General features: G+C 37.2%; 1 protein-coding gene across 2 annotated transcripts; it reads left to right on the top strand.

The window, feature by feature from the left end:
• The first annotated feature begins 54243 nt into the window (after nucleotides 1-54243).
• LOC104896831 (mediator of RNA polymerase II transcription subunit 23) lies at nucleotides 54244-101956 on the top strand. 2 transcript variants are annotated; one of them, XM_010683624.4, is made up of 21 exons: nucleotides 54245-54419; nucleotides 54521-54555; nucleotides 60499-60598; nucleotides 60711-61691; nucleotides 70794-71028; nucleotides 73907-74124; nucleotides 74419-74626; nucleotides 75710-75987; nucleotides 79779-79862; nucleotides 80392-80486; nucleotides 81011-81173; nucleotides 81264-81509; nucleotides 81781-81951; nucleotides 82085-82195; nucleotides 82290-82415; nucleotides 84361-84509; nucleotides 88716-88956; nucleotides 89054-89828; nucleotides 91069-91250; nucleotides 101165-101268; nucleotides 101349-101956. In XM_010683624.4, the coding sequence occupies exons 1-21, from the start codon at nucleotides 54327-54329 to the stop codon at nucleotides 101551-101553; spliced, it is 4800 nt and encodes a 1599-aa protein (XP_010681926.2). In that variant the 5' UTR covers nucleotides 54245-54326; the 3' UTR covers nucleotides 101554-101956. The 2 variants fall into 2 exon arrangements, with proteins under 2 accessions (XP_048502319.1, XP_010681926.2); XM_048646362.1 differs by lacking the exons at nucleotides 101165-101268; nucleotides 101349-101956 and having other exon boundaries at nucleotides 54244-54419; nucleotides 91056-91244.
• The last annotated feature ends 42223 nt before the right edge of the window (nucleotides 101957-144179 follow it).

The raw sequence follows: 144179 nt of genomic DNA, 5'->3' as shown, positions 1-144179 counted from the left end.
GAGGGACCTCTCTGAGTCAGACAATGAGGAGCCTGAAAACAATGAAGAACTCGAGGATGAAGAGCCTTTGAATAATGAGGAGAACGACCAAGGCGAAGGAGAAGCGAATCTTATGGCAAAGCGCATGGTCCAGATCGAAAAGCAGAATAGGCGCTTAATGAAGCTCATGTCCCAGCTCCCCGGGGCCCCAACGCCAAGCATCGTGGAGCATCCAGATGGCTATGCAGAGTCACCGTTCGTAGAGAGGATCGTGTGGGCTGTGCTCCCCAAAAAGCTCAACCTCTCTACCCTTGCTGCTAATTATGACGGTTCGACTGATCCAGGCGAGCATGTTGCCCTGTACAAGCAGCGGATGTGGCAAGCGTCAATCCCTTGGCATATGGTAGAAGCTTGTATGTGCAAGTCTTTTGGAGCCGCTCTCAAATGGCTCGGATCCCTCAAGCCAGGAAGCATTGGCAATTTTTCCACCCTAGGCAACAAGTTCTATGAGAAGTTTGAAGGCAGTCGTAGCCTGGAAAAGCAGACGAGCGACCTATATGGCGTCGTCCAAGGGCCTAAAGAATCTGTTCGCGATTATTATAATCGCTTTAATAAGGAAATGATTAGCATTAAAGATCTTGATACTAAGACTGCTATTGAATGTTTCAGGAAAGGACTGATTCTGCGATCAAAACTATACAACCGTCTGATGAAGTACCCGTGTCAAAACGTTCGAGGAAGTCAAGTCACGAGCATTAGCCCAAATGAGACTGGAAGAAGACGATGCCATCCTCAACACCATATCAATGCGCCATGACCAGAAGCTACCAACGACTGAAAGGCTTTCGTCCCCAAAAAGAATAATTGGCAAAATCACCCGTATGGTCGCTCAAACCAGGTAAACAATATTGCTGACGTTGTCAAAAATGCAGGTAATGACACGAGGACGGAGTCGCCAACCTTCCCAGATCTAGACTCCTATGGATTCTCCGTCGATGTCGGAGGCGTCGTAAATGCCTTGACCAAAATCAGAGCACCCGTCCGTTGGCCAAAGAAGAGTGACCGACCGGAGGCGCAAAAAGATCAGACAAGGTGGTGTCAGTTCCATCATGATCATGGCCATAAGACGGAGGAGTGCATTGCGTTGCGATGCGAGGTCGCATTCATGCTTAATAAAGGGCATCTCAAGGATCTCTTAAGCGACAAAGATAAAGCGTCGTTCGAGAAGAATCCTGCACAGTCCACCCTTCCTGCGTCACCCACGCACGTAAAGGTAATTAATGTTATTTCTGGTGGGTCTGATGTATGTGGACTAACGTACTCCGCAGCCAAAAGGCTAGCAAGAGAGGGCACCCCCTCGTCCGCCGTTTTTAAATCTTGCAGGTCAGTGGAAAAACGCAAGCTGGAAGCGATGGCAATTACCTTTGACGACGACTACGTCTGCTACGTAGAACTTCATGATGGACTAGTCATATCCTTGACAGTCAGTAATTGCTTGTTGAAGCGAGTGTTAGTCGATGGGGGCAGCTCGGCCAATATCATATTCAAAAGCGCCCTCAAAGGTATGGGATTGTGTGATAAAGATATTACTAAAAAATCTACTTTTTTGGTTGGATTCAGTGGAGAGGCCCAACACACTGTCGGAGAGGTCACACTGCCAACATTAGCCAAAGGCGTCAACCTGCCGACCAGATTCAACGTTGTGGATTGCCCGTCTACGTATAACATCATTCTCGGCACCTCGTGGATACATAAGATGAAAGCCGTCCCATCAACCTATCATCAGACGCTGAAGTTTCTAACCAAGTGGGGCGTCCAAGAAATAAAGGGCGAGCAGAAATCTGCAAGAGAATGCTACAGCTCGTCGCTCAAGCCCCCAAAGGCAGCCATCTAGCAATTAAAGGATGGGTCAGTGCCCGACGCGCCCAGTGAGCAGGACGTGGATGAAGTGATGCTCGATCCATCCATCCCCGATCACGTCGTTCGAATCAGAGCGACGTTGTCACAAAAAATACGAGGTCAGTTAATCGATTTTTTAAAGGCTAATCAAGATTGTTTTGCTTGGTCCCATGAGGTTATGACAGGAATCAGTCCCGACGTCATAACACATAAACTCAACGTCGACCCCGAGCACAAGCCCGTAAAGCAAAAAAGACGCAAATTCGCGCCTAAAAGGAACCAAATCATCAATGACGAAGTTCAAAAGCTGATCAACACTGGAAAAATCCGCAAAGTAAAATATCCAGATTGGCTAGCCAATGTCTGGGTCGTGAGCAAGAAGAACGGGAAGTGGAGAGTCTGCATAGACTTCACGGATTTGAACAAGGCGTGTCCCAAAGATCTGTTCCCTCTACCCCATATCAATGCAATGGTCGACGCGACGGCATACCATGAGCTCCTGACGTTCATGGACGCATACTCTGGGTATAACCAAATACTGATGCACCCAGACGGTCAGGAAAAGACCGCGTTCGTCACTGACAAATGTATATATTGTTATAAGGTTATGCCTTTTGGTCTGAAAAATGTAGGTGCCACCTATCAACGATTGGTCAACCAAATGTTCAAAGACCAATTAGGCGACACCGTGGAAGTATATATAGATGATATGCTCGTCAAATCCAAGCAAGCAGGCGATCACGTCCAGCACTTGTGGGAGGCTTTCGACATCCTGCGAAGGTATGGCATGAAATTAAATTCCACTAAATGTACATTTGAAATGTCTGCAGGAAAGTTCCTAGGATATGTCGTTACGCAACAAGGGATTGAAGCTAGCCCGAATCAAATAAAAGCTCTTATCAACATCCAATCTCCAAGTAGCGTCAAAGAGGTGCAGAAATTGACCGGTCGTGTAGCCGCACTGAATCGTTTCATATCCAGGTCATCCGAAAGATGTCATCTATTCTATGACGTCCTGAGAAAGAATAAAGGCTTCGATTGGTCGCAACAACATGAAGATGCGCTGCAAGAACTCAAAAGGTACTTAGCGTCACCGCCATTGCTGTCAAAGCCAAGTGACGGAGAGACGCTGCAGCTTTATCTTGCGGTGAGTAACGTGTCCGTCAGTGCTGTCCTGACACGAGAAGCAGAAAGTCAGCAACTCCCAATCTACTATGTAAGTAAGTCTCTGCTAGACGCTGAGACCAGGTATTCCTCACTGGAAAAACTCATTTTAGCCATAGTTGTTGCTGTTAAAAAGCTTAGGCACTATTTTGAGACACATACTGTTATTGTTATGACTAACTATCCTGTCAAGTATGTCTTGCGACACCCCAAATTAACAAGACACATGAGTAAGTGGGCAATAGCACTCAGTGCGTATGACATCCAGTTCCGTCCGAGAACAACCATTAAGTTGCAAGCTTTGGCAGATTTTGTGGCGGACTTTAGCCCAGAATTAGAAAAGCTTGCAAATGATGAAGTCGCAAAGATTAACCAAGTAAATGACGAGTCTTGAGTATTGTTTGTTGATGGATCTTCCAATTTCCGTGGTGCAGGTCTAGGTGTTGTGCTAAAGTCACCACAAAGTTTGTTGTGAATTTAGAGCAACGAACAACGAAGCTGAGTATGAAGCGCTCATAGCAGGAATAACGTTAGCAGAAGACATGGGAGCAAAAGCGTTAAAAGTCTTTAGCGACTCATTGCTGATAGTTAGCCAAGTCAAGGGCGAATTCGCGGCAAAAGACTCTAGAATGGCTATGTACTTAGAAATAGCTCAGCGTAAGAGTAAAGTGTTTGACCCGTTTGACATTTTGCAGATACCAAGGGACCAGAATATGCAGGCGGATGCGTTGGCTAATCTCGGATCCTCTTTAAGGGACATTTCGTTTAATTCTGTCCCTATAGTTCATTTGGCAAATCGTATAGTTGCTAGGAGTGTTGATACATATTGATTAAGATAACAAGAGCATTTGAACAAGTAAATAAGAACAAAGAAAGAGAACATAAAAGTTTGTATCAAACCGGTTCAAACAAGTTGAACAACCACCACTTTTCACAACCAAATTACCACCAATCAAAGACTAAGCTATAACAATAAGCTTCTAGCTTGAGTCTACTTTGTGATTCAATCACTAAATCAACGTTTAAGTGAAAGAAATTAGCAAAGATTTGATAAAGGTCTAAACTGACCCGGTAGAACACTTAGCACACAGCTGAGTATTTTGAGCATAAAACTCTCAATTTTCATTCAAATGATCTAATTCCAAAAGGAGTACAAATCTAACTTATATGGCTACAACATGTCCAAAAATAAGCTCATTTGGAAGACTTTAGCTATGCCAACTAGGCTAATAAAACAGAAGAAATAAAATTACAACCATTACAGCACACTTCTAAAAATTAGCTTAGCTACCCTATTGGACGAGTGAAAACAGAAGAACTACCAATTGGACATTAAAATACATATCTTAAAGTAAATATCCTCAAAAGCTCAAGCCAATTGGAGAAGGAATGATCATTGCCCAAAAGTGAAGAACATGATGCTGCTGGACGTGAGATGCTGGGCAGCAGCATACCTTGCCATGAAGTCTCTTCTTCTCATTTGTAGTTGCTTCTTTAGCCCATGTGAACTTCACATGGCCTTATACACTTCCTTAAGTCTTCATTCAGCTGGAGGTGGCATCCAAAAGGCAGCAAAAACATCTCCTAAAGCTTGCTTAGAAACCGGATTACAAGGAGCTAAACTAGCTTAACTCTTAAACATGATTAGCTTAGCTTAAACATGTAATTAGGCTACTTAATCACTTACTAAACTTGATTACCAATACATAATGATGATTAAGGTGTCATTAGTATTAGTTAATCTTGCTTAAGTAGAGATTAACAAAAGATTAACCTAATTAAGATGCTTAAGTAGAGTTTTAGGACAAACCGAGCTAGTTAAGCTTGTTATCACCTTGATTAGGACAATTTAAGCCCTTAAAGACCTTAATAATCCTCAATATTAACCAAACCCAGAATTTAAACAAACTTGTGATTAATTTCAAGATCAGGTCAAATGCATATGCTTCAAGTGTTGGAAACACTGTCGCGGCAACGACAGAACGGCTCCAAGACGACCAAGAGGTCGTTGGTAACGTCGGCAACCTCGTGGCCACAAGCGACTTTGACACTGAGGAGGTAAGTGTCAGTTTGACAAAACCGCTTTATGATTATCTTGCTAACGATGTGCTTCCAGCAAACAAGGCAGAGGCGCGCAGAATTCGGTTTAAAGCATCACGATACGTGCTCATTCAAGGAGTACTATTCAAAAAATCTGCCGCAGGCCCCTACCTGCGTTGCTTAGAAAAGGATCAATGGGGGCAAGTCTTAGAAGACATGCATGAAGGAACTTGTGGAAATCATTCGGGAGGACATAGCTTGTCCAATAGAGTGTTACGCATGGGATACTATTGGCCCACAATGAAGAAAGATGCAATACGGTATGTTGCCAAGTGCGATAGTTACCAACGACACGCAGGTATGACGCATAAACCTTGTGAGATTTTGTATCCTACTTTAACACCTTGGCTTTTTATGAAATGGGGCATGGACATAGTTGGCAAATTACCTCCAGCCCCAGGTCAGAAGGTCTTTATGTTGGCACTAACTTATTACTTTTCTAAGTGGATAGAAGCAGGTTCTTTTCAACAGGTACGTGACAAAGAAGTGATTTCTTTTATATATACTAATAACATTATTTGCAGGTTTGGTGTTCCGTCTGAAATAATATGCGACAATGGGTCGCAATTTATCAGCAACAAGACAAGACGTTTCTGTGAAGAATGGAGCATAACGTTGTTAACGTCAATGCCAAGGTATCCGCAAGCCCACAGACAGGCTGAATCCAGTAATAAGACGATCATTGACACTTTGAAGAAGTGGCTTACAGCCAAAAAGGGTAAATGGGGGGAAGCGTTGCCTTCCATCTTATGGGCTAATCGCTTAACACCTCGTACTGCGACAGGACAAACACCATTCTCACTGGTATATGGCTGCGAAGCCGTCCTGCCTTCCGAAGTGAACGTCCCGACTGCGAGATGTAGTCTAGCGACGGAGCAGCAGAATCGTGACGAGCTCATAAGCGACCTGGATACCATTGAAGAGTTGCGTGACGTAGCATTGGTACGCATGGCGGCTCAGCAGCAAATAGTTGCAAGAAGTTTCAACAAAAACGTCCAAGCCAAGTCCTTTGTTGAAGGTGATTAGGGCCTAAGAAAAGTATTTCAAAACACACAAGAAGCTAACGCTGGTAAGCTAGGACCTAAATGGGAAGGATCATACCAAATTAGTAAGGTAGTAGGCAATGGAGCCTACCAATTGGTCCGACGCGACGGAAGTTCCGTGCCACGTAGCTGGAACGCTACACACCTCAAACGATACTTCTTGTAACATCCCGTCCAAAACCAAGAAGACATAGCCTTAAGATAAGGAAAAGGTTATAGATAATGGCAGCGGAAATTCAAAGAGACGGAGATGCCACTCTAAGGAGTAGAACAAAAACTAAAATAGAATAACCATCATAGGTAAAAGTCAACTCCAGTACATATCATCAAAAGGGAAAATGAGGTCTCATACCCTCATCTTCAATAAGTCTCAAGAGTCATACGACCACCAAAGTAAACCTCAAAATCATAGAGTAAACAAAACTAAGACAACTGAAATCCATAGTTCCAATACATAAGTCAAAACTAGAATTAGCTACTTAAAACCAACTAAGTAACTAATCCTAAGTCCAGATTTGGAATACTCATCCACTATGACAAGCTCCCTTTCTTTGCTCACATGGGGAACACACACGCCCCCGATCCAGACTAGAACAACTCTAAACAGCGTCACCATCTGCACAAAGATACAACAATTTCCACAATCAGTGGGGAGTAACTAGCAGTTCTCCCAGCTCAAATAGAAACAGATAAGAGCTTAAATAATTAGAAACAACATCAGAAATCATAATACCAAACACCAAACTCGCCATAAGATACAAATGACAACCATGCAACAAATGCGGTCAACGATGCAACAAATGCAACAAATGCGGTCAACGAGCTCACACATAACATACCATACCGCCTGTGAGTAGACTCATTGGACCATACCGCCCAAGGCCTACGTTGCATACTCGAGGAACCATACCGCCCTTTTCGAATAGCTATAATCTACGGATCATACCACCCGTAGTAACCAATGGACCATACCGCCCAAGGTTAAGTAACCAAATCCTAGGACCATACCGCCCTTAGGAAAACAAGCACAAGTTCCTAGAACCATACCGTTCTCAGGATTTCAACTTAAGCTCCTTGAACCATACCGTTCATAGGATTTCCTAATGAAGACCTCTAGAACCATACCGTTCCTAGAGTTACTCTATCCAACAACGTGCAATCATACAAGACAAGCACACATCAACCAAATGCAACCATCAATACGAACAAGTTATGAGCGTTACTCAACCAATCTTATCATCAAGGTTCCAACATGAGTCTGCATAGCCAACAACAACAACCGGTACGTTTCAAGACTCAAATCAAGGGTTACCCATCACATAAGGACACATACCCTTAACGTAATACTTAAACCACCCAAAAACTACTCAAACATCCTTAGCATACTTACCTAAGACCAACCAAGCAAAGACACACAAGCTGTAAACCAAAAAAAAGAAATAAAAACACCACATCACGACCCAGGGGCAGACCACCCGTCGCGAGTCGCGACGAGGCTCGCGAGTCGCGAGCAGCCCTCTGTCGTGGCCTGCGAGCTTCGTTCGCTTGCCCACGGAACCCCTCCGAGGCTTGCTCCAGCCATCCCCTTCTACTCCAGCCTCCCTTTACACCCATACTTACACCAAACTCCCTCGTAACATCCATGACTCACCAACAACAACAACAACTCCATCAACATCAACAACGACAATAACAACAACAACAACTCCATCAACATCAACAACGACAATAACAACAATAACAACAATTCCATTAACATCAACAACGACAATAACAACAACAAAAATCTCCAATCACCAAAACAACGACAATAATAACAACAACAACAAATCCATCAACAAAACAACAACAATAACAACATGAAACTTTAACCATACAATCTTCTAAGTTCTTCCTAACATGATACTACGTTCTCTAACGCATTACTAACAACCTAAGTTCAATATCTATACTCTACCGAACTAGAATAACGCTAGTTACCTTTTTCTTGGGAAGATTCACAATTGAAAGATTCCAAGTACTCTAGAAGTCTTGTGAGATATCACCACCTTTGCCTCCTATGAACACAATCGCAATGAACTCAACACGCGCTTGAAACCGATGTAAAAATGGCTTGACAACAAGTAACAAAATCTGATTTTTGTGTGAGAAATGTGGATGAAGAACAAAAGCTTTTCCCCTCCCTTTTTCCTTTGAAAATGGCGTGTGAAATGGAGTCACAAAGACCAAGGGTTGCTGATTTTATTTTCAGAAGAATGAAGGTGAAAGGGTGATGATTAAAAGGGCAATAAGAAGGGTGAATGAAGAGATTGACCTTTGGTTATCGCAACGTTGCAAGAGGAACTTAAAAATCTGTCCCAACTCTTCATATAACATGGCTAATATCAGAATTTTCGGACCTCCCTAACAAATAACATAATGTACGAAGCCTAGCACTAGTACAATGTACATTTTCCGGCACTAAGTAAAACGTTCAAAAATAATATGTATAAGTATATGTTTTCCAAACTAAAAATTATTATTACCAACGTAATAAAAATATACACGTAATATACTATCACATTATACACTTGGCACACGCAAAAGTACTACATTGTCCATTTTCATAAGAACAATGCAGATAATTATATAATACGACTAACACAATGCCACATAAATAAGACGCACGTTATCACCTTGGCACAAAGTCAATTAAAATAATGTAGGTGTAAAAATATATATATACATAAATATATATGCTTTCCGAAAATAATTTAGTAGAAATATAATTTATCACATCTGATAATACCAATTAACACGCGAAAATTTCAGAGAAATTTCGGGGTGTTACACTTCTTCTAAGGAAGTCACTCCCGTCTGTTCTAATAACGCTGCGACGATCTTTATGATGCGACAAGTAAACTCACATCCTACTATATAATAAAACAAGAGGGGCACTGCCATTTCAAAGCCACAACTGATTGCGACATTCCACCTAATTTTCTGACAATCGCACGTAAGTATTTATATATTTCCTATGAGTATTCTAAGTTGCTAAGTCAAAACGTTACGTATGAACGACCAATGAAGGCTTACTAAGCGCCTGGCTATTCTTGTGAAACGCCAGAATAACGACTGAGACACATGCATCTCGCACAAAGTAAAAACATAAGATTAAATTCGCTAATAACGAACAAAAGCACAATTGTCAAAGTTATGGCCACCCCCATGGGCAACCCAAAAAGTGTAATCGACAGAAGTTATGGTCACCCCCGTAGGTGACCAAAAAGTACAAGACAAAGAGTCACTCCCTTGAGTGACCGAAGACAAAGTTTGATTAAAGTTTAATGAAAAAGGACATAATATAGAATGATTAAAAACTAAGTGTCAGAGGCCTTGCTAGCTTCTTTCTCTAGCGATGCAACAGCTGGCGAAGCAATGGCTGGAACCTCCTTTTCGGTCTCTGGGTCAGGCGGCACGTCCGACGCAATAAATCCGGCGCAAGACGGAGCATTCTCATCGACCTAGCTTTGATGAAGAATCCGCCGTCGCAGCCAAGTCTTCTTCATCCATCAAACCTTCATCGACCCCATGTACTGAAGGTACAGGTCGATATCCTTCTGTGGCGTCCACGACGCCGTCTTCTTCATCAGGAACTGGTACATTAGCTTAACCATGACCCTGGTTGTCACTTCAACCTCAAGAAGGTCCAGTTCATTCTTCTGTGCGTTAACCCTCGCTTGGAGAGTCTCGATCTCCCGACGCGAGGATTCTTCCAACTTAGTCGCCTTCTTCCTAATTTCCTCCAGCTCCTCTCCATTTTTCTTTAGAGTTACCTCCATGTCCTCCATAGACTTCTTGTAAGACTTCACTTTAGTGTCTTTGGACTTCGCGTCCGACTCAGCCTTCTCCATCCTTTACTTCATGGTCAACTGACCCTTCAGCAGGGATGAGATCTCCCTCTTCGCCATAAGGAGATGTTGAGAGGACTGCATAAAGAGAAGAGAATGTATGTCATTTGGTAGTTATAAGTTATTGTCGTAATAGCATAGCGTCTTAAAGTAAGTTAAGTGTCTATACCTGGAATAGGAGCTCTAATCCATCCGACATCATGCGAGGAAGAGTGTGTTCCTTAATCCTTTTCATAGCACTAGGAAAAAGGAACCTGTCAGCCTCAGGCCATATGGACCTCGCCAACGACATAAAGTCTGGGAACAGTCACAGTGTACGAAGGCCCACTCTTGTCTGGAGGGGCCAGAAAGTCGGTTTTGCGCGTCTTAGAAACGATCGTTGCGTCCTTCTTTGTCGTCGACGTCGACAGGGACACAGTGTCAGCAGAGGATTCCCTCTTGCGTTTGCGCAGCATTTCAGCCAGTGCTTGGCTGTCCAGACTCCCCCTACGGCGCGATTGTGATGAACCTGTCCAATAACGTTTAGTCAGTAAAGTGAATTTTTCGGGTAAAAGTTGTACCCTAAGACAGAAAGAATAAGTAAACTTACCAGATGCCATAGATGAACAACTGTCTTAAGAAGCGAATAGAATTCTTCTGAACTTCCTATCTTCTTCTGGTACTTTTAAAAACTTGTCGCAAAGACTCTGAGACTCGTCGCGATGCGACAGTAATTTAGGGTTAAGACCTGTAGTAAAAACGATGTAAGAGTAGTGTTAACGACGCGACACGAATGTAAAAAGACTGAAAATAAACACACCTTCAGTATTCCAGCCGCTAATCAGGGACTTGCCATCTTCCCCTAGAGACAATCTCTTCACAAACACAAACCTGTTCTTCCAACCTCGGTCGTTCGATTGAACTCCCCCAACCAGAGGTTCTAACCTCGCTTTTGCATGTAGGGCTATTCTATTTTTTGCTTTGACCCTAATTTCATATTATAACAGTAAGTCGTGAAGGGTGAAGGCTTCCTCCCACGACGCCGTCACCCTGTCGATGACGCTCAAAATCCGCCAGACTTGGGGCATAATCGGCCCAGGGCTGATCTGGTAAATTTGCATCAGGTCTCTTGCTAGGGGGGTGAAGGGGAGTCTCAGGCCTATTTTAAAGGGGTACTCATAGAGCACCACCTAGTTGGTGGGACATGTTTCTGGTGGTTCATCAGATTCAGCATTCCTAATAACAGTATTGTCAGGAAAATTCCCTAAGTCTAAAAACCTTAACATGTCTTCCTCTGACATCGTTGACAGTTCATCCTCATTTTCGTTCCTCTGTTCCACGACTTTTTCTTTACCTCTCGATTTTTCCTGGTTTTTTACGAACGTCCGAATACTACGCCTACTAGGTGCCATAAGTACAATTGAGGAAGAGAAGAAAACAGTGCGAATTAAAGGAACTGACGAACGAAAAGTATAAAATTACCTGGTATGAGTGACTGTTTTCCCGACGGAGAAAATGATGAGAGTTATGGAAGCTATCTTGCTTAAGGAGTGAGAAAGATTTGGTGAAATAAAATCCTTAACCGCCCACGATATTTAAGCCTTCAAAAACAATCATGACTTTGGGCCAACGGTTAGAATTAAAACGGCTATTTAAATAAAAAAAACTACCTTTTCGTTTTTGAGACCTTTGGGTTGCCTGATTTAAACCGCTCCAAGGGGATTTTCCTTCCTTCCTTATGTTTTTCCATAAGATATTTTCTATATTTGTCATATGAGATTTTCTCTATGCTTTTTTACTAAAAGGTTTTTGATTACATTGTTGATATTCCGCTTGGTTTATTGATTTCTTAAACAATTGTCTCATGGTTTACTGTATTACCCCAATTCAACAATTGGGGGCAAACTGTTATGGCTGAGTTTTCGCAGGATGACGTTGACATAATGACATGATGACATTGACATGGCGACATGATGACATTGACATGGCGACATGATGACATAACAGCCATGGCATGAAGACACGATGGAGAGACAAGAAGCTAGCTGAGATACAGTAACGGATTTGCTGAAAAGGAAGGAGCTCAATAATGCATGAAATCAGCCGTGAAAGTCGTTGGAGAGAATGAATTGCACAAAGGAGTAAAAAGGATTGTGACGTTGAAGTATAATGAGAAAGATCTCCTATGATCAAGGAAACGTTATTAATGTAATAATCATAGAATTTATGAATGTATTCGTTGGAAAAGAGTGAGGGGAAGAAAAAGGCATACAAAAGAAAAAGAAGGATCATTAGGAGAGGACTACGAAACATTTTTTGCACTAAGCGAAAAGAAAGACATACTTTGTAACGATTGTCACTAGCCTATAGCGACAGTCAACCATAGTAGATTCGTGGATCTTCATCCACCCGGGGTTTTTACCCATCTTCATTGGGGTTTTCCGCGTCACCATCTTCGTGTGTTCATCCCCTTTGATCCCCATTGCATTTATTCTTTGCATTCTTAGCATTGTCGTATACAAAATCTGGTTAAACTCGTCCCGAACTTTAATTCTGTCATAGTAGACAAATTTTAGCATAAACAATCATTATCTTGAAAGAATAGGGATGTGCTACTTGAAGATATGATATTATGAAGTAAGTGTCAATGTCAAAACAAACTTAATTTGAAGAAGTAAGTGCTTAATTTCGGGGCTATGATGCTGATGAACTTGGTTTGATGCAATGACTGAAATTGAGGATGTATAAATCATGAATTTAGCAGTCTTGGTGAATACCTTATTAGATGATACTATTATTATAAAGATAAGAACCAAAAGGTGATGTTTATAAATGCCTATGAAGCTTATATTGTGGAATTGATAAGAGAATGTATATTATATACCAAGCAGGATGATAATCGTCAAATGATAATGAGTAAGAAAAGAATGGATTGATATATTAAGGGGGATGATTAGCATATTGAATTCGAGTGTAAGCTTTCTTGTAAAACTGGCGGACTAAGTATGAAATTGCGTCATGGATATTTGAATTCATGAGGATTCAACAGATATTATGGAAAGTAATGTTGTATCGAGAATAGGTGGATGATGTGATTTAAAGAAGAAGAAATTAATGATAGATTTAGTACGATAATCTAAGGATGAAAACTTTGTGAGAAGTAGTTACCTTGCCATCCCCTAAGCAAATCAATAAAAGGAGAGTCATGAATAAAAGTATGAGATAGCACTATTTTGATAGAAAACATGATTCGAGAACTTAGGCTTGTACTTGGACAATGGATGAATGTACATCGTAGTTAAAAGAAATCCTTAAAATATGTGTGGATGTCGGAAGAAAGTATAACTGATCAACTCATGGGAAGTACTTTTGCCAACAAAGTGAGACTTTTTCATTGATTTTTCAGACATTAAGATCTTGATATGAAAAATCATTTGTTTATAGGTGTGCTCTAGACATTAATGTATAAGTTTATCCAAACATGTGTTGTTTTGACTGAATGAAGGTTTAGTTGACCAAGAAAATATCCTATGTATATGTAAATATGTGATTTCGAAAATTTTTATGGAACAAAATGCATGATGTTCTGCACTTGACAATGTTATGTAAGTTTCGAGGATGAAACTTTTTCTAAAAGGGTGAGTATGTAATATCCTAAAAACTTAACCATGTTTAATCAATTAATTAATCTTAATAAGTAGTTAAAATATATTTTATTTTATCGTTTCACTTATTAAGCAAAAATATAATAAAACGATTATAGGATTTCAACATAAAAATTACCAACTTAAAAATGTTATTACCTAGATTTCAATAATTTATATTTTACGATTTCATAAATTAAACAAGAAGGTTAGTTTTGTTGTTAATTCAATAAAGCACAAAAATACCCACTTTTCACTAAAGTTACAAGGCCACGTGAAGATTGATGAAGAGTATAACATTTTTCTGATTTTCTTGTTACAAAAATAGAAAGGAAAAAGGGTAAAAATCTTCCATAGTCAACCACCCCATAACTCTTAAATTCTTCCTTAATCTTCCATGGCACTTAGCAAACATGCCAATACCCTTCATTCTTTTTCTCTACCATAATTTACCATCCAATCCATCTCCTTCGTTCGTCAACAATGGAGAATATATACTTCAGTTTTCTTCCTCCCAACTACTGATTTAGTGTTCTAACTTCCCCAATAAATGGCCATGAAAATCTCTCACCAAGAACACCATCAACAACAAGCTTCATCCTCTCATCTCTCACTTCACCACCACCACCTACGAACCACCTTTCAAACACCATATTTTCAGCCACAAATTCTCCGGAAAATGTGACCCAAACAAACCCCCAAAAGAAAACCCCATTATTTTTATCTCTCTCCTCTGTTTCGAGCCTCCCATAACACCATCCCAGCGTCGCGTTCAGTCGTACCCGCCGCACCAGCACCACTCGCATTCTCTCTCTCTCTCTTCATTGCACTCTCCTTGCTCGCTCCTCTTCGTCGAGCCTATTGTACCGTGCACACCACCGATGACCTCCGCCACCGTGTCGCCGCCATAGCTTCTCGTCGTTGTTCACCGTCCATCGGAGCTCCTCGTCCTGCTGTCTCATGCCTCATCGCCCCTACTCTTAGTAGCAGAGGTAACGGTCCTTTCTCTTTTTATTAGAAGAAATTCTGATATTCCTAGTTTCTATTCCAAGCCCAAGTTTAGCTCCTTTTGTTACTTAGGCTAGTTTTGGACCTAGGAGAATCCAAGTTGAACTAAACTGAAGAGTTTATAAATCTGAATTGTTATGTTGTTGGGCAAAAATATAGTTTGAACTCGTTTTATGGACTGATTTAGTTAGTTTATTAAACCACTTAACTTTATTCCTAAAAACTAATATTGGTTATATTTCATGATTACTAAACTAGTGGAGTTGTTCAAAACTAATCCAATAAGCTTGTTATTTGTAATATGAGTTTAGGTTATTATTACTCCACTAATCCTTAAGTTTACTTGTACTAACAAGATAGCTTGACTTACTAGTTTTATGAGATTAAATAACATTATAATAATGTTAATGGTTATGAGATGATTACGTCAAGATTATGTAATGTTAAAAGAAATGAAACATGATAAAGTTCAAGTGAAAGAAGGTTCTTAGCAGTCACTCGTGGACACCGCAAATGTCACCTTTGTCGTGACCGCCCTTCTGGTTAATGATTGGGCCCCGGAAGTGTCACCTTTGTTGTGACCGCCTTTCTGTGGGTACCGCAAGTGTCACCCATGTTGTGACCGCCCTTCTATCAATGATGTGGGCATCGAAAGTGTCACCTATGTTGTTGTCGCCTTTCTGTATGTTATGGGGAGACGTCCCTTCTGTTGTACTAGCCAAGTTAGCAAAGTAAAAGATGTATGATGATGAACAAGATGAAGAATGATGATAATGTTTTATGATTATGATTTAATGGTTAAGGTTTACGAAATGCTTTTATTGTTTCTCTTCTCCCTGTTTACTAACAAAATGAATTGAAATGCTTTTACGATGTTAGGGTAGTATGTTACTAAGCCTCGGCTCATGACGTTTTGTTTTATGTATTAGGTATGGAAGAATAGTTATGGATCACCATTATACTGCATTATGGAGATTATGTATGATTCCATGAGGTTTTAGTATATTTGTATGATGGATAAACAAGTCTTATTTTACGATGAGTAATTGTATAGTTGATTTTCAATTTTAAGCTATTATTTTATTTGCGGGCCATAACTCACAGGCTTAAGTTATGCTTCCGCTGACGATTAAGGTTATGTATTTGTCGCGGCGTTACACCAAGGCACTCTTTAATCAAACCAAAAGCTAAATATCTTGAGGTACCTGCACATTAAACATTGTAGTATCGGCCAAATTAAGGCTCAGCAAGATTTCATACTATAATACAACAAAACTATTCAATTTGCAGGCAAGACATATAGGAATATCTTGCAAATTCATTTAAAAGTTGTACATACTATATATATTATATTAACTTTCCAACAACCTCAAATCCAATCTTTCTTTCTTTCTGAAGCATTCCATAATATAACTCCTTTAAAATATGTGAGTAGGAAGTAATAAAAATCCAATGAGCTAGCTAGGCTCACTAGATAAGATAAACACCAAAGTCCCTAGTATGCATACCGCTAACTTGATAACGTATCAAGAAGTAAGATGAATGGCAAGAGTATTGATCAATATACTCCCAACTACTAAAATAAATTGTTCAGACATTGTTAACTCAATATTCTTCCATACTTAAGGAATACCGCTTACTAGCAACCCCACATTTTCATTAAACTTGGTAACCTTGAGGAACTTCCTCCTTTTAATATAAATCTCATATATAATCTCATAAACTCTTTCAATATAAATATCGAGAACAATATAAATATCAAAGTTTAGACTTCATGAAACAATCTCATTGTTAAAATAAATTTCCCAACAATATAAAATAATTTCTGAACTCATCTGTACAAGCAAAGTAAGAAATCTTATCTTATCAGCAATCACAATCAGTGAATCTCAATCTCAAGTCAAAAAGGTTCCTCTACGAACCCGCAATCTATAATATAATAATATAGTATAAGTCACTTGACTATAATTCACACAATTCACCAATAAATGGTATTACCTAGTTAATGTGGTTTAATTGATTTTTCTTAAATGACTCTACCAAATCAAAAGAACACAACCACGTATAGTAATATGACACTACCTTGATTGATAATTTAGCACAACAATAGCACACAACAACACTACTGTCAAAACACTTATAACATTCGTCAAAATATGATAAAAAGGAAGAATAAAATACAAAAGTTGCACATGTCATTATAGTCTAAACTTCTAAATAAGCAAACTATTTAACCCACTATTGCTGCAACATCTCGTCAAGGCCAGTAACTCCAACTTGGTATTGCTTATAAATTTAAAAAAATCCCCTCAAAAAAAATTAACAAAAGAACACACATTTAGCTTTGTATCACAAAAGGAGGAAACATGAGTAGACCTGGCAATCGGACCAATCGGATCGGATTCGGACTGGACCAATTCAGATCGGACCATTTTCGGATCAAGTTACATTCGGACTGGGATCGGACCATTTTGGATTGGGTCATCTTTCGGACTATTATTTCGGATCGGAATCGGACCGGACCAATTCAGATCGGACCGTCTTCGGATCAAGTTACATTCGGACCGGGATCGGACCAGATCGGATTGTTTCGGATTGGGTCATCGTTCGGACTATTATTTCGGATCGGAATCGGACTATGGTGGAATGAATGGAATACTTATGCCAATGATATTTTTTTATATAAAAATACGGGTAAGTTTCGGGTATTTCGGATCAAAGCCTAATCGAAACCAATAATTTCGGATCGGTTTACCTTCAGGTCGGATCGATTTTAGATCGGGTCGGATCGGTTTCGGATCGTGTAAGATTATATCGGATCATTCGGATTTCGGATGAGTTTCGGGTCAAGATTATTTCGGATCGGGATTCGGACCGGATCGGGACCGTTTCGGATTCGGATCAAGGTTCGGACCGTCTCGTTTGGACCCAGATCGGACCACAGATCGGATATTTCGGACCAAATTTTTGGATCAGGACCAACTTTGCCAGGTCTAAACATGAGACACTTACACATCGTTTTCGCCTTGCAACTCATTCAAAATGAACCATATAAATTAACATATACAACACAATAATAATAAATTCTAATCTTTGACGTGACATAGTTGTTGAACTTGTAAGCTGGCAATCTCATTGTAATACTGTAATGTACAAGTATATTAAATAATTTAACATAATTTTGTGAGATTATGAATGGGATTATGATAATGATTGTGTCAAACGTGTTGGACTGAAGTGAGTGGAGTAACTAAACTAACCTCATGGATTTATCCACAAAACCAATGTCGTTTTAGGTGGAATAATGATAGTGACTAGGGAGTTGTGATGATAATTCAAACTAGCACACAACCATACAATCCAACATAACAAGAATTAAATATCAATTTTGAAACTCGTAATATTACAAATTAATTAAATTTGAAAAATATGCTACCTTAATCAAACTAATCCTCAAACATGAACCAATTATATGGAATTTCACATAATAGCAGTAACCCCCAATTTGATTTTTCGTTTAGAACTCTAATTTACAAAAGGCCCAAATTCAGAAAAATGAACAAAATACGAAATTAAACCTTAGGATTATAACTTACTTGCTTAGGGAAGGTAATAGAGTAATAGTACTCAATAGAAGACCCCAAAAACCGCTCCTTGATTCGATTCCCGACCCGAACTTGCATCCCAAGAACATTATTTTCCTCTTCGAAAAATCCACAAAATTGAGAGGTGTTGAAGGTGGTTGAGTGAAGATTGGTGTGTGATTATGGTTGGTGATTTCCTATTTGTGGCTCGAATGGGGTGTTGGAGAAAAGAAAAGGTAACAAAAGAAATGAATGAAAAGAAAGAAGAAAGAATGAATGAAAGGGAAGGGTGATTAGTTAGGGGTAGAGGTGCCAAACTAGGTCACCGAGTGGGTTTGGGTTGACCCAACCTAGGTCGAAATGGTTTGGATCGGAATAATCTGGGTGAGAGTGTGCCATGGGTCGAAACTGGGTGGATCGGGGTGGACTTGGATCGGGTCCAAATGGGTTTTGGAGCTCTCAAAACTGGGTAAGAACTGGGTAACAACTGGGTTGCGGCTAACTAGGTCGACTGGTGGCTGGGTTCGGTGAATTTGGGTCGGAATGGAATAGGGTGAAGTTCTCCCAACTCATCTATCGGTTGGACTTGGGTCGAAATAAATCGGCTCTCGGAATGACTTGGGTCGGAACAGATCGACTCTTGGAATGACTTAGGTCGGAACAAATCGGTGTCCAAATGATTTGGATCGGAATAAATCGGCTCTTAGAAGGACTTGGGTCAGCTCAAGTCAGCGCTGTATTGACTTGAGTCAGAACAAATCGACTATCGGAATGACTTGGATCGAAACAAATCGGCTCTCAGAATGACTTGGGTCAAAACAAATTGGCTCTCATAATAAGTCAGCATCGGGTGCGGTTGGGCCGGCTTAAGCTGGCTTTCAAAATAACTTGGGTCGGAACAAATCGGCATCAGGTGGAGTTTGTTAGGCTGGAGTCGTCTTTCGGGTGGACTTGGACTCTTGGAAAGTCTACTTTTTTACAATTGTCGTTTTGGCTTTTTTATATATATTAATTTACAAATTCGGAAGTTATAAGAATTAACATGTGATTGGTCATTGACTCATTGTAATAATACATTGATACTTATATTACTAATTTAAAAATGAACTAAACTAAGACTTATATTATTAGCAATTTCCTATTGCGTTATTGCATATTTGCATTATTATATTGTACATACACATTAAAGATTTAATATTAAATTTAATCATTAAAGTATAATGATCAATCACCAAATCATCACATGAATACATGATTAAGACTTGGAGTTGGTACTACTACTTTGGAGTTTGGACATTCGATAATCGACACTTAGTACTTAGGTTCTTCACTTCTTTGTGACAACTAACATGTAGCAACCATAAGTCCATACAGATTATTGATTAGAGTCAATAAACTTAGACATTTAGTTAGTTAATGACTTACTGACTCTCACTGAGTCACTCTATAACAACAAAAAGAGTTAAACTGAACTAAAGAATTAGAAATTAAGAAATGAATATATGAGACTAGAATATTAGATATAAATTAATAATATGTAGAGTTTAAGACTAGATTATGATTGTACGAAGATGGAGATATAAAATGATGAAGTATGATTTATGAACTTATGAAATTATAAATAGGAAAGCGTGAAAAAATATGAAGTTTGTTTAAATTTATGAAATTGTACATTTATAGTGATCAGTGAATATTGATTAATGATTGATACATTAACGATCAAAACACGCATAGGTCGAATGACTCAAATCAACTTATTCAGTTTCAGTTCTTAGCTTGTTATAATTCTAATTGTTACTTTGTTCATCATTATTCACGAACTTCACAAACTTGTTACTTTTTTACTTGTTAATTGGTAGTTTGTACTAATTAATAACTAGTAAGTACAAAAAAACTGAAATACAAATACTTATTATCGAATAATTGATAACGTGATAACATATTAGTCATAATACAAAGATAATAACACAATAAGTTTATTTTTATTGATAACTGATAAAGTGATAACATATTAGTCATACTTATTAACGAATAACTTGTTGAATATTATGCTATTACAGATTTGCCTTAACAGTTTCACATCATTCATAATCATCTTTACATGAATCTTCCAACTTGTTTAAAATTAATAATACTAATTGAACTTCTAAGGTATATAATTTTTATTAATTTTTAACAATAATACTAGTTTAGGAAGTTAATTAAGTAGATTACTAAACAAATCAATACTAGAAATACAAATTTAGAATACTTAAGGCCAATAATTTGAGAAAGATCAAAATTGAATCATTCATATTTTTCAATTCATGTGCTTAGTCACTCTCAATGCTTATTGGTCCAAAAAAAATGTAATGAATCATGAATTGAGATCATTTTATTAGCGAAGAGCAAATATGAACCCTTTATTTCTCTACTCTCTTACTAACCTTAAATCTTATATGAGCAAGCACTTCAATCTTATTATCCAATGACCCTAAACCCCCTAAAAACCCTAACCTAAACCCCCCTCCCCCTCATTTTCCCGCGTGAGATACCGAGATTGTGAGAAACCTTATCTCAGCCCCTCTCTCTCTCTCTCTCTCTCTCTCTCATCGGAAATCAAAGTATCTTACTCTCCCTCGCCAGAAATCAAAGTATCTCCCTGCCCCTCATCGTAAATACCTATTTCAATATGTATGTATGTTATCAATTTCTACCTCCATAGCCAGCAGAGCTCGCCCACTTCAAGATAATTTTAATGACAATAAGGCTTTATTTGGTAGGAAGGATTTGGATGGAAAAGAAAGGAAAGGTAAAAACAAACTTTCTCATGTTTGGTAAAAGAAAATAAGAGGGATTTGATTGGAAAGGAGAAGAACTAGAAGGAAAATAATACTCTTAAATCCATGCTTTCCTTTCCTTCCAAATTCATCGAAGGAATTTGACTGGAAAAAAAAGTAAGAAGCTTTTACCTATGTTTTCTTTATTTCCTTCCTTTCCTTTCCTTTACTAATGACAACCAAACATGTGATTCCTCTCAAATCCACCAATTATACCAAACATTTGAAACTACAGCTACCTTCTTTTTTTCTTCTTTTCCTTTCTCTTCCTTTCTTTTTCCTTAATACCAAACAAAGTGTAAATTGGTGTTTACTTCAACATTTAATAATATATTTGATACTCTTAAGTATGGCAAAGTTCAACTCTTTAATGGCTTGGCTATCACTCCTCAAATGGGGTAATTGTTTATGTTAAAAATTACCCAAGGCACAATCTTGGTTGGGACATCGATAACTAGACTAAAACAAGAAAAATAAAAGGATGAAAATTAAAAGAGAGGGGACGCAAAAGATAGTGACGCGGAAAACCCCCATGAAGGTGGGAAAAAATCTCGGGTGAACATGAAACCACCAATCCACTATGTTTCGGGCTTTAAAACCATTGCAATTACAAGTACATCTAGTAATCATGAATACATAGTTATTGCGAGTATAAAAGCATCGACGTAAGAAAATATAAATACAACTTATACAGAGGACAATTTTAGTTTGGGTATATAGTGTGAAATGGGATGACTGAAACTCTCTCTGTGGGAGTGCCTCTGTATGACCCTGGCTGTGCATTACTAACAGTAGTATGTAAGGGCTTTGAGCTTGGTACAAGGAGATAGGTGTAATGTAAAAGGATAGTTATTATTGTGTAGAGGTGATATAAAATATAGTAGTTTCTAAGTAATAGTGGAATGTATTTGTGGAATGGTGTTGATAGGAGTTTGGCAATGACATGGTGACATCCATATAAGTGTATGTACTGATAGTGGATAATAGCTTTTTGGTGGAACCATTACATGGAGACAATGAATCATAGACCACCTCTCTCTTTTCCTTTTCTTTGTTGTACAACATTCATTTCATAGAGCTTCAAGTAACTCCTGCACTAGAGTCTCCCCTAAAAATGGAAAGTGTTTGCACCTCCCATGACTTGGTCTTCCAATGAATGTGGACCGGTGTGATATTTATATACATTTGAACTACTTCTCTATGTTGTTAGATACGCTATGGTCAATTTTAGCAAGCACTAGTAATATCTTGCTTGATTATAGGGGTTGTTACAACAACCTTAGCTTAACCTGCTATCCTTGGCGTTATCAAACCATTAGTGGTGTCGGGTATCGCTTGTCAACGTCGAACGTCGGATGTCGGGGTCATATAAAATATGGTCATAACAATAGCCCTCATTTTCCTAGTTGAAGTGTGCTAGAGATTAGGAAAATAATCTTCATGTTTAACCCATGTTTATTGTTTTTCTTGAATCTTTTGCTATCGACATATAGTTGTCGGTTGACGACTTTTGTTTGTTGTCCTGTCTGTTGACGTATTTGACCTCCATTAATTGTTATCACAGAGTCATTGTCTTACAAGTGAAACTATCTAAACGTCACTTTGAAACTTTGTCGTACTTGGCTCTTTCCTCGTCGTATATTGCTGGTGACATGACCAATAGAGAATCTCCGAATGAATACGTAGAACAAAAAATCGTATGTCATTTGACATATCGTAGGGGAAATCTGGCGACACGGCTACTTAAGACGTCGTAGAAAGAATTCCAGTGACATGGTCACTTAAGACGATGTCGTAGAAAGAATTTTGGCGACTTGGCCCTTGAGACGATGTCGTAGAAAGAATTCCGGCGACATGGCCACTTAAGACAATGTCGTAGAAATAATTCCGGCGACATGGCCACTTAAGACGATGTCCAAGAAAGAATTCCGACGACATGGCCACTTAAGACGATGTCGAAGAAAGAATTCTGGTGACATGGCCATCTAAATTGTTGTGGGACGACGTTTGGCGATGAAGCTGCTCAAGATGTCAAAGCGTGAGATTCTGGCGTCAAATCCTTCACAATATCTTAGTATAACGTTAGTCATTCTTTTATAATCATTTAGTTGCTTTTCAGGTCTCCTTATATGTGTAAACTTGTTGTGTCATGATGCAGATGTTATGTCATAGGTTATACGTCATTAAAAAGCATGTATGCATGTTGTCGTACGTATCGACGCTTAGTGTGTTTGAACATATGCATGCATCAGCTCAAGATGAATAGCTTAAGTCAATAAATGAAATAATTATAGGCGCGTTTGTGGATACACAATGTTAAACTCAAAGGTGTTACTAGATGCTTTAGTGAATTTGGGTGTAAATACCTTTGCATGTCGGTATGTCATCATAGCAAATTATGTCATCTAATGTCACTTAGCTAATGCATTATCAATTTTTATAAAACTCCATCTATATTGAAACACAGATGTCATAACATATAATATTTCATATGAAATATATATTGTGTGTCTAAATGCGCCCATGTATGTCTATGTGTGGTGTGAACATACATATACTTTTACCTCATGATGTAATGTTTGAACATAATAAATGAAGCGAACGTTAACGTGCCTGCCGATATCTGGCTTTAGACTATACATACTTTGTAAATGCACGTAAGAAATAAAAATGAGTACCTTTTTTATGTCGTCATAGCTAGTAGATCATGTGAACTAATGTTATGTGATGCTATTGACTTGATGCATGTTCAATGCTTTGGAAACTCGTGTAATCCATGACATCATGGTTGGTCCCTATATCATTCTGGTGCTTAGCGATTATCATCGCGTCCTCTGGTTGTAGGTGTTTTATCGCGTATAGATACGCATCGCGTCGACTAGAGGCAAGCATCGCATCACATTTTGACGGGCATCGTGTCGTTGATCTGGTGACAGGCGTCATATCGTTTGGAGACAAGTGTCATGTCGTCTGGAGACAAGCGTCGCGTCGTTATCGTGTCGTGGGTCATTAATTCTGCGAAAGGAATGATACAAAAACGAATGTTCTTGTGGTTAACCAAGTTAGTAGTACTTGTAAGGACCAATATAAACATATGTTAGAGATAAGAAACACAATAAAGCGTTCAATTGTTAGCAATAAGTAATTCATGGGGGTCAATGATAAGAGTAAAAATTGCAGATTTAAATTAGAAATTGTTTAACTGTCGTCATGAGTTTTAGCAACGTCAATAATTGGTCATGGTACACCAATGATTTGTTTTCGTCGTAGCGCCTCAGTTGCTGACTCTACGTTGTCCTCCCCTAGGACTTGTAATATTTGAGATTCTATGTCATTTACCATAATCTAATTTATGGTCTCGCTTACCTTTAACATACTCGTTGTCTACTGCTCTTGATGCTGACGTCGAACGCTGGTTTTGGTGATAAATGCCTTATATAGTGTCAAACAACTGATGTTTGGCGTTTGAAGTCAATGGACAAGGATACTTCCCAAGATTCAAAATTTTGTCAATGTCATTGCTAAAAGATTGATCTGCAAAACTAGTTGTAAATGCATTGTCTCCTTGGAGGTGTAAGTAAAAAGTACTTTCAAAAGTATGACAGAAATATATGTATTATAAAGAAGGGATAGTCAAAACCGTCGAAACATATGTAAGCGATGATGAGAATCATAAAGGTATAAGTAATAGAGACAAACAATTGCAAAGAATAGAAACAAATAAAATCAACAATCAGGGAGGAACGAAAGCACTAGAAGATTGAGTGACTTTAGGATCGGGTACTCATTAATGATGTTTTGATATCCGCATGGATCGTTATTGTGCTAAGTGTGGGTGTTAGGTCCATTCGTCAATTCATTCTTGTCATCGCTGTCATGACCGCAGCGTCGTTGTCATTGAACTTGTCGTCATAGTGTCAAACGATTTTCAATCTACATTTTGATATTAATGTTATCAACTACAGTATTGGTTTAAGTTCATTGTTACTTATAAGCAATGAGTATTGTAGTCAATAAGTTAAGTTATACAAGTATATGTTAAATAGTTAAGAACTGTTTACCTAACCTTTAAGTATGGATTGATTATGTCAATTTAGTTGACTAAAGAAAGGAAAAGGATGAATTAGTTTTTGATGATACCAAGATTGTTAGAAGTAAACTTTATTGCGAGATCCATCTGCTAATATACCTGAGTAAATATGATATGGATACGCTATAAACGGACTAATATAGTAAAGTTGGAACACCTATCTGGAGTTACTGAAAGGGAGTAAAATGTTCATTTTCTTTCATATTACTTATCAAGTAATAAATCTAGTACTTTAGTAACTACTTTGATTTTAATGAAATGTTCGAAAGTATAGTATTAGCTACTTCTTTGTCAAATGACCAAGAGTGGAGTTAATTAAAGTCAGCTTGTAGATCTAATTTAATTGACTTTTAAATAAAGAATGTGAGTTGGTTGGAACTGGGAATAGTTCTAAAATAATTGACCAATGTTAATGAAATGGAGAGTATTGAAGTTAGCTTACCTAGTAATGTATCAAGGATGCGTTTTATAAAGAATTTTCATTTAATGACTATAGATGGAGTAAAGTAATGAAGTCGGATTATCAGATGAGTATCAACTAGTTTATATTAGTGCTTAAGTTCGACTACGTAATACAAGTGTAAAATACCGTAAAGAGGCCTCGAATATATGATTGAGTAGTACTCTAAGGACATGAGTTGGACTTGGCCTATGTGATTATGAGTACACTATTGTGAGTGGATTCATCGTTGATTTTGTAATTAGTGTTTAGCTAATAGTAACTACTTTATATCAATATTGTCTTAAGAACCTCAAGTTGGATGTGTAAGTTAACTCTCCTAAGTTAATTCTAAGAGAGTGACTTATTGTACTTGTTGGTGTGTTTGATGACAATTGTTATCGCTAGTGAGATAAATGTCGATTGATAACCATGAAGTATAAAAGAGTATAAACTATCTATAAGCAGGAATATAAGTTGTATGTTTGTGATTTAGTAACTCTCATTTATAAATTGTTCTGATTTATAAGTTCTATGAGTGAAATTGAGTTGAACTTAGTTGCATAACTATGTTGAACCTGGAATTCGTAAGAAAGTACGATGACATGTAATTATAGCTTTTTAGAGTGAAGTCTTCTAGTGTGGTTGGTTATGCAACAATTGCTCATAATTACTAAAGCTAGCGGATGAGTTCCAAGAATGATTGGTTGTTTTATGAATGATAATGGAAAGAATTTAAGAGGGGAAAGTATCCTTGTCTGAGTCGACGGATGAGGTGACATGAACAGCGCCCCATGGACTGTGAACCTTGGGGGCCCCACACGGAAACCTGCCCATTGCTCTGTGGGGCGATATATCAGGTAAGTGAAACATGTGGATCGGATGGCTGGTGAAATCAGCGGAAAAATGTACTCCATATTAGTCGCGCTTATTGGTCAAAAGTAAAGCGAATGGTTGGGTGACGACCCCCACTGTCGGAGAGGAAGCTTTGTCTCCTCCGCCGCGTTCTCTTTCCCCCCTAATTAAAAGAAAGTTATCTCGAACTGTGAAAGGTATTTCGATATTAGATTCCCGATAAGGAATCATATGGTGGTAAGTTATTTCGATATTGGATTCCCGATAAGGAATCATATCAGGTAAGTTATGAATGTTTATTCAGTATTTGAAATTGATATTGGTTTCCTGATAAGGAAAGATATCATGGTAAGTTAAATTGATGTTAGATTCCAACTAAGGAATCGTATCTCGTTATTAGATTCCCCATAAGGAATCATTATGATGAAAGTTTTTATGTTATTTATTGCCTGATAAGGTTTGTGTAGGACAGTATAAGGGAATGATTGATAGTATGAAAGCATAAGTTTGGATTCTGATAAGAAATCAATTAAAGGAAGTAAAGTATATAGCTTATATCAAAGTTGGTGACCTCAAATTCCTATTATGGAATCGTGGTAAGTTGAAAGGTCAACTAAATGAGAATATAGAAACATGTCAGTGTTGAGAGTCACCTTGTTGTGTTTGTTAACATGTGATTCATAATGTATTATGAAATGTGGAATTGGAAATGTAATATGTGTGTTCAACAAGAATATTGCTGCTAAGCATGCTATGATTGGTATGATTGTTGAACTTATGCTGATTGTGTGAGAGTCGTTTTCAAGTAAAAACGATCGAAGCATGTGTTACTCTTGTTTACGTGTTAGTACTCAGCTTTACTGATGTGTGTATGTTGTTTTGTCATTTATGTAATACCCCGAATTTTCAAATGATTATTTTATTATTTATTAAAGTTTCATATTATTTCCACTTGAAATTGTTTTATGATAATGCGATTTTATTTAATAACTATGTTTATTAAAATAATGATTTCATTTAGTTTTGATTTATTTAACAAGTTTCAATTAAATCATTTTATTATTTCTAATTTATCAAATTTCTTAAATTGATTTATGGATACTTCTGTCCATGTTGTCCATCCATTAGTAATCCAAGCCCAAACATTAGTCCAAGTCCATGTGTCTTTTACCAAAAAGAAAAAACTAAAATAAAAGCAGAAAAAAAAAAGGAAAAAGAAAAAGAAAGAAAGATGAACGTGCATCATCTTCTTCCCTCCTCCCTTTCTTCTTCTTTCGCCTGATTTGCAACAGCTCAAAAGGAGCAGATTTTTGTCAACATTCAACCCTTGTCAGTAGGAAAAATTAATTCAGTCCACAAAATCAGATATTGAGTAAATATTTGCAAAGACCCAACTCTCTCTCTTCACTTTCTCCATTAATGGAGAAATTGACCAAGCTTCTCAAACCAGAAAATCTTGCCTATAAATAGAGAGCCAAACCCATCAAAATTCTCAAGCAAACAACTTCAAAGGTTTGCTTCAGCTCAAATTCTTTCTCTTAATTTCTGAATTTTGTTATTTTGCAAATTTAAAATAAAAACTCAAACCACCATTACAACAACCTCTGCTTCCCTTCGAACCACCACACCACCGGAAACAACCACCTGAACCACCAAGCTCTGCTGTCGCGCTTAACCAGCGACTTTCCTTCCGGCTTCCGTCGCTTCCAACCACCAGCCTTCATCGCGCAACCCTGCTCGACAACCCTGTCCAGCCACTCGCCCAACCACCACGAAATACGAACCACCAGCCTTCCTCACCACCTAAACCCGCACTGCAACCCTCGCCTGAGTTGGCCGTGCACCGGCCAAGACCGAAACACCAGCACCACAGAATTCCCTTCGCCTCCCTGTTCCCCTTCTTGCGCCCCTCTCTGCTTCGTTCCTCTGTTTGAGGAACTGAGATTATAAATCTCCTTTCACTCTTTTGTTTTCTCTTTTACTTAAGTTTAATTGGTTTTAATTAGTTTGTTCACTTTTATTTTTAAAACCTATAAATTTCCTAAACTAGCTTATCTTATTTAGTATATTTAAGTTAAGTTAATCTTTTATAACTTGATAATGTCTTTTAGTTTTCTAATTTAGAATAGGAAGTAAAATAAAGTTAGTTTCTATGTTTAAAATTTATAAAAATAAGTTGGAGTAACATTTCATTACTTAAAAGGATTTCGTAAATGATTTACTTTGATTTATAAACTCTTTTAAACTAATTATGAGATTCCTTTAAGTTATTGGAATTATTAAATCGTTTATTTTATGTACGTATATAGAAAGGGGTTACTTAGGAACTAACTTAGATCTCGTTAACATTTATTGTAGACTCCGATTTCGTAGACGAGGATTATCAAGAGCGCTAACCTGTTCGTGAACTTAACTTTTGGGCACGCGTCACGAGGTAATCTTCAATGTCCATCTAAACATAGATCCGTTAGCGTAAAACGAATTGATTACGTGATTATTATGTGCTTATAAAATTTATAAGTATGGACTATAATTATGGATTATCGATTTAATGCGGATTATGAATACGAATGACAAAATGGACAACGCTTATGGATTTCGATTATGAATCATGAGAATGGACGATGTACGATATGACATAGACGTTACTATAACGCTACTAAAATCGGTTAATGTTATTTAATAATGTTATTATTATTATTATTATTATTATTATTATTATTATTATTATTATTATTATTATTATTATTATTATTATTATTATTATTATTATTATTATTATTACGATTATTATTATTACTATATATCATTATGATTATCATGAGTATTATTATCGTTATTAATATTGAGACTTTATGAAAGTTGAAATTGATAAGAACTTGTGTTGATGAATGATTTTGAATCTGAAGTTATAATTGAACTCAAGTGATGATTGTGAATATGAAATGAGTTATTGAAATCTCTATGAATGGCTTGAGATTATGATGGATTGAATATGTTCACACTGGTTTGAACAAGATGACGTAAATTGAATAAGATGACGTAAATGTATATGTGATTTATGTGATGACGTGAATTAAAAGATGTTAATCACGTAAAGTGAAAATCGGAGGGAAATGATGAACAGGTTGCCCTGTATGAGTGGTTCAGCGGCCCCTACAGGTTCTCTGGTTACTATGCTGATTATTCTGTTACTGTCTTCCTTCTATCTTGTTGTGATCCAAGTAGAAGGGGTGTGCACACTAGGGACTCTGTTATGGCCAATGTGATTTTTCGTAGGTGGTTACAGGGGTTTCCCCGGCCTACAAGTAGGTGGTTACAGGGGGTTTCCCCGGCCTACTATGTTGAAGTAAGTGGTTACAGGGGGTTTCCCCGGCTTACTGGCGTTCTCTTTCCTCTCCCTGAATAACTGGATTAATGGAAGTAATGCTATGATTATTCAGTGTATATATGTTATGACTTTCAAAGCTATTAATCTATTATTTTACAAAGTATTTTCAACTTAAGTATTTTACGGGATGGAGTTGGAATTACTCAGTTTATCTGATTTTTGGGAGCTTGTCTCTCTTGTCTCTTTTCATATATTTGTGCAGGTGGGTGATCAATCGGGGGAACAAAAGGGAGATCATTAGAGTTGTCATCCACTTAGCCTTTGATTAGCTTCCGCTGGAACTCGAACTTTTTAATTAATTAGTAAGTTAATGAACAATTTGTTTAGTTGTAACGATTAATGAACTGATTGGTGTGTTGTAACTTAGCCTTGCATTTATTTCCAAGAGATATTGCGGCGGTAGCACCACCCCGTCGAGTCGGACCCTCGTGGGTTCGTTTTTCCCCCAAAACCCGAGTTTTACCGAAATGAAAAAGGGTTCGGGTCGGCGGGGGTGTTACAATTTATGTGGCTTGTCACTTGGTGGGTGGCAGTATCTTAAATATTTCAGGTTGATGCCGTGAGTTAATCTTCTGCAAGTTGAAGCTGATACGAGATGGTGTAGTATTGTATCTGTTATTGAAGTGAGGACGCTCCACTTGTAATGATTAATCGTTTATTTTCTAGAATATTTTTCCCCATTTAAGAATCGCTAGCTAGTGCTCCTGATTCTCTGTTGGTTGTTGTTGCTCCGCGAAAGCATTGAGGTTGTTGAGCTTGGAGTATTTTGTTTATTGATATTGCAAACAGATTTAAATTATTTCTCGCTTTAACATTGTCCTATTTTCAAAGGAAACTCTGCCGGATTTTCTGTAGAAATCTATGAGAATAAAGTCTGAGAATCAGAGCGTTGTTGTAATAGTTAATTAATTTGAATAGAGTTGGAATTGAGTTCCACACTCTCCAATGTACTTCGGTGAGTGTGATGGTAATAGTTCGGGTTATCTCAACTAGAGTCTCTTTCGCTGTGCCTAATCCTATGTAAGCTGGTCGGGAGAATTCGGGCTGTTACATCTTGTGTGAAATCAGATGGGAGGAAGACTTTCTTCATCCTTGTCTTCAACTTCTCATATTGATTACTGAAATCATTAGGGTTAGCATGTTTGATTCCTACTGGGATTAGCATGCATAAACTAGTATAAATACAAGTTATGTATTCGATTATTTTCATAGTAAAATTAATAAAGTTTTCGTTAGTTTTTCTTAAAACTTGAGTGTCCAAACATAATTCTCTTGATTGCTAGTGGCGTTGCCTTTATGCTTTCTTAAAACTATCTTGTTCTTTATTTTGGTTGTTCATTCGAACATTGATTGATTAGTTTACATACTTCCACACTTTATTGTTTAATCTTGATAGATTAAATACATCATTGACATATGATAATTAGCTTCATATATAGAAATAACAATGAATGTTATGCGAATAGGTGATAGTTAAATGTAATAATTAACTCAGCTACTAAATACACTCCCCCACATCATGTAAGCTACAATGACAGCTAGAAGAATGAGGTTTCAAGAGAATATTAAAGTGTACCTATGAGTGATGTTGTTTATAATGATAAATTAAAGGTTACTTGTCACCATTTGTGGTTGAAGACAACTTATTGAGCAAACATGATAAGTCGGTGTCAGCTTCCAGTGTTGTCTCCGTTTTGTTGTTCCTTTACCTTCTTTGCATCTTCCACTTGTCTCCATGTCCTGTTAGCTTTGTGGCTTAGGAAGTTGTTCAAGGTTTGTATGACTCTCTAGCCTCGTGCTTGGCATGAAGAAACTTTCCAGCTTCATCTTGATGAGATAAGAAGTTCCAACAACGCTTTATCTATTTGAGGTCTCTAGCTTCTTTTAGTGACAACATATATATTTATTAATGCTGACACTAAACCCCCATGACTTCTTAATCTTAACTAGCATTGTACCTGTAATTACATTCTACACACAATTATTAAATACTTTTGAAGATACAACAAAATACTTGCGTAATAACATCATGAATTGCAATTTTAAAGTCATGATAAATGAGCTATGCTATCTTGCCCCCTTGTAGCTACTTCAGGAAAAAACGATTTAGAGGTGTTCACTTATCTAACTAGGTGCTCCACTTCCATATGACTCTTAGGCTTCTTTGCTGGCAACAGCTAGGTCATGCACCAACTCTTAAACCTCCAATCTTTGTAGGAAAGGAAGACCCCTTACTCTTAGAGAACTGGCTAAGATACTTTGATAAGTTGTTCACTGCTACTAGGACACCTGAAACTCAAAAAATAGACCAAGCTACCTTTTATTTGAGGGAGGATGCAAACACTTGGTGGGAGAGTCAGAGACCTATTGTTAGAGCTCAGGAAAACTTTAATTGAAATACTTTTAAGGTTGCTATGAAGGATAGATTTTTTTCCTGAACATATTAGGAGGCAGAAATACAATGAGTTCACTAGATTTAACCAGGGAGGTACTATGTCTGTGCAAGAGTATGCCCAAAAGTTCAATGAGTTGGCTAGATTTTGTCCGACTGTTGTGCCAGATGAGAGAACCAAGGCTCAAAAGTTTGAGGATGGGTTAGCATTTAGAATTCAGACCAGACTTGGAGGAGCAACTTCTGCAACTTTTCATGGGGGCAATAATCACACTAATGGTGGTGGTAATTATCAAGGGAATCGTAGCAACTACCAAGGTTTGGGGATATCAAACTAGCAGGGATCCCATACCCAGAACCCTACTTGTAGGAAGTGTAACAAAAGCCACCCAGGATTTACGTGTCAAGGAGACCCAATAACTTCTTATGCTTGTGGAGAGAAAGGACATAAGGCTAATCAGTGTCCCAAGTGTCAGAATAATGGACAAAATGGGAACAATGGGGGGAATAGGAATGGTTATGGACCTAATCAAAACCAGAACAACAATAACCACCCCTATAACAATAACAACTCCCAGGGTCAGGCTCCGAATGCTCAAGGAGCGAACAATACTCAGCAAAATGGTTAGAATACCAATCGAGAAAATAGAGGAAACAACAATCAGAACAGAAATGGCGCTCGAGGAAATAATGGAAGAATCTATGTTATGAACCAGAATGAAGCAGACACCAACGTCAATGTTATGACGGGTACTTTCCTCGTAAACTCTAACACTGCTTACTTGTTTTTGATTCTAGGGCGTCTCATTCTTTCATAGCTAGTTCATTTGTTGAAAATTTAGGTCTAAAACCCTCAATCTTGTGTCAAACTTTCATAACAATAGCTTTAAGATAAGTAGTTCCTTGTAGTTCCCTATACCAAGACATACCCATTACCATATTAGGATATGATTTGACCGCTGATCTTATTCAATTTAAGCTACACGATTTCGATATAATATTGGGGATGGATTGGCTTGCTAAGTATAGAGCTAGGATAGAGTGTCATACTCAAAAGGTGTCTCTTAGGGGGGGCAAAAGGAAATAGAATATCCTATCAAGGAATTGTTTCTAAACCTAGAGTCAATATTGTGTCATCCATATCATTCAAAACCTATATTAGGAAAGGCTACCCCATCTATTTGTGCCATGTGAAAGATGTGAGTGTGGAGGATGGAGAGATATCTCAAATACCTTTGGTGAGTGAGTTCCAAGATGTTTTTCCATAAGAAATTCCAGGGATGCCGCCAGTGAGAAAAATGGATTTTAAAATTGACCTAATGCGTGGGACTAGAGCTATTTCTAAGGCACCATATAGGATGGCACCCGCAGAGATGCAAGAGTTGAAAGTGCAATTGGAGGAATTATTGGAGAAAGGGTGCATTAGGCCAAGTGTTTCACCTTGGGGAGCACCAGTGTTATTTGTTCGAAAGAAGGATGGAACTTTGAGGTTGTGTATTGATTATTGAGAGTTGAATAATGTCGCAATAAAGAATAAGGGTGCGTTCTCTTCAACTTATTGGCCCTGAAATTATCTGAACTGAACTTATTGAACCTAAACTGAACTAAGGGCCTGTTCTCCCCAGCTTATTTTTCAGTTCAGTTCAGTTCAGTTCAGCTCTAATAAGTTCAGTTCAGTTCAGTTCAGCTCCAATAAGTTCAGTTCAGTTCAGTTCAGCTCCAATAAGTTCAGTTCAGATCAGTTCAGTTCAGTTCAGTTCAGTTCAGCTCTATTCTTTTATAACCATTTTGTTAAATATTATTATTATTATGTTGGTATAATTTATTTTACTAATTACTATTATTATTATTATTTAAATATATATATTAAGTATTATTATTATTATTATTATTATTGTTGTTGTTTCTATATATTTTTTTTATTGTAGCTTTACTAATTATTATTACTATTATTATTAGGAGGAACATGGTTTAGGTCAAAGCACAAATAAACCCACTTTTTTAGCCCATAAACCAATCAAATCGCGTCAAGACGGTTTATTGTATAATTTTTGCGGTCCAACCCAATCATTATTTTTATTACTAAATATTTTTAAGTTATTAAATATAATTATTAAAATCGTAATATTAATTTACTTCTTAGATATTATTGTTATTATATATCATCGTCAAGTATTAATATATTAATACAAATAATATAAAATAATTATTATTAATTATCATTACTATCATTAATCATTATTATTATTAATTTATGATTATTAATATTATTTATTTATAACTATCATTTAAAAATATTCAAAATACTACTATTATTATTATTCATTATTATTACTTATCATTATAATTATTATTTAATATTCATATTATTATTGTTTAAAATATTATTATATATTTATTACATTCAATTTATTTCAATGTAATATAATTCAATTCAATTCAATTCAATTCAATTCAATTCAGTTCAGTTCAGTTTAGTTCAGTTCAGTTCAGCTCTGATAAGTTCAGTTCAGCTCCGATAAGTTCAGTTCAGTTCAGTTCAGCTTTGATAAGTTCAGTTCAGTTCAGTTCAGCTGTTTTATGCCGAAGAGAACAGGCCCTAAGGGCATGTTCTCCCCAGCTTATTTTCAATTCAGTTCAGTTCAGTTCAATTCAATTCAGTTCAGTTCAGACCAGTTCAGTTCAGCTCTTGATAATACTTTTACTCTCACATATCACTATTCATTTCAATTCAGTTTAGTTTAATTCAGTTCAGTTCAGTTCAATTCAGTTCAGTTCAGATCAGTTCAGTTCAGTTTAGTTGTTTTATGCCGAAGAGAACAGGCCCTAATTGGAACTTATTAAACCTAATTGGACCTGATTCAACTTATTGGACCTGATTAAACCTAATTGGAACTTATTGGACCTGATTGAAACTTATTGACCTGATTGAAACTTATTAGACCTTATTGGCAAAGATTGAAACTTATTAGACCTTATTGGACCTAATTGAAACTTACTACACCTTATTGGACCTGGTTGATACTTATTTGACCTTATTAGACAAAAACATTGACGAGTAATAACATAATTATTACCCCTAACGTAAATACTACCCCTTAAAATTTATTATGAAGTAATAATTATTAAAATTTGTCCTTTAAAAAAATTATTATTATTAATTATCTCTTATGATAAATAATTTAACAAAAAAAATTTACTATTTATATATTTGCCTATACATAACTTTCATCACTAATATATCTAATAGTCTTGTTTCGATTTCATAAAACACTAGTAGAAAATCAAAAGTTGATTAACATTTATTTCTAACAAGTGAGAAATTGGCACATATGAAAAAATTATGACTAAAGTAGTAGAACTCATTAGTTCTCTGATGAAGAAAGATACTCCAATGAAGAAAGATACTCCGGTGATGATAATGAAGCAATCAATTCATAACATTTATATCTTTCATTGTTATTAGTAACGAAAACATGTTATCTCTAGTTATTTAAAGACAAATTGCAAAATATTGTAATTATAATGATTATTATTGTTAACCTTATTTAACCAGTTATAATATTTTTTAATAATAATATAATCAGCTAATAGTAATATGAATAATCAAATAATAGACAATAATACAAGTATGATACTATACATTGTGGTACTTTAATAAAAAAATTCTAATAATAACAAACTCCCTCCGTTTCCTAAAGATCTTCCCTCTTTCCGTTTAAGTGTGTTTTCAGAAGATATTCCTTCTTTTACACTATTCCTTATTTGGAATTTTTTTCTTTTTTACCCTCTCATGTCACTGCTATCATATGGTCCACCATTACATTATTAATTCAATTTTACTCCCTTTCTCTCTCCTACTTTAACCCCTTTTTATTTTTTTATTTATCTTAACCCCTTTCTCTATCCTACTTTACCCATCACACACCCCACACAACTTGATTCTCATTGGTATTTGTAGTAAAGGTAACAAGGAAGATCTTTAGGAAACGGAGGGAGTAATCAGCTAATAGTAATATGAATAATAAAATAATAGACAATAATACAAATATTTAATAAAATAATAGACAATAATACAAATATTTAATAAAATAATAGACAATAATACAAGTATAATACTATATAATCATTGTGGTACTTTAATTAAATTTCTAATAATAACATAATTATCTAATAGTGATATGAATAATAAAATAATAGACAATAATACAAATGTTTATTGAACATTGACTATTTGGACCTTATTGGACCTGATTAGACCTAGTTGAAACTTATTGCACCTGATTAGAACTTATTGGACCTTATTAGACCTGATTGGAACTTATTGCACCTGATTGGAACTTATTGGACCTTATTAGACCTGATTGGAGCTTATTGCGCTGATTGGACCTGATTGCAACTTATCTGAACTTATCTGAACTTATCTGAATTCATTGGACCTGAAACTTAATTTTTTAAGTTAGAGAACGCACCCTAAGTACCCATTGCCTAGGATTGAGGATTTATTTGATCAATTTAAGGGTGCTGGAATTTTCTCTAAGATTGATTTGAGGTCTGGGTATCACCAATTGAGAATTGCGGAGGAAGATATACCAAAGACAACATTTCGTACGAGGTATGGGCATTATGAGTTCACAGTGATGCCATTTGGACTTACTAATGCACCTGCAGCATTTATGGATCTTATGAATAGGACTTTCAGCCGTATTTAGATAGATTTGTGGTGGTGTTCATAGATGATATATTGGTGTATTCGAAGGACAAAGAAGAGCATGAAGGTCATTTAAGGAAAGTTTTGGAGATACTTCGAGAGAAGAAGTTGTATGCTAAGTTATCAAAATGTGAGTTTTGGCTTGAGAAAGTTGCATTTTCGGTCATGTAATTTCGAAAGGTGTTATTGTAGATTCATCAAAGATACAAGCAGTAACAGAATGGGGAGACCTAGTAATGTGACTGAGATTAGAAGTTTCTTAGGACTTGCTGGCTACTATAGGAGGTTTGTAAGAGATTTCTCAAAAGTAGCTCAACCTTTGACAAATTTGATGAAGAAAACAACTCGATTTCAGTGGGATGAGAAGTGTGAGAAAGCTTTTCAGGAATTGAAGCAAAGACTTACTTCAACACCAGTTTTGACTTACCATCTGGATTAGAAGGTTTTGAGGTGTATAGTGACGCTTCTAAGAATGGGTTAGGATGTGTATTGATGCAACATGGTAAGGTGGTAGCATATGCTTCGAGACAACTTAAGCCTTATGAACAGAATTACCCTACTCATGATTTAGAGTTAGCTGTGTAGTATTCGCATTGAAGATTTGGAGCATTATTTGTATGGTGTGTCATGTAAGATTTTCACTGATCATAAAAGTCTGAAGTATATATTTACTCAGAAGGAGTTGAACATGAGACAGAGGAGATGGCTTGAACTCATTAAGGATTATGATTTGGAGATATTGTATCATGAGGGTAAAGCGAATAAAGTTGTGATGCATTGAGTAGGAAGACTAGTCATTCGATGAACATGATGGTTTATCTGAGAGATTGTGTGAAGATTTCAGGAGAATGAGTTTAGAAGTCATGGAGCAAGGGCAAGTGGAAGCTCAATTGAATGCACTATGTGTGCAACCCACCTTATTCGATGAGATTCGAGTGAAGCAAAGTAGTGATGAGTGGATGGTGAAGATAAGAAAATGAAAGAAGATGGAGTTGTCATCGAGTTTGACATTGATGAGAATGGTGTTGTGAAGTACAAGGGAAGATGGTGTGTGCCTAAGGATGAGGAGTTAAAAAGAAAGATTTTGGAAGAAGCTCATAATAGCCATATTCTGTGCATCCTGGAGGAGATAACTCTATAAGGATTTGAAGCAGCATTTTTGGTGGAAAAACATGAAACGTGAAGTGGCAGAGTTTGTTGCAAAGTGTTTGACGTGTCAGAAAGTGAAGATTCAGCATATGAGACCTGGTGGAATGATGCAACCTTTAGAAGTGCCGAGTTGGAAATGGGAGTCTTTTCAATGGATTTTGTGATGGGATTACCACTTACTAAGTCAGCTAAGAATGCCATATGGGTTATAGTGGATCGTTGACAAAGTCGGCCAGTTTATAGCAATGAAGGATACTTGGAGTATACAACAATTAGCTAGTGCATATGTGCGAGAGGTTATGAGATTGCATGAAGTACCAAAGGATATCGTTTCAGATAGAGACTCAAGATTTTTGTCCGTTACAACAAGCATTTGGGACATTGCTCAAGTTTAGTACAACTTTTCACCTTGCAACAGATGGACAGACAAAGAAACAATTCAAACATTGGAGGATATGTTGAGAGCATGTGTGATAGACTTTGGAGGATCTTGGGATGATTATTTGCCAACTATAGAGTTTTCGTATAACAACAGTTATCACTCAAGCATAAAGATGGCACCGTATGAAGCATTTATGGGCGAAAATGTAGGAGTCCTTTGTGTTGGAGTGACATAAGTGAGACGATGACTTTAGGGCCTGAGATGATTGAAGAAACAACGAAACAAGTTAGGCTTATTCAGGAGCACATGAGGGCAGCTCAAGATAGACAAAAGGCTTATGCCGATCAGAATAGAAGGGAGATGGAATTTGAGGTTCGGAAGAAGGCTTTGCTAAAAGTGTCCACAAAGGGGGTCATGAGATTTGGTAGGAAAGGAAAGTTGAGTCCACGTTACATTGGACCATATGAGATCTTGGAGCGAATTGGGAAGTAGCCTATAGATTAGCCTTACCAATGGAGTTAGCAATGTCCATAACGTCTTTCATGTGTCTCAACTTCGAAAATATGTCCATGATCCTACCCATATCATTCAACCTGAAACCATTGAACTAGATGAACCTTATCCTTTGAACAACCCCCAATTAGGATCCTAGATACCAAAACGAGAAGTACCCATAACAAGGCGGTAAAATTAGTCAAGGTGTTATGGTCAAGTCAAACTTCTGAAGAGGCTACATGGGAAGCCGAAGATGACATGATTAACCGATATCCCGAACTTTTTCAGCAGGTACGCTTGAGTTTCGGGGACGAAACTCTTTAAGGGGGGTAGAATGTGTACTAACTTTTGTTTGCATATTAGTAGCAAGCTAACGTTAAAGTTCGAGGACGAACTTTCTTTTAAGCGGGAGTAGATGTAATATCCCAATTTTTTGTAACTATTTTATGAAATTTATTTTGTTTTCATAAGATTTTATAAATATAAAATTATGAAAAATAAAGTAAAATTACAATAGATCAGATTTTTTTTATGAAACTCGTTTTTATTAAATCAAAATTTTACCCTTGAAAAATTAAATTTTCGAAATCAGATTTTTTTTCTTCCAAATAGAAAAATATAGAGAGAAGAAAATTCTGAAAATATAACTTGAGTTGGTTTTGGGAAAGGATTAGATTTTTTTTTGAATACTTATCTTTTAGTGAAAACCCTAAATTTATACATATATATATATACCCAAAAATTCTCACGTAATTCACTTTCTTCATCTCTTTGGTAAGTTCTAGATTTCATATCTACACCCACCATTGTTACTTTTCGAAGTTTTTAACCAGAAAAATAAAATAAAAATATTTTTAAACCCAAAACCATGACTCTGACGACTTCGTCGGAGTACGGCGCCAATCTTCTTCTTCTCTTTCTTCTTTCCTTCCTTCTTCTTTCTTGTTCGTGTGCTACTATGATGCCCAAGTTTTCATTTTTGTAAAACAAAAAAAAAAGAAAAAGGAAGGGTGTAATGTGGTGTGCAACAAAAGTCACATGGAAGTATGACTTTGCTATTACACACTCACACATGAAAGGATTTGTACAATTTTTTCCAAAAAGTGACTATCACGTTTGCAAGTAAACATTTTTATTTTCTCTTTTCTTTTCCTACTTTGGTGGTTCACCTTGTTATTATTAATCTTGTAAACTTTGGTTAATTGATTTTCGGGATATTATATTAAGTGATTAGCTTTACGTAATATTATTTGTTGTAGACGAAAACTTCATAGGAGGCGAATTTTAGTTGATATTGCTATACTTGGGACGTCTTCGAAGTAATTTACAATATCCATCAACAAAAAGAATCCCGTTGGGAATTGTATGTGCTATGTGTAATACATGTGGTTATGTGATCCTATGTTTATGTTAGATGTATATTATGTGACATAAATAGTATTAGTACTTGTTATAACTAAAATCATTATTATATTTATAGTACATACTATCCTTGCGTATATACATATGTATCTAATTGGATTTTGTTATTACCTTCGGATTTATAATTCCCAAAGAAATTCCTAAATCTTCTTTGTTGTATTTAGCTGTTCCCTCCTTCCTTTAGCAGTGTTCTTTTCCAATCAGTTTGGCCCTCAACAATCCACTTAAACGTTTTACACCCCCTTTGACCAGTTTCATGGTTGTAAAAATTGCAAGCTCTAAACTTTCTGTCTGGGTTATCATGAGTCCATGCTGTCCTTGTTGCCACTGAAAATCCATAGCCTTGTTTCACCATATTACTACTACAACAAAGAAAACAACAAATTAAGTTCAAAGGAATGTCTTAATTTAATTGATGAGATAAGCCCTAATTCAATTGAAAAGATAAGTCCTAAATGTTATGAACAAGAAAAAATTAATTGAGATGAAAAGTCCTAAACTTACCAATGGAAGAACCCTAAAATACATCAAAGAAGATTAAGGGATTTCTTTGGGGAATTTTCGATTTTCGATTTAATGTGAAAAAGAGAAAAGAAGTAGTGGTTAAGTGTGGAAGAGGGAAGAAGTGGTTATATAAGGTGGGTTTATAAGAAGGAAATTGGAGGGACATTAAATTCTAAGAAAAATAAAAGAGAGGGAGGGGAGGCTAAGAAAAAGTCAAGGCTGGAAAACTGAAGTCAATGTCAGAAAATGGGTTAGTGGTCTGATCTCACAAAAAAAAATAGAGTTTAAAGGTTGTTTCTCACAAAAAAAAATTATAAGGTTGTTTCTCAGAAAATGACACTTTTAAAAGGTTGTTTCTAAAAAAAAAAGTATATCGTCACACTTTGTAATAGTCGACTGGTTGTGTTTCTTCCAACTAGTTTTATATGCAAATGTGTACGAACATACGTAGAAAATTATTTTTTTTAGGGGATGAAGAAAATTAAATTGATTGTTAATTATATGTAATAAATTAGGGATTTTTGAAATGTTGACGATTTTCTTTTTATAATGCTTTTTTTAATTATCTTTTTTTACTTTTTATAATGCTTTTTTTAATTATTTTTTTTTAATTGAAGTAATTATCACATTCGATGTGGATATTCTGGATGCCATGCATGATTCAAAGCTAAAAGGAGCCCGTTTTGAAGAGCAGTAGCCTCGACCACGAACAAAGAAGCAATTCTTAGATTGTAAGAGGTGGCATAAATGAGGATACCGTTGCTATTGCGAATAATAACCCCCGCAACAACTGAGTAATTTGAGATTGAGCCGTCGAAATTGAGTTTGAAGTAGGATAGAGGTGGAGGAGCCAAAACAACTTGAATGATAGAATTGTGATCAGAGGTGGGAGGTGGTTGATGGTGAGAGAAGAAAGGATTACTTGCGAGATAGCAAGAATCAAGCGATGTTCGAAAGGTCCATTCGTGATAAAGAAATTTGGATTTGTGAAGTATTCTATGATTGTTAAAGTTAGCGTTATTAAAAATAATGACAATTCTTTCTTTTCCTATAAACCAAATTAGAAAAATGAATTTGTCTATGACATTTTTTGAGATTAATGAATTGGAGGACTTTTAAAAAAGAGGTGTCTTTGTGGTGGAAGTTTAGTCATGTACGAGTTTCCTGACGATTCCAAACTTTGTAGACATAAGTGTAGTGATTAAACAGATGATTAATTGATATTGAGGGCATAAATTGGAAGGAGCAATTTGTAACGCCCCGACTTCTAAGCATCGTTAGTTCATTAATTAACTCTTAATTAGCAGCGGAAGACTTAACTTAGTCGGTGCGTTACTGCCGTACTTTCCTTTTGGAAAATACAAGGCAACATAAGTTCGTTAAAGAACGTAACTTTATAAATATTAAACTTCATAACTAACTTAGAAATGCATAAATAACTAGGTGAAATATAGTTAAGGTTCACAAATTTATGTTTTAAGCTTAGAATACATAATAGTAAGAGTCTGCATAATTTAAGTAGTAATTATTCCTCACTGCTACACCATTCCGTCATCCCCGTCATTACCTAAAACAGAAAAGCAAAACGTCATGAGCCGAGGCCCAGTAACATACTACTCTAACATCGTAAATTCATTTCAATTCATTTTAGTTGCAAACAGGGAGGAGAGAGAATAAAGTAAAAACATTTCATAAACATTTTATGTAAACATAAATTCATTATTATCTTCATATCATAATCATCATCATAATTATCTTATTGGTAACTTGGCGAGTATAACATACAGGGACGTCTCCCATCATCATCATCGTCATCATCATAATCATAGGGCAATAGCCACCAGGGACAATGTCCCTAACCAGAAGGTGGCATAAAGCCATGCATAGTGCGGTGCCACCAGGGACAATTGCCCCTAACCAGAAGGTGGCGTTTCCGCCATAGAATAATAAAATGGTACGTGCACGACCAACATAACATCGTACTGCCAAGAACCATCTTTCACTTTTGTTTATCATGTTCCATTTCTTTTTATTTATACATTATACTTCACAATCATCATGGAAATCATATTCTTTAATCTTTCGCAATTCATCATAAATTACGTAACGTCATGAAATATCATGTTCATAAAAAATATTTCATATCCCGCAATCCATAAAAGCATACATTTAACATAAACATTATAAATATCAACATAAAACATATATTTAGAAAGGGAATGCGGGTGTTAGCAGTAGACGTTACCTCAAATCCTGCTTAGTAACTTTGATAGTCGGGGGAGGCTTGCAATATCCCTTTTTCCTTAATCTAACCAATAATTGATAACGAGACGATTAAAATTATAACCTTTCCTCATTTGTTATTACTATTGTTACAAAGTTGACTCGTTAACCATATTAATTGCGAGACTACGTATAATCACTTATTTATTAAACTTTATAAACACCGTCTTATTACTTAACTAATTATCGTCATTAACTTTTATAAAATTAACACTTGTCATATGTAAATATTAATAAATTGAGGTTAATAATATTGACTTAATAAAATATAGGGTAGGACTACTTAGTATTAAATTTGCTCAACTTTAAGTCATATTTCTTGGAGAAAAAATAGTATACTTATTTTTAATATAATAGATAGTTATAACTTATAAGTTATACCTCCAATCTCATTAGTCTAAATAGCAACAGTAAAGTTATAACTCGTATATTGCTTGAGTCCAAATATTGTAATTGATAAAATACTAATGAGTTACCTTAGGCCCAAAATATAAAAATAAAAGGAAGTAAAAACAGCATACCTATAACGTGGGAACAGGGAACAGAGGAGGAACGTTAGAGAGCTTGTCGCCTGAACGGCTCCGCGCAGCACCTGAGCCTCGGTGGTTCGCCGGAGTGACGAAGTGGGTTCGTTCAGGTGGGTCGAGGAGAGAGAAAGGTGCTGCGAGAGAAAGAAAGGTGCTGCGAGAGAAAGAAAGGTGGTTGGGCTGGCGGAGGGGTTGTTGCGGCGTGGTTGCAGCGTGGCTGCGTCGCCGGAAATGTGCTGCGGTGGCAGCAACGACAGAGAAAGGGAAGGTAAGCGTGAGGTGAGCGAGAGAGGAAGGTGTGAGCGAGGGTGGTCGTTGGTGGTGGCGCGGTGGAGCTCGCCCAAAAACAGAGGAACAAGGAAGTTGTATTTTGTGGTATTTTTGGTTAACAAAGTTTATTTTTGGTTTTGTTTGTGTTGGCAAATCTTGGAAATCAATGTATTTATAGAAATTATTGGAACTATGCTTCTACTGTGATCAGTTAACCTTTGAAAAAAAATGAACTTGGTCAAGAAACATTAATGGAGGAAGATTGAGAATTCAAACTTTGAGGCTTCTTCCAGATTTTTGAGATATTGTGGCAAGCTTTATTGACTAATGAAAAGATTTCTGACATGAGTGTTGAAATGTGTGGTGAAATTGTTGATTTCATGTGTGAACATTGCAATTTGCAAGAAGAAGGAAATGGGAGGGAGAAGAAGATGGGCTAGTGCTAGACTCATAGGGGCATTTTTGTAAATTCTATTTTTACTCAAGTATATACTTGTTTTATTGTCCACAAGTTAGATTAAATAAAGGAATTGAAATAACTCTATACATTTTAATATCTATAATTCTTGTTTTTGTTAGTTTGAAAGATTTAATTTATAATTAATCCGATAATTAATATTACTTAAATACGGGATATTACATCCTCACCCCCTTAGAAAAAGTTTCGTCCTCGAAACTTAGTAAGTTAAAATAAGGTCATGCAGTTCATATCATTATGAAAGTGAAACATATTCATACTTTAGAAAACATATGTAGATCAAACATGATAAACATACATAATAATCTAAGCAAATAGATGGGGGTATTTCGCTTTTATTTGATCTTCAACTTCCCAAGTTGCTTCATCGACGAATGGTTGGCCCATAAAACTTTTACCATGGGAATTACTTTGTTTCTGAGCTGCTTTTCCCTAGGTCAAGGATTTCAAATCGGTTTTTCTTCGTAAGTCAAGTCGTTCCTCAATTGTAAAGGTTCATGCCTAATCACATGGCTTGGATCAGGTATGTACTTTCTTAACATCGATATATGGAAGACATTATGCACCTTATCTAGGTCTGTCGGTAGCGCCAGTCGATAAGCCACGTCATTCACTGCGTCGAGAATCTCATATGGACCGATATATTTGGACTAAGCTTACCAGATTGACCAAATCGCATGACACCTTTAGTAGGTGAGACTTTCAGAAAAAACATGATCACCCACTATAAACTTAGTGGTCTCCTTCGTCGGTCTGCATAATCTTCTGTCGATTCGTGCGTCTTGATCCTGGTCTGAATTAATCCTACTTTTTCTGTCGTTTCTTGTATAAGTCGGGTCCGATCATTCGAGCTTCGTCATATCACTCCAACAAAGGGGTGTTCTACATCTTCTTCCATAGAGTGCTTCATAATGGGGCCATTTTGATGCTAGCTTGGTAGCTGTTATTGTAAGAAATTCTACCAGTGGCAAGTACTTCTCCAACTTCCTTGAAAGTCTAACATGCATGCTTTAGCATATCTTCCAGAGTCTGAATCGTCCGTTCCGTCTGACCATCAGTTGCTGGGTGGAAGCGTACTGAAGTCGAGTCTGTGCCAAGAGCTTTTTGCAATCTTTCCAAAATTTGCCTGGAATCTTGAGTCTCGATCAGATACGATTGAATCGGAACTCCATGTAGCCTGACAATTGTGTTCATATACAACTCAGCTAGCTTGTCTAAGCTCCAATTATTTCTTATAGCTAAGAAGTGCGCGGATTTTGTCAATCTATCCACAATCACCCAGATAGAGTTTATGCCTCGAGTTGACGGTGGTAGTCCCATTATGAAATCCATCGAGATCGAATCCCACTTTCCAAGTAGGGCACTAAAGGTTGTAGGAGCCCTGCAGGTCTTGGTGCTCTATCTTGACCTTTTGACAAGTCAAGCATCTTGCCACAAATTCAGCGACTTCTTGCTTCATGTTGCTCCACCAGAATGTCTGTTTCAAATCTTTGTATAACTTGTTTCCTCCAGGGTGGATTGAGAAAGGACTATTATGAGCTTCTTCTAAAATCCTCTTCTTTAATGTCTCCTTATTGGGGACACATAACCTTCCTTGAAATCTCAAAGTACCATCCTCTTGGATCACAAATCCTGGCGACTTCCCTCTTTTCACATCATTCTTTATTTTCTCTAACTCTGGGTCTTCACCTTGTGCCTCCTTTATGTCTCCCAAAAATGTTGGCCTCAACTCCAATGCATTCAAGTATGCACCTTCTTTTCTCTGAATGATCTCCACTTTCATTTTCCAAAGGTCATCGCTTATAGCTTTTGGTAGGGTCAAGGTTGTGTTTAGGTGAGCTTTTCGACTTAGGGCATCAGCTACAACATTTGCTTTTCCAGGATGATATTGAATGTCAAGGTCGTAGTCTTTTAGGAGTTCTAGCCACCTACGTTGTCTTAAGTTCAACTCTTTTTGGGTAAAGATGTATTTGAGGCTTTTATGGTCGGTAAAGATTTTGCACGGAACACCATACAAATAGTGTCGCCAGATTTTCAGGGCAAATACGACAGCGGCTAGTTCAAGATCATGGGTTGGGTAATTTTTTCGTGCGGTTTGAGTTGTCGAGAAGCATATGCTATAACCTTCTCGTTTTGCATCAGCACGCATCCTAATCCATGCTTGGAGGCATCACTATACACTACAAAGCCATCTGTACCAGAAGGAAGGGTTAGAATTGGGGCAGAGGTAAGGCGTTTCTTTAACTCCTGAAAAGCTTCTTCACATTCATCGCTCCATTCAAACTTGACCGACTTCTTCACCAATCGCGTTATAGGCATAGCTATCTTTGAGAAGTCTTGGACGAATCTTCGGTAGTATCCAGCTAAACCCATAAAACTTCGAATTTCGGGGACATTGGTGGGTCTAGGCCACTCCATTATGGCTTTTATTTTCTGAGGATCAACGGAGACTCCATTCTCGAAATGATGTGCCCTAGAAAGGCAACTTCTTTCAACCAAAACTCACATTTCTTCAGCTTCGCATACAACTTTCTTTCTCTTAGTATTTCCAACACCTTTCTCAAGTGTTCTTCGTGCTCACTTGAGTTTCTTGAAAATACCAAGATATCATCGATGAATACAACAACGAATTTATCAAGGTAGGGCTTGAAAACTCGGTTCATCAAGTCCATGAAAACGGCTGGGGCATTGGTTAACCCAAAGGGCATCACCGTGAATTCATAATGGCCTATGGGTTCTGAAGGCGGTTTTTGAGATATCTTCTGGCTTAATGCGAAGTTGATGATATCCAGACCTCAAATCTATCTTGGAGAAAATGGTTGCACCTCGCAGCTGATCGAAAAGATCGTCGATGCGGGGTAAGGGATATCTATTTTTGATGGTAATCTTATTTAACTCTCGATAATCGATGCACAACCTCATACTTCCATCTTTCTTCTTTACAAACAAGACTGGTGCACCCCAGGGTGAAACACTGGGTCGGATGTACCCTTTCTCGAGCAATTCATCTAGTTGCTTCTTCAATTCTTGCAATTCAGCTGGTGCCATTCTATATGGTGCCTTCGAGATAGGGGCAGCTCCCGGAATAAGGTCGATGCTAAAGTCTATTTCTCTTTGCGGAGGCATACCAGGTATGTCTTCTGGAAATACGTCAGGGTACTCTTTTACTATAGGGATGTCGGACAAAGGGACTTCAGGTTTTTCTAGGTCTATTACATTGCAAAGGTATCCGTAACAACCCTTCGCAAGTAGTTTGAATACTTTTGAGGTTGAGATAATACAGGGTTTGGCTTTTCTTCTTCGATAAGAAACCTTGCACCCATCAGGTCTTCTAAGGGTTATCTCATGGTTAAGGCAATTAATGTCGGCTTGGTACTTGGATAACCAATCCATTCCCAATATCACATCAAAGTCGGTTAATTCAAATTGAACTAGGTCGACTAGAATCTAGCCTCCTATAAGGATAGGGCAGTTTCTATACATGACATCACATGAGATAGATTCACCATTTGGGATGGAAACTGACATGGCAGAGAATTTAGGGCATGGTTTTGCATTCAAAGTTCTAGAAAATGCAGTAGATATAAATGAATGTGAAGCTCCAGAATAAAAAAGAACACAACCGGGTATAGAGTGGATAGGGAAAGTACCAGTGATGACGGTATCATCAGCTTCAGCTTCTTCTCTTTGCATCATGAACACTCTCCCAGCTTGTGGAGGTCCTCTCGGAGGATTACGATTGTTGTTCGCATTGCCGCTATAAGTGGAATTTTGTCCATTCCCTTGATTTCTTGTGGAGCCATGGTTGTTCATTGTGGCCTCGTTGTTCTTGAACAGGACAATCTTTCACTATATGACCTTGTTTACCACATCGATAACATTGGTCAGTGCCTTTACGACAGTCCCTTGCCCAATGGCCTTGCTTGTTACACTTGTTGCACCGAGGAACTTGTCTTTGATTACGATTCTCCTCCATGTGACCAGTATTCAACTTCTTGTTGAAACTGTTGCTTGATTGGCCTTCTTGAGGTTTTCCTTTCCTCTTACCATTTTCAAACACCTCCTTTTTAAGTTTCGTCTTGCGTTCGACATTGATGGCCCTATCATACAATTCCTGATAGGATTTGCTCATATGGCTGCTAGTTTCTCCTGAAGGTCAACGTTTAAACCTCCTTCGAAACGATTCATCCGTTGACGATCAGTGGAAACCAAGTCTGGAGCGAATCGAGCAAGTTCATTGAATTTCACCGCGTACTCCAAGACTGTCATATTCCTTTGTTTTAGATGAATAAACTCCGACTCCATTTGGAGTTGCAATGACTGAGGGTAAAACTGGTTGCGCATGGCCTCCTTTAGATGTTCCCATCCGAATCCAGGATGCTGTTGCATTTCCTTGGCAGTTTTCCACCAAAGATCGGCTTGTCCTTTCAGATAAAAGACTGCAAAGTTAACTTTCCACTTATCGGGGCACTGGGTGGCATCGAACAATTTTTCCATGCCGTTGAGCCATTCTTCAAACTCAGTGGGGTCTGGCTTTCCATCATAAGTTGGGGGCTTATGAGCCGAAACCTCTTGAACATGTTTGAGCACTCTTCTTGTTCAGTCCTAGGCCTTTGTCGATTTCCTTGTAAAAGCTCCATCATCATCAGCCTCATTAAATCCATTCGGTTATCACTAGCATCTCCGTGGCATCTCCAAAAACAGGGTCGCTACGCAATGCGTCATCCTTGCCCTCATTTCTTCGAGCGTGACCTCGACTCGTGGTTTGCATTTCCTCCATTAATAGGGTCACTTTCACTTGAGGCCATTGTCTAACACATAAAACATTTTACGTTTATAACATACTCATACTCGTTCAATAGCGTTAAAGTAGTGTAAAAGTTTCCCATTCCCGTCCTATCACTCACACTCATATTCATTATTGATTTCCTTATTTATCTACAACCATTTATTTTTATTTATTTATTTATTTATTATTTATTATCTATGTTAGCTAAAGTAATTATCCTAAACCATTTTAGTTCCTTAATGAAATACGTAAAACCTATGAGGTTTTACTTAAGGTTTCGGAACCGTTGGCTCTGATACCATTCTGTAACGCCCCGACTCTAAGCATCGTTATTCATTAATTAACTCTTATTAGCAGCGGAAGACTTAACTTAGTCGGTGCGTTACTGCCGTACTTTCCTTTTGGAAAATACAAGGCAACATAAGTTCGTTAAAGAACGTAACTTTATAAATATTAAACTTCATAACTAACTTAGAAATGCATAAATAACTAGGTGAAATGTAGTTAAGGTTCACAAATTTATGTTCTTAAGCTTAGAATACATAATATAAGAGTCTGCATAATTTAAGTAGTAATTATTCCTCACTGCTACGCCATTCCGTCATCCCCGTCATTACCTAAAACAGAAAAGCAAAACGTCATGAGCCGAGGCCCAGTAACATACTACTCTAACATCGTAAATTCTTTCAATTCATTTTAGTTGCAAACAGGGAGGAGAGAGAATAGAGTAAAAAATTTCATAAACATTTTATGTAAACATAAATTCATTATTATCTTCATATCATAATCATCATCATAATTATCTTATTGGTAACTTGGCGAGTATAACATACAGGGACGTCTCCCATCATCATCATCGTCATCATCATAATCATAGGGCAATAGCCACCAGGGACAATGTCCCTAACCAGAAGGTGGCATAAAGCCATGCATAGTGCGGTGCCACCAGGGACAATTGCCCCTAACCAGAAGGTGGCGTTTCCGCCATTGAATAAAACGGTACGTGCACGACCAACATAACATCGTACTGCCAAGAACCATCTTTCACTTTTGTTTATCATGTTCCATTTCTTTTTATTTATACATTATACTTCACAATCATCATGGAAATCATATTCTTTAATCTTTCGCAATTCATCAATAAATTACGTAACGTCATGAAATATCATGTTCATAAAAACATATTTCATATCCCGCAATCCATAAAAGCATACATTTAACATAAACATTATAAATATCAACATAAAACATATATTTAGAAAGGGAATGCGGGTGTTAGCAGTAGACGTTACCTCAAATCCTGCTTAGTAACTTAGATAGTCGGGGGAGGCTTGCAATATCCCTTTTTCCTTAATCTAACCAATAATTGATAACGAGACGATTAAAATTATAACCTTTCCTCATTTGTTATTACTATTGTTACAAAGTTGACTCGTTAACCATATTAATTGCGAGACTACGTATAATCACTTATTATTAAACTTTATAAACACCGTCTTATTACTTAACTAATTATCGTCATTAACTTTTATAAAATTAACACTTGTCATATGTAAATATTAATAAATTAAGGTTAATAATATTGACTTAAAAATATAGGGTAGGACTACTTAGTATTAAATTTGCTCAACTTTAAGTCATATTTCTTGGAGAAAAAAATAGTATACTTATTTTTAATATAATAGATAGTTATAACTTATAAGTTATACCTCCAATCTCATTAGTCTAAATAGCAACAGTAAAGTTATAACTCGTATATTGCTTGAGTCCAAATATTGTAATTGATAAAATACTAATGAGTTACCTTAGGCCCAAAATATAAAAATAAAAGGAAGTAAAAACAGCATACCTATAACGTGGGAACAGGGAACAGAGGGAGGAACGTTAGAGAGCTTGTCGCCTAAAATGGCTACCGCGCAGCACCTGAGCCTCGGTGGTTCGCCGGAGTGACGAAGGTGGTTCGTTCAGGTGGGTCGAGGAGAGAGAAAGGTGCTGCGAGAGAAAGGTGCTGCGAGAGAAAGAAAGGTGGCTGGGCTGGCGGAGGGGTTGTTGCGGCGTGGTTGCAGCGTGGCTGCGTCGCCGGAAATGTGCTGCGGTGGCAGCAACGACAGAGAAAGGGAAGGTACAGCGTGAGGTGAGCGAGAGAGGAAGGTGTGAGCGAGGGTGGTCGTTGGTGGCGGCCGGTGGAGCTCGCCCAAAAACAGAGGGAACAAGGAAGTTGTATTTTATGGTATTTTTGGTTAACAAAGTTCTGATTTTTGGTTTTGTTTGTGTTGGCAAATCTTGGAAATCAATCGGTATTTATAGAAATTATTGGAAGCTATGCTTCTACTGTTGATCAGTTTAACCTTTGAAAAAAAATGAACTTGGGTCAAGAAACATTAATGGAGGAAGATTGAGAATTCAAACTTTGAGGCTTCTTCCAGATTTTGTGAGATATTGTGGCAAGCTTTATTGACTAATGAAGAAGATTTCTGACATGAGTGTTGAAATGTGGTGGTAAAATTGTTGATTTCATGTGTGAACATTGCAATTTGTCGAAGAAGAATGAAATGGGAGGGAGGAAGAAGATGGGCTAGTGCTAGACTCATAGGGGCATTTTTGTAAATTCTATTTTTACTCAAGTATATACTTGTTTTATTGTCCACAAGTTAGATTAAATAAAGGGAACTTGAAATAGCTCATATACATTTTAATATCTATAATTCTTGTTTTTGTTAGTTTGAAAAGATTTAATTTATAATTAATCCGACAATTAATATTACTTAAATACGGGATATTACACAATTTTTGTTTCAAAGAGTAGAGTTTTTTGTTAGAAACAATCTTTTAAAAGTATCATTTTGTGAGAAACAACCTTATATTTTTTTTTTGTGAGAAAAAACCTTTAAACACTATTATTTTGTGAGATCAGACCACTAGCCCATTTTTCGGCATTGACTTCAATTTTCCGGCCTTGACTTTTTTTTAACCCTCGCCCTCTCTTTTATTTTTCTTGGAATTTAATTTCCCTCCAATTTCCTTCTTATAAACCCACCTTATATAACCACTTCTTCCCTCTTCCACACTTAACAAATATTTCTCTCTCTTCCACATTAATCCCAAATTCAAAAATTTTCCAAAGAAATCCCTAAATCTCCTTTGCTGTATTTAGTTGTTCCCTCCTTCCTCTGGCAGTGTTCTTTGCCAATCAGTTTGTCCCTCATTAACCCACTTAAACGTTTTATAGCCCCTTTGACCAGTTTCATGGTTGTAAAATTTGCAAGCTCTAAACTTTCAGCCTGGGTTATCATGAGTCCATGCTGTCCTTGTTGCCACTGGAAATCCACAGTCTCGTTTCACCATATTACTACTACAGCAAAGAAAACAACAGATTAAATTCAAAGGAATGTCTTAATTCAATTGATGAGATAAGCCCTAATTCAATTGAAAAGATAAATCCTAAATGTTATTAAATAAGAAAAAATTAATTGTGATGAAAAATCCTAAACTTACCAATTGAAGAACCCTAAAATACAGCAAAGAAGATTAAGGGATTTCGTTGGGGAATTTTCGATTTTGGATTTAATGTGGAAAAGAGAGAAGAAGTAGTGGTTAACTGTGGAAGAGGGAAGAAGTGGTTATATAAGGTGGGTTTATAAGAATGAAATTGAAGTGAAATTAAATTCCAAGAAAAATAAAAGAGAGGAAGGGGAGGCTAAAAAAAAAGTCAAGGCCGGAAAACTAAAGTCAATGTTGGAAAATGGGTTAGTGGTCTGAACTCACAAAAAATAAATTTATAAGGTCGTTTATCACAAAATGACACTTTTAAAAGGATGTTTCTAAAAAAAAAATATATCGTCACACTTTCTAATAGTCGACTGGTTGCGTTTCTTCAAACTAGTTGTATATGCACACGATGTGTGCGAAAATATATATAGAAAATTATTTTTTAGGGGATGTAGAATACTAAATTAATTGTTGATTATATATAATAATTAGGGATTTTTGAATTGTTGACGGTTTTCTTTTTGTAATGTTTTTTTATCACCTTTTTTTTTACTTTTTACTCTCTCCGTCCCAAATTAATTGCTACATTTGCTTTTTCATAGTTTACGAGATGCAACTTCAAACACCAATATTTTGAGTTACATATATGAAAAAATTATATATTTGGAAAATACAAATTGGGACGAATCAAACAAGATCCAACATAACTATGTTTTTTCTTATGTATATGGAGTAAAAGATAGTCAAAGTTATGACGTGAATAGTGCTTACGGTCAAAATATAGTAACTACTCCCTCCGTCCTCTATTAGTTTACCCCTATTCCTTTTAAGGCCTTGTTTGGTTGACAAAACAAATTATGGGAAGTGCAAATTCCTAGGAAGTAGAAGTATATGAAGTTGTTTGGTTGACAAAATCATGGGAATTTGCGCTTCCTAGGAAGTTCTACTTCTTCCAAAATGGAGGAAGTTACTTACCTAAGTCCCCCTAGGTAAGTAGAGCTTCCCATAGGAAGTTCTACTTCCCATTATCAACCAAACACAATTTTACACTTCCTATAAATTTCAAATACATGGAAAAAATAACTTTCTAGGGAGTATAACTTCCTATATACAACCAAACAATGCCTAAGGGTGTCCCTTATTAGTTTACCTCTTTCTTTTTTTTGCTATTTTTAGAATGGGACCACAAACTTTTCATCACACATATATTCAACTTTAAGTATAAATAATCTTTTCTCTCTCTTTGTATGCCCCATAATACTATTCCTCCTAAAACTCTGTGCAAAAGAAAGGGCTAAATTAATAGAGGACGGAGAGAGTAATTTGGAACGGAAGGACTAATTAATAAGTAATTTCCTTTTCTATTTTTTTTTATTTGTTTAATTAAAGTAAGTAGTTTTTTATTTTATTTTATTTTTTTTCTATTTTTTTATGTCGTACCCTGTTGACATATAGAATGGAGATACTTACTTCCGCTCTAATGATGATGGCCATATTAAAGCCTTATTCCACCCCCTTCAGTCTCTCCTTGCTGCATCAAGAACAACCAAAATGGAGCAAAATCAAAGGCCATCTTCGTCGAGATCTTATCAATTCCACCCAGCTAAAGTAGCTATTACTGATCTCTTCAACCTTTATTTAGGGGTAATTCCTGCCTTTTCTTTTCCTTTCTTTTTTAAATTGTTTTCTTGATACCTCAATTCTGAAATTTCCTTGTTTATTTCTACTTTTTTGGGCTTTTACAGAGAAGTTCGCGTCAAAAATCTGAAGAACAACCACCGTAAGTTTGAATTTCTGCTCGTAGTTTTCGCCCAATTTACGCCCATTGGTTAACTTATTCTGAAATTAATTTTGTTCTTATATCTTTTTGTAGTGTTATGAATGAAATTAATGACTATTTTGCACTTTATTTTTTGGTTAATTTGGTTTATTACGAAGTACTGCCACGGGTTTTGAACAACCTTTAATTAGGTCGAATTGTAAGTGATTAAATCCTAGCTGATGGCCCCCTATATTGGTTTCTAGCTTATAGTTCAACTCCTGTCTCGAACATTTGGGATCGCAAATACTAACTTTTCATATGGTAGGGGCTAATAAATGGCGGTAATGGTAATGAGTTTGTTTTTTACTATTTTGCTAGAAAAGGCCCATGTCAGTGCCCCTTCCATTGCTGCCCATGAAACGTTCCACACTGATATAATAGAGTAATAATATTATGTAGTATTCTAGTTCTGTTAGAATTCTATGTAATTTAGGGTTTATTTTAAGTAAATGTTTAAATGATAAATGAATCCTATTATGAGTAGGAGTCTAATTCCTTATCATGGAGTCTTAATAAGTAGTATTTATCTTAATTAGGCGTGTGGATTAATTAGGGTTAGGCGTGTGATTAGGAAGTTATCTTTAGGAAGATATCTTTTATCTTTAAGCTTTCCTAGTTCTAGTAGGTTTAGGAAAATCTTGTATTATAAAAGGGATTTTCGGCCAACTTAATAAAGTAGAGAAGTTTTTGAGTTTAACCTATTCCTTGTGGAATTAAAGTTTTAGGAGTGAATCCAAGTTTAAGCAGTGAATGCAAACCCTGATTATTATCACCCTTGGTTAGGAGTTGATAATTTCATATCATTGAAATTCTTGTGCGTGAGGCATAGGTTTTTCTAATCAAATTCATCAAAGAAAACATAAAAAAACTAATCTTTCTAATCAAGAACTAAGTATAGCCTTCAATTTCACATCAATTGGTGTGGCTGCTGGGATCTTAAAGGTGCTTCATTGGAATTGGAAGGTTATAGATTGCGCAAGATGACTGAACCTACGATCACTCTTGCGTCCCTAGCTAAGCAGATTGCGGACCTTATGGAGATGAATGCCATGGTGCACGCAGATATGGCTGAGGTAAGGCGTGATGTGGTAGATTTAAGGAGTAATAGAAGGGATACCTCTCCACCTAGTATAGGAAATCGAAGGAGGGAGGATGAGCTCAAACTTTCGGACTTGCCTTCCTTTGATTGTGATGAAGATGCCGAGGCTTATTTGGATTGGGAAAGGAGATTGGAACGTCTCTTCAACCACAAACAATTGGAGGAACACTCTCGTTTCTCATATGCCACGTTAAAGCTTACAAAGTATGCATCACTATGGTTTGATTCACTTCAAGCTAGGCGTGAATCTGAAGGAAAGGAACCACTTGACTCATGGGTCGAATTGAAGAACAAGATGAAGCAAAGGTTTGTGCCACGAAACCACAAACAAGATTTGTTCTTAAGGCTAAATTCACTCACACAAGGAACCATGACTGTCGAAAAATACATCAAGGAATTTGAGCGTCTTTACATAGCTTGTGATTGTAGGGATCAAGAAGAACAAAAAATCGCCAAATTTGTGCTTGGATTGAATAGGAACTTACGCAACTATGTGGAGTTGCAACCACTCACAACGTTTGATGAAGTATGTTCATTGGCATGTAAGCTTGAGAGACAACATAAAGGCTCGGCTTTTGGGATGTTCAAGCAAGGTAAAGGTGAGATGGAGATGAGTAGTGCAGCTAAGGAGGCCGTGAGTGCCAAGATAACTACACAAGAGGTTGTGGAGGCTATGAAAGGAACTCTTCCTCTTGGTGCATCTAAGGAGCCGGCTGTGAAGAAGATGGTGTGCTTTAAGTGTCAAGGGTTGGGACATGTAGCTAGAAACTGCCCTAATCGTACCATGGTAACAAGGGAGGATTACTATAGTTTCCTTATCCAAAGTAGGATGGAAGAAAGTGAGCCACAACATGAGGAACCACACGACATAGGGGACATGACTAGTGAAGAGTTTTGGACCAAGCAAGCCAAGTGTAGTCCGGAAGAGGCGCATGAAGTGTTGGTAGTAAGGAGATCTTTGTTGGCTGAATTGCAAGATGAACAAGAAGATGAGCAAAGACAAAGTCTTTTCCTTTCGACATGCTTAATAAAGGATCAAGCTTGCTCTTTTATCATTGATAGTGGATCATGTACTAATGCTTGTTCTCTAACTATGGTGGAAAAGCTACAATTACTTACAAGAAAACACCCTAACTCTTATAAACTTAGCTGGTTGAATGATGAAGGTGGTGTGTGGGTAAGAAAACAAGCGTTGGTTAGCTTCAAAGTAGGGGAGTATCATGATGAGTTATGGTGTGATGCTATTCCTATGACACCTTGTTCATTGTTACTTGGTAGGCCATGGCAAAGTGATAGGTTTGTTCTTCACAATGGAAAAACAAATGAGTATTCGGTTCTTATGGGTAATAGGCGCTTACTACTTGAGCCTTTGCCTCCAAAGAAGCATGCTGCCACGCAAGGAAGGGAGAAAGGTAAGCAAGAGGGAGCTCATATGTGCGTGAGTTTGTGCCATAAAGAAGTCTTGAAAACCGCAAGCAATAAGAAGGAAAAGAGGCAACAAGTGCTACAATTGCGTCAAGGCTCTAAGTTGGAGTTAGGAGATAAGGTGTGGTTGTCCCTTGCAGCTCAAAGACTCCATATGAATCACAAAAATGACGAGCCTATGGATGAAGGTCCATTTGAAATTGTTGAGAAAGTAGGCTATGAAACATTCAAGGTGTTGCTAGGAGGTGGCATATGTGCAACATTGCCTTCATGTGACTTGGTACCATGCTTTCCAGATTAAAACTTGAGACAAGTTTTTTTTCTACAGGGGGAGTATGATATAATAGAGTAATAATATTATGTAGTATTCTAGTTCTGTTAGAATTCTATGTAATTTAGGGTTTATTTTAAGTAAATGTTTAAATGATAAAGGAATCCTATTATGAGTAGGAGTCTAATTCCTTATCATGGAGTCTTAATAAGTAGTATTTATCTTAATTAGGCGTGTGGATTAATTAGGTTTAGGCGTGTGATTAGGAAGTTATCTTTAGGAAGATATCTTTTATCTTTAAGCTTTCCTAGTTCTAGTAGGTTTAGGAAAATCTTGTATTATAAAAGGGATTTTCGGCCAACTTAATAAAGTAGAGAAGTTTTTGAGTTTAACCTATTCCTTGTGGAATTAAAGTTTTAGGAGTGAATCCAAGTTTAAGCAGTGAATGCAAACCCTAGTTATTATCACCCTTGGTTAGGAGTTGATAATTTCATATCATTGAAATTCTTGTGCGTGAGGCATAGGTTTTTCTAATCAAATTCATCAAAGAAAACATAAAAAAACTAATCTTTCTAATCAAGAACTAAGTATAGCCTTCAATTTCACATCACACACACACACATATATTTAATTAGCCTTTGGAACTGGAAGCATAGACAACAATTCAACCTTTAACTCAGAACTTATAAACCCTTCAAATGGATTATCCTTTTATCCATTAGCCTCTGAACTGTTGCAGTGGAAAACCTCATAAAAGCTTAATATACAATCCCCACAGAGATCTAATATGCCCCTTGAAAATAATAGCAACCTATTGCAAACATCATATGAGTGATATTTGACCCTATACAATCAGGGTGAAAGTCAGAGCATAGGGTTTGAAACCATTTTAATTTAAGGCATCTCGTTGCAACTGCAAATATGAAACTTACTTCAACCCCAGCCCCCTCCCCCCTTTTTCTTTGTAGAGAAAGATTTACGGAAACCATTTAATAGGAAAATGTAGTAATGCAACTCATAATTTCATAAGTCATCTCGCAAAACCATTAGGGAAACCTAGTTCATATAACCCTTGCTAAAGAAATTTCCATTCAATAGAATCATGCGCTTTCTTTATCTCTACTTTCAGCATGCGTCTTGAAGAGTACTGCTTCTTATCGCTCCTTCAATCAACTAAGTAGCTAAAATGATGTCTGATAGATGCCAACTAAGGATGAACCCATTGGAGTCTCACTAACCACCTCGCGAAGAACTTTCTGAAGCCTAGCAATGAGTATCTTTGATACAATTAAAAGAAGAGAACAAGCTACTGACCTCAAATGATTAGCAAAAGAAGCTTTCAAAATTATTGGAACAAGTGTTCTTGTAGTCTAGTTTACATCTAAATATATAATATCAAAATAAGAGAGAGAACCTCTGAGAAAACTGATTGTTCTTTTTATAATTGCAACGTTTTAACGCTTTCCAACATATAACGTTGATTATTAATAATATTAATATTCAATGAAGAAGAAATTATAAATAGTTGATATTTTGAATATATAAACTGAAACTACTTTAACAATAAATCGCACAATACTCCTTTGTCCCGAAATAAATGCAACAGTTTGACCAACACACTTTCCAATGCACAATTTTGACAATCTATATATCTAATTACGTATTTATAAAAATTTAAATTGTTAATATGTTGAAAATATACACTGAGATTAGTGAGATAAATGTAGAAAAATATTATGCTAACATTTTTTTATATATTAGTAAACAAAACTGTTGCATTTACTATGGTACGGAGGGAGTGACATCTATCTTATATGTCTTAGCAAAAAAATGATGAAAGTTAGTTTATGAATTATGTACAAGTCAAAATGTTACAATAATAAAAGAATTGAGGACATATGCTTGGTAAGCTAGCTCAAATTTCACATGATTCTCCATTTTTTATCGGTAAAGTTATAATCTTAGAAAGGAGGAAAGATGAAGTGTTTAAGAGGGTAGCAAAAATGTCTATTCTCATTTTCAATGTGTCTCTTTTTTTCGAAAATTCTTATTATTGTTTCTCCTCTCAAATGCTTGAGTCATGGAGAAATTGGGGCTAGGGTCTGCAAATTGCTGAACATAAAGAAGAGTTGCTTTGTGTTGGTCCCTCTTGTGCATGTTGGTGGCTCAGCCATGCCAGTTCCCCATGAAGGGTCATTTACATGCTAAGAAAATTAAATAACATTAAACCTAGACACTTGAAAACACTTCCTTAGGTGGAATGGGAGCTATTATGAGGCAGTAAATTGATGATGTCAGCCTCAATAACGATTTTAATTCTATGCTGTTTTAATGTTACGTGGACTCTTATACCCATGTCTAACATAGGTACGTGTCCAAGTGTCCGACTTTGCTATTCTATGAAATTTTTTAATGATTTTGGCCCAAAATGAAGTGTCTAAGTGTCCGTGTCCACATCCAAGTGTCGAGGATCCAACATGGGTACTTGAGGTGAATTGAAGAGTCCATGTAACTAAGGCTCTGTAAGACGTTTAAGTGGCTTTTCCTGTTCTTTAGATTGCTAAACATACAGCTTGTCCTTTGTTGGATCTAACTTGTTTGGTATATATATATTATATATGCACATATCTACAGAGTTGTTGAATTGTTGAATTTCCTGTGACTCTGTGAGACCACTAGTATAGTGTGAACAATCCCTATGGTGTGGACCACCTTTTCAATGTTAGTCTTGAACTTGTTCAGTGTCAATCTTTAAGCATTTTGTGTCTTTTCATTAGTGTCATTAAGTTATAAGTGTCAGGTTCGAAACCTTAGTGTCAGCTATTGAGATTTGGGTGTCATTTTGTAAGTGCCATTTTCTTGTTCTCTGTCATTCTATAAGTGTTGCTTTCCAAAAATTATACGACAATTTTCAAATATTTTCTGTCGCTTTTATAATTGTCAATGTCATTCTTTAAACAGTTCTCCACAAGGATGGTGCGGATCTAAGAAGGGAGTCTGAGAAGAATCATAATTGCTCTCTTTCTGTCTTTATCTAAATATATATATGTGATTTGGAATTTCTGGTATTCTGCATTGATAGTTTAAATGCTTCAATTGCCTCTAGGAACAAGGCACAAAAGCGTGTAACAGCGTTCAATAGAGATCTTCCTCCTCCAAATGAGCAATTTGTTTCAGACTTTGAACATGTTCTGAGGCAATTTCCTGTGAGTTTTTGCCTGGATATGTCATACATAGAAAATTTCATATATGATTTTACTTTTACCTTTGTCTTCATTGTTATGACGTAATTTGATGTTGCTGTGACCTTTATTTCAGGATCAAGAGCAAATAAGATTGGTAACAGAATCTGTTCTGATTTCTCTAGTTGTTCAGTGCAGTAGCCATTCTCCACGAGCAGACTTTCTTCTCTTTGCTTTGAGAAGCTTGTGCAGTATTGATCTTATAAATTGGGATACTTTTTTAGCATCCCTTCTCAATGCGGTGTCCTCTGCAGAGATGTCATTTGGTCAATGTAGTCAAGCTAAACCTGCTGTCACTTCAACAAATATAACTCAACCTGGGATGTTGCCAACCTCAAACACAGTATCAGTTTCTTCTACTTTTCAGTCTAATCCTGCATCTCCATTGATCTCAGCTCAGGGTGTAGGATCTCCTGCTCAGTCTGCTAATGAACCATCGTCTGCTTTAACCTCATCTCCAGTAAAGTTGAATGAGATCTCTAGTAATCTCCAACAACCATCCTTGAAGGTTAATTCAGCAGTAAAAGATAGTGCCATTAGCAGTTTGCGCCAGCGCTGCTGCAAAATAATTCTAATCAGTTTGGATTCTACTTTGAAACCTGTCACACATGCTGAAATCTTATGTCACATGCAAACTTGGCTGGTCAATTGGGATCAAAGACCTCAAATTAATGATGATTCTGATGTTGCAAAATCTTGGAGACCTGACAAGGCTCTCACTGACTGGCTTCATAGTTGTTTGGATGTCGTTTGGTTATTAGTCAAGGAGGACAAATACCGGGTTCCATTTTATGAGTTACTGCGCAGCGGATTGCAGTTCATTGAAAACATACCAGATGATGAATCCTTGTTTACGCTTATAATGGAGATTCATCGACGACGGGACATGATGGCGATGCATATGCAAATGCTAGACCAACACCTACATTGCCCTACTTTTGGCACCCAGCGATTTTTACCTCTAGCAACTCCTCATTTTGGAGGCGAATCAGTCACAAATTTGCGCTATTCACCCATCACATATCCAAGTGTTTTGGGGGAGCCATTGCATGGAGAGGTGAGCGTATCGATACTTCAATAAGTTAAATGTCTGTTGTAGAACAGTTATGTTTATTAATCAAATTCTAGCTTACAAACGTTTTCCAACTCCTAAATAACTAGTTTAAGTCATCAAGAACAGGATTTAAGTTATTTTACGTAATTATCTAAAGTATGGCAGTTTATTAGTATATCTGTTTGTATTGTTCTTATCTAGTTTCAGCTGTACTATCTTTGCTCCATTTGTCTTGCTGTGTTTTTCTTGTGAAGTTTGACCTTATCATCAATTGGTGTAGTGCGGATTGGTCATTGATGTAGCTTTCTTGCTTGTGTGCTGGAAACAAGACCAAATGTCTGAAAGTATAACACTTATGCAGGTTGCATGCATTGAGAAAACATAACTGCTCTCTTGAAATTTCAAATCTCTCTCGTGTTCCCTTTCTCCCCCTCCCTACTAGTCTATGTGAGTGTTAAGAGGTGATTTGTTCTTGCTCCAAACAAGTATATCAGGTTGCAAATCCTTTGGCCTTGTTTATTTTTCCCCCACATTTTTATCTGGTTCATTGGATTGCTATTTGCTGGCGCTGTTTTTGCATGATTTCTTTTCACACTCTACGTTTTCTCTATTTTTATATGTCATAGCTTGGCCAGTTTTCAATTTTTTCCGGAAATGCTATTTCTTTTAAATGTTGCCGTGTGACTTCCACTATATCAAGTCTCTTCTTTTCTTTTCCCTCTCTCTCTTGTGGATCACAGATAAACTGAATACTAATAAATAATAATGGGGCGTTTGGTTTATGAAGCCGAAAGGGAAAAAGTTCAAGAAAGGGAAAGAAGGAGAATGGAAAGCTAAAACCTTATATTTACTAAGTTGCTTGTTTCAGAAGTAAGATAGAGAACACTCTAACTTCAACCGCCAAACATTTCCCTCTACAACCACCATACCCTTCCCTCTACAATCACCACATTACCGTTCCTTCTACAACCACCACCACTCCTTCCCTTTAATTTACACCTCCTACGCCGCCACTACTAATACTTCCCGCATCTCTTGTTAGTTTTCCCACTTTCCTTTTTAGGTTGTCTCATTAGTTTACCCACTTTTTTTTTCTTTTTTCTTTTTTTGTTTTTGTTTTTGTTTTTGTTTCTTTTTGAAATGAACCCACTAGCTTTATATTATTACCTTCTACATAAAGCATCATTTTTCTATTTGTTACTATCCTTCTCTCTATTGGACCACAAGAAATTAATACTTTCTCCTTCTCTTTAGGACCCACATACTATTTCTCATAAAAACTTGTGCCCAAAGAAGTGGGTAAACTAATAAGAGACGAGGGGCAGTATATTATAGGGGAGCGTTTGGTTTATGGAGGACTGGGTGGGTATTCGTGGAAAAGACGTTCAGCTTCATGTGTTTGAGGTGGGTTTTCATGGGTGGGTGCTGGTTTTCTAGTCGATGGGCAGGGTCTTCGTAGGTACTGGTGGTTGTGTGGATGATATTTCGAGTGATGGGTTGGGTTTCGTGGTGGTATTTTTGGAGGTTGGATTGGTTTAGATGGTGTTTGGGTCGATTTTGTGGAGGCTAAGTGGGTTCCATGGTGGTTGAGTAGATTTTGTGGTGAATTTTGTGGTGGTTTTGTTGGTTGTTCGAGGGTGGAAGCAAGTAGGTGTGGTTGTCAAGGTGATCGTGGAAGTAGAGGAGAGAAAGGGTAAATGATACCTTGGGGGGTTGGGTGGCAATGATTTTAGCGGACTTTGGGGAAAAGGAATGGGGAAAAGAAAGATGATTGGGTGGAGTTTTAGGAGGTTGGATTGGTTTGGATGGTGTTTGGGTTGATTTTGTGGAGTCTAAGCGGGTTTGTGGTGATTGAATGGATTTTGTGGTGTTTTATGTGGTGGTTCCGTTGGTTGTTCAAGGGTGGAAGCAAGTGAGTGTGGTGGTCAAGGTGACCATGGAAGTAGAGGAGAGAAAGGATAAGTGATCAGAGGCGGATCTAGGATTTTGAATTTGTGGGGGTCCTAACTAAACCAACCAAATATACAATGATCATATACGCAAATGAGAATTTGAGTTGTTTTCACGATAAGGAAACCAAACTTTATAATATTCTAGTCATTATTAAAGATACCTTCATTATATTGATATTTAGATGTTATCTCCATTTTAGTATAATTAAATTGATTTCTACACTTACTAACTAGCACAACTTTTACCTTAAATATCTTGAATTATTAGCTACAAAAATTTACAAGAAATTCATATAAATTCCATAAATGTAAATAGAGACAAATACAAAATTTTACATGATAAAATTAATTGTGAAGTATTTATAAATAATTCATGGGTCATTCTCAATATATCGATTGTGTATAAAATCAAATAGTTGCATTTATTTGAAAATGGAAGGAGAATTAATCATTATATCACAAAAAAAGTTAAAATTAAAAGTGAAACCAAGAGAAATGGATACTATTCGAAATAATGAATTGAAGATCCAATATAGAAGGTAATTGTTAAAATAGAAAAGATAAGAACATGAATTAAGAAGTGAAAAGTTTTTTTGAAAAAAAAGATTGAAAAGAAAAGAAAAAAAACAAGGGAAGAAGAAAAGCTGGAACAAGATTGCGCTAAACAGATTCGAACCCGCGGAGAATACAACATGCACTTAGATGTTGTTAAGAATTCAGCACCGGAACATATTCGCGTCATACGAAACAAAAGCACGGATATTCCTTTTAACCTTAATCTGCTTAACAGTAAAAGAACAAAGAAACTAATTTACTTTTGGGGGGGCCTGGGCCACCCAGGACCTGTAGTAGCTCTGCCCCTGTAAGTGATACCTTTGGGGGGTGGGGGTGAATGGTTGTAGAGGACTTTGGGGGAAAGGAAAGGGGAAAAGGAATGATAAAAATGACCAAATAGACAACAACTAAGAGTATGAGTCTTGTTGATTCTCTTACCATTTCTTGAATACCTCAATATGGAGATCAACTAGGGTCTTCTTTCCAAATGCTTACTTGTGCCTTCCCAGTATGGATGTTTTTTCATGTTAATAAATAGCATGCTAGTTTTGTGGCTTGAGCCCAATGAGATCATGTGTGGATGGCGTAGGGGAGGTTGGCTACTACATATGCTTGCACTTTCATTGCTAGTTTACTTTGATAGGATAGGGGTTTAGAAATCTATACTTTCTGCATCTCTTGCTTTCTGCATTTCTTGCAATTTATTAAACAATTTGAGATGGAACCTATGGAATATGAACTTTTTGTATGTGTCGGACTTGTTATAAGTAGACTGCAAAGATTCAATATATAGCTAGACCACTGATTATCTAGTTGAGAAGAGGAAAGTAGCGCAAAATGGGGAATTGTTCATTAGTTACATAATAAATTGGGGGGAAGCCAGGAACACATTATTAGCATCTGTCAGAAATTTGTTACAAGATGGATTGAGGAAGAAGTAATGTAACAGAAAGTAATGTATGACATCTAAAAAACAGTACTCCCTCTGTCCCTAAAAGACTGGCCCAGTTTCCCATTTCCTATTAAGGTGGCATGGTTCCCGACAATATCTCACTACTTTTTCTCCTACGCCACACGCCAAAAAGCAAAACTACCTACCCACTCAACACATCTCTTAAACGGGAATGGGGCAATTTTTTTAAGCGACGGAGGGAGTAGCTATCTTCAGTTATATTAGGAGAGTCCCCACCTTCTAATGTGGGAAGTATGTAGTTGGATGATCACACTGGTCTAGAAATACACACATATATATCCTTTTGCTTTCCTTTATTCTTCTTCCCCTCTTCTGTTTTTCTTTCTGGTTCTAGCTTCATCTTCTACTTCACACTGGTCAGATGAAAAGTTGCTCAAATGAAAATTCGATTACATGTATCCTCAAATTGAAAAATATGAGATTGAGAGGTTGATTGTGGATATGCTCCAAGCTGGGATTATTAGATCCTCTAACAACCCTTTTTTGGCCCTGTTCTTTTAGTGAGAAAAGAAGATGGATCCCTGATGCTGTATGTAGATTATGTACCAGATTTTGAACCTTGTTTGTGCAAGTTTGTCTTAGTTTGTGGTGACATGTTAATTTATATCCCAGATCCACAATAGCACATAAACACTTCTCTATAGTCCTCAACCAACTGAACCAGCACCAACTTTTTTCCAACCCTAAGAAGTAACAGTTTGGCAAACTGGAAATTGCCTATCTAGGCCATGTCATTTCTGCAGCAAGGGCATCAGTGGACCAACAAAAGAGTCAGGCCATGAGTCATTGGCCTGTCCCAGAGAATTTGAAGGAGTTAAGGATTATTGGGCCTCACAGGGTAAACTAAGAGATTTGTGGCTGCTATGTCAAAATAGCTTTTGACCCAGCAGTTAAAAAGGGAAAGCTGTGGTTGGAAAGAGGAAGGAAAAGAGCCATGACCACAGTTCTTGCTTAAACTATGCCTGATTTCACAAAGACTTTCTTAGTCGAGATTGATGCCTCAAGTTCTGGTCTTGGGCCTGCACTTTTTGAAGATAATCATCCTATAGCCTACCCCGGCTTGAAATTTTAGGACCTAGGGATTGACTAAAGTCCACATATGTAAAGGAACTCATGACCATAATGTTGTCCATCTAAAAATGGAGATGCTACCTTTTACGCAGGAGTTTTACTATCCAGACAGTTCCGCTAAGCCTTTCCTTATGGAACAATGGGATATTGGCCTTGAATATCAGAGATAGGTTAGCAGCTTCTTGCCTTTACGTTTGGCATCAGCTATATGTCTAGAACTAAATACTTCCTCCGTTTTGTTTCAAAAGAAACATTGGGTGAAATGACACTATTTATTGATCAATTTTGACTCCAGTTTATGCCTATAAAGAAAAACATAGTCAAGTGGGATCTTGTTAGATCGTCTCGATGCATACTATCAAATTATAACTTTTTAATATATTTTGGGTGTGCACAACTAAAGATATTAATGATTAAAGAAGCGTGTTGGGTTGTGTGAAAAAGCAAATGTTTCATTTAAAACAGAACGGAGGAAGTATTAGATGGCAGATGCCTTAGCTAGGCAGACATCAGCAATAGATCAAGAACTAAAACTTAGATTGCAGATGCCTTAACTAGGCAGGGTACTATTGTAGAGTTGGGTGCTTTAGTGTATTCTTGGAGATTTCCCTGGGAAATTATTCAACTTCTCATCCAGTAAGATCCTTTCATCTTTCAACTCACACAAGCTACTGAAGAGGGCAGACGACTCTAACTGAAAGGCTATTGTATTAGGCAAGGACTACTGTAGTACTGTACTATAAAGGGTACTCCCATCTAAGCAGTTTCGTTTGCTTTCTAGCTTACGGAAAGAATCCCCTGACTCCCCTTTGGGAGAACACAACATTTTGGGACCTATTGCAGATGGACTAGTGAGTGGTTTTGAACAGGAAAAGAGATCACGTGGCCAAGTATGTTCAAGCTTCCCATGTGTGTCAGCAACAGCATCCTTCTCTTAGCCTTTGGGCCTAGTACTGCTCCTCTCTATCCCAACTTAGGCTGGAGAGATTAGCACCTATTTTGATGAAAGCCTGCGCACTTCAGCCTCAAGCACCTATTCACTGCTCCTACTGTGGCAGAATTATATACTAGGGGAGTCATGAAATTCGATGGGGTTCTTACCACCACATGCTCGGATAGAAACAAAATTATCTCCGGGTATCTTTTGGAGAGATATATTTAAGCTGGAGGGCACGCAACTACAAGGAACCACTGCTTACCACCCTCCAAACTGAGGTGGTCAACTAGAGCTTAGTCTTACATGCGATTCTTTATCAATAGCAAAACCAAAACCTGGTCAAAGTGCCTTCATTAGGCTGAATATTGGAACAACACCAGTACGCACTCTTCCACCCCCTCACTCTTTTCAAGGCCCTATTTGGCACACTCCTCACCTCACCAAGTTTGCTGCTAGTCACTCAGATTGCAAACTGCTGGATAAAGTTGCCACTTTGGATGAACTCTAGGCTCATCTGGTAAAACCACAGAGAAGGAAGATGATCAAAATGCGAAGAGAAGCTAAGTAATATTTGCGGTAGGAAATGCTGTCTACCTAAAGCTCTAGCTTATTCACAGAAGTCTCTAGCTAAGAGGCTGAATGACAAGCTGTGAGCTAGGTATGATGGCCCCTTTGAAGTGGTGCATTGAGTTGCCATGCCATAAAAACTCAACCTGCCCTTCTGAGACCAAAATTTACCCATTTTTTCACGTCTCCCAACTTTAAGTGTCTGTGGGATCCCTAGCCTCTTCACCCACAATTAAGTCCTCAACTCACTGCTGATCTTTTTGGAGGTGGAACCATTGAAGCTTTTGGATATCAGGGCCCCCTCCCCTGACTCCTTCAATCCACTGAAGTTCTAATTAAACAAAAACACTAGAATATGAGGCTATCAACCTCAGATATCCTTCCTTCTACCTTGAGGACATGTTGGCTCTTAGGGGTTAGGGTAATGCAAAGTCTCAAACTACAGCTAGACCACTATTGAACTCTGTGATGAGAGGCAGCAAGGGCAATATGGAAAATTCATTAGAGATTTAATTGCATCAAGTAGCAGAATGAAGTTAGTTACAAGATAGTTTGAGAAAGAATGATGCGAGTTCACCTCACAAGCTCACTACTGTTTTTGTGTTTTGAATGTTTAAGAGACTAAAATGAAAGAAAGCAATAAAGATAGGCTCCCAAATCTCGGTTTGGAGAGGTTCTCTTGAAGTCGCGGCTCAAGATTTACACACAAGATCGCAGTCTAGTGCACTTTAGAGCTAACAACTCTATAAACCATGCTTCAAAGAATGAGGCTCTTCTTCTATTGGATGCTTGAAATTAACTTGCAACCAGTAGAAACGTTTCCTACACTTGAAGATTGATCAAACCAAGATAGAAAATACACCAATTGGATGTAAAAGGGCGGCTGCCCTCAAGTCTACAAAAGCAATGATGCAGCTCGCTGATCTGGCGAGTGCTTTCCCTCCTCCTTGGGTAAGCTCTTGGATGCCTAAGCAAGCACCTCAAGCACATAGGTGAACTCCCTCATGTCTCACCTGATTGCTTACATAATTTAAAAGCCTAACTACAACAATAAAGCTAACAAAAACTAGGTTACAATCAAGCTATGCTGAAACCGTAAAAAATGAAAAAAAATGACGTCTCAATTGGAAAGCTACTGCGACTTTGTTTCTTCATGAAATCTCACCAAATTTTTTAGGATGAAACTTCAAGATGTTAGCAATCCAACAAAAAAAGAATCACTGGAAAATGATTTCTAGATTGCTCACAATAACCAAAAAGATTTCGCTGCGCCAGAATCTTCGGATGAATGTGAACGTCTTCACTTCTATTCTACTTTCTACTTAACTTAAATAACTCTAATCAACCCTAATTACTGAAATAAGGAGTTTACATACTACTTAAGACTCTAATTTAATACAACTCAACATCATACAAAACAAACAAAAAACAGAAGAAGAAATGCGAAACCATTTCGCATCAAAGAAGTAACATAACGGTAGGAGGAAAGGACTAGTATGACATTTTGAAAAGGGTATCTATGTTCTGTTGTATTGAGAGTTCCCTACCATTAGAATGTGGGTAGTATGTGATTGGGTAGAATCACTGATCTAGAAATACATACATATCATTCTACTTTCTCTATTCTTCTTCCACTCTTCCATTTTTCCTTTCCTGTTCTTTCTTCATCTTTTGGTTGAAGCCACTGGTTCGGGCACCGACATAAATATTAACCTCTTATGATCCTTCTCGACGTTTAATGAGGTTCCACAGGCAACCACCTGTCATGTCACCTTCAACAGTCATGTCAGCTTCCACCATTAGATGGGCAAATTACAAAGATAATGGTTTTGAGTCGTTTGCCTTTTCTCATGTTTCTATCTCTAGGAGAAATCAACGAGAATTAGTAGAACTTAAACAAGCTCAAGAACACCTCTTTGGTGTATTGATGTGAGAAGCTGTTGATTAGGCTTTTAATTTTCAAGACTTTCTTTCTGAATTGGTTGAGCTTTGTTGGATAACCAATCAACTGTATAGTACTCTGTACTCCACTTACTGCAAACCATTTTTCTAGTAATATGTAACGAAGACATTGCCACCCATCATATGATAAGAGGGCCGAGTTAGTTAATATCATGCTCTTAAGCTATCATGTAGCGATTTGTCGTTAACATCAAGAAATGTTAAGTGTCACTCACAATCTAACACTTGATTCCAGCTATACAATAGCCTTAAAAAAAGTAAGTTGAACATTGAACATTGATGCAAGCTAGCCGTTCTCTCCAAATCCACTGGTTTTTATCTTCTGCAGTGCGCCACCAAACCAATCTTCCACTGACCATCCTCAACATCCAGGAAACCAATCTTTCTTCATCCTTCCTTTTCAAGCCATAAGGAAATTTTGGAAGAATAACCTACACCAAGCTAATCCCAGTCAAGGCTAATGATAAGTGCAAAAGAGAACAGCCAATGAAGAAGACTGGAAGATATGTTTAAAAAATTCCTCTTCTTTCTATGTTCTAGCTGTCCTTTATTATTAAACATTATTTCAGGAACTCATAGCTCCTGAAATACTGGAGAAACAAGCCCAGATTCTTATAGTATCAACAGAACTTAAGTTGTCTTGATTATCAGTTTGTTTCCTTGTGAATAATTTATTGCCCAATTGTGAGGATAATGCAAAACATGCATTAATGATGGGGAAGACAAGTGTGAGGTTTGTTTAGCATATTGACTAGGTATAAAAGTGAGGCAGGGAGAGGGAAGGAGTTTGGGAAGTTCTCAAATGGAGGGGTTGGAAAGGAAGGAAAGGGGGGGGGGGTGTGGTGGTAATTCCAACAGGCTTATGCAGTTATTTTGTGCTTCGCAGAATCCATGAAGTGGACTATGGAGAATCAGATCTGTCTTTTATTTGGATGTTTTGTTTTTAATAGACACCTACACAACTAGTGAATGTTTTTTTTTCCAGTAAATGCTATTTGTTTGTGTTGGAGATGCTCCTTATACTTAAAGCTAAATAGCTAATTGACTTAGTAGTTGACCTTTTGGGGCTCATTATTTCCCTGTTGCAGGATCTGGCAGTTTGTATCCAGAAAGGTACGTTAGACTGGGATAGAGCTTTGAGATGTATCAGACACGCTCTGCGCACAACTCCCTCACCAGACTGGTGGAAACGTGTGCTGCTTGTAGCACCTTGTTACAGGCAACAATCTAATGCACCCTCTGCTGGAGCTGTTTTTACATGGGATATGATTTGTGAGGCAACAGTTGACAGGATAGTTGAACTATTGAAGATGACAAATTCAGGCAAGAATTTTTTTAACCATTTCTCATTGCTCTCATGTTGAAGATACATGTGCTAGGGATTTAAAGAAACTATAGGGTAAGATGCACTGCTCTAAGTTAATAGATAAGTCTTAACTCCTAAACCTCTTTAATATGTCTAGAAATTACTCATTCTTCGCTGTCTCCTTCCTCATTTTGATGAGCATCATGTTAATAAGTGCAACCTTTCCAATCACTTTCACTCTCTTTGGCAGTGCCTTTAGCCCCCATGTTTGACACTGCATTGTTACTCATGTGAGATGGATTATGAGCAAATATTGATAGAAGTGTTCAAGCTTTTAGTGGGATGTACGGGTTAAATTTTATTAATATAAAACAGAATTTAGAACCATATTCTTTTTGCTCTTTTGAGCAGTGACTTTCTCCCTTCTGGACTACCTTTTCTTTCTTGCTCAATTGGCAAATGGCAAAATGAAGTTTGTTTTTTGGTTCTTCAAGAGGTGACTTGCGGAATGTGTTTTTTAGGCTTTTTGCTTGAGCTTACCCGGATTCTTTTCAAGGAAGAGATTTCCGGTAACTTAGGTAGAAAAACCAAATGTATAGCACATTTGTTGTCTGCATTGTCTATGCTCATGTTAGCATCTTGGTTATTTAAGACTCGAAGCATTCGGTTCATTTGGCAGAAGAGTTATAACTTCTAAGTGATATAATAATATATTAATAATATATACAGTGTGCGACAAGTAATTATAAGAAGTAAGAACAAATAATTCAGCGGATATCCACGTTTGATGGAAAGATGCATATAGACATCTTTTTGGCATAATAAAGTAGTACATATGCTTGTTGTAGCTGCACACTAGGAGTCTAGGATATTCTGTTCATTGATATCTTTTTTGTTGTAATGTAAAGTTGTCAACGAGTCACGAACTGGGTCACAAATCTTGCAGTTAGAAATTGGTTTGAATTGTTTCCATATGCTTCTAATACTTTTAACCAGAAAACTATAAATTAAGTCCTAAAACTATCAAAAGTTTGAAATTATAAGCCAGTGATTTTTACCATTAATTAACACTCTTGAATGTACAGTTCTTTCTTATTCTTCATAAATCCTCTATAGATCTCTATCATATAAGGGAAGAGGAGGGGGACACCAAAAATGGTAAACCCTTTTATACCCTTAACTACTAAAATACAAATTCACCATCTTTTGCCACTATACCCTCAATTAACAAAAATATTTACATCATCTTTGTTTTATTGGTTTTCAAAAAACAAAGAAAAATATACAATGAACTTTATGAACAATTTTTCGTATATATTACGCAATTGATCTTTTGTTTGTTTTCGCACGCATCGCGTGCATACATGACTAGTAAATAGTTAAAGGAAGAGGATGCATTGGTGCTCCAGAGAGGAGATTGTTAAACGTAGAGTAGAGCTGTAGAAAAACAAACCCCACTACCCATCTACCACCATACTAGAGCATAGCACATAAAAATAAGTAAATCCCATTTAGAAGTATTTATAAAAATTCAGAAAATATTCCACTACCTCGAACCCTCTTTCTGGAGTTTGCTCACACTGCCATTTGTATACCACAAACTTTACTCGATTAAAAGAGACGCGAAAAACACTTCGAACTTCAGAAGTTGCAGAAATACCGTGTTAGTATCAGCTTATGAAATTACTTACCGGGTGATTTGCCTGAAGGATTGAAACAACCGGTTACACACATACTGATACTACTGGGATGGTCAAATACGAACTTTCTGCATCATCAAACCTTGTTTTTTGATGATTTTATTCTGTCCCGTTTTCCCTCTTTTACAACTTCCTTTAAAATATATCTGTTTTGGTAAAATGGGCAGGGTATAAGTGTTTTAGATGTGTCCCACATGTTTCATAATAGTGTAGGTGGCTATCATGGGTTTATGGCTCTCCATCTTTTGAGCTACCCTTTTGGGGTGGGCTCTTCCACAAAATTCTTTAAAGGTATCATAGTAATCCACCACTCCTCTGCCATGGGGGTGATGACGTTGTATTGCATTGGTTTCCCCGGGCTAGCAATGTCTAGCACAAAGGTGGAATGTTGTTGTTGGAAAACATACATTGCAACAGCATAACAAAGGCACACACCAATGAAGGGAGAATTTACTGTCCGAATTCAAGTCGGGCAATATAATAATGATATATAATCATATAACTTACACATTTATGCTTGTCATGTGAAGGCTTTTTTTTTAAGAGTGAGTTTTATGCATTACCCTTGATAGTTCTTAACAAAGACCCATGCAGCCTTTCAATATTGGAGCTATTACCTAGATAGTCCTCTCCTTAATATGAGTCAAAATCTATTCAAATCATATTCCCCCGAATGAAATATGGTTTTATGAGCTGATGCATCATGAGCCGTCGGTAAAAACTTGTTGTAACTTGTAAGTAATAAATAATCCATTTGTCTTTTTATTACATACAAATTTGAAAAGAATATGATTTGCAATGCTTGTTTAATAATTTATGTTAGTTACTCCCCATTCTACTATTGTTATATGCTACCGAATTATTGTGCTTTATGCTTAAAGCCTTAAACTAGTTAGCAACTATTTGCAGAGTTTTTCAATCAAGTATTTTGAATGTATACCCCTGATTCTTGTGTTGTTATCTTTCTGAAACTTCTTTAGCATCCGATTCCACGTTTTACGGGAAGGCATCAAATCTTTCCAAAGTTATTGATCCATCCTTTTGTTCTTTGGTTTACCTCTTGATCTGGATATTAGTGTACCGTCTGTTGATCTCATTTCTTTTTTTTTAAATTCTTGTTATGTGACTGCATTATATTCCTGTCAGAATAAGTTGCAATTACAGTGCGCTAATTGATGCTCCCATATACTTTTAGAGTCAAATTGTTGGCAGGAGTGGCTTATCTTTTCAGATATATTCTTCTTTTTGATGAAGAGCGGTTGCATTGACTTTGTGGATTTTGTGGACAAGCTTGTTTCGCGCCTCATTGAAGATGACCATCATATACTTCGGACAAACCATGTTACATGGTTGCTCGCACAGATTATACGTGTTGAACTTGTCATGAATGCTCTAAATAACGATTCCAGAAAGGTATTGTAGCTTTTCATGGCCAATATTCAATTAATTTATAAGATAATATCCTCTTTCTCCCTGTACTGAAGGCAGTAAAGCAGTCTGTAGAAATAATTTTATAGGACTTGTAAGTAGTGTCTGAAGTCAGTTAGTTTGACTTGTGCACTTTAGGTGCGTGACATGTTCCTCAAAAAGTCAAGTTTTGAACCTTGCCATACTTTCTTATATCCCTTCTATACTTTTTCTTGTTTTGAAACCAAGGTTTGGAGTTTTGGACTGTAAAAAATGTGACTTTCCCTTTTATGCTTACAGGTTGAAACAACAAAAAAGATCTTGTCATTTCATAGGGAGGATAAAAGCTCTGATCCCAACAACCCTCAAAGTATACTGCTTGACTTTATAAGCAGTTGCCAGAACCTGCGGATCTGGTCTTTGAATACGCTAACTAGAGATCATTTGAATAATGAACAGCTTCAGAAAGGAAAGCAAATCGATGAGTGGTGGAGGCAAGTAAGCAAAGGTAACTGTCGATATTGTTACAATGGTATATGTTACTTCAGTTGACTGGTTGGAGATCCATGATCCGTCACAATATGCGGATATTGTTGGCTTCTTAGCAGGTCCATACTCATACATAAAATACATGTATGCCATATTCATTAAATTACGTTAGACAACATCTTGCTAACATGTTAGAGTCTAGGGCTTAGTGACAATCAGCTTATATGTGTTTGAAGTAAGACATGCTGGGCAGTACATCAACCTTGGTATGAATAAGTTGCACAATAATTTGCAAAGGAACTTTTGCTATTCACTACTCATCTGTGTTATTTTCCAACCTTGTTTAAGGCTGTCTTCTTTCATAAAGATTTGCTACTTCTGGAGACAGTGAAAATAATATCCCACAGAGTATTATCTGAATAATATACTACTTCAAAATCTGTCTGAAATAGGATAATAATCTGGGAAAACCAGTAAAAAGTTACCAAATCTGAGATTTAGCACATAGTCACACTAGATCATATTAATATATAAATCCAACCCAGAATGGAGAGCAAATGATATCATATTGCAGAATTAGTGTGTGTCAAGGAAAAAAATCGCGGACGCGGTCACGAACACGATCACGGTAAGTTTGCATTGTCACAGAAGTGGCTTGTAACGGATGAATGGAACAGATTGCGGCCGACGTGGCGTGAGGTTTTTCAGAACATTCACATTAATATGTTCTGACCTTATTTGCGTTGTTTTAGTTTATGAAGCATTATTACAATATAATATAATCAAAAAGCATTATTACAATATAATATAATCAAATCTATCAGAATATCATGTTTCATTAGCTTCATAATTAATTCATAAATTAATTTTGGCCAATGTCCGGAAAGAACGGATATAACGATAATAAAAGTGTTATGATATGGTGAGTTCGCGTTACAGAACGGACAACGTGGCGAGAAGTATGATCGTTATTATGGCGTTTTGTAACAGATTTTGCGGAACGTCAAATCCAAAATCCGTTACAAAACAGCTGTTCTGTTATGGAATGGGAGAGTTTTAATTCCCATGGTGTGTGTAAAGATTATGTGTTTTCCTGGTATAGGTGAACGGATGCTGGATTATATGAATATGGATGACAGATCAATTGGAATGTTTTGGGTTGTATCTTACACAATGGCACAACCTGCATGTGAGATGGTTATGAATTGGCTTAATTCTGCTGGTACTGAAGTACTGCAGGTCTCTGGTTTACAACCAAATGAAAGACTGGTAATGATGCGGGAAACAAGTCCTTTGCCAATATCACTATTATCGGGATTCTCAATCAACTTGTGCATGAAACTTGCATATCAAATGGAGGATTCTTTATTTTCTGGACAGGTACGATGCTATTATGTGGTTCTTGTTTTTGCTTGTGCCTTGTGGGGGTTCCTAGCAAGCAAGCTTATTTATTTGTTGTGCCATAACGGTTTCAGAAACCTTTTCTCTAGGGAATGAATTTGAAGGCTTCTTTTGGCATTTGTTCTATGGTTGTTTTGATAAGCTAGTTCTTGGTCTTTCGATGTTCTAGGGCTGCCTGTTTCTGTATGTTTATGGGTTCTCTCCTGTAAATTCAGTTTGCGTATAATTACTGACTTGTATTTGTTTTATTAGGTTTCCTTAAGATCTTTGCTTCGTAGTTTAGTGCGTGAAGATGTCCCATCTGTGGTCTAACTAGCTCTTCGCAGCCTTACATTAGCGAATGACCTTGAGTTATTGCCATAGTTTGAAAATGAAGTTTCTGTCACGATGATGCGGGAACGGGGATGATGTGGTTGTTGTACCGCCAAATATCGGCTCAAACCATGAGATATCCCTTGAACCCACCTAAAACACGTTTTTTACACCTTTACGATGCGGGTAGTATCGGTTCGGTAGATTTAAAAACCTTTACGATATGGGTGAAACGATAAGATGCAACCTTGTTTTGACACCATGGTTATTGCTTACTTTTCTTCTCTCTCCCCCTCTTATCTTTGATTTGAACTAAAAGTTTCTTCCATTTATAATAGTGACTAGACTGATTGTATAATATCCTTCGTGTCACGGGTGACATTTGATACCCCACAAGTGTTGCTGGTATACTTGTGAAAAGCCTGGTGTACTCAGTTAAGGGCCACTTAGGGCCCAAAGGGGCTTCAAGTGAGACCAAACTTTAGGGTCTGCTATATGTTGGGCCAATAAAGATAATGGTCGAACCACATTTTGGGTTTGAGGCCCAGAAATATGAACTGGTGCATGGCCATTTTCAGTGTTGCACGGGAAGGTTCTAGAAGTGCCTAGCATGATCTCATAAGTAAGCTGCTAGGCTAGAGTACTTGCAGAATGTTTCTAGGACATTCCTTGTTGTACATAAATATAGTAGAGTGTCTAGATTGTTCTAGGACAGCCTTGTGTAGAACTCTCTATTTGAAAAGGTTAGGAACTTTTTGGATTTAGGGGAAGGTAAGATGGAGGCCTATAAATAGGAAACTCTATTCATTTGTACATATCATACAACACTTGTAATCTCCTCTCAAGTAATCTCAAAGCATTCCTTAGAAATCTTCTCTCTAGCCATCTTTCCCACACTTAGCCAAATATCGTAGCCACTTAGCCTAGCAAAATTGGTTAGGTGCCTTGACTCGTCTTTCGACGAAAGTGTGAAGCTACTAGGCTGCATGCATATGACTAGGGAAAATAGTCCGCACTTGACATTTGTCTCCCATCAAAGCAACTTAAACTAAACTAAAGTTTATGCAAATTGGTCAGATTCGCTAAATGATTGAACTTTGCACATTTTATCTCTTGTCCTAGCTTGATCACTGCTTCCATTTACAATTTTTTCTTTCAATTTCACTCCTGTTATTGATGATCTTAACCTTAGGTATTGCTTGTCGGTAAGTGGGAGTCGGAAAGGAGCAACGAGATTGAAGCACTGAGTTTGTCTTTTCTGGGTAGGATGAGGCAAAAAGGGTTCAGAGTTAGATTGGAAACTAAAATCTTTGACCTTGGGATGGCTATGATGCTACCATATGTCTATATTAAAGCGTGCTCAATGTCATGCAATGCCGCATTCTTACATGTTAAAGAACCCCTCCAAATTGGTTCACTCCGTGAAGGGAGATTGAAACCTTGAATCTTGGATGTTTCATTCCAATAAAAATCAAGTTTAGCTTGTCGAAATGGATGTAAGGTGTTCACCTTGGCATTGTCAGTTGTCGCTGTACTACATTGAAGTATGCCCAACGTCTACGCAATTTGACATGGTATAGAACAATCCAAAGTGGTTTAGTCTTTGACCGAATGACGGGGAATATAATAACTTTGACTTTATATTTTTATCTCCAATTACAAACAGCTGTTGGTTGTTAAAACAGATGTAAGATGTTGGGCCTGGTAATTTCATAGTATTATACAAATTTAGATCCATAGATTGGTTGTCTCATTTAGAGTATTCATGAGAATTTACACACCTTGACAATTCAAGCGTTGTAGAATTGTGGTGGACAGAGTCACAGTAGTATATGACACTGTCATTCTATCATATGATTTGAGATCTTTAGTATGGTTGTCCCTTATATTATATTCATGAAAAATTACACCATTTAGAGTTTGCTCTGACAGTGTTATGAATTTATATGATTCAAGATCTGTAGTATGGTTGTCCCCTTTAGAGTTATCACGAAACACACTTTGACCATTCTACCACTGCAATCTTGGACAGCTTAAGTTGTCAATAACATCATTGTTGAGCATGAGAATAAGTTGAAATAGTTGACAAATTGAGGTAGTGTAGAGTTCTCCTTAAGCCAGTGGGTGGATTTTGGAGATTACATTGAGTTGCAAAACGGTTTGTTGTTAGGATTCGAGATGAATGATTATAGGCCCTTCTAAGGGAGGGCAGCCGTCTAAATTTCTCTAAATGGTGGATGATCAACTTGATGATGTTAGCTACTTAGCTTCCTAGGTTCTTTAATGGTTAAGAACTCTATAATTTAGTTGGGGATTTAATATACTGAGTACCATCTGAATTTTTTACTTTGGAGGACAATTACATAAAACAAAAGTATATGCATAGCGAAGAAAATAAATTTTTCTAGTGGAATGCAGAAACCGGTGCTGCAAGGAGTTTTTCCCCGAAATTAATTTGACAATTCTATGATTGGCAGGCTGGCAGCCATGATGAGTTTGTTGAGTTTAATTAGTATATATGTATATAGTGTGAGACGTCTTTCCTGATTCATTCCATTTTCTGGGAATCTTGTCTTAGTAATGGATCGCTGTTTCTCTGTGGTGCAATTCACTATAGTTGGCAATCCTGAACATTTAAACTGTCAGATCAAATATTTAAACATCACCTTCTGTGTATGATCAACAAACCAATTGTGAAGAGAATAGCTGCCTTTAATAATAAATTTAGACCCACCAGATCACAAGATAAAGTCTACATGTGCAACTGAATCTGAAGGTTTAATATACTGAAGTTGAAATTTCTTTTGAGTTCTTCTTCTTTCCTCTCCCTCTTTGATTTTCCTCTTTTAAGTTTGGGGGTGTGGAGCCTGAGTGTCACTGCGGAGTTCGGAGTTGGGACTTTAGTTGGAGAACTTTTCTTTTTCAATCTTGTATAACTTAATTGCTTTTTATCCCCATTCTCTGATAAGTTTTTTTAGTTAGTTATCTTTAAGGAAGTCAAATTGGTGAAAACTAAAAAACTTCATCTACTGTTTCCTTTGATGGAAATAAGAAGTTACTTCTGTAACTAGAATATTACTTCTTTTGCATATAAAATTCACTTGTATAGTTGTATGGAAGATTAATACTATTTTTTTTAGTAGAAAGATCAAGTATAGAGCTGTGAACCTGTGATCTATTATTAAACAATCATAAGTGATCTAGATTAATATTCATAGCTACCATGGACCCGGAAAGTGTACCAATTTAGCTACCCCTGCTGACCACAAAATAAGCTTCCTCACGAATTACATATCTTTCATGTTCCACATACTGGATTGTATCTTTTTTCAGTTTACACCCTCTTTTCATTCATCTACGAATATTGAGATGACATTCGGAGTTAGGATGTTTGCTTTTGTGATTGCAAATTTTAGATTTGAATATTTGTTTGACATATTATTCCCCTCATTGTGCAGGTCATTCCCAGCATTGCAATGGTTGAAACCTATACCCGGTTGCTTCTTATTGCGCCTTATTCATTGTTCCGCTCACATTTCAGTGTAATCTCTTTCCCCTCTAGCTGTAGATTTTAAGCTGATTTTGATTTATTTATACGAATCAGAGAGAATTATCTTTAGACAAATCACACATGCGCATATCAACTAGAAACTCGTTGAAAAATTACTTCAGCTAGATCTATTAATGGCTGACGAGGAGAACCATATTCTAGCTGTTTCCATAATAGGTCTATCTTCCTTAAGTTCTTACAATATTCTCATAGAGAGTATACAAAGTGCAATGTGAAACATGAATATTCAGGACAGGAATCATTCTGAAAAATAAGCAATACCTGTGAAACACTGACAAGCTTTTGCCTCAATCTTTAAATTTTTTTCGAAAATTGGTTTTAGCCTGGCAGGGAAGGTGTATGAAACACAGTTTTCAATATATATATGTATATAAGTCATACAATAATTTTCTTGAACTTTATCATTTTTATTTTATTGAGAATTTGAGATGCAGATGCGTTGTAAATCTGCATGCATCTTGAGCTTGGCATGTGATTTTTTTTATGCTTTATTATTGCAGCATCTGACTCAAAGGAACCCAAGCACATTAAGCAAGCCACTTGCTACACTTTTGGTGCTTGAGATTCTGAATTACCGGTTGCTTCCACTATATCGGTGAGCATGACTTGTTTGGATCTATGTCTAAATATGTACATATAGAGGGTGATGATCCTCTGAAGACAAATCTAGATCATTCTTTGCAAAAAGCATCCCTTGTAAGAACCCCACAAAGCACCACATACTAATTTTGAACCGTAATTGGTCAAATTTATCACGTCTGTTGCCACTTGCCGGGTAGGTTTCCGCACTGCTATATAAGTTAGAAGTTTCCATGTGGGTCCATGTGTGTTTCTCCATCACCTACAACTTCTAATTTTATTCTAGTTGAAGGAGAAGTTACTACCACAATCCTGGATGTTGACAACCAAAGCCACAAATTACAAAAATGAAGAAGATAAACAGTCTTGGTTTTGAGTTTTTCCGAATGGCCGGGATACAGCTTTGGTTTTGAGTTTTGGAATGTCTATCCATAGCAGATGTTTTCATGGGCAGCAGATATCCCCTTGGCATACCTGTTTCTTTTTCCTGTCCGTCTAGTTCTATGGAATATGGAATTTGATGCTTCATTTTATATGTAGGTATGAAGGAAAGAACAAAAGCTTAATGTATGATGTCACAAAAATTGTTGCTGCCTTGAAAGGGAAACGAGGTGATCATCGTTTATTTAGACTGGCTGAAAACCTGTGCATGAACCTAATTCTGTCCTTAAGAGATTTCTTTTCTGTGAAGAAGGAAGGGAAGGTGCTAGGCTCTCTGCAAATCTTCACTTTACATTCAGTTTTGGTTTACACTAGGTATAGTTCATTTTATGATAATTTTTATTTATTGCAGGGACCTACTGAATTCACTGAAACTCTGAATCGTATTGCTATCATTTCTCTTGCAACTATTATTAAGACACGTGGAATTGCTGAGTCTGAGCATTTACTTTATCTTCCTGCAATGGTGGAGCAAATATTGTCGAGTAGTCAACATACATGGTCTGAGAAAACTCTACGTTACTTCCCTCCTGTTCTACGTGATACATTAGTTGGTCGTGTAGATAAAAGGGGGCTGGCCATTCAAGCATGGCAGCAGGTATAGTAATATATTGTGATTCTAAGGATTATTCAGTTTATTATCTTGGAGCAGTACAGCTGTGAGCTGGTAACAAATTCAGAAGGCTGCTTCTACACTTTTTCTGGGTCATGTTCGGCAAATAGCCATGAGTTGTTCATGTCTTCATAATAATCTTTTTGTTACGACATTTTACCACCTTACATGGGTGTGTTCTATGACATTTGTGCTGATTTTTGAACATGGTATTGTTGCAATAGACAATATTTTTTTCTTACATATTTTATTGCAGGCTGAGACTACTGTTATTAATCAATGCACCCAGCTTCTTTCACCATCAGCGGATCCTACTTATGTAGTGACATACATCAGTCATAGCTTTCCTCAACACAGGCAATATCTTTGCGCTGGTGCTTGGATACTAATGCATGGACACCCTGAAAGTATAAATAGTGCAAACCTGGTACAGCCACTTTTCAGCTTCTTGTTTTCTTTAAAGTGTGGCCTTGTTGTATGTGGAATTATACTTATCTACGTCAGCTATGCAATCTTCTTTTCCTATTTCTGAAGTGAGAATTCCTTGCAATCGAGTACAGGCACGGGTGCTGAGAGAATTTTCTCCTGAAGAAGTGACTGCAAATATTTATACAATGGTTGATGTTCTGCTTCATCACATTCAAGTAGAGATGCATGCACATGCCTTGCAGGTGATGATATAGGTCTGTTGCCTGCTTTAAGAAAAAATGAAACGTTTTTGACAGTTGGAAATTCAAAATATTTTCTCTCAATTTTCTTCTGCAGGACCTCCTTATGAAAGCATCTTCAAATCTGGCATTCTTTATCTGGACTCATGAGTTGCTTCCTTTGGATATTTTAGTCCTCGCATTAATTGACCGTGATGATGATCCACATGCTTTACACATTGCGGTGAGTCTTTTGTTAAAAGTTGGTTTGCCCATGTTAAATCAGGTATTTAATTTGCAAATTGAAAAAATGGCAAAATGTCTCCTAGACTTGGCACTTATGTGCAATCAAAATCCTGACCTTTTCATTGTAGCACATAGACCCTCTATCTTTCTCTCAATGTGCAATTAACCCCATTTACCAATTTTTCATATGCTTCTCATTCAAATAATTGCTTAACTAAAATCAAATTATTTAGATTACTTTCTTTAATGTTATTATAATTATAAAACTTCTTTACCTATGTATGCATGTATCTACAATTATGTATACAATAATACATCATTTTCATCTCTCCCCTACAGTTACGTGCATCCCTTTCTTCTATCATCATCACCTCTAATGGCGGAAAAACTCAACTATAACCATCCTCTTATCTTCTACCGCACTCTCTTTCCCCATCTCAACTTGCATAGCAGATGGCGAATTGAAGATTATTGATGAAGAGGAGTCCGTTGTGGAGTTAGAAGAACCTGATGATAGCAAAATTCTAAAACATTGAATTTGTCAATTGTTGGAAAGATTGTGACAGAGAGGCCATAAAACTATGAGGCCCTCAAGCAAAATTATAAATCATATCTCCGCAACCTCAAATTCAAGCTTCTTTTTCTCTACACTTCAAACTCTTCTGCAAGTCCATCGCAGTCTCCAACCTCATCCCCCCCCCCCCCCCCCCCCCCCCCCCCCAAGTCGTAAACGAATGAGCATTCTGCCGGATTTTGATTTTCTATTGAAATGGAGGTGTTCGAAGCACTAGTTTTGAAAGTGTGGTCAGCAATGGTGATCTCTGATGACGGAGTTACGCTCCAACATGTGAATGGTGGAGAGCGACGAGTATTTGCAGAGGAAATGGGTTACCGATGCGCCGGTGACAATGTAGACGACGGTGGGAAGGAGAGACATGAGGGGAGGAGGAGGAGAAGAGAGAGAAGACATGGGAGAAGTTATGGCGGTGGTTTGATGGTGAAATACTCGCTAAAAGTATATGAGAAGACCAAGAATTGATTGTTTTGGAGGTTGGAGATGGTTGCTGGGGATTAAGAGTGGAGTAGGGGAGAGATGAGCGAGAGGTATAAACGTATACATGATGTTAGTCTGTAGATGTGTGCTATACATTGATATACAAGTAATAGAAAATTAAATTTAATGCAGTTTAAAGAACTTAATTTCAAATAATTTAATTTAGTAAAGTAATTATTTTAATGTGATTATTCTGAAAAATATGTAATTGGAATTACTTGCACGTTGAGAGAAAGATATAGGGTCTATTTGCTACGCAGTGATAAGGGTTTTGAGTGCACATTAGTGTAAAGTCTAGGGGTAATTTGCTACTTCTCCGGTTCTCAAATTGTTCCAAAAACCTGCCCATATAAATGGGATTCAATTTGAATTTATTTCCTATTTTAGTATAAGGAAGCTTGGCTTAATGGAGGAAATATTAAGTTCAAAATCCAAGTTAAGTGGACTAGTCTTCCTCATGAGCATACTTGGGATATGCAAGAGCGTGGGAGCTGGATTTAGGTTACTTTAAATTTATTTGTACTCATGAAGAATGTAGCATATTAAGATTTCGGTGAATACGAGCTCAATGTGTCAATATCTGCTCCTTGAGACAATTCTATCCCCTGCACAGTCCGAAGGTCAACGAGCAATAGTATCCTAAGATAGAATGAATCTCATAATTGGTCAACCAGTGCAAGAATTAACGGAAACAGTCAAACATGATTATACTACTGGGAGTCTGGGACTTCTGTGTACGAGTGAGAGATTATGCACAGAGTTTCAGGAATGGACACTTTTTACATTTTCTACAACTGTTCTAAGCTGTTAATCTTTTATATGGAGTATACCTCTTATGACATTATATATTATGTCTGATAATGGAGTTAGCTGCATTAATGGTTTGCAGATCACTCTGCTTGATAGGCAAGAGCTACAGCAAAGGCTGAAATTATTCTTTTTGACCCGTGGACCTCCTGAGCATTGGCTATTTTCTGGAATGTTCAAACGCGTAGATCTGCAAAAGGCATTAGGAAATCATCTCTCTTGGAAGGAAAGGTAATTTATGTTCCTTGATTTAACATTATCATTACTGGTGTGGTAGATGTTGTTTGGGCAAATGCATAGGAAATGGACTTGGCTCACATTTAAGTTGCCTAAATGGTGGTGGTCATCTTGGAATGGCAGTCAGCTAGTCATTTGATGTTCTACGATGTCCATGTAATTTGTGTGACTGCTTCGTTAAGTGATGATGTATATGAATGATTAAACGGTTTGTACAAGCACTTCTGAATAGGGCATATCTCATGTGTACCACATCTCACGTGGAATATGATCTGTATATGGGTGCAACACCACAAAACAACGTTACAACCCAACATATTATCTAGGCATGTTTGATCTCTGATGGAGTAATCACCATAAAAGGCATTGGGGTTAATTATCATTGAGATGAGTGTTCAAGTGACAGAATCATAGATTCATCAATTCAAGGTAAATCGACAAAACAGATCAATGATATGTTGGTGCTTTCTTTCCTGGAGGGGCTGTCTGTGGCACTTCCACAGTTCCACTAGTGTGGTTTTTGCTAGTGGTTGCCGAATGGAAGTTACTGCATTAGTTATTTTCTCCAATGGAAGCAGCTCCTTTGGTTTTCAGTGTTTTATGATATGGACTGTGACAATCACTGGAATCTTCTACTTCTCTTTCTTTTTTTTTTTTTTTTTTTTTGGGTTTGGGGGGTGGGGGGGGGTGGGGGGTTCCTGCTTTACCCGTTTTTTCTACCTTTGTGCTTTGGCGCCTTTACAACTGTGGCTTTAGGTTTTGATTTGGTATCACTAGTCGCCCTCCACATAATTGGATATTTGTAATATTAGTGCAATACTGCAAGCAACAATGGTAATGCGGCTTTGTGAAAGATGAAAGAAAAACTAACCATTATCTGAAAAGTTTCCTTGACTGTTTAAATTACATAGAACTCCCCCTACATCTTCTCAGACTTTTTTTCGTTTTTGTGGAAATTATAATACAAAATAGGGGGACAAGAAATCCACAAATTTTGACACAAGAAAGGTACACGTTTGGGAACGCTCCATGAGCATGAGCCAAAAGAGAACATAATTACATCTCTCGCTTCTGTTGAGTAACTAAAGACTCCTGGCCACAGGCAATCAACCGTCCTCTCTTTGCAGAATATAGGTCTTGACTGGATAAGAAAAGCCATTCGTCAAGAAGGACCCTAAAATCCAGCCCCAACAATGGATCTCTAAGTTACAGCTTCTTTGATGCCTTCTTCAGGCCCTTCCGGAGCTCCCATATCCTTTACTACAATTCCTTCCACCTCAGAGATACCTTCTTTGGCTGGCGAGCCCTATGCAACGCAATTTGTTCAGTAACTGATTTTGTCAAGCTGCTTATCTCTAATTTCTTTCTCCTACTATATTCTTTCACAGAACTGTCATCGGGGGGGGGGGGGGGGGTGAAGGCTTTTAAGTGACTAGAAGAGACCTACTTTGAAACAGCCCTTTATTAGAATGCAATCATTAAACATTATCAACCACCATGCCTAGGAAATCGCTACCAACATGGCCATTTTAATACTAGAAATAGCCAATCAAAATATCAAAAGCTTGTACTAATGGTGGCATGAAATTAGGAATTAGGAGAAATTCTTGACTAACAAAATGGGCCTTCTTTATTTCAGAAGTCACATGAGAGACATTCTTGGTGCATTATCATAGTTGAACGACGAAATGTGATTTTAATCCAGTTTAATGCCTTTTGCTCTGGCTTTGATTGCGATCGCATAAATGGTAATGTACTTTATTGCTATATCGTAAATGGCGATAAGGCAGATTGAATTTTTTATTGGCTGTAATGGCGTTATATCGGCTGTAACGACATTGCTGTCAGCAATAACGGCCTTTTAGTGGTCATATTTTCCAATACGTAACAGCCCTTGACAATGCAGGCAATATCGGTTTGGCAAGCTCCAAACCCTTTCCAAACCAGATGTCGCAGCGCGGTTCGGCCTGGTAAACCACGTTTCAGGGATAAAAAAAATACCCTTGGTTCTATAATCATTAAATAAATTTCATGCATTTATGTGGGCAGTTTGTTGCCAATGAGTTGGCCAAACTTTTGCCGTCGTAGCAAGTTCGTTTTGTTGGAGTTGGTAGAGGCTTTTGGTTCAAATAAATTACAAGGATTCGTGAGGGATGGTTAATATTTTCCTTCTCTGTATAGAATATAGATTGTTGATTGCACTGGAGTCTTTAATTTTTGCTTTTGGGTGAGGGATGGTAAAAATTGATCTTGGAATCTCAACTCGTGATAATATGCATGCTCAGAAATCATAGAAAGGTTTATCTGTTTAAGTGTGAGCTTTGTTGCTAGTGAGGACTGAGGAGACAAGCAATCACTGCTTTTTGCATTTTCACGTGGCGAATTTTCTCTTGGATACATCAGAGTACCCCTTATACTCTTAAATCTTAATGGTTATTTACAGATTCAGTATGACGGTGTAAAAGTTTTTGGCCATTATGTGGATACTTTGCTTGGAGAGGAATGATAGGAAATTTCATGTTTAGGAGTTCTATTTGGTTACTTTATGAGAACAAGTGGTAATCTCTTCTCATTGAGCTCATGCATCCCCTGATGTGCCCCTTTCTTATGTATTGCAAGATTGGGTACCTTTTCTCTTTTGCATGATTTATGCTGCATTTCTGGTCCCCTAACTTTGTATATACTTCCTCTGTTTCTTTTTACTTGCAACCAACGGGTTTCACAGTATTTAAGAAATAGGAGAGAGAAAGTGAAAAGGACATGTGGTCCCTTAATCAAAGTTAAATACATATCCCAAACTCTAACCTCATCCTTACCCAAAACAAATCACCACCACCTTAACCAAAAAAACTGAGCAGCTCCACCACCGCTACCATACCAACTTCACCACACCACCTCCACACTGCGCCAGGCCCGCCACCACCAGTTACATTTTTTTCTCAAAAACTTATCTTTTGATTGTCTACTCCCACCCACACCCACACCCATGACCCAACCACCAGACCTACAGCTCTAACACTAACCAATAGAAAAAAAAAAACATTAACCATCACCACCATCTGATGTATTAGTGTGCGCGTGCCTCAACTATCAATAATCACCACACTAGCTGACCACAACAACCAGCAACAACGCTTGACCACAACCACCACCACCATATTACATTTCTCAATAAAATGAAAATCAAAATCCAAAAGAAAAGAGGAGTGAGAAAAAAACATTTCACAGTAGATCTTAGATAGGAGGGAGGAGAGAGAGAAAATACTAGTATGAACCAATTAGACCATTCATAGAGCTTTAGTGGTTGAATTCGAGCATGAATACTAATCGTGGTGGTTGTAGTCAAGGGCCAAAAAAAAGAGGGGGAAATGTCGCTGGAAAAAAAAAGAGGGGGAATGCCGCTGGAGAATTGGGGGGAAGTGGTGGGCTTGTTGCTGAGGGTGGTGGTTGGGGTTTGGAGCTGGAAGGGTCTGAGAAGGAGGAGAGAAAGTGGAAACTAAGGAAGGGGGGGGGGGGGGTTGGGTTGGGGTCTTGGTTCATTAATTGTTATATTAGTTAGTAAGGGTAAATGGGTCATTTTGTTATATCATAGTTTCCATTTTGAGCTTGGTTGCAAGTATTGTGACATTCTTCTAAAAGGAATATGTTGCAAGTAAACAAGAAACGGAGGAGTACTCCTTTTCTGTTGAATCAAGTTGTTTTTTTGTCAAAGGAATAGTACTTCTTTGTGTTTGCCAAATATCAGACTTCTTCACATCGTGAATAGAATGTGCAAAAACTGAGGGCTACCATATAAAAATCCCTTTCTCTCTTTGTTTGGGGGCACGGGTTATGACGTGCACAGTTGATCTCACTGATGGTGGATGATTAGGTATTACAGTGGTTCATAATGGCACTCCTACAGTCCTACTTGCTCTTCCAAAGATGATGTAAGTGGTAGTGCCATTGCAAATCTTTGGAGGACTAATCTAACTGATGTATGATGTCATTTATTCAATATTTGAGAAATTATTTTAGGAGTTTGGCTAGAATCTCATTTTGCTGAAGGTGTGTGTGTGCTGCGTTTTCTATGAAACACAGTAAAACTCTTAAGTACACTCTTGTGGTGCTAGAGCTGAGTAAACACCTACTCAGATGGCAGATCTATTTCTTCTTGAGTGTGCTTAGACTGACTAAGTATGACAATTTTCAATCTTGTAGGTTTCCGGTAATTTTTGATGATATTGCTGCTCGTTTATTGCCCGTCATTCCTTTGGTAGTTTATCGACTCATTGAAAATGATGCTATGGAGCATGCTGAAAGAGTTCTGGTGATGTACAAACAATTGCTAGCCTACCATCCTTTGAGGTTTACTTTTGTCCGTGACATACTGGCATATTTTTATGGCCATCTTCCAGGAAAGCTAATTGTCCGCATACTTAATGTGCTTGATATTTCCAAGGTGCAAGATATCTTTCTTTTATTTATCTTTATTTTGATGTTGATTGTTGGTTCGCTATTCATGGCTGATTCTTTTCCTGATCCAAAACTTGGTTCAGATTCCTTTTTCAGAGTCATTTCCGCAGCATATCGCCTTATCAAATTCTTCAACATGCCCTCCACCAGACTACTTTGCTTCCCTGTTACTGGGTTTAGTAAATAACGTCATTCCTCCCCTAAGTAGCAGCTCAAAATCAGGATCAATTTTAGATGCTTCGTACCTTTCAGCTCGCAGTCCACCGAATAAAACTCCTGTTCCAAATCAATCCGGGCAAACAAATGTTTCTGAGGTTCAGAAAGCTTTTTATCAGATCCAAGATCCTGGAACATACACCCAGCTAGTTCTTGAAACAGCTGTAATGGAATTGCTTTCTCTTCCTGTTTCTGCTTCCCAAATTGTGGCATCACTTGTTCAGATTGTAGTCCATATCCAATCTACACTTCTTCAGTCCAGCAGTGCGTCACATGGAACTCCAAATAGTTCGGGGCAAACCTCTGTGTTACCAACATCTCCTTCTGGTGGAAGCACAGATTCTATGAATGCAAGCAGATCTACAGCGCCAGTTTCTGGACTGAATACTTCTAATTTTGTTTCTCGTAGTGGCTATACATGCCAACCGCTATCTTGTTTGCTTATTCAAGCTTGTGGTCTTCTGCTTGCTCAGCTTCCACAGGATTTTCACATACAACTCTATCTTGAGGTGTCACGCCTTGTTAAAGAATGCTGGTGGCTCACTGATGGAAACCGGTCTCCTAATGAACTGGATTCAGCTGTTAATTATGCCTTACTGGATCCGACATGGGCTGCTCAAGACAATACCTCCACAGCAATAGGTATGGTTTTCTTCTGCTTACACGGTAGGAGGGTTTAAAATTGACTTGCTTTTGCGGATACTCTTTGAAATTTTTTATAATTTCTTATGTTTGCAAATGTTCCCATTCTTTTCCTTCGTTTGTCTTTTGGTTACGGGAGGGGGGGGGGTCTCAGAAAAGGGGAAAGGGAATTGTTCCCCTTCATTTCCTTTATGTGTCTTTGGTACAGTTTTTATTATTTTCTTTTCCCATGCGTGTCTGTAATGGAATTTCCCCAAACTCTTCTATTCTCATTCCCTCATCCCGAAGGGTTCTCTGTTTCCTACTTTCAAATTGGAGCTCACTCTGTCTATTGCCTTGTTCAAAACCCACCGCCACACCATTCCCCTTCTTTTCTACAACACCATGCCACCACCTCTGCGTCACCACCAGCCCCAGTAAGGCAGTGAATGCCAGAGAATACGTGCTTAACTCCACTGCTATAGCCAGCCCTGTCACCACTGTCTCCCTCTTTGATTTTCCCTAACCATCAGATTCACCACCATAGCCAAGCCCTGCCACCATTGCCTCCCTCTTCAATTTCCCTAGCCACTCTATTGTCCATCGCAAAGAGATCTGTCGTCACCACCCCGAGATCAAGCTTGAATTCTTTCTTCAGCTATGTTTGGGAGAGTAACTTTTCTCCACTAAACTTCATTGAAATCATTGACTGCTCAAAACAATCTTCTTTATTTCTCTCATTTTCCATTTCTTCTGTGTGATTACATTACCAATTGGCATCACATGAACTGGCATAGTCTTAGTTGGCCACTTCCAGGCCTGCTTTTGTACTGCCATCGCCTGGTGATGCACGGTAAAAAACTAAGTCATGGTTGGACTTGGCCAAATAGGGAGACAAGATCATGATCAGTCAAGACATCCGTGCAATTGACTTGAGGTAGCTAGATATATTTATAGTGAGACAACTGCCTGTATTTGTTGACATGGCCGAATAGATCTAATTGGAGGTGGTGGGAGATGGTGACATGGTGAAGGTGGTGGTGATATGGAAGATGGTGATGGCTGCGGCCGTTCTGAGGAATTTAAGGATGATGGTAGTGGTTTTGAGGTTGAAGACTGGATGGGTTTTGTATTCTCTTTTGCCAGTTACATTATTCATATCCCTTGGAAACGTTAAACTTAAATGTGTCATTATATTAAAAATATGTTTTATATCATATCTTTTAGTACTCTTATATTGTTTAATAGTGATTATTACCAGGCAATGTTGTTGGTTTGCTCCATTCATTCTTTAGCAACCTTCCACAAGAATGGCTTGAAGGTGCCCATGTGATCATTAAGCAACTGAGGCCAATAACTTCAGTTGCTATGCTGAGAATAGCTTTCCGTATTATGGGCCCATTGCTTCCAAGACTTGCAAATGCTCATACACTCTTCAACAAGGTGAGTTTATGCATATCCGTTTTTTTACATTTACTTTAAAACCATAATCTTGTGGCATTTCGTCATTGCATATTATATCTTACCATGCTACTCCAGCTGGGTGTACTCGTGTTGAACATGAGTACTATGTGTTCAAGTGTCTGACTCACCTAATGTGTGAAAATTATCCATGACTATACCCAAAAGTAAGTGTCCATGTCCATGTAAGGGTGTCAAAACATGGGTACTTGAAGCCAAATGCAGAGTCCGAGTAATATAGGGTCTTTATGTATAACTTACTGGGCAAGTGCTTGCAAAATTATGTTCATCTAAATTTTTTTATTTTTGTTGTTTTGACATTGAGGCCGGATACGGATCTCGATTTTGAGGAGCTAGAAAGGATAGAAAGACTCAAGATTTTAAGGAATCTGGTGCTGTAAAGCCTAGCTTTAACATATCAAGAACTGCATGTCGTGCCTTCTCTGCCTCTTCCTATTTATTCTTAAATACTCCCTCCGTCTTTTATTAGTTTACCCCTTTCTTTGGGGCACATTTGTCGAGATACTAATTTGAACCTTAATATGTCTAATTTTCGATAAGCAAAAATTACAAAAAGTTGATATTTGGATAATACACATTGAGACGAATCCAACAAGATCTCACATGACTATATTTTTCCTTAAATACAAATTACAAAAGATAGTCAAAGTCATGTATGTGAATAGTGTCAAAAGTCAAAAGGGGTAAACTAATAAAAGACGGAGGGAGTACATCCTTTTCTGTAATATGTTAAAAATGAGAGATATGTTTTGCCTAAAAGGAGTAAGTTTTACTGCTGGAAAATATAGGCTTATGAACTCATTTACGTAACCTTAGTGAATATAGCAAATCACATGTTGCTTATGGATATCCAACAACACTACCGAGCATGGTGTCAAAACAAGGCCGCATCGTATTGTATCACCCGTTTCGTAAAGGTTTTCAAATGTACCGAACCAATAATAACTGCATTGTAAAGGTGTAATAAACCTGCATCTTAGGAAGGTTCTAGGGATATCTCATGATCTAAGCCAATAGTGACCGGAACCGGATTTTCGAACTATGCTACCAAGTAGTGATCCTCATGAAGCAAGCTCTTGAAAGTCCATACATACACTATCTTAAGTCCAGACATACACTATCCTCATGAAGCAAGCTCTTGAAAGTCCGGACATACACAAATTCTTAACCCAACGAGCTCCTCTGAATATACTTGATTTTGTATCTTCATCTTCCAAAAATCACTCTGAAATGGGAATAGCGTCCCGATGGTGTCTCAAAGAGAGGAGCATACTATCAAATATTGCTAAAGATTATTCACCCTTAGTTTTAAAGAGGGTCATCCCATCATTAGTGATCCATTGGAGGATGCTCAATTGTTAGCACTTGCTTTAAAGGTTCCTCAAATTGAATGGGGTAGTCTAGCTGGCTCGTACATAGGGTTTGCTAGTTCGAAGGTGGTGTTGTGCATGGTTACATGCATGGAGAAGGTGGCGTGAGTGCATGAATTGTCATGCTAGTTGAGTTCAACTATAACTCTTCATATCTTATCTTTAATGTACTTGGTGTTTTTATTTTGGTAGGAATCATGGTTTTGCCTACGTTCTGAAAACGATGGATTTTACATGATTCAAAAGTAGGGTTAACATAGTATAAATACATTGCTTGTATTTCGAAGCTAGGTAGACATTGAAAGAAAGAGTTCTTTTTCGAATACTTTGTGTGTTCATAAAACTTCTGAAAGTTGGTGATTAAATTCTTTATGCTTTCAAACCCTTAGTTTAATTCCTTGGTGATTAAATTCTTTATAGGAACAAACTAAGTCTATCAATTCATCATCCATATCACAATCGTGCCATCTTCCATAGTTCGAGTTATAGTTCGATTCTTTAACATTGTTTGTGGCTAATACAACACGAATTCCGCATAAGTATTTGATTCCCTAGATCAAATACATCATCTTGGTATCAGAGCTTGCGTACACATCCAGCCACAAGTCATCAAACCATTACACAAATCCACACAGCCATCGCCATCCATCGAGACAGCAGGTTGTTTCGACGGAAGGAAAACCTTCAAGAAACGACCAAGAATGAGTCTTTCTTGCAAGATTCTTGAATGGGGGACGAGGATTCGACCCATGAGGAGGAGGAAGGGCGAGGGTACCTAGGGGACTCACCCTACAACAAGCCAACGACCTAAGAAGGGATAGGGAGATCGAGGCCCTACGTCTAAGGATGGATCGAGTAGTTCAACTACTCGAGGGTCGAGGGAGGACTCTTAGCCCTACTAGGAGTCGTAGGAGCAGCCTGAGTGACGAAGAGGAGGAAGAAGAGAGAGCTGCAAGGCCACGTGATCAAGGAGGCAGGCGTGACCAAGGGGGTAGGGATGATGATAGGGGTTTGAGGTTGGATTTGCCGGAGTTTGATGGGGCTATGAAACCCGAGAAGTTTTTGGAGTGGATACAAAGGATGGAGAGGGTTTTCGACTACAAGGACTTTGATGATAGGAAAAGGTTTAAGGTGGTTGTCCTTAAACTCACCAACTATGCTAGCTTGTGGTATGAGAACCTCAAGGGAAAGAGGCGGCGCGAAAGGAAACCCAAACTAGAGTCGTGGGAAGCACTAAAGAAGCGCATGAAGAAGCGTTTCTTGCCAAGTGATTATGTCCAAGACATGTACTTGAAGTTGCAATCTTTCAAGCAAAACTCCTTATCTGTGGAAGAGTACGTCACGGAGTTTGAGAGACTCAACATCATGTGTGACTTGGAGGAACGAACCGAGCATAAGATAGCCAGGTTCATCACTGGCCTCGAGAGACACATCGCCAAAAAGGTGGACATTCAACCCCACTGGACGTTTGAGGAGGTGTGCAACATGGCTTTGAAGGTGGAGAAATATGCCAAGGGCAAGAAGGTGGCAGCCACTAAAACCTATACTAAGCCTTTTTCCAAGGGTGGTGATGATGGAGGGAGTAACTCTACCACTAAATTCACCCCAAGGTTCGACAAATTCAAGAAGGATGACAAACAAGCTAGTGGTCCTCTTACGGGGGAGGATAAACGAATTTGTTTTAAGTGTAAGGGCTATGGACATGTGATCAAGGATTGTCCAAGTAATAGGGTGATGACCTTAAGGGATGTCCAAGAGATTGAAGAGGCCTATGTCAAAGCCATGAAGGAGGAAGATGTAGATGAGGAGGGCGCTTTCGATAGTAATGACTACGAGGCAGATTCGGAAGAGGAGCCCATGATGGTGGGCAAACAACTCACTCTTAGGAGAGCCTTGCACACAAAACCAGTGCCCCTTGACACACAAAGGGAGAAGATCTTCTTAACAAGGTGCTTAGTGCAAGATCGACTTTGTGACCTTATCATCGACACTGGGAGTTGCGCCAATGTGGTGTCCACCACATTAATTGACAAGATGAAGTGGCCAACTACACCCCACCCCAACCCTTATAAGTTGCATTGGTTAAGTGATGGCAGTGATATCAAGGTTACTAAGCAAGCTCTCATCTCGTCCTCTATTGGGAAGTTTCAGGACGAAGTTCTATGTGATGTGTGTAGTATGGATGCTTGTCATATATTACTAGGAAGGCCTTGGCAATTTGATAGGTACGTGAAGTTTGATGGGAGGGCAAACATATACATTGCCACGATTGGAAAGAAGAAAACTGCTCTAAAACCTCTCACCAACGTCCCCAAAGCCAATCAAAATTTGTTCCTAGATGAAAGGCAGTTTGTAGAGGAGTTTACTAAGGAGGGGAGAGCTTTCCTACTACTCTCCAAGGAGTCCAAGGAGGAGGCCGCGGTCTCACAGGTGCCTAAGGAGCTAGAAGAGGTGTTGGAAGAGTTTAGTGATGTTTTCCAGGAGGAGCTACCACATGGCTTGCCACCTATTAGGGGGATAGAGCATCAAATTGACCTTGTCCCAGGGGCTACACTACCCAACAAGGCTGCCTATAGGTGCAATCCGCAAGAGACCAAAGAGATGCAACGCCAAATTGAAGAGCTAATGGCACGAGGCTATGTGAGGGAGAGTATGAGCCCTTGTGCCGTACCCACTCTATTAGTGCCTAAGAAACATGGAACTTGGCGTATGTGCATTGATTCAAGGGCACTAAACAACATTACCATCAAATACAGATTTCCAATTCCAAGGTTGGATGACATGCTCGATGAACTACATGGCTCAGTGGTGTTCTCCAAGGTTGACCTTCGTAGTGGCTACCATCAAATTCGAATGAGGGAGGGAGACGAGTGGAACACAGCCTTTAAGACCAAACTTGGGTTGTATGAGTGGCTGGTGATGCCATTTGGGTTGACGAATGCCCCAAGTACTTTTATGAGGCTAATGAATGAGATGTTGAAAGCATTCATTCGTAAATTTGTGGTGGTCTATCTGGATGATATTTTGGTGTATAGTAGGATTGAGGGTTGTGTTTGGCGTATTGAGAGAGAAGCAACTCTATGGCAAGTTGGAGAAGTGTTCCTTTTTGGTGCCTAATGTAACGTTCCTTGGTTACATTGTCTCGAAGGAAGGAGTATCCGTGGACCCTTCAAAGGTGGAAGCTATCAAGACTTGGCCAATCCCCACTACTGTGACGGAAGTACGAGCTTTCCATGGTCTAGCCTCGTTTTATAGGAGGTTTGTGAAGCATTTTAGTAGTATTGTGGCACATATGACCGAGTGTATTAAGAAAGGGAAGTTCGAGTGGAATGAGGCTGCACAAGAAGCTTTTGAGAGGGTGAAGGAATTGTTGAGTGCCACGCCTATATTAGCCCTACCAGACTTCTCCCAACCATTTGAGGTCGAGTGTGACGCCAGTGGCGTGGGGATAGGGGCTGTATTGGTGCAAGGGAGACGCCCAATTGCCTACTTTAGTGAGAAGCTTGGGGAAGCTAGGTTGAACTATTCTACGTATGATAAGGAATTCTATGCCATTGTGCGCGCATTGGATCATTGGAGTCATTATTTGAGGCCTAGCCATTTTATCCTTCATCCGGATCATGAAGCATTGAAGCATATTAATGGGCAACCGAAGTTGAATCCACGCCATGCTAAGTGGGTAGATTTCCTACAATCTTTTCAATTTTCTTCCAAGTACAAGGAGTTAAAACTAACATTGTGGCCGATGCTTTGTCACGGAGATATACTTTACTTGGAGTCTTGAATTCGAGGTTGTTTGGGTTTGATCTCATTAAAGAATACTACAAAGAAGATGTCGACTTCCAGCCAATTATAGAAGAGTGAGTGCTTGAAGGGTGCTATGAGGTCTTATGTACTACAGGATGGGTTTCTCTTCAAAGGGAACCGCCTATGTATTCCTAATTGTTCTATTAGGGAGTTGCTTGTGCGAGAAGCTCATGGAGGGGGAATTGCTGGACACTTTGGTGTGACTAAGACACTAGCTATTCTACAAGAGCATTTCCATTGGCCGAAAATGCAAGGGGATGTTCAAGGGGTGTTAGCTAGGTGTGCTAGTTGTCAAAAAGCTAAGAGCACCTTCCATCAAGGTTTATATACACCCTTACCAGTGCCGGAGTTTCCATGGGAAGATGTGTCTATGGATTTCATAGTGGGGCTGCCTAGGACACAAAGAGGGAAGGACTCCATCATGGTTGTAGTGGATAGGTTTTCAAAGATGTCTCATTTCCTACCATGTCACAAAACTGATGATGCCTCTAAGGTTGCTGCTTTATATTTTCAAGAGATTGTGAGGCTTCATGGTGTTCCCAAGACTATTGTGAGTGATAGGGATACCAAGTTTATGAGCTACTTTTGGAAAACATTGTGGAAGTTGCTTGGAACAAAGTTGTGTTTTAGTACTTCTCACCACCCCCAAACAGATGGACAAACTGAGGTGACTAATCGTACTCTTGGAGCTTTGCTTAGAGGGTTGGTTAGTAAGAGTACTAAAGATTGGGATATTAAGTTGGCTCATGCTGAGTTTGCCTACAATCGTTCCCCTACTTATGCCACTAAGCATTCTCCATTCGAAGTAGTGTATGGTGTGAATTCAAGGCTACCTTTGGATTTGATTCCTATTCCAAAAGGGGAGTATGTTCATGTGGATGCTAAGGCCAAGGTCGACGCAATGTTGAAGCTGCATGCTCAAGTGCGTGCTTGAATTGAGAAAGTGAACAAAAGGTATAAGGTGTTAGCTAATAAAAATCGCAAGCAACATGTGTATAAGGTGGGTGACTTGGTATGGCTACACTTGAGGAAAGAGAGATTTCCTAACATGCGCAAGAACAAACTCATGCCACGCTCCGAAGGTCCTTTCAAAGTGGTGGAGAAGATTAATGATAATGCATATCAATTAGAGCTGCCACGCGAATATGGTGTAAGTGCTACATTCAATGTAGGAGATTTGGCGCCTTACTTACATGATGATGAGGATGCTCAATTGAGGACAATTGTTTCTGAAGAAGGGGAGGATGATCCATTGGAGGATGCTCAATTGTTAGCACTTGCTTTAAAGGTTCCTCAAATTGAATGGGGTAGTCTAGCTGGCTCGTACATAGGGTTTGCTAGTTCGAAGGTGGTGTTGTGCATGGTTACATGCATGGAGAAGGTGGCGTGAGTGCATGAATTGTCATGCTAGTTGAATTCAACTAGAACTCTTCATATCTTATCTTTAATGTACTTAGTGTTTTTATTTTGGTAGGAATCATGGTTTTGCCTACGTTCTTAAAACGATGGATTTTACATGATTCAAAAGTAGGGTTAACATAGTATAAATACATTGTTTGTATTTCGAAGCTAGGTAGACATTGAATAAAAGAGTTGTGCTTTTTCGAATACTTTGTGTGTTCATAAAACTTCTGAAAGTTGGTGATTAAATTCTTTATGCTTTCAAACCCGTAGTTTAATTCCTTGGTGATTAAATTCTTTATAGGAACAAACTAAGTCTATCAATTCATCATCCATATCACAATCGTGCCATCTTCCATAGTTCGAGTTATAGTCCGATTCTTTAACATTGTTTGTGGCTAATACAACACGAATTCCACATAAGTATTTGATTCCCTAGATCAAATACATCAATTAGCTCACAATAACTTTGTACACCTTTGATGAGCATAAGGAAGTTCCATCTAGACATAATGGAAGTACGATATCTGGAAGACTGGGGTTCTCCAATATTAAATACTCAAGAGTATCTACTTAAGCTTATAAAGGAAAGACCTCCCTTTGAAATTTCAACATAGCATCATAAGTGGGGTATTGAAGTATGGAATTATTAACTCAGTTTCTCCTTAAAGTAGTTCTTTACAAACTTCCCTAGTCAAAATTTCTCATATGAGAGTTGCTTGATTTTAGCATTTCTGATTTTGGAAGTTCCAGGTCATTCACCATGAATTTCCTCACTTACTCGAAGATCTATAAATCTGGGTTATAAACAAAGCATTGGATCCTGTACTATCATGGTCAATAAAGTTCTGTCAAATCAATCAATGAGCAGTTTTTGGTGGGTGAGAATAGGAATGCGCATGGTTGAAGTTGAGGGCTTGAGGACTTGAGGCACTCGAATCAATGGTTGCGTGAAAAATTGAAAATTGAAATATTTGGGTAAATAGTTCCATTGTTCTTTATATATAATCCCTCCGTTCCTAAATAGAGTTCCCATTTCTTTTGGGCACAAGTATTAAGGAGAAATCACAAGTGGCACCTTAGTTGTATAAAATCCTAATTGAAAATTGAAGTGGGTACACTATTCATGAATTGTTTATTGAGGAGAGAAGAATTTCTTGGAACATCATCTTGAACCTCAACTTGATCATGATCAATAATGCACTCATCAATCCCAAAAGTATGATTTAACCATTCCAGAGGAGTTTTAAAAATAGTATCAAAATGTTTCACAAAAACTTTCTTTTGTAAGTTGCAAACACTAGAGTTATTGGCTGATTTTGTACCAACATCGGTCATCAAATTCGGAACCACTAAATTTTTCTTCATCTCTTCCTTTTCATTTTTCTCTTGAATATGGTCAACAACGATATTATCTTTCATAGTATGGTTTATCGAATCACAAACATCCTTATTTTCGTATGTGATATTTGGTTGAGGTAAAGCATTGAGAACTAGTTGTTGACAAATTCTCACATCTTTTATTTCACAAAAAGTAGACCAAATATCTACAGGCTGCCTAAGGACTGGAGTCTCATAATTTTTTGGGAAATTATGTTTTCTATTTACATGCAAAGCCATTTCGACTATTGTATTGTCTTTTTTTCTCCTCCTCACTTTTCTCATCATTCTTTTTTGATTTTTCTCCAACTTTTCTAACTTTTGAGTGATAACTTGTAACATCCTAACAAGATCCGCATCAGCCATGATTTCACTATTTTGGTTAGACTATTACAAGTACAAGGTGTGAATTGCTGTAAACTTTTAACAACAAAACGAAACTGTAAATGGCATTGAGACTCTCAAAGGCTTATAGATTAAGAAAATTCAGGAAATTATAAAAAAAAAAGAAACTCTTGAAAGCTTTTCTGGTGAAGGAGTAATCTTCGTTTGAAGTTCTGTATGCTGGATGTGCTCCCTTGTGGATCAATTGCAAAAAAACGTGCCCAATTTAATATCTAAAAAATTCACAAAAATCCGAAGAATTATGTGAGTATTCTAGACAAAAGAGTTATGCATAATAAAAAAAAAAAAAAAAAGAATCAACCAATTTGGACTCCCGAAGGCTTCAAAATCTTCCTTCAAAATCAACTGAAAAACTGGATGAATTCTGCAGTTCTGATTCTTCTCCAAAACTCGATTTTTCTGCAAGATCTCCACACCAAAGCTCTAATACCAGATGATGTAAGTGTAAAAACACCTTTCAAGGGATTGGATGATGATTCTAAACTTTTGGAATATAGAACACCCACTTTGACAAAGAAAAACTCGAAATTAAGGATAGTTGTCAAATCAGAAGGACTTACTCCGTGGCTTAGGGTTCTAGGCTAGAGATAAGACTCACTCAATCTCTTCTAGGCTTATGTTCTCATGACTCACTCAAAGTAATAAGGGTAGCAAACACTTGAGACAAACTCAAAAGCATAACTATAAACACAAGGTTTTTTATAATCAATCACAAGCTGATTTTCTCATATAATTACCTCTCCTTGTATAAGGATGAGAGCAGCAAAAAGACAGCCAAAAATCTCCTTGAAACTGTCCATATGTGAACATCGACAAAGTAGTTACGAAGGAGTTACAAACTCCTTAAATCAAGCCCCTAATGATGCTCATTTAATGAGTTGTTACAAGCATCTCCTAATCAGCAAATAGAACTCATTAGGCTCCTAAACACACTCTAAATAGCTGGCCAAATGGAGATACTTTAAGAGTAATCTCTTGGCTTTATTAAAGCTAAAAATAAACAACAAAAGCAAATAAAACACTCTTGCCCATAACAGAACTATGGGCTACTCATATCATGCCTATATCATGCTAAGCTTTGTTGTTGCTGCATTTAGACTTCAATCATTAACCCATGTAACACTCATGACAATTTTGGGCTTGAAATCAAAACTAAAACACCACTTGTAACGTTCGATTGAAAGATGATCCAAATCCAATAATTTGAAAGATCATCTAATTTTAATCTTGGGTTGCCTTGATGCACATGTAGCACCTACGTAATATTCTCAACTTTGATTAGTTATGTAGACGACAATTCTGTGAATACTCCATAGGATCTACAGCACAATCCTGTCAACACTCCATATGATCTCCGGCACAAATTAGGTGATAAGCTTCGATAGCATGTTTTAGCTAAAAAAGTAACTCTTTCTGGTCTTCTGTTATGCAGTTCGCTGACCCCATTTTCTTTATTATCTGACCTTGTACAGTTGCATACTTACATACCCTAAATTCTGGTACTCCTTGCAGACTCTCTCTCTGCTACTTGGTGCAGTGGTGGACGTGTTTGGGAAGACTGCACAACCATCAGTGCCTGCTCTGGCATCAGAAATAATTGACCTGATCGACTTCCTGTAAGTATATGTCTGCAAGGCTTGATTACCTAATATGTCTGTCTTTCTCACCAATTCCTTACTTGTCTCTTTGTTTTTAGGCACCATGTTGTCCATTATGAAGGACAGGGTGGGCCGGTGCAGCCTACGAGTAAGCCTAGACCAGAGGTTTTGGTACTCTTTAGTCGAGCTCTGGAAAGTTTGCGACCAGACGTACAACATCTTCTATCTCACCTATCAACAGATGTAAACACCTCCATCTATGCTTCCACTCATCCAAAGCTTGTCCAGAATCCTATGTCATAAGCATTCTTTTTACATTTTATTTTCACCTCGTTGCTGGCTTGTGCAAAAAGACCTTCATCAGCTATGATATTCCTGCCTGTCCTCTAAACTTAAATCTTAAATGTATGTCCCTACAACTTCCTTCTGAAAATGGAGATATACGGAAGGTTCTCCTTAAATGAGGTCGTGGATAGATTACCGCTGACTTCCCAAAATGGTTCTGTAGGATTGTAGGTTCTATCACCCTGACTTATTTGTAATTTAGTCTTTATTAGTACTCTGAAATCCATCATATAAAGATGTATGTAGTTGGTTTGCTGCCGATTTCTTTTTCCTGTAAGTTGATGAACAGAGATGAACCGGATGATCTTGTATAATAACACTAGTTTTGAAGCCTGTTATTGTTTATTTTATTTTTGTAAAATTTTGTAAACATTGTTGATTATTTGGTGATGTCAAATGAGATTTTTCAACACAATTGTTATACTACCTCTGTTTTGTTTTAAACGCAACAATTAGAGTGGTACGAAGTCTTAGTTGAAATTTCTTAAGGGGTGATTAGAAAAAGAAAGGGCATGTGATTATGTAATTAGAGAGAGAAAGTGGGCCCAAAAAGGGAAAAAAAAGGAGGGGAAATTCACGAGTGGGGAGGGAATGGTGTTGGGACCACATCACAATTTGCCACGTAAAATCAATCTGGCTCTAAAATAAAGTCAACCCAAAAATTTCATTTCCCATAAAAATGCAATATTCAAACTTGTTTCACATTTCTTATAACCCTATCATATTTAAGAGTTTCAAAAGTGTTGGAACATTTATAGGGTAATGGGTTTGAAACTCATAAGGGTATGTACTAGAAGAGGAGGAGGTCTAGTATGCAAAAGGCTAGAGTGCATCAAGTGGCAAAACGCATTGATAAACCAAGGGAGACAGAAAAGACTGGCCGCGAGTCGCGACAACCGTCGCGAGTCGCGACCAGTGGCCCGCCGCAAGTCGCGACCAGCGCCTCGCGACTCGTGAGCATCTTCGCGAGTTGCGACGTGTCTTCTGCCTTGGAATGCGAAAAGATGCCTTGACGGTTTTATGTCCGTTGTGATGTTATGGTCTCATTTTAATGACCTTTAAGGTCCTTAAATCAGTAGATTAAAGGCCTTTGATGGGTGATTAAAATGGGGGTTATGGGATTAACTACTCTAGTCAATGAAAGGTTTATTCTTCCTATATAAACTTTGGGATTCCTATGAGTGAGGGGTTAGAAGAAAATCAGATTTTCTATACTCTCAAATACTTCTTGCTTTGCTTAAGAGAAACCTTGCAATCTTCTCTTGAGTGTTCTTCACAAACACAAAACACAAGTTCTTGTTGATTCAATTAGAAGATCATCTAAGTGGATTGTTTCTCTCCATTGTATCTCATTAGTTATTTCGTGTTAACCCGGTGATCCTAGAGGGGCGAAATTAAACTAATAGGAAAGCGTAGTTTCCGTGCCTTGGAGTGGATATCCGGTTCTCTCATTGATCACAAGCCTAACAATCTATTAGTTTAATTTCTCATTTCTTTTCGGATATGGCTCAAACACTCAAGGACATGACTATGAACTTCCAAAAGTTGGATAAGTTTGAGGGGGTGGGCTATCGTAGGTGGCAAAAGAAGATGCACTTCTTGTTGACCGCCTTGAATGTGGTGTATGTTTTATCAACTCCTATGCCACCACTCCCGGAAGATGGAGAGGAAGAGCCTCTTGAGACTACTAGGAAGAGGATAAAGTGGGAGAATGATGACTACATTTGTCGTGGTCATATTCTCAACTCTCTCACCGACCCGTTGTTTGATCTCTACCAAAATGTGGAGAGTGCAAAGGAACTTTGGGATGCTCTTGAGGCCAAGTACATTTCGGAAGATGCTTCAAGTAAGAAATTCCTTGTTAGTAATTTTAATTCTTTAAAATGACTAATGATCGGCCTATTATGGAGCAATTCCATGAGGTTCATCATATTTTGAACCAAATAAGATCACATGGTATGGTGATGGATGAGGCAATTGCGGTTGCCTCAATCATTGACAAATTACCAAATTCTTGGAAAGATACAAAACATCTTTAAGACATGTCCATGGAGCAATTAGGAACTCATCTTCGTATAGAAGAGGGGATCCGGGCTCAAGATGGGGTTAAGGATACTACTCCTAGTATTCCTAAATCTACCGTTAATTTGGTAGAGGTTGGTGGGTCTAGTAAGACCAAGAAATCCACAACAACAACAACAACAACAATAACAAAACCAATGTTGCAAACAAGAAGAGGAAGACCCTCTCTTGTTGGATATGCAATGGTCCTCATCTTAAGAGGGATTGTCCTTCTAACAACAAGAAGAAGACAAAGAACACACAACCTAGTGTTGTTCAAAACCAAGGTAACAATGCACATGTTAATGTAATTGAAGAAATGCATTTTGTTGCTATGATTTCTGAAATTATGTGTGTGCAGGTTGATGATTCTTGGTGGATAGATTCGGGAGCCTCTAGACATGTGTGCAATAACAAGGATTTCTTCAAGTCTTTGAAAGATTTGGATGATGGTCCAATCTTGTATATGGGGAATGATTCTACGGTAAAGGCTAGAGGCATAGGCCAAGTAGAATTGTTGTTAACCTCGGGAAAGACTTTAACTCTCCGGGATGTTGTATATACCGGAAGTTAGGAAGAATCTTGTGTCAGGAGGTCTCTTGAATAAGTATGGTTTTAAAGTTGTTTTTGAGTCGGATAAATTTGTACTTTCCAAGGTTGTATTTTTGTTGGACAAGGTTTCTTTTGTAATGGAATGTTTAAATTTAGTATTGATAATAAAATTGGTACTAGTTCTATTTACATGCTTGATGTTTCTTCTCTATGGCACAATCGTTTATGTCATGTGAATTATCGTAGATTATATGACATGTCTAAAATGGGGTTGATACCTCCTTTCGATTTAAAGTTAGAGAAGTGTCACACTTGCGTGCTAAATAAAATTACAAAAAATCCTTATCCTAGTGTGACTAGACAAACGGTATTGCTTGAATTGGTGCATAGTGACTTGTGTGACTTTCATAGTTCACCTTCTTTAGGAAATAAAATATGTTGTAACTTTTATTGATGATTTTTCAAGGTTTTGTTACATATATTATTATTTACTAAAGATGAAGCACTAGAAAAGTTTAAGACCTTTAAAATCGAAGTGGAACTCCAACTTAATCAAAAGATTAAAAGACTTCGAACGGATAGGGGTGGTGAATATTATAATCCAAGTTATTTTAGTTCCATTGGTGTAATTCATGAAACAACCGCCCCATACTCACCTCAAAGTAATGGTATAGCGGAAAGGAAAAATAGGGTCCTAAAAGAAATGGTTAATACCATGCTTTCTAATTCGGGTCTTAATGACGGTTTTTGGGGTGATGCAATTTTAACTGCATGTTACATTTTAAATCGAGTTCCTAATAAAAGGAATAAGACTACCCCTTATGAACTTTGGTGTAATAAAAAGCCTAATCTCAATTACCTTAAGGTATGGGGTTGTAGGGCAATTGTCAAATTGACGGAACCTAAAAGGAAAACTTTAGGTGAAAAAGGAATTGATTGCATTTTTATAGGCTATGCGGTACATAGCAAAGCCTATAGGTTTTATGTCATTGAGCCCAATGACTTTGTCTCTATTCACTCCGTGATAGAGTCAAGGGATGCAATATTTGATGAGACTAGATTCTCATCGATTCCAAGACCAAAGGACATGATACCTAGTACTAGTTCCAATGTTGTAGATGACATTTCTAATGATCATGATACTACAACACCGGAAATTAGGAAAAGTAAAGAATTAGAAAAGAGAAATCTTTTGGACCGGATTTTCAACTATATTTAGTTGAAGGGTCAAGGGAGTCAATTTCGACTCAAATTTCATATTGTTACAATATGGAGGAGGATCCTAGGTCCTTTGATGAGGCTATGAAGTCTCATGATTCTGCTTTCTGGAAAGAGGCAGTGAATGATGAAATGGATTCTATAATGGGTAATCACACTTGGATTTTAGCTAATTTACCTCCCGGTTGCAAACCCCTAGGTTGTAAATGGATTTTTGTAAGGAAAAAGAAAATCGATGGAACCATACTAAAACATAAGGCCCGGTTAGTGGTCCAAGGTTTTAGGCAAAGATATGGTATCGATTACTTTGATACTTATGCTCCAGTAGCTAGAATAGCTACTATTAGACTATTGATAGCATTAGCTGCGATTCATGGTCTAGTAATTCACCAAATGGATGTAAAAACTGCTTTTCTTAATGGTGAATTGGAGGAGGAAGTGTACATGAATCAACCTGAAGGGTTTGTGGTTAAAGGTCAAGAAACTAAAGTTTGCAAATTAGTTAGATCTTTGTATGGTCTTAAACAAGCACCTAAGCAATGGCATCAAAAATTTGATGAAGTTGTGTTGTCTAGTGGGTTCAAAATAAATCAGTCCGATAAGTGTGTATATAGCAAATTTGATAATAACGGTAAAGGAGTTATAATTTGCTTATATGTTGATGATATGCTTATTTTTGGGACTGATTTGGAACAAGTGGAAAAGACCAAAGTCTTCCTTTCCTCTAGCTTCTCCATGAAAGATTTGGGTGAAGCGGATGTTATTCTAGGTATTAGAATAATAAGAGGGAAAGGGTCGTTTTCTTTATCACAATCTCATTATATTGAGAAAGTGGTCAAGAGGTATAATGAGTCAAATTCGACTCATTTTGCTACTCCTATGGATCCTAGTATTCACTTGGTTCCGAGTAGTGGTACTCCAATTTCACAATTGGAGTATGCAAGCTTAATTGGAAGCTTGATGTATGCTATGACTAGCACTCGCCGGATATAGTTTGCTATTGGCAAGCTCAGTAGGTATACTAGTAATCCTAGTATGTTGCATTGGCAAGCATTGAGAAGAGTGTTAAGGTACTTGAATAAGACCTTGGATTATGTCATAACATACAATAGAGAACCTTCTATCTTAGAAGGTTACTCGGATGCTAGTTGGATTTCGAATAAGGAAGATTATTCATCCACTAGTGGTTGGGTGTTTCTTCTTGGAGGAGGTGCCATTTCATGGGCATCCAAGAAGCAAACATGATAACGGATTCCACTATGGCATCGGAATTCATTGCTTTGGCTTCTTGTTGCCAAGAAGCGGAATGGCTAAGGAATGTGTTGAGTGAGGTGGACTTATGGGTGAAACCAATGTCACCTCTTGCTATCCATTGTGATAGTGCATCAACCATAGCTAAAGCATATAGTGAAGTCTACAATGGCAAGTCAAGGCACATTGGAGTTAGACATAGCTATGTGCGGGAAATGATAAGGAATAGTTGTATAACTATTAATTTTGTTCGGTCTAGTTTGAACTTGGCGGATACGTTTACAAAACCGTTGTCAAGGGAACTAGTGAACAAAATGAACAAAGGGATGGGTCTTAAGCCTATTGATCAACCTATGGTGGAAAACTCTATTTGATGTCTAATACAACGTTAGATCTCAAATTCAAGGAGGATAGTACTTCTCTAAGAGGTTGGGAGCACTTGTTTAATACATCCCAAGGTTAGTGCTTGTTGCTACAATGATAAAGAGGTTGAATTTTATTCTTAATAAATCTTTGATAAGGTGCTCAATTGTAGGAGCATGTCCGGAAAGATTTACCTATGTAAGCTAAAGTTTGGCCGCTTCATCAAGTCTAAGGCTTGACTTGGAATGCTTATGAATGGATATGGACACCAAGGCTTCATAGGTGTCGGAGGTTTTAAGAACCTAGTTTATGTTTGTGTGTATTAGTAACTTCAATAATTTGTAATGGTTATATGATTCAAAGCTTTGTCTATCATTATGATCTAAATTATTGTAAAGATTACTTTTACTAAATGGAAATTCAATCGTTAGATATTTCCATGATGCATGAACATGTGTGTTTGCGATTTATAGCAAGTTGAAAACTTTTCAACATTACCCTATAAATGGGAGGAGGATTGTTGGAACATTTATAGGGTAATGGGTTTGAAACTCATAGGGTATGTACTAGAGAGAGGAGGTCTAGTATGCAAAAGGCTAGAGTGCATCAAGTGGCAAAACACATTGATAAACCAAGGGAGACAGAAGACTGGTCGCGAGTCGCGACAGGCGTCGCGGGTCGCGACCAGCGCCTCGCGACTCGCGAGCTTCTTCGCGAGTCGCGACGTGTCTTCTGCCTTGGAATGCGAAAAGATGCCTTGACGGTTTTATGTCCGTTGTGATGTTATGGTCTCATTTTAATGACCTTTAAGGTCCTTAAATCAGTAGATTAAAGGCCTTTGATGGGTGATTAAAATGGGGGTTATGGGATTAACTACTCTAGTCAATGAAAGGTTTATTCTTCCTATATAAACCTTGGGATTCCTATGAGTGAGGGTTAGAAAAAAATCAGATTTTCTATACTCTCAAATACTTCTTGCTTTGCTTAAGAGAAACTTGCAATCTTCTCTTGAGTGTTCTTCACAAACACAAAAACACAAGTTCTTGTTGATTCACTTAGAAGATCATCTAAGTGGATTGTTTCTCTCCATTGTATCTCATTAGTTATTTCGTGGTAACCCGGTGATCATAGAGGGGCGAAATTAAACTAATAGGAAAGCGTAGTTTCCGTGCCTTGGAGTGGATATCCGGTTCTCTCATTGATCACAAGCCTAACAAAAAGTCCTTCAACATTTCTGTGTCAACTACTACCACTTTCAAATTGTTCACTTGTTAGCAAAAAAAAAACTACATACATGCTTCACACTTGCACACACTTCACTATAGATCTAGGATTAATTTACAAAATCATGTCCTAATATTATAGCAATTTTCTCAACAAAAAAAAAAAAAATTGTTTCATTTTGTTCATATTGTCATTCGCCATGGATAATGTTGAAGGGTTGAAGGAAGGTTTATGGTTAGTAGAGAGTCTGATATGAAAACAACTGCTCCTGCAAGAAGACATTGGCAATGAGGAAGATGAGATGGCAGGAGAAGAAGAAAACATTGAAGCAATCATAAAAAGTACCAAACCAAATTTGACTGTTACACAAAGGAGGCTCATTGTTGACAACTTACTTGCAATTCAAGTTAATGGAAAACTTCGATGGGGGTTTCAAACAAAGTTAGCAGCACAAGTAGGTGTACACAAATGCACTATTTCAAGAATATACAAAGATGCAATGAAACACAGAGAGCAAGGTAATGCAATTGATGTGAGGACAAAGAAGTTTGGGAGATGTGGGAGGAAATCGAAGCAATATTCGGACAAATTTTTGCAATAAGTACCCACTACATCTTAGAACCACAATAAGGTCCTTCGCAGGGGCACTAAAACTTCCTCATCTTACTGTTTATAGGCTACAGAAAAAGGGTACGTTAAGGTCGCATACTTCAACTAACCACACTAGGGTCACAGAGGAACACAAGTTGATTAGAATGAAGTGAGTGTTGTCCCATCTTCTTCCTGGTACAACAACAACAACAAAATCAACTTTTGTTGACATGTAAAATGTTATTCACATAGATGAAAAATTGTTTTACTTGAAACCCAAGACGAGGAGGTTTTAACTCCTACCTTTTGAAAGTGACCCTTATAGATGTTGTCAATCAAGGAGGTATCCACTAAAAATCATGTGATATGGATGCAAAGGCATTGGTTAACCATGAGCCTATTGACTTGACCATGGAGACTTTAGGGTTCCAAAACAAGAACAAGAACCAAGTCTTGGCTTGTGTGCTAACATGGATGCTGGAGGAAGAGGAATCCTAATCCATTTAGGATTACTCATGGCGTGGGGAAAGGAAGTAAAGAGGAGTCCTACTCTGATTAGGATTACTCCTAGCTTGCTACATAGAATCCTAGTAGAATTAGGATTGCTATGTTTATCTTTATTGTTTTATGTTTAAGTAGTTAAAAAGATAGAGTTGTTAAAAAGATAAACATATGACTTGTACATGTTATCTTTAGGAGTCTAATTAGGAGTCCAAAGTAAAGTAGGAGTAGGATAAGTTTATGTTTCCTAGTTGAATTAGCCTAGATTGTACCCTATATAAGGGGGACGAATTCTTCAATAAAAGACAGAGCTTTTAGAGTATTTTTCTTCCTTCTTTAATTGTGTGCTTGTATGCTTGCAATTGAAAACCATTAATAACTTTTCAGGAGTGATTAGTTCTTAGTGTTAAACAACTTAATTTCAGGAGTGATTTTAAGGGTGTTTAGAGTCTTTATTCAAGGTTCAGGAGTGTTCTTGAATAAATTCATATCTTGGTTCGAGTTTCTAGGTACTTGTTCGAAATCTTGGAAGTCATAAACTTGATTATTAGCTTTCAAAGTTCAATAATCATATCATCATGTTCATAGGTGTCATAGGGAGGTCGATGTATGATAGCAATGGCATATAAATACATGATGGCAAATATGGCATTTATCATTTTGTATAATATGTGGTAGCAAAGAAAAGAAGCATAAATAGGCCTGCAGGCACTATTGAAACTAAGGAAGTAGAATCAGTCACACAATAAGTCATCAGGAGGATGATCTTTGATAATGTCATACCAGTCATTATCAGCAAATGGCCTTCTCATCTACTAAAAGACGTAGTCATCCAGCAAGATAATCAAGACCCCACATATCCTATGATGATATGGAATTCAGATCGGCAGCAACAAAGGATGGGTTCAACATTAAGCTGGTCAATCAACCCCCAATCCCCTGATCTCAACATATTTGATTTATGTCTTTTTAGGGCTATGCAATCTATTCAACATCAAGCATTTCCACATAGTTTAGACTAGTTAATCACTAGGGTCCAAGATGCATATGATTTCTTTGACACAAAGAAGATTAAATTTGCTTGGTTACAACTTCAAGATGTCATGACTGAGATTTTAAAGGTGAAGGGAGGTAACAACTATAAGAATCCTCATCATGGCAAGGCACATATGGAAAGGATTGGAATGCTACCAGATAATGTACAAGTTGAACAATCAGATGTTGATGAAGCAATTGAGTACTTAAATGTAATATTGGTGCCTGTTTCAGAAAGTATCCAGTACTTACATGAAGAAGTGAGTGTTGATCAAGATTAGGTAACATAGAAAAGTGTGAGTCTCATTATTTTTGGCCTTTTGGAATGCAATTATTGATGACTGCTACACATAACCATCCTAGTTAGCGCTAAGTGACATTCCTAATGCAAACTTTTGTTTAGAGTTAGGTAGTGCATATTCATTATTACTTGTGTTTAAGGTTTGGTTATGTGTCTTTTGTGTATAGATACTAAGTATAGATGGGGCAGTCATGTAATATTATATTACATTGATGTATATGTGAATGGTTAATGTGAATGGTTATTATGAATGGTTATTGTTAATGGTTATTGTTATGCACATGTATCTCTCATGTCTCACAACCCAAGTGTAGTCATTTTAGGCACCATTTATGAGATTAGGGAATTAGGGAGAAGACAATAAAGCTTCAATAGTAGACAATGGACAGTTCACCCTCATCATCTGACTTATATAATTTCATTAGCGAAAACAAATGTCATCTACACATAACTATGCATTGATTCCTCAGCAAGTTCAAAAAGAAACTTGGAGCTCACTGAACATGAGTTATGTATCCAGGTGAGTCCCATCATCATGTGCAACCTGTGTGACATTGATCTCTCAAATTAGATAATTTAGATCATTTTTTAGGACTCATGCAAACTAAGACTCAAACTGCCAGTAATGTAACAGAGCCATCAACCCTCATCATATGACTTATACAAGTGCATCAGGGAAAAATAAATGTCATCAACACATAACTATGCATTGAGTCCTCATCAAAATAAAAATGGAACTTGGAGCTCAATACACATGAGTTATGTGTACGGGTGATAATGAGCCTGACAAGCTCGCGAGCAGCTCGGGCTCGGCTCGGTCAAAGCTCGGTCAAAGCTCGGCTCGTTGAAGCTCGGCTCGAGCTCGGGCTCGGCTCGAGACTTAAACGAGCCGAGCCGAGCTAGGCAAAGCTCGGCTCGTAAAGCTCGTTAGCAGCTCGTTTATTATTTTATATTAAAAAAATATTTTATTTAAAAAATATTTTATTATAAAAAATTTAATACTAATTTATATTTTAATTTAGATTACAAATTATATATTTTAATTTGTGATCCAACTTCACCTCTACTCCACTAGGCACTAAAGTCCCATATTGGTTAAGAAAACAAGGATCAACCTTATTTTCTTTATAAATAGCTACTATTCCTTACTTCAACTTAAAGTTTTATTTTGTATCTCCTTAGTTGGAAAACAAAACTATAATTTATTTTCTTCATAGAGGGAATGAAGTATAATTTTAAATAGTTGATTATTTAATACTTAAAATATTTGATAATTTTTTCTTTAGCAAAACATGGAGTCCCACATTGAAATTTTAACAATGCTAGGAGGGATTCCAAGTTATAAAAGCATGTGTAAACAAAACAAGGGTATAATGAATTTGTTTTCTTAACAAAACATGGAGTCCCACATTGAAATTTTAGCAATGCTAAGAGGGATTCCAAGTTATATAAGCTAAGCATATGTAGAATGAGTTTGTTATCTTAAACAAATAAAGTTCCACATTGAAATGGGATAGTGTGTTTGTTTTTCTTTAACAAACCATGAAGTCCCACATTGAAATCTTAGCAATGCTAAGAGGGAAATCAAGTTATAAAAGCATATGATGGGGAGTGAACAAGCTCACCTACTTCGAGCCAAGCCGAGCTCATTAGTCGAGCCTAAGCGAGCTCGCGAGCCGAGCCTAAGCGAGCTCGCGAGCCGAGCCTAAGCGAGCTCGCGAGCCGAGCCTAAACGAGCTCGCGAGCCGAGCTTGAGCCCCAAAATTCCATCACGAGCCGAGCTCGAGCTCGCTCTCCCAAGCTCGGCGAGCTCACGAGCCGAGCCGAGCCTGGAAAATTTTAAACGAGCTCGAGCCGAGCCCAGTGTTATTCGGGCTCGGCTCGCTCGATAAGCACCCCTAGTTATGTGTCCAGTTGAGTCCCATCATCATCTGCAACATGTATCAAATTGACCTCTCACTACTGATCATAGAGATCATCTTATTTAGGACTCATGCAAAGCAACCCTCAAATTGCCACTAATTTGACAGAGCCATCAACCACAAACTAAAGCTAACCACAATCCAAGTTCAAGGTATTCCAACATCCCCATAAGCTAAAGTCAGATGCCAATTATTCAGAGGACTCACGCAAATGAAGCTTAAAATGCCACTCATTTTCCAGCACCTCAAAAGAAAAATCAGATCTCATATTTACAGGGAATTCATAGGGATTTATAAGCCCAACATGACAAACTTTTTTGAACCAAAAATAAATTCAAACCATTGTCAAAGAGTTTACACAACCAACAATAACAAATAACAACAAAGCAACATTCATCAGCCACAATTGCAAAATCAGATCCCTATTTTCATAGGATTCATGGGGGTTTATAAGGCCAACATGACAAATAAAATCAAACCACAGTCAAAGATCTAACAAAGCCAACAACCAGAAACAACAACAAAACAACATCCATCAGTCACAATTGCAAAATCACATCCCTTATTTTCATGGGACTCATGGGGATTTATAGCCCCAACAAAGCATGTTATCAATGAATATAAACCGTCCACAAACAACAACAAGTACATTTCTACAACAAGCGACTAAAAATCCAAAATAAACAATGAATATAAACGGTAAATTTGAGCATCAACTGAAAGAGAGAAGTTATGATAAACAAAACCTCAGGAACTCGAATGAGTTCCTCTACGCATCAAGAGGAAAGCATAGAGAACCGGATCCATCTCTTCATCATCTTCAAGATAGGGACTCATGGGGATTTCTAGCCCATCATCTTCAAAATATATGTCAAATTGCATACCCTCCTCTTCATCAGACTCAACCTCAATAGGCAGGCCCTCATCTTCCTCAAAAGAAGCATCAACCTTAATCTTCTCTTTCCCCTTTTTATCATTCACAACAACCGAAGCCTTCCCTTTACCTTTTGGATCTTTCCTTACATCTCTAGCTAGCAAAGCACAAACAATGGGAGGAAAGTTGTTTTCGTACCCCGAAACTTCTCTCTTTCCTCCTCATCCAAAATTTTCGCACCTTTTACCCTAGATCTAAGAAGATAAAACCCGAGATCTAGTCTTTGGTTTAGGAGACTTACCAAGAGGGGGGTTGAAGTCCAATTTTTTACCTGCCCTTCTAATTTCTTCTAATTTTTCCGCCCTTTCCATGACTATTTCCAAGGCCTTCAACTATTTATCACTCAAACACTTCGCGGCTTCATCGGAATAGTACATTTTCCATGCGTAAGGGATGCGATCTTCAATCGAATTTGCCAAATCACGACATATAATCATTTCTTCTGTTGATTTTGCATCAAATGCAGCATAAGTGAGAGGTTGATCCACTACTACATTTTTTAACAAAGGCAATAGTTAAAAAGAGTCTATTGCAACGACACTTGGCAAGCCCTTGCAGTAGATAGAGCTATTGCAACGGTTCAACTAGTATCGTTGTAGTAGGGTACCCAATGCAATGGCCACGTAGAGTTTGTGGATAAAAATTATATCTATTGCAACGGTACAGGAAATGTCATTGCAATAGATAGTGTACCATTGCAATAAATTCACTTTTTCACCAGTAAAATATACCATAGAACCGCGCGCGAACATTGTCTTCTCAAAATTTTGGTGAAATTCTAAAATTTATCTTCTCCCCTCCTAGAACATCAAAAGCCAAATGTTTAAGAAACCCACCTCCCTATAACCTTCCCATTCTCTCTCATTGAAATTTACAGACATCCTAAACACCTGAAATTCCCACTCACACATGTGAATTCTCCCGAAAAAAGCCCCTTCGAATTCGAAAAACTCAAACCCGATGCAACCTCTACCGAATTCGTGAATCTAAATCCCTAAAATGACCCCTTAATTATTTTTCCAAAATCAAAAACTCCATCTCCACTTGGTTAGTTCTTGAAGAAGTTGAGGAGTTTCCCTAAATTCAAGAGATACATATGAAGGAACTCCTAGAGCTTGGAAGTCCAACGAGGTTCAAATTCGTTGTTGACTGATAGATTGTTTTGCCAAAGCACCATTATCGACATTCTGCCAAAGCACACAAGTGAAGCAGATTTCTTTTGGGCAATTTTATTTCTTTAATTATTTCACTTCACATGGTTTCCTTGATTTAATTTTCCCCAAGATTACTTTTGTTTTATTTTTATTAGAGTCTGTTTTATGTGGAATTCATTTGTTATTTACTGGAGATTTTTAAATCTAAGTTTTTATGATTATGGGTTCTGGCATGGAAAATTTTAGGAAGCTAGAGCTACAATGTGTACTTTAAAAATGTTAAATTTTCAATAGGATTCACTGATTTCTAATTTTTGCAATGATGTCTTAAGACGTGATATGATAAAACTAGGGTTTTATCTTGTTCATGTTTGGGTGTATTTGATTCACATCTATTATATGCATAATCTGTATTTGAAGCTCTTTTTACCTCCTCGTATCATGGAGAGATGTTGGTGCTAGTTAAAACTACTTTGGTTGTCTTGTGGGTTGTGGGAAAAAATGTAGTATATTTGCTTTTCCTTCATAACAATTATGTTCTTATCTGTTATATTGATCAATTATCAAGTATGAACTCTGAAACAACAAGGTTTATGAAGGTAACTTTTAAGATATGTTCTGATTCAACTTCCTTTTATAGGAAAAGTTGCTTCTTAAGATGTGTATCAAAACTTTGAATTTCCAGCTCTCATCCAAAAAAGTGTTTAGCTTCGAGCCTTACAAGTAGTTGTACCATTACATAGGCATATAACTAGTGATGATGATAGACACTCCTCCTTGAGCAATGTAAATATTTCATAACAAATTATGACTTCAGCACCTTATACTCCACTCTCGTTATCCAAACAGTGTTAGTGACAAGGGTACTAACATATGAAGAAGCAAAGATGAGCATGGCCAATATAAATACAGAGAAGAGAAAACCAAAACAAGATATTACATGCAAGTAAAATTGCAACATTCTTAGGAGATTTAAGACCTTGTGGGGTTCAGACATAACTTTATTTCTCTATTTTAAAGTGTATATATCTGACATCAAAATTAACAAACATTTCAAGCAAGTACTATCGAAATTTTAGATAGCTATGTGAATAGTATGTGTTATAGCCATAGATCTTCGGACAATGAATTGTTTCTCAGGCAAGATTATAGTTTTTAAACACGAAAGGGTAATCTAGTTTTAGTTTTTAATCTTATTGTTGAAATTATTGACTTATTCATGTGCTTTTTGTACAATTGATCTTAGAAATTGCAATGCAAAAAATTTAAATAAGTTTTTTTTTTCTAGCCCATTCACATTCGAAGCAAAACGTCCTAGAAGCATAGAGATTTGAGCCTATGTTGTATGTTTATAAGAAACACATGTTCTATGTGTCTCATACATATTTTGTTATGTTGTCTATACAAAAACTAGTGTCAACCGGGAAAGCGAACAGGGTCTTGCATAATACTACTACTTATGGCTAATTTACAAATAGTTTACTTTATCTGCAGCAGCCATAAGTGGGAGATCTAATAACTTTCGCTTTGTCTCTTGTATGGTTTAAGGTGGAAGTTTATAACATTATGAGGTTTATAACATGATAGAAGTTAATAAATATAAAAATAAATAAATCAAAAGAGATGAAGAAAAAGAAATATAGATGCATGGTTATTTCACTTATGGCATCAAAGGTTCCTGTTATAAATTTATAATATATCAGTTTGCATATATAGCTTCTTGGAAACTTATTCTTCTTTGGTTGACCGGTTAACCTTGTTCTAAGACTGAGGCCAGTGAAATAAAGAGGCCTATATTGCTGGAATTTTTGGTGTATTACATATTTACTAGAGGGAAGGTTGCATGTTTTGTGCTTGGCATGATTGACATGTATTGCCTATGAAATTCCCACTCCGAGGAAGAGTTCCGTCGAGTATCTCCTATTTAGTATTTTCAACTAGTATGTCTATGTTTTTGCTTCTCTATAGAGGCTTCTGGTAGATCTACTAGATCACGGACTCCATCAGTTTCAGATATTGCAATAGGGTTTTAATAGCTTGATTTTAATATATGTGCTTCCTCACGTTATTTGAGTCCATTTCACTAGGCTCATGATCATAGTGCATAAGTATTAATGCATGCAACAGAGTCTTCATTGCCTCATATCCGTTTCTATACTCCTGGCTATTTTTGAGTCCTTATCACATGGTTCTGGACTAAATCGCTTATACGAAGGCATTGAATGAAGACGTATGCAAATGTGGTTAGGATAGGTGGACTTAATTATTGCTTTTTCCTTTTGAGTATATAGATTATATTGGAGTAAATAGTCTGCTTAAGACCTATGGATGGTACCTAATTTATTGACAAAATTGTCACGCTAGAAGCTGGCTGCCTTCACGGCATTAAGTAATAACACCTATAATCTGGGCCATGATGACCTTTTTCTCATTTGATTAGATTAAGATGCCTAGGGAGGTAGGGCCTAATTCTCATCTCCTTTTTATCCTAACTTTTGCAGCTATGTCTATTCATGAGACTTAAATGCAATTGGGTTGAACCTAAAACTTATTGATGGTTACTCATGAAGATTTGATCAGTGTCATGATTCACTCTATTGCTATTGTTGTTATGAGCAGAAATAAAAGAGTTATTGTCCATAGTATTGGGAGATCTGCACTTTAATTTAGAAGTTGTTCACTAGATATAACAATTATGCAAAGAGCTCTTTCACTTTCTCAATTGTCAAGCTTCCATTTGCCATCGAAAGCATATACTCGTAGTCACTCAATTGCGGTGCAGTGGATGCAGGATTCTCAGGGGTGTCTTGCTGACTTGTTGTGCTTTCCGTTTCTTCATCATCTTCAGCACCTATAACAGCTGCCTTAACATGTTCTTGCTTGGGCATAGGATTAAATCCTTTCTCACGCTCATTGACAACTTCTGCCTTTTTCCTCTTGCACACCACAATATCTCCTTCCACTACTCCAAGGATGAACTTGACTTGGTTGTCCAATCTGACCATCTCAGCTCGATATATTTCCAAGTATGTTTCCTGCCATTTTTATTTAGCCAAAAGTCAGTAATGTAGTGAAAAACCATTTTTGTTCAGCTGTTTTTTGTATTATCATTTCCACTCTATCGTCTTCTTGCATTTACCTCTATTTATTTTCCTGATCTTGAGGTTCGTGATAATGCAAGGTAATGTAATTACTGTCTCTTTTATATTGTCATCTCCATCCTATATTATTCTTATTAAGCATTAATTGCATCTAGATTTCAGCTATCTGCTTGCATACTCTATAATTTGTCAAGCCTGATGAGGACTTGGTAGTGATTTAAATTGTATTTGTGTCCAATCTTGTGCCTTGATCAGCTTTGCTAAACAAAAAGAAATAACAAGTGCCCTATACATGACTAGTGAGTTTTCATCAACATTTCCCTGTCAAGTGTCAGGGGTCTCCATGGTCCTTTTTTTGTTCCTTAAGTAATCTCTCTTATAATACGTACAAAAACAAATCAAAGGAGTCACTATACATGTATGACTAGCCTTTTTTTGTGTTGTTGATGGTGTTCGTTTACTAACTATTACAATGTTTGAATTTATAGGTGAATAATGAACCAACTGGAGGAGATCAAACGTAGACGTCTCACTATACACACTATCGGCAAAATTTAGCTAGCTATATTATAGTGATGCGGTACTTGGTGGTTAGAAGGAAAATGATCTATATGTACTTATTAGAAATATTTGTGGTACTAAAACAAATATTTATTAATTAGTTGGGTTTGATTAAGTACATTAATTTTTGCATTTGTTGCATCGTTACAAGTATATATCCATGGCTGTAATATTATAGGTTTTCGGTAGGTTACAGTGATAATCGTTGCAATATCCCCACAAAAAATGAAAAAAAATCTCGTTATAAAGGTGTTGCAATAGCTATATGATAATGTTGCAATATATAGGGAGGTGTTGCTATAGAAGCCAAAATGGGACACAATATGAATATTGGGGTCGTTGCAATAGCTATCGAATGGCGTTGCAATAGATATAGAGGCGTTGTAATAGACCTTATAGATGACGCAACGACTCTTTACACCTATTGCAACAACTTTGTGGTAGCCGTTGCAATAGGTCCAAAAGGTCATTGCATTAGCCCTATAGCAACACCTTCAAATGCAACAGTTGGGAGTCGTTGCCTTAGGCCTACTGCAACGATATTTGGCCCTAATGCAATGAATTTTAGGCGTTGCATTAGGCTTTAAGTTAGTAGTATGACTGAATTGCATGGTGGTTTTTTTTTTGGAGAAAGGGTAGAAGATGAATAGAGAGAAGAAAAAGAAGAGAGAGAAGAACAATTGAAATAGCTGAGGAGTGAGGTTATGAATCGAGGGTTAGGGTTCATATTTTGATGAACAATAAATGAAGAACAGTTCATTTCATCTGTTTTGGGTAGTTAGTAGTTGGGAGTTGGAGAGTTATTTTGGTGGGAATCATTAAGCTAATGAAGATAATATTATGTTTTTAATCTGTTACTTTAGTCTATATTAATTTTCTTAAATCAAATTTGTTTAGGTTCATTAAGGGTATTCTTGTAAATTCACAGTCAAAAACTTTGCCAAAAATAGAAAAAAGGGAATTGTTGCATTTAATTTGTAATTGTCGTTTTAGGAAACTGTTGCGTTTAAAACGAAACAGATGAAGTATATCACGAGATGATGGTGGTTAAAACCATGATACAAACTAGTAACAACGTCAAAGTTGTCCCTATAAGAAGAGATATGGTCCTTGGTTGAAACTCATAAAGTTGCGGTTCTTTATCGTCATTTGAGAACATAACCTTTAGTTGGCGTAAAACATATTCTAAACAACACTCTTGACAAGGACAATCTTCATAATAGAATTTTTTGTGAAAACTCCTTCACAAGTTCTGCTTTCAATTCAAACCAATTGTTAACCTTGTTGTCATGCTGTAAATGTTCCCTCCATGATAAAGCAGCATCATAGAAAGAACATACATTTGTACAAATTCGCGATCCACATATTCATACCAGCTATAGAAACTATCAATACCATTTATCAATTCGTTGAATTCACTTGGACAAAATAAACCGTCAAAATAGTCGAAATGAGTACCCTCCAAGTCTCCATGAATCGTTCGACAATAACAAAAACAACATTGGGAGTTCTAAAGATAATATAATTAGATTTGGCCATAGGTTACGACGTCAGTAGCCAAGACAACACGACTCGAAAAATTATGAAACATCAATAGGGATTAGTTCCAAATGTTATCAGCATACCGTTAAAATTTAAAGAAACAATTGAAACCAGCAAGTGGTAGTTTAATATTTGCTCCAGCTGCGCCAGATTCAAGCGATTTTGGACCAACTCAAAAAAACCTACTTCAAATCAAAAACAAATGATCTACAAATCTTTTGAAATTTTAGAAAAATAAGATAGTCTTGGAGTAGTCCAGGTTAGGCTCAATAAATACATGAAAAATCGCTCACAGCTGCAAGAACAAATAGAAACAAAATGCACCAAAAACTGGTTGGACTAGTACTCTACTGGAATTTTTTTGAAAGTTTTTTTGGGTTTATGGCAGTGTGGATGGTGGATTGAAGATAGGATGTTGTAGCTTTGATACTAAATATTGTAGAATTAGAATAACACTCGAACTATACAAGGATAGAAGGATAGAAAATAACCAAGAGAGATTGAATCCACAAAAACGCACGATTACGGCAGCCTTTTAGGTCACTCGGATACATATACACCACCAAGTAAACTAAGAGGATCCTAAGAACACCAGCTAGCTTGCCAATCTAATCTAGCATAGGGACGAATTCATTTAACTTTCCAATCCAAGAAAGAATACTAAAAACAAGAGAAACAAACACATAATTTTTTTATCATAAAAAGTCCATCCTTTCTCTTTCAGTGCTTCTGATATTTATAAGACAATTTGTAATACCCCGAATTTTCAAAGCTTATTTTATTATTTATTAAAGTTTAACATTATTTCCACTTAAATATATTTGAATTTTTTCCTTGGATAATGCAAAATTGGGTTTTAATTCCCAAAATATGCCCAAAAAAACTAAAATTCCCTGCGTACCGTCCACGTAGGACGGCACGCGAGAATTATTTTTTTTAGTAAAACCGCTACTTGCAGTAGCGGTTTACATGTGCCGAGAAATTTTTTTTTTTCAACTTAGGTAAAACCGCTACTCGGAGTAGCGGTTTATTATGAAAACTGATATCTGCTTACGATATTTTGCGCAGGTAAACCGCTACTCAGAGTAGCGGTTTATATTAAAACTAAACCGCTACTCAGTGGGTTAAAACAAAAAAAAAAAAAAATTTCTCGCGTGCCGTCCTACGTGGACGATACGCAGGGAATTTTAATTTTTTTGGGCATATTTTGGGAATTAAAACCTACTTTTGCATTATTCAAGGAAAAAATTCAAATATATTTTTACGACAGTGCAAATTTATTTGATAACTATGTTTATTAAAATAATGATTTCATTTATTTTTGATTTATTCAACAAGTTTAAAATTAATCATTTACTTGTTTTATTATTCATTTCATTATTTATAAATAATTAAACTCTTTAAATTTTGTTATGGGAATCCTTATACAAATTATCCATTCATGTTGTCCATCCATTTTAGCAATCCAAAGCCCAAATGTCAAGTCCAAACTTATACTTCCTCCGTTCCATAATAAGTGAAACACTTACTATTTTAGAACGTTTCAAAATAAGTGAAACATACCTTAAATGGATAAAAGAAAGTGACAAAATGACAAGAGTGCCCATCACAAACTTATGTGGTTTGCTTTTCTCTCTCATCCTTTTGATAATAATAAGGGTATTTTATGACTTTTTGGCTTTTGAAAGTGATGTTTATTAAATCTTGTGCCCAATTCCTATGTTTCACTTATTATGGAACGGAGGAAGTATGTCTTTTAGCCAAAAAAAAATAAAATAAAAACAAAACAAAACAAAAAGAAAACATATTCTCCATCTTCCTCCTTCTTCTTCGTCTGATTCACAGCAGCACAAATGAGTCAAGATTGTCAACAATTCACAACCCTTGTTAGTAAAGATTTGAATTTCAATCCACAAAATCAGATTTTAGGGGTAAAAATTTCAAAAGCTACACCATAACCCTCACACCTCACACATCCACCAAGCTCAAAATTTCTGACCAACCTCCTCTATAAATACTGAACTCTACTCATCAAATTACTCAAGCAAACAATCTCGAAAAGGTTTGCTTCAATTCATTTCTTCCTTCCTTAATTTCTAATTTTTGATTTTGAAAATTGAAAATGAAATTTTCAATCCACCAAACACTAACTCCTGTGCTTGTCTCCACCACCTTCGACCACCCAATCAAACCACCAAGCTCTGTTGTGGTCTTTACCCCGCGATTTTCTTTGGGGCCTCTGTCGCATCCAGCCACCGCGAACCACCACCTTACCCTCGAACCCAACCTTCTTCGCGGCGCCTCTGCAGCGCCCTGCTGCCACCCTTGCGACCCGCGCCTAGCCTCTTTCGCGGCACCTGCTCTCCGTCCGCCGAACCACCACAAAACGCCTTCACCTCCCCTATTTCGTGCCTCCCTTGCTTTGTGTCTCCTCTGTTTGCTCCCTTTCTTCTTTCGTTTGTCCATTGCGTCATTTCTCAGTTTGAGAAACTGAAAACCTCCTTCCCCTTTTGCCTTTTAGTTTATTTGTGTTTTACTTAGTTTATTTTGTCTACTTTTATTTTTAAAACAAAACTCAATAACCTTCTTAAACTAGCCTACGTAATTAAGTTAGTATATTTTAGTTTAGATTAACCTTTTATAAACTTTTTAACATGTTTCTTGATTTTCTAAAACAAAATAAGGAGTATAATAAAGTGAGTTTTTTATATTTAAAATAATTTTTTAAGTTAATGAAATTAAGTTGAAGTAATTTTGTGAATACTTAAAATAATTTTATAAATGATATACTTTGATTTATATTCTCTTAAAATCATTAAGAATTTCTTTAAGTTATTTGGATTATCTAAGTCATATATTTTATATACATAAAAAGAGGTTATTTAGGAACTAACTAAGATCTCGTTAATATCTAATGTACACTCCGATTTCATAGACGAGAAATATCAAGAGTGTTAATCCGTCCGTGAACTTAACTTTCGGGCACGCTTCACGGGGTAATCTCCGATGTCCATCTAAACGTAGATCCCGTTAGCGTAAAACAAATTCATTACGTGATTATTATGTGCTTATAAAATTTATAAGTATGGACTATAATTATGAGTTATCGACTTAATGCAGATTTTGAATACGAATGACAAAATGGACAACGACTATGGATTTCGATTATGAATTATGAATCATGACGATGGACGATGTACGATATGACATCGATGTTTATTATAACGTTATGAAAATTGGTTAATGTCATTTAATAATGTTGTTGTTGTTATTATTATTATTATTATTATTATTATTATTATTATTATTATTATTATTATTATTATTATTATTATTATTATTATTATTATTATTATTATTATTATAGTTATTATTGTTATTATTATTACTATATATCATTATGATTATCATGAATATTATTATTATTGATATTGAGACTTTATGAAAGTTGAGAATGGTAAGAACTTGTGATAATGAAATGATTATGAATCTGAAGTGATAAATGAACTCAAGTGACGATTGTGTTTATGAAATGATTTATTGAAACCGCTATGAATGGATTGAGATTATGATGGATTGAATATGTTCACACTCGATTGAACAAGATGTCGTAAATGTGTATGTGATTTATGTGATGACTTGATTAAAAGATGTTAATCACGTAAAGTGAAATATCGGAGGGAAATGATGAACAGGTTGCTCTGTATGAGTGGTTCAGCGGCTCCTACAGGTTATCTGGTTACTATGCTGATTATTTTGTTACTGTCTTCCTTCTATCTTGTTGTGATCCAAGTAGAAGGGGTGTGCACACTAGGAACTCTGTTATTATAGCCATTATGATATCCGTAGGTGGTTACAGGGGTTCGCCCTGGCCTACAATGTTGAAGTAAGTGGTTACAAGGGTTCACCCCGGCTTACTGGCGTTCTCTTTCCTCTCCTTGAATAATTGGATTAATTAGATTAATGATATCATTATTTAGTGTATGTATATATATGTGTATATGTGTTATGACTTCCAAATAAAACTATTAATCTACTATTTCACAAAGTATTTTCAACTTAAGTATTTTACGGGATGGAGTTGGAATTACTCAGTTCTTCTGATTTTTGGGAGCTTGTCTCTCTTGTCTCTTTTTAATATATTTGTGCAGGTGGGTGATCGATCAGGGGAACAAAAGGGAGATCATTAGAGTTGTCATCCACTTAGCAGATAATTAACTTCCGCTGGAGCTCTGAAAAACTTAATTAATTAGTAATGTTTAATAAACGATTCACTTGGTTGTAAGGATTAATGAATTTGAGTTTAGTTTTTTTTTTTTTAATTTAGCCTTGCATTTATTTCCAAGGAGACAAGTGCGGTGGTAGGGCCACCCGTCGAGTCGAACCCTCGTGAATTTTATTTTCCCCCAAAACCTGAGTTTTATCGAATAAAGAAGGGTTCGGGTCGGCGGGGGTGTTATAGAATGGTATCGGTGCGGAGTTAGATTAATTAGGGAAAGATTAAAATTTAGAAATTAAGGAAAATGAATCAATTAGGTTTAAACTTAAAATTTGTTTAGGAAGTCAAGGTAATAAAAAAATATTTAAGAGAAATGAAATAGGATTAAAATATGACTTAAGGATTTAGTATGGGTACGAATGGGTTATGTGTGCATATATGAAAGTAGTCGTTAAAGGTACTTATTAATTGTTTATATTTTATTAGATGGCAAAGACACGAATGACCGCCAGGAAATGCACCGGAACCCCTCGTCAAGGACCTTGCCTTCTAAGGATGAGGGTAGGAGAGTCGATTTCAGCTTACATCTATAGGTTACGATTAACCATAAAGTGTTATCATCTCAATGAAGGTCATGGGTATTCGGATTACCTCACGCCACCTAAACAAGCCGATGTCTTAATTCACACTCTTCCCAACGATGACCCTTGCCGAACTCAAGAATGAATACTCGGATATTCTGAAAAATGAAAGGCCAAACTACGAACGATACACATGAAAAGGGAAGTGGTATCTCACGTTGAGTTACTTAGAGAAAAGAATGCTTGATGCTAGAGCCAAGTGGCTTAATGACTACGCAACCCCCGATGACGATGAACCCGACTACAGTGACAATGAAGAAATAGAAAGAAACCCTGCCCCACCCGTTGAAAACCGTGGTGAAAATGAAAACGAAGATGAGGAAGAAGACTCGTCTGAGGATGAAGAGTAAAACCTTCAACCCTAGCTAGCCATAACCACTAGGATTCTAAGTAAAACCGTAATAGACTTATTAACACTAGTGTTAACTTATTTTGTTTTGTAATGCTAGTATTTCTTAGTTATGGAAACTAAGATAACTCTTATGTGATGAATGAAATGTGCATGGAACTCTTTGAGTAATGAAATGATGATGAACTTTCGGGTATATGACCTGAGTATGCTGTGTGGAAATGAATGAATTGAATGAATCTCGATTATATATTTTATGTGAAATCGCCCTTTCTTAAAGATCGATGTGAATGGTGGGAACACCAATGTGAATAACGCAGGTAGCTTATGCAATACGTTTATACGCGATTTAGAGAAAGGCGACAACGAGACAAAATGGCCGAAACTCCTGAACAAGTTATAGCACAACTTAGGACTCTCAAGCAACTAGCTCAAAGCTTTGGCTTAGTTCTTCAAAACCAGCTCAACAACAACCACCATGGAGACGATCCGCAAGCTACCATGGCGATAAAGATTTCCGCTTTGAAACCACCAACCTCTGTTGGGAGAGAAGACCCATTACTTCTCGAGAATTGGATAAGAGACTTCGAAAAGATTTTCACGGTCACGGGTACGCCTGAGGCCCAGAAAGTAGACCAGACAACCTTTTACTTACACGAGGATGCCGCTACTAGGTGGGAAAGTGTATGACCAATTGTTAAAGCTCAAGAGAACTTTAACTGGGAAGCGTTTAAGGTAGCGATTAAGTCTCGATTCTTCCCCGAGGACATTCGTAGGCAGAAATACAATGAATTTAGTAGGTTCAACCAGAGCTATAACATGAGTGTGCAAGAGTACGCTCAGAAATTTAATGAGTACGCCCTATTTTGCCCAACTGTAGTTCCAGATGAAGAAACTAAAGCTCGGAAGTTTGAATACGGACTTAAGTTTGATCTTCAGACTCGAATGGGAGGTAGTACCTCAACTACTTTCGCGGAGGCGTATGCTAAGGCCTCGAACCTACAGAGAATTCTATAGCGTGAGCGAGAAGTGCTAAGTAGACATAAAAGGAAGGAACCTGCTAGCAACAACAACAACCAAGGGTACGATAAAAGGCCTGACAACAACAACAATGATGGACGCTACAACAACCGCAACAATAAAAATTCTGGACAACAGGCCCGACAAGGAAATAGGATCCAAAGGAACTTTGTTTGCAAGAAGTGTTCCAAGAGCCACCCAAGATTCACTTGCCATGGTGAAAGAATCAAATGTTTCGAGTGTGGAGAAGTAGGTCACAAATCGTTCAACTGTCCAAGAAGCAAGCTCAAAATGGACAAATCGAACAATGGTAACAATGAAAATGGAAACAGAATTCAGAACTTCAATAACAACCGCCCTAGTGGAGGAAATGCTACAGAATGGGAACCAGAACATCCGCTCTTTTGGAGGTGGAAATGGAAACTATGGAAAGAATGGCAATGGAGGCTACACCAATGGAAGAATAAATATCATGAGCCGAATGGAAGCTGACACCGATATAACGTTGTGACTGGTACTTTTCTCAAATCCTGCTTATGTACTTTTTGATTCAGGAGCATCTCATTCTTTTATTTCTAGCACTTTTGTTAATAAGTATCCCTCAAGTCTACATAGTCTTGTTGAGCCAATATACATGCCCACAGGTGAAATGTTTCTTAAATCTCTTTTCCAAAGTATCCCTATAGTCATAGCTGGTACTAAATTACCGGCGATCTTATCCTTTTTGACCTAAAAGACTTTGACGTTATCTTGGGAATGGATTGGTTAGCTAAGTATAAAGCCAAAATCGAGTGTCATAACCAGAAAATATCTCTTAGAGGACCAAAAGGAAATAGGATATCTTATAAAGGCATAATCTTCCAGCCTGACGTCAAAATAATCTCTGCCCTGAACCTTCAAACCTATCTTAGAAAAGGCTACCCAGTCTACCTATGCCAAGTAAGGGACGTAAGCGTGGAAAGCGAGGAAGTTGACTCAAATTCCGGTAGTATAGGAGTTTTCAGATGTATTTCTCGAAGAGTTACCTGGAATGCCGCCAGTCAGGAAGTGAACTTCAAAATCAACTTAGCCCGGGAGCAAGACCAATCTTTAAGGCCCCGTATCAAGTGGCACCTGCAGAATTGCAAGAATTAAAGGTGCGGTTGGAGGAATTGTTGGAAAAAGGGTACATTCGACCTAGTGTTTCGCCTTGGGAGCCCCATATTGTTTGTTCGAAGAAAGAGGATCTTTGAGGTTGTGTATCGATTAAAGGGAGTTCAATAATGCCACGGTGAAGAATAAATATCCACTTCCGAGAATCGAGGATTTGTTCGATCAACTTTTCAAGGTGCAACAATGTTTTCCAGGATCAATTTGAGATCGGGTTATCACCAATTACGAATTGCTGAAGTGGACATTCCGAAAATAGCCTTTCGTACGAGATATGGCCATTATGAGTTCACATTTATGCCTTTTGGACTCACTAATGTGCCAGCAGCTTTCATGGACCTCATGAATAGGACATTCCGGCCATACTTGGATAAGTTCGTGATTGTATTCATCGACGATATATATTGGTGTACTCGAAGGATAAAGAGGATCATGCGGATTAGCTGAGGAAAGTATTGGAGATTCTTCGAGAAAAGCAATTGTACGCCAAGTTCTCAAAGAGTGAATTTTGGTTGGAAAAAGTATCATTTTTGGGTCATGTGATATCGAAGGAAGTTTCTAGACCATCGAAGATGCAAGCAGTGACCGAATGGCCTCAACCTAAGAACGCCACCGATGTAAGGAGTTTCTTGGGTTTAGCTGGATATTACCGGAGATTTGTGAAATATTTTTCAAGAACAGCCCAACCTCTCACCAACCTGATGAAGAAAACAAAAAATTTCATTGGGATGATAAGTGTGAGGAAGCATTTCAAGAGTTGAAGAAAAGACTTACAACACCCGGTATTGACATTGCCCTCTGGAGTAGAAGGATTTGAAGTTTATAGTGATGCCTCGAAGAAAGGTTTTGGGTGTGTTTTGATGCAACATGGCAAAGTAGTGGCCTATGCGTCGAGACAACTCAAACCGCATGAGCAAAACCCTAACTCATGACTTGGAGTTAGGAGCAATCATGTTTGCATTAAAAATATGGAGACATTACTTGTATGGAGTGTAGTGTAAAGCCTATACAGATCACAAGAGTTTGAAGTATCTGTATACGTAAAAGGATTTGAATATGAGAAAAATACGTTGGCTAGAGCTTATAAACAACTATGATTTGAAGATAGTGTATCGAGAAGGAAAAGCGAACAAAGTAGCTGACGCGTTGAGTAGGAAGAGCGCTCATTCGCTAAACGTGTTGATTTTGGCAAATGAACCGTGTGAAGAGATCAAGAGATTGAGTTTGGAAATCGTTAAACCCGGTTATGTGAAAGCTCAATTGAATGCTCTTACCGTTGGACCGGACATATTTGAGGAGATTCGAGAGAAACAAGCTGTCGATAAGTGGGTAAGTAAGTTAAGAGAGATGAAAGAAAATGCTCAAGCACCAGAGTTTGAGATCGACGATAATGGCGTTGCGAAGTATAAACGGAGATTGTGTGTGCCACAAGACGACGAACTCAAGACGAGAATTCTAAGGGAAGCTCATAGTTCGCCGTATTCTATACATCCAGTAGGAGATAAGCTTTATTAGGATTTGAAGAAGCACTTTTGGTGGCCTAGGATGAAGCAAGAAGTAGCCAACTTCGTGGCAAAATGTTTAACATGCCAGAAGGTGAATATACAACATATGAAGTATGGAGGAAAGTTGCAACCATTGGAAGTGCCATGATGGAAATTGGATTCTATCTTTATGGATTTCATCATGGGATTACCGAATACAAGATCGGGAAAGAATACAATATGCGTAATAGTGGACCGTTTGACTAAGACGACAAGATTCTGGCAATGAAGGATACTTGGTCGTTTTAACAGTTGGCCGATGCTTACTTTAAAGATGTAGTTAGGCTGCATGGTGTTACGAAGGACATCGTTTCAGATTGGGACTCGAGATTCTTATCAAAGTTTTGGAAACAGCTTCAGACAGTCGTGGGTACATTATTGAAATTCAGCGCAACTTTCCACCCAGCAATGGATGGTCAAACAGAGAGAACCATTCAGACCTTGGAGGACATGTTGAGAGCATGTGTGATGGATTTCGGAGGATATTGGGATGATCATTTGATGTACATTGAGTTCTCATACAACAACAGTTATCACTCGAGCATAGGAATGACACCTTATGAGGCGTTGTATGGACGAAAATGTAGGAGTCCAATATGTTGGAGCGATGTGAACGAATCGTTGAATTTAGGACCAGAAATGATAGGAGACTACCAACAAGGTGAAGTTGATTCAAGAGCGCATGAAAGCAGCTCAGGATCGATAAAAATCGTATGCCGATCAAAGGAGACGAGATTGGAGTTTGCAGTTAGAGCAGTTAGAGAGTAAGTGTTGCTGAAAGTTTCACCAACCAAGGGAGTAATGAGGTTTGGTTGGGAATGGAAAGCTAATTCCTCGTTATATTGGACCTTATGAAGTATTGGAAAGAATTGGACATGTGGCTTATAGGTTAGCCTTACCTACAAAATTAGCCAAGGATCATAATGTTTTTCATGTGTCTCAACTTCGTAAATACATTTCTGACCCCTCCCATGTTACCCAACCTGAAACCATTGAACTAGATGATACCCTCACTTTTGAAGAACATCCTGTTAGAATCCTTAATTTCAAATCGAGAAACACCCGAAACAAGAAAATAAAGTTAGTCAAAGTTTTGTGGTCTAATCATCAAACCGAGGAAGCAACGTGGGGAACAGAAGACGACATGAGAAAGCGTTATCCTGAACTCTTTTCTGAGGTACGATTATCGAGTTTTCGGGATGAAACTCCTTAAGGGGGACCGAATGTAATACTGACAAAGCGCAAACCTACTGTTTCGTTAATATTAAACATCAACTCTAAAGTTCGAGGACGAACTTTGTTTTTAAGGAGGAGTAATGTGTAAAAGTTGAAGTAGTTTTGATTACCTCTCTCTTCTCCAAAAATTGTTTAAGTTAATGAAATTAAGTTGAAGTAATTTTGTGAGTACTTAAAATGATTTCATAAATGATTTTAATTTGATTTATAAACTCTCTTAAAATCATTAAGAATTTCTTTAAGTTATTTGAATTATCTAAATCGTATATTTTATATACATAAGAAGGGGTTATTTAGGAACTAACTTAGATCTCGTTAATATCTAATGTAGACTCCGATTTTGTAGACGAGGAATATCAAGAGCGCTAATCCGTTCGTGAACTTAACTTTCGGGCACGCGTCACGAGGTAATCTCCGATATCCATCTAAAAGTAGATCCCGTTAGCGTAAAACGAATTGATTACGTGATTATTATGTGCTTATAAAATTTATAAGTATGGACTATAATTATGAGTTATCGACTTAATGCGGATTATGAATACGAATGACAAAATGGACAACGACTATGGATTTCGATTATAAATTATGAATCATGGCGATGGACGATGTACGATATGACAACGATGTTTATTATAATGTTATTAAAATTGGTTAATGTCATTTAATAATGTTATTATTATCATTATTATTATTATTATTATTATTATTATTATTATTATTATTATTATTATCATTATTATTATTATTATTACTATATATCATTATGATTATCATGAATAATATTGTTATTGATATTGAGACTTTATGAAAGTTGAGATTGGTAAGAACTTGTGATAATGAAATGATTATGAATCTGAAGTGATAAATGAACTCAAGTGACGATTGCGTTTATGAAATGAGTTATTGAAACCGCTATGAAAGGATTGAGATTATGATGGATTCAATATGTTCACACTAGATTGAACAAGATGATGTAAATGTGTATGTGATTTCTGTGATGACTTGATTAAAAGATGTTAATCACGTAAAGTGAAATATCGGAGGAAAATGATGAACATGTTGCCCTGTATGAGTGGTTTAGCGGCCCCTACAGGTTCTCTGGTTACTATGCTGATTATTTTGTTACTGTCCTTCTTCTATCTTGTTGTAATCCAAGTAGAAGAGATGTGCACACTACAGACTCTATTATTATGGCCATTATGATATCCGTAGGTGGTTACAGGGGTTTTTCCCGGCCTACAAGTAGGTGGTTACAAGGGTTCACCCCGGCCTACAATGTTGAAGTAGGTGGTTACAGGGGTTCGCCCCGGCCTACAATGTTGAAGTAAGTGGGTACAGGGGTTCGCCCCGGCTTACTGGCGTTCTCTTTCCTCTCCTTGAATAATTGGATTAATTGGATTAATGATATGATTATTCAGAGTATGTATATATATGTGTATATGTGCTATGACTTCCAAAACTATTAATCTACTATTTTACAAAGTATTTTCAACTTAAGTATTTTACGGGATGGAGTTGGAATTACTTAGTTTTTATGATTTTTGGGAGCTTGTCTCTCTTGTCTCTTTTTAATATATATGTGCAGGTGGGTGATCGATCAGGGGAACAAAAGGGAGATCATTAGAGTTGTCATCCACTTAGCATATGATTAGCTTCCGTTGGAACTCTGGAACACTTCATTAATTAGTAATGTTTAATAAACGATTCACTTGGTTGTAAGGATTATTGAATTTGAGTGTAGTTTCTTTTTAATTTAGCCTTGCATTTTTTTCCAAGGAGATAAGTGCGGCGGTAGCGCCACCCGTCGTCTCGAACCGTCATGGATTTTATTTTCCTCCAAAACCCAAGTTTCATTGAATAAAGAAGGGTTCGGGTTGGAGGGGGTGTTACACAATTACAACATAATTTTTTTCATTTTTATAATTAATTAAAATAAACTTATTGACTAATAAAAGAAATACATTAATTAAACTAACCAAATAATTAAACTCACACCCTACACAAATACTCGTTAACTAATCTAGCAGCATGGCTAAGGCTGTGTTCAGTTCACCTTATTTTTGCTTATTTCAGATCTAGTCAGATTAGATCAGATCAGAAAAAATAAGTTTAGATCAGATCAGATCAGATCAGATCAGATCACTTAAGATCATATTATGCTTATATTTAAAAACTCATTATTATTATTAAATATCTTTGATTACATATTAGTAAAAATTATAATAATTGAATATAAATAAAGTACTCATTGAGACAAATCAAACAAGACCCCACATGACTATATTTTTTCTTATATATTGAGAAAAATCTAAAAGATTCTCTCTAATTGTGAATAGTGTCAAGATTCTGAGTGAGAAAGATAAAAAAATACAAAAGGAGTATTATTATTTACTAGTACATTTGTTCAAAAGAATTATTATTGTTGTTGTTGTTGTTGTACTTATTAATTATTAATATTGGTAATTATTATTAATCTTGTTATTACCATTATAAATGTCATTGTTATCATTATATTAAGTTATTTGTTGTTATTAAATAATAGAAAATTAAAAGCCACGTGTTAAGAACATAAGATTGACACAAAAATAAGAAATATATAAAATATGATATCTGAAATTCATGAAAATGAAACTACTAAGTTCGGATTACATTTCAAAATAAGCTAAGTGTGAGATACAAATTATAAATTTAGATTTGGTATACCTTTTCCTACCGAATTCCAAATCTCTCTAGCTATTTGAAGTTGCATGATATTTATTTCTTTTTTGCTCAAGTCATAGTTGTTTGTATATCTTATTTTATTTTATATGGAAAAAAAGAGTTGAGTTTGCCGACTTCTCAAGTGTGAAACATTTTTTTTTAAGGAAAAATGTGAAACATTGTATAAGGGCTCTTATAAATTAATGACTTGAGTTATATAATTATTTTTAGTAATAATGATAATAATTATGATTATAATTATTATTGTTGTTCTTATAATAATGATAATAATCATCATTATTATTAATAATAAAAGTTGTGTAAAAGTTGTAATAGAAATAAAATGATAATAATAGTAATATTATAAGGAAGATCTTATAATGTATTGCATAATAATAATTTACAAAGTAATAATATAATAGTAATAATATATTTTATAAAAGATAAGATCTTGTAAATCAGATCAGTTCAGATCAGATCAGAAAAAATAAGTTCAGATCAGATCAGATCAGAACAAATAAGTTCAGATCAGATCAGATCAGATAAGTTCAGATCAGATAAGTTCAGATCAGAAAATTTCAGGTGAACTAAAAATAGCCTAAGTAGTTCCTACTTCCTAGAATAGAGTACAGGTTGTTGTAGCTATTTTGACCTTCTTAGAATTTAGGCATCACTTTCTCCATATTGCTGTCATTCTCACGCCATTCCTTAAGTTGCTGCAAGTAGTTTGATTCTCACACTTCTCATTTTTGTGGCTTTGTATCGCGGCTAATGCAGTGTCTTTTTAAGACATTTGGAATGGATCAACTCGGTCATTTGCCAAAAAAAAAAAAAAAAAAAACTCGGTCATTTGCGTACTCCAATTTGAACTAATAATTTGGATGAGTTAATTTATTAGACTAGAATAAAGATTTGTTATAAAATAATTGTTAGTCTGAGTTATTTGTTCTTAGTTATTTGTACTGTAGTATCATGTTAGGATTTTTGTTTATTTTTTTTAACTTTGATGTATTCACATTTGATAATTACATGCTTTGTATTTTAATCCTAGCTTGTACACCTTATTACATGATCCATCTTTAATTTGGTATTGTTTTATGAGCAATATTGCCATCTACATTAAGTTCTTTTAACGATGATACAGGAGTAGTGGATGAAAGTTTACTAGCTCTTGCATCTCATTAAACCTTGGCTCAATTGATGTACATGGAGGACTCTTCATGGGAATGACTACTAAGGTGGTAGCATGCTTGCTAACCAACCAAGGTAGTATGGAATAGGCGTGTGAAATGAACATGTCTATGAGGATCCTAATTCTATTAGGATTCATATCTTTAAATGCTTTCCTAGTTATAGTTCTATTAGGAATCATGGTTTTTGTTAGGAAATCGGTGTTGTAGTTTGATTAATGCGGAACAGAAAATCAATGAAATAATAAAGTTGAGAAAACAATAAAGATGAACAAACAAAGAACACAAGGATTTACGTGGTTCAGTCAAATTTGACCTACGTCCACAGGTGGGGGATTGGAGCTTCTTCACTCTAATGGAGAAGATCAGAGAGAATAATACAAGGAGTCCTAAATCTAGAGGCTAAAAGTGTTTCATAAGTTGTGTTAATAATAATGAACAGTAAGAGTCCTTTTATAATCATAAGGAACCCGTACAAACCCTAAAAGATAACTTAAGAACGAAAAAATATCAAGATACGCGTTCAGCACCCGACCCGCAGGGTGTACCCCGCGCCCGCGCGGCCAGTCATCCCCATTCTCACAGATGTTCTGCCCGCCCGCGGGATATAGCCCGCGCCCGCGGGTTTTCGAGCCTGGTACAAAACAGCTTCGTCAGTCATTCGTAAAACGGGCGTAACTTTCTCGTTTCTTATCGGAATTGGGCATATGACCTATAATTGGAAAGCTCTTTGAACAAGCTATCACCTCCAATTTGAATCACATCAAAACCATTTATATATTGAGATATATGTGCATTCAAAGTCATCCTTATGCCATTCACAAGATTTCAAGTCATAATTAACAGTTTTGCCTACGTTCTTAAAATGATGGATTTTACATGATTCAAGGAGTCTAAGGAGTCTAGGACTTAGGGAATTGTCCTAAGCCTATTAGGAGTTGGTTTATGTCTACTAGTAGGAGTAGGATGTTTGTTTCCTACTAGAATTAGGGTAATTAAACTAGTATAAATATGGAGTCTATGTAGTTCGAATATTTACAGATTTTAATAAAGAATTTCAAGTGTTTAGTTTAAACAAGTGATTGTTTATTCAATCTTCTGTTGAGTGTTGGTGGCTTAGCCTTTATGCATTCAAAACCCTTAGTTTTATTCTTTGTGGTGGCTTAGCCTTTATCATTGAATAATCTAAGTTCTATCTTGGTTACTTTGGTTCGAATCTTTGATTGTTTTATAGCTTCCGCATTGTTATTTGATCTTAGAAGATTAAATACATCATATGGTATCAAGAGCATAGGTGACATCCATTGAAGGGGTCCGAATTTTTTTCCTTTAAGGGGGAGTAGTAGATCTTCAAGAAAGCCTTAAAGATCCAATCTTTTTTTCAAGATTCTTGATTTTTCATAAAGTTTCATTAAAGTACTACAATATTATTATTGATTGGTGAAAGAAAAACATCCAAGATCCATAAAAACATCCAAGAACACACATCTACACTCACATTGGTGCGGTTTCTTGGAGCCGAAGTAAGGGGCGTCCAAGCCAAGTTCTGTTTGGCTACCATGGACAATGACCAAGGAGGAAGAGAGGGTGGAGAAGGGAGAGTCCCTAGAGGGCTCAGCCTTGAGCAAGCCCAAAATTTGCGCAGGGATAGGCAACTTGAAGACCTAACCACACGCATGGATGTACTCATGCGCATGATGCAACAAGGGATGCATGGTAATAGGCGCAACAACTCTCCTAGTCCTGTTAGGAGTGTACATACTAGCCACCATGAAGCTAGTTCTGATGAAGAGGTTCACCATCCAAGGCATAGGCAACCACCAAGGGATGATGATAGAGGGCTAAGGCTTGATCTTCCAGATCTTGATGGTGCTATGAAGCCGGAAAAGTTTCTTGAATGGCTGCAAAGAATGGAGAGAGTCTTTGATTATAAGGACTATGATGATGCTAAGAGATTTAAGGTAGCTATCCTAAAGCTTACATGTTATGCTAGTCTATGGTATGAGAACTTAAAGAACAAGAGGCGCAAGGATGGTAAACCTAGCCTACATTCATGGGAGAAACTAAAGACTAGGATGAAGAAACGATTTCTTTCTTCTGATTTTACACAAGACATGTTTAGAAAACTTCAAGTTTTACAACAAAACACTCTAAGTGTCGAGGAATATGTGGTGGAGTTTGAGAAGATCAACATGCTATGTGATGTAGATGAGAAAGCTGAACATAAGATAGCTCTGTTCATTGCTGGATTGGATAAGAAACTAGCCAAGAAGGTGGATCTGCAACCCTATTGGAGTTTTGAAGAGGTGGTACAAGTAGCTATGAGGGCTGAGAAATATGTTAAGGCTAAGAAAGCCTCCACCTTTAAGCCTTTTGTGAAGCAAGGAGAGAAATCCTATGGTGGCGCCAAGAAAGAAGAAGTAGTACATCTACTTCTAAGTTTGATAAGTTTAAAGGAGATAAGGGGAAAACTTCTACACCCTTAGCCACATATGAGAGGCGCATATGCTTCAAGTGTAAAGGCTATGGACACATCTTAAAAGATTGCCCTAACAATAGAGTGATGACTTTAAGGGACATACAAGAGATTGAAGATGAATATGCTAAGGGCAACATTGAAGAAGAGGAGCATAAAGGGGAAAAAGAGCATGATGAAGAAGAAACCTATGAAGCAGATTCGGAGGAGGAGCCAGTGTATGAGGGACAACAACTCATAATAAAGCGCATGCTACACACACAACCAGCCCCTTTAGAGCACACTCAAAGGGACAAGATCTTCTTCACTCGTTGCTTGGTGAAACAAAGGGTATGTGATTTAATTATTGATAATGGTAGTTGTGCTAATGTAGTGTCTACTACTCATATAAATAAGCTGCAATGGCCTACTTCAAACCATCCACACCCCTATAAGCTCAATTGGTTAAGTGATGATAATGGCATCAAGGTGACAAAACAAGCCTTGATTTTGTTCGAAATTGGCAAGTTCAAAGATGAGGTTTTATGTGATGTATGCAACATGGATGCTTGTCACATCCTTTTGGGACGACCATGGCATTATGATAGACATGTCAAGTATGATGGCTGCACCAATGTATGCATTGCTACAGTTGGAGGTAAGAGAACTGCTTTGAAACCTTTAACTTCCCCCCTTCCAAAGAAAGGTACATTACTAGTAAGTGCTAAGGAGATTGAGAAGGAATTGGAGGAAGAACATGAAGGGTATCTCTTAATGGCAAAAGAAGTAGAAGGGGAACAACAAGCTTACAAGGTCCCTAAGCACCTTGAGCATATGCTTGATGAATATGGTGATGTCTTCCCTCAAGACTTACCTCCAGGTTTACCCCCAATCTGTGGCATTGAGCATCAAATTGACCTAGTTTCAGGTGCTTCATTGCCAAACAAAGCTGCTTATAGATGCAATCCTCAAGAGACACAAGAGTTGCAAAGGCAAATTGAAGAGTTGATGTCTAGGGGATATGTGCGTGAAAGCATGAGCCCATGTGCAGTACCTGCCTTGTTAGTACCTAAGAAAAATGGCACTTGGCGCATGTGCATTGATAGTAGAGATGTTAACAACATAACCATTAAGTATCGTTTTCCTATACCTAGGTTGGATGATTTACTTGATGAATTACATGGTTCTACTATATTTTCTAAGATTGATTTGAGGAGTGGCTACCATCAAATCAGAATGAGGGAAGGAGATGAATGGAAAACAACATTCAAGACTAAGATGGGGTTATATGAGTGGCTTGTGATGCCATTTGGATTAACTAATGCACCTAGCACCTTCATGAGATTGATGAATGAGGTGTTAAAACCATTCTTAGGTAAGTGTGTTGTGGTTTATCTTGATGATATACTTGTGTATAGCAAGAGTATGGTGGAACATTTAACTCATTTGAAGGAAGTCTTTGAAGTGTTGCGCCAACAAAAGCTATATGGGAAGCTAGAGAAGTGCTACTTTCTAGTTCCTAGTGTTACATTCTTGGGGTATATTGTCTCCAAAGATGGTGTTTCAGTGGATCCATCCAAGGTAGAAGCAATCAAAAGTTGGCCTATTCCTTCCACTACCTCTGAGGTACGTTCCTTTCATGGTTTAGCCTCTTTCTATAGAAGGTTTGTGCGCAATTATAGTAGTATTGTGGCCCCTATGACCGAATGTATCAAGCAAGGAAAGTTCATGTGGACTAAGGCAGCTCAACAAGCTTTTGATACTATTAAACACTTGTTGTGTAATACTCCTATTCTTGCACTTCCGGATTTCACTTAACCATTTGAAGTGGAGTGTGATGCTAGTGGAGTTGGGATTGGAGCTGTGTTGATTCAAAAGAAGCGCCCTATTGCATATTTTAGTGAAAAGTTGAGTGGTGCTAAGCTCAATTATTCTACATATGATAAGGAGTTCTATGCAATAGTGAGAGCACTTGACCATTGGAGTCATTACCTTCGGCCAAGTCACTTTGTGCTTCACCCTGATCATGAAGCATTGAAGTATATACATGGACAACAAAAGCTAAACCCGAGGCATGCTAAATGGGTGGAGTTCTTGCAATCTTTCAACTTCTCTTCTAAGTACAAGGAAGGCAAGGCTAATGTGGTGGCAGATGCTTTGTCTAGGAGGCACTCTTTGCTTGGAGTATTGAGTTCAAGACTTCTTGGTTTTGAATTAGTAAAGGAGTACTACAAGGAAGATTCGAAGTTTAAGGAGATTATGGAAGCATGCTCCAAGGGTTCATGTGGTCCCTATGTGCTTCATGATGGTTACAATTTCAAGGGGGAAAGGCTATGCATTCCAAATTGTTCTATTCGAGAGCTTTTGGTGAGGGAGGCTCATGGTGGAGGTCTAGCAGGTCATTTTGGAATGAACAAGACTTTGGCTATTCTACAAGAACACTTTTATTAGCCAAAGATGCAAGGAGATGTTCAAGGGGTCATCTCAAGGTGTGCTACATGTCAAAAGGCCAAAAGCACTTTTCACCAAGGTTTGTATACTCCTCTACCTATTCCTAATGGTCCTTGGGAAGATGTGGCAATGGATTTCATTGTAGGCTTGCCTAGGACACAAAGAGGCAAGGATTCAATCATGGTGTCATTGATAGGTTCTCTAAGATGGCACACTTCATTCCTTGTCACAAAACTGATGATGCTTCAAAGGTAGCTGATTTATATTGCAAGGAGATCATTCGACTCCATGGAGTTCCTAAAACCATTGTAAGTGATAGGGATACCAAGTTCATGAGTTACTTTTGGAAGACACTATGGAAGCTGCTTGGTACAAAGTTATGCTTTAGTACTTCCCATCATCCTCAAACTGATGGACAAACTGAAGTAACTAATAGGACTTTGGGCGCCTTACTTCGAGGCTTGGTAAGTAAGAGTACCAAGGATTGGGATATGAAGCTTGCACATGCTGAGTTTGCTTACAATAGGTCCCCTACCTATGCTACAAATTGCTCTCCATTTGAGATTGTCTATGGTACTAACCCTAAGGTACCTATTGATCTTATTCCTTTTCCTAGTGATGAGATCTATCATGTAGATGCAAAGGAGAAGACGCAAGCTATGCTTAAGCTTCATGCACAAGTCAAAGCAAGAATTGAGAAGGTGAACACCAAATATCAACAACTAGCTAATAAGAATCGAGTTCAACATGCTTTTAAAGTTGGTGATCTGGTTTGGTTACACTTAAGGAAGGAAAGGTTTCCAGGGCTTAGAAAGAACAAGCTTATGCCACGCTCAGATGGTCCTTTCAAAATCATAGGGAAGGTTAATGACAATGCATTCAAGCTGGATTTACCTGGAGATTACAATGTAAGTGCCACTGTGAATGTGGGAGATTTGGCACCTTATGTCCATGATGATAATATGGCTCAATTGAGGTTAATTGTTTCTAAAGAAGAGGAGGATGATACAGGAGTAGTGGATGAAAGTTTACTAGCTCTTGCATACAAAAGCATCTCATTAAACCTTGGCTCAATTGATGTACATGGAGGACTCTTCATGGGAATGACTACTAAGGTGGTAGCATGCTTGCTAACCAACCAAGGTAGTATGGAATAGGTGTGTGAAATGAACATGTCTATCAGGATCCTAATTCTATTAGGATTCATATATTTAAATGCTTTCCTAGTTATAGTTGTATTAGGAATCATGGTTTTGCCTACGTTCTTAAAACGATGGATTTTACATGATTCAAGGAGTCTAAGGAGTCTAGGACTTAGGGACTTGTCCTAAGCCTATTAGGAGTTGGTTTATGTCTACTAGTAGGAGTAGGATGTTTGTTTCCTACTAGGATTAGGGTAATTAAACTAGTATAAATATGGAGTCTATGTAGTTCGAATATTTACAGATTTTAATAAAGAATTTCGAGTGTTTAGTTTAAACAATTGATTGTTTATACAACTTCTCTTGAGTGTTGGTGGCTTAGCCTTTATGCATTCAAAACCCTTAGTTTTATTCCTTGTGGTGGCTTAGCCTTTATCATTGAATAATCTAAGTTCTATCTTGGTTACTTTGGTTCGAATCTTTGATTGTTTTACTTAGCTTCCGCATTGTTATTTGATCTTAGAAGATTAAATACATCAAACTATTCCAACCCCTCTTTTGGTGGAAATATGAGGTTAAGCTATTGAAGATCAAACCAGCTAGTCATGTTTATGGTATACTTGCTTTTATGCTTGGTCATAAATTTTCGACAAGGAAAGTTACGTACAAGATTGAACAGACATTTGATTGGATTGGGTTCTCTACATCCAACCTTGTCGTTGATATCCATTTCGAGTGACAAGATGATTTCTATGAATGTTTGATTAGGTTAATGTTGCTATGAATTCTCTTAGGTGTGCAAGATAACTTGGTTATATGACGAAAGATAGCTTGTTATATGTCTAAAATTAAGTTAGTAAAGTTGGATTGAGATTTATGTAATGTATCTTTAATAGTAGTTGAAGTATTTATAATCATTTTTGATTAGGAAAACTAATGACATTGGAGTAGGGGTATGCCATTATCTGATCCTTGGTTCTTTTGTAAAGTCTTTCTTATGATGTGAAGGTACCACTGAGTCAATGGTGGATCCAGAAAGTTTAGCATTTGTGTTAGGACACTTTAGATGTAAGAGGACTAGAATAATTTCGTGAAATTGATAAACCTATACTTTAGTTCAATTTTGTAAATTATAACCAAAAATACAAGTTTTAGGAAGACGAGAAATTTTATCTAATAGAATCAATATTTCTTTGAGTCCGTTTTTGGTGAGACGGTCTCACGTTAGTGTTAACGTGAGATCGTTGACGTCATGCTGACATCACTCGCATATATCAAACTAGTAGTAGAATTAGTTAAGCGCTTGCACCTATTAGTTATGCTAGCCTTAAATTGCTTCTGGCTGAATTAGTTAAGTGTTGAAGTATATTAGTTAAATGCTGAAGTATATTAGTTAAGCGCTGAAGTATAATTATCTCTTTCTCAAACAAAATTAATGCACTAATTCTCTCTTTCTTAAATAACTATCGCATCTTTGCCAACATCAAATAACCAATGCAAAAACAATGTTTACTAATGCATACAATAAATAAAACTAATGACCTTAAAATCATAACTATTGACTGCCCATAGTATCAACCCTCAAAGTATAATTGTTAACCAAATATCAAAACTATAACCATAAAACCATGCATCATTGTTGCTCATGAAATTAATAAATAATTATTCATATGCTATAATTATAATCTTTCAGTTATTTTCTATATTGAAACTATTAACAACAAAATCGGAACTAAAAAAACAAAAAGTCATAACTAATGTAAAAAAAAACTAACTATCCAAATATCATAACTATTTATCAGAAAACAATAACTAATAGCCAGAATCACTATCAACCATAAAATTAAACCATAATTATTAACCATAATTAATAACTAATAACCTAAAAATCATAACTATATATCCGAATTTCATAACTATTAAAGCAAAAGCTAACTGTGAATCAAAAAACCATAACTAAGAGCCAAAAATGCGTAACTAATTATTAAAATTCCTTAACTGATTGAAAAATTATAACTATAACTTGAAAATGACAAAATTAGAAAGAAGAATTAGAAAGAACAATTATAGTTGGTTTAATAGGGAGAAGCCACAATTTTGGTTTGCTGTCAATTACTTATAGCTTCTCAACAAAATAAAAGCCCATATTCATTCTTTCTCCCTCGAAAAAATTTCCCCTCCCCGCACTGTAGTTGCTTCGTTGCTATATGAGAGCTAGGGCAGAGCTATCCGTTGCCACCATTATTCCTCGTTGCTTTGCCATTGCTTCTACTAGCACTATGGTCCCTGTTTTTCTCTCTCGTATGTCTTTGTCCTCCTGCGGTGTCGTGCAGTGCTGTAGCAGCTGCCTCGCGGTGGTCGCCATGGTTGGGTCATAGCTACCTATTCTACTATTTGTTACCACTTTGTTGCTGTTATAGCTGGTCTTCTCGATCTGTTCGTACTATGGTTGCACCTTTCTCTCTCCTCTGTTATCTTTGCGTCGCCGCTACGCGTGCACGTTGTCACCGTGAGTTATTTTCAAAAACGGACTCCTCCTGCCCACTTGCCGACGCTGACATCACCGCGTAACTTCGCCGCCAATTGAAAACCCCTTGAGTCGCGCCTCTAGTTCAATGATGAACTTGGACGGTCTCACGTTAAGCTAACGTGAGACCGTCCTTTATAAGACATTGTGTATTTCTTTATAATTTTTTAAAAAATAACTAATTGTGAGTATTTGTTGCATACTTACATATGTATATCTAAATTGAAAACAAAAAAAAATTGGACTAAGGGAAAGAATTATATAAGAAAGCAAACAAGAGAAATAAAATGAAAGAAAAGTTGGAAGAAGAAGAAGGGAAGAAATTACAGTAATGCAGAAAAAAGACGAGAATATGAAATGAAAAGGAAAAAAAATTAAGAACAAAAACAACAATGTTAAGAGTCGAACCAGTGATCCACATGTCAGGCCCTTGTATTTTAAGTAGACATGGATTACCACTCTACCACGGTGAGCTCCTCAAATACATTTTTTGTAAGATATTGTATTTAACCGTTTCTTTCCGCTAATATTTAACAAATTTTTTCCGTATCCACTATGGGATCCACTGCCATCCAGTGAACCCATAGTGGATACGCCCCTACCACTGCCACCCAATGAACACATAGTGGATACCTACCACTGACTCACCTAGATTCTTTAATATGTGTCCTTCACTAGTAGAATAATTGCTTATTGTTGCGGTGATATTGCTGCGGTTTTACCCATACGCAGCAATATATCACATAAAAGAAAAGGAAAAATATAAAATAAACATATTGCTGCGGTTTTGACCGAAAACCGCAGCAATATGGTTTCAACAGAAATTTTTTGAAATTTTTTTGACTATTTGACCAAATATATTGCTATTTTAATCTATTGATGCGGTTCCTTCTAAAAACCGCATCAATAGGGTCATTAGGGTTTAATAAAGTAGGCGTTGTTCCCCCTCATTCCTCACTTTCACTTCTATTTTCAAACACTCCCCACCCTCTCTAAATCTCCTTCCTCCTCTCTCTCTCCTCACCATCTCTTCACCTAACAACAACCGGCGGTTCGTTCGAATCCACCAACACCAACACTCGTTTGTTCAAATCCACCAACACCAACACTCGTTCGTTCAAATCCACTAACACTCGAAGCAACAAATCCACCGGCGGTTTCCTCCCTCGTTCGTTCGTTCAGATCTCCTCGTCGTTCACCGTACCGTCGGATTTTCACTTCGAATCCGGTTCGTTCGTCGCCGGTAGTAGAATCGTTCCTTTTTTCTTCGATTCCCCTCGTTTTCTTCTTCGGTTAGCGAGGATGATTCGTTCAGATCTGGTCGTTGATGTAAAGGGACTAACGAACGGACATATGTTCTTCGCTTTTTTAGTTTCTGTTTTTTCCTAGGATGAATCTACACGTCTCTTTGTCCTCTTTCTTCGCCGGACATTACGACCTATTGTTCTTTTTTTTTCTTCCTAACTTTGTTACGTTTGTTTTTCGATATCGTACTGATGTTTGTTAGGTTGGTGATATTTGTTGTTTTGGATTTTTTTTATTTTTATTTTTTAGAATAATATGGCTATGGATTTTGGTCTAGGAATGGCAGTTTTGGATTTTCATTTTTAGTTCAATTTGTGAGTTGTGACTATGGAGGTTCATGTTATT

Source organism: Beta vulgaris, chromosome 6 (genome assembly GCF_026745355.1).
Source record: "Beta vulgaris subsp. vulgaris cultivar EL10 chromosome 6, EL10.2, whole genome shotgun sequence".
NCBI lineage: Eukaryota > Viridiplantae > Streptophyta > Magnoliopsida > Caryophyllales > Amaranthaceae > Beta > Beta vulgaris.
Note: the sequence above shows the minus strand (reverse complement) of the source record. Positions and strands in the feature narration are given on the sequence as shown.

Coding starts and splice junctions, on each gene's coding strand:
- LOC104896831 (XM_010683624.4), top strand. CDS start 54,327: ATGGAGCAAAATCAAAGGCCATCTTCGTCGAGATCTTATCAATTCCAC. Junction 74,125..74,418: donor TAAATAACGATTCCAGAAAG/GTATTGTAGCTT, acceptor TTATGCTTACAG/GTTGAAACAACAAAAAAGAT. Junction 81,174..81,263: donor CTGTGAAGAAGGAAGGGAAG/GTGCTAGGCTCT, acceptor TATTTATTGCAG/GGACCTACTGAATTCACTGA.